General features: G+C 40.4%; 5 protein-coding genes across 11 annotated transcripts; 3 read left to right on the forward strand and 2 right to left on the reverse strand.

Annotated features, from left to right (window-relative positions):
• The first annotated feature begins 4,299 nt into the window (after positions 1-4,299).
• On the forward strand, positions 4,300-20,216 carry LOC124111841. 2 transcript variants are annotated; one of them, XM_048384214.1, is made up of 5 exons: positions 4,300-4,334; positions 13,574-13,763; positions 15,190-15,408; positions 16,197-16,484; positions 18,435-20,216. In XM_048384214.1, exons 2-5 carry the CDS (start codon positions 13,652-13,654, stop codon positions 18,728-18,730), a joined length of 915 nt encoding a protein of 304 aa, XP_048240171.1. In that variant the 5' UTR covers positions 4,300-4,334; positions 13,574-13,651; the 3' UTR covers positions 18,731-20,216. The 2 variants fall into 2 exon arrangements, with proteins under 2 accessions (XP_048240171.1, XP_046327655.2); XM_046471699.2 differs by lacking the exon at positions 4,300-4,334 and adding an exon at positions 8,060-8,385.
• Positions 20,217-31,122: 10,906 nt separating this feature from the next.
• On the reverse strand, positions 31,123-32,100 carry LOC125373236 (probable G-protein coupled receptor 21). The gene has a single exon (XM_048384234.1). The coding sequence runs from the start codon at positions 32,098-32,100 to the stop codon at positions 31,123-31,125; it is 978 nt and encodes a 325-aa protein (XP_048240191.1).
• Positions 32,101-43,403: 11,303 nt separating this feature from the next.
• On the forward strand, positions 43,404-83,411 carry LOC124112568 (phosphatidylinositol phosphatase PTPRQ-like). 2 transcript variants are annotated; one of them, XM_048383686.1, is made up of 22 exons: positions 43,404-43,611; positions 44,583-44,640; positions 60,910-61,091; positions 61,889-62,066; positions 64,926-65,099; positions 66,270-66,404; positions 67,319-67,455; positions 67,634-67,756; positions 68,772-68,835; positions 69,035-69,225; positions 72,776-72,959; positions 74,139-74,312; positions 78,485-78,619; positions 78,792-78,928; positions 79,231-79,332; positions 79,631-79,697; positions 80,582-80,743; positions 81,084-81,230; positions 81,689-81,794; positions 82,337-82,413; positions 82,661-82,748; positions 83,009-83,411. In XM_048383686.1, the coding sequence occupies exons 1-22, from the start codon at positions 43,549-43,551 to the stop codon at positions 83,127-83,129; spliced, it is 2,805 nt and encodes a 934-aa protein (XP_048239643.1). In that variant the 5' UTR covers positions 43,404-43,548; the 3' UTR covers positions 83,130-83,411. The 2 variants fall into 2 exon arrangements, with proteins under 2 accessions (XP_048239643.1, XP_048239644.1); XM_048383687.1 differs by lacking the exons at positions 43,404-43,611; positions 44,583-44,640 and adding exons at positions 59,307-59,458; positions 60,131-60,173.
• A 3,505-nt stretch (positions 83,412-86,916) lies between these two features.
• On the forward strand, positions 86,917-115,998 carry LOC124111823 (receptor-type tyrosine-protein phosphatase S-like). Of its 2 annotated transcripts, none has more exons than XM_048383688.1 (12): positions 86,917-87,276; positions 100,830-101,004; positions 102,572-102,747; positions 103,339-103,507; positions 103,937-104,110; positions 104,651-104,785; positions 106,174-106,310; positions 107,075-107,179; positions 114,062-114,125; positions 114,304-114,348; positions 114,724-114,811; positions 115,329-115,998. In XM_048383688.1, exons 1-12 carry the CDS (start codon positions 87,214-87,216, stop codon positions 115,426-115,428), a joined length of 1,431 nt encoding a protein of 476 aa, XP_048239645.1. In that variant the 5' UTR covers positions 86,917-87,213; the 3' UTR covers positions 115,429-115,998. The 2 variants fall into 2 exon arrangements, with proteins under 2 accessions (XP_048239645.1, XP_048239646.1); XM_048383689.1 differs by lacking the exons at positions 100,830-101,004; positions 102,572-102,747; positions 103,339-103,507; ... (6 more) ...; positions 114,724-114,811; positions 115,329-115,998 and adding exons at positions 88,268-88,442; positions 89,593-89,768; positions 90,359-90,527; ... (6 more) ...; positions 95,576-95,663; positions 96,215-96,546 and having other exon boundaries at positions 86,978-87,276.
• On the reverse strand, positions 109,029-113,740 carry LOC125372936. 4 transcript variants are annotated; one of them, XM_048383691.1, is made up of 2 exons: positions 113,275-113,740; positions 109,029-111,337 (listed from the first exon to the last, which is right to left on the reverse strand). In XM_048383691.1, exon 2 carries the CDS (start codon positions 110,883-110,885, stop codon positions 109,566-109,568), a length of 1,320 nt encoding a protein of 439 aa, XP_048239648.1. In that variant the 5' UTR covers positions 110,886-111,337; positions 113,275-113,740; the 3' UTR covers positions 109,029-109,565. The 4 variants fall into 4 exon arrangements, with proteins under 4 accessions (XP_048239648.1, XP_048239650.1, XP_048239647.1 ...); XM_048383693.1 differs by lacking the exon at positions 113,275-113,740 and adding an exon at positions 113,085-113,268; XM_048383690.1 differs by lacking the exon at positions 113,275-113,740 and adding an exon at positions 113,016-113,268 and having other exon boundaries at positions 109,029-111,642.
• Positions 115,999-116,241: the final 243 nt, after the last annotated feature.

Consider the following 116,241-nt stretch of genomic DNA (forward strand, 5'->3'; position numbering starts at 1 on the left):
CAGGTGGTCCTTCACTTTTTTGAGTAGTATAGAACACATGATAGGTATCCATTATACAAAGATACCTGTGATCAAGTTGCTATTAATTGATCATCAAAAATTGAAACTTTTATTTGTTAGTCTCAATTTCCTTTTTGTCAAAATGTTTCAAATATGATTTAAAAAAAGTTATGAATTTTTTTATTCATAACTTTTTTAAAAATCATATTTGAAACATTTTGACAAAATGGAAATTTATCATAACCAGGATCATAAAAATATTGTAGTCGCATGTTTTTGTCAATTGTGTATGGGCAAACAAACAATGTGTTCTTTGTACCAGCTAGTGATCAGTCAGTAATCTGTATACATGTTTGTTTACATAAAATGCTTAATGGTACAAATTGAACTGAGTAAAACTAATTCATAAACAATAACCCTTGAAGCATCAACAATAACCTGTGTATGATATTAATAGTACATGACTGGTGAATATGGGCTGGATGCATTGAATAGAATAAAACATTTCGACCTGAATTTGAGTACAGTGTTTAACAGTGTTCAGACAACCCACAGTTTCTGAGTCTGGGTTAAGCAGATTCTTGTGTTGCCAATGAGCATGGAGTAGATGGGCGGCTAATTCTTGCTTGTCTATATATTAATGAACAGAACTGACTCTGATGTTATCAATAATCGTTGTTATCCACATGTCGCTTAGAGTTAATCCCTTGTAACAACAACCACATCTTCAAAGGCATGACAAGGGGCATGGGTAGCCCAGTCGTCTTATTCGCTGTGCAGAATTGGGCATGCCGGAATCCTATGATTATAGGTTCGAATCCCGGTCCCCGATTATGTTTCTAGGTTTGTCAGCACGATACCAAACTGGTTTGGGTTTCACCATACTGGTTAACATCTGAGACCTGCATAACTTCTGCCTTTCCACATTAAATTGACAGGCTGTGATATAACTGGAATACTGTTAATAGCAGTGTTGATCTAACTCACTCCCGAGGCAAGGGAGTTACCTCACTATAAAAGTCCAGTTTCCTCCATTGTCCGTCTTGGCTGGAATTATGGAGTTGTTTGCTGGACTAACGAGTCTATACATAGTCCACTCAAAATCGCTTCACAAAATCTTCATCCAGCGACAACATGGCGACTACTGAGCAGATTTTGGTCAGTTGCTTGATTTGCAGAACATTTGTACCGTCAACTGAGCGTCAACAGATATTTACCCAAGCTTTTCATGATTTACATCAAGATATTGATTTGATGCACTTTGTGAGGTAAGACTCGTTTGATTACAATAAAGATCATGATTATTGATCAGATCTTCTAAACTGTGCCCCCATTTTGCACCAGGCACCCTTGCCTCGGAAAGATGGACGCACACCTACCACCTACGACATCCCACCTGTACCTTCAAATGTCGCTCTGTAGGAAGACACCATGTCCCAGTGGGGAATCAGGGTTAGAATAGGTCTCCAGCACCCTATGCTTGTGAGTCAACTGCAACATGGGGATTCGGGGTTAGAATAGGTCCCAAGCACCCAATGCTTGTAAGTCAACTGGAGAATAGGTCCCCAGCACCCAATGCTTGTAATTCAACTGCCACATGGGGATTCTGGGTTAGAAAAGGTCCCCAGCACCCTATGCTTGTAAGTCAACTGCCACATGGGGATTCTGGGTTAGAATAGGTCCCCAGCACCCAATGCTTGTAAGTCAACTGGAGAATAGGTCCCCAGCACCCAATGCTTGTAAGTCAACTAGAGAATAGGTCCCTAGCACCCAATGCTTGTGAGTCAACTGCCACATGGGGATTCTGGGTTAGAATAGGTACCCAGCACCCAATGCTTGTAAGTCAACTGGAGAATAGGTCCCCAGCGCCAAATGCTTGTAAGTCAACTACCACGTGGGGATTGTGGGTTAGAATAGGTCCCCAGCACCCAATGCTTGTAAGTCAACTAGAGAATAGGTCCCTAGCACCCAATGTTTGGTAGTCATCTGCCACATGGGGATTCTGGGTTAGAATAGGTCCCCAGCACCCAATGCTTGTAAGACAACCGGAGAATAGGTCCTTAGCACCAAATGCTTGTAAGTCAACTAGAGAATAGGTCCCCAGCACCCAATGCTTGTAAGTCAACTACCACGTGGGGATTCTGGGTTAGAATAGGTCCCCAGCACCCAATGCTTGTTAGTCAACTGCCACCTGGGGAATCCGGGTTAGAACAGGTCCCCAGCAGCCTATGCATGTAAAAGGTGACTGAATGGATTTGTTGGTTAGGCTCGGTGACCTGGTTGATTGCGTGTCACTGTACCCAACGGTTTGGGTTGTTGCTCACAATATCAGTCACTTGATTGTCTGGTCCAAACTCGAATATATACAGACCAGGTCATCTAGCTGGAATATTGTAGAATGTGGGTGTTAAACAAACAAAATAAAACTAAACAAAGTTTGGGGCTAAACAAGTGGACGTTGGTCATCATTTTAATCACTGGTCTGTCTGGTCCAGATTCTATAATCATAATGTCCAGGCAACGTTCAATTCGCTGAGCATAGCCTGAACAACAAAAACATATTCGACATGAACCTGAGTTCAAAAAGAAAGAAAGGTTACTGATCATATATATTTAAATAATTAATAATTGTGTTGATATTGACCGTGTTGTTTTACATGTTGATCCAACAACACTACAAACTGTTCCAGACACACCCATTTTTAAAAATCTCACCATGCATTACATTTCCCTTTTAAAACTATAGTACTGATCTCATGACCCCATGAACATCCGACCGCCTCCGTGGTCTAGTGGTAGAGCGTCCGCCCGCAGAGCGGAAGGTCCGTGGTTCGATACCCGGCCGCGTCATTCCAAAAGACGTTAAAAGATGGTACTTGTTGTTACCATGTCTGGCGCTAAAAGCGGCTAAAACAAGGACTGGTCGGGCTAGCACTATAAATAGGCATCAGTCCGGACTAGTACATGCAGCCACACACACACGTGCATGCACGTCGCTATATAAGTGCAATAATCTTAGATGCGACGCTAAACCCCATTCCACCTCATCATAGTAAGGTGGCTTAACTTGGGGTTGCTGGTGATCTATAGCCAATTTTTATGTTGTATTGTTGAGTCATAATTTATTATGTTTTCAACTAGTTTTAAAATCGAAACTGTGGTACTCTAATCATTCTACTGCTGGTGATGGTACGCAATTTAGCCATCAGTTAAAATAAACTGGCTTATCGTCCTCCTCTGTGATCAGTGAACCCTCGTTCTCTACAAAGGCAGCGGGAACACAGGTGGCCCAGTTGTGTACGGCCCGCAATTCGCTGTGATCCTGGGTTCAAACCAGACTGAGAGTAAGAATTATTCGCCCAAGTTCACTGGCCAGGAGGGCTTGTAAACGTGTATGTGTGTGTGTGTGTGGGGGGGGGGGGGGGGGGGGGGGGGGGACCAGAAATGGGCTTCACACATTGTACCCATGTCGGGAATCGGCATGACGAGCGAACGCTTTAACTACTAGGCTACCTGACCGCCCTTCCGGAAGGTGTGATGTGAATAAGGGATAAATACCGACTACGAGGTTTTGAGTGAGGAAGTAAGCCCAGTGCAAATGGCAAGAAACGCCAGATAGAATAAGAAGGTGTCGGTCTACCTAATAGTGAAACAATACAGTCTATCGCGGAATGAATTCGATGAAATCGTGCGGGAGAAAGACCACGTGCAGCATGGGCACAACTGAAGTCATGACATGTTAGATTGAACACCCTTCCATCACCTGCCCCGGTGGCTCAGTGGGAAAAGAGTGGGTTACAAAACCAAACACAATATGTAAGGTTGCAGGTTCGATTCACGTCATGTCATTTTCATGTGAAACAACTTGCGACGTTTAACCAATCAACATGTCAAAAGGCCAGTAAAACCTTGGTCTTACAATTCAATTAAAGCTGGTGCATTTCGTTTCGAACGCCCGTGGTTTCCTGGTCAATATATACATTTGCATTTTAAGAACCTATACTCACACAGTCGTGTTACGCACAAAAGGCTTATCTCTACTACTTCCATGATCACGTTACTGCTTTACAATATCTACTTGGACAGTTAGGGAAATGGTTGTACTGTTATAGTGTGAAATTTGAAAATTGTGGGTTTTATCGTTGTTACGTTACGTCGTTTTAAGACGAAGGTGTGCAGTTTCCAGAACGTCACTCGCAAATAAACTCGGCACAGCGATAGTACACAGGCTATTTTTAGGTGGCAGCCAGAGGGTTAAAGTGATGACTTTTAGATCACCCTGCTCCCTGTTCACAATAAAAATGTGTATCTTCCTGGTCCGACGCCATTTTGAGGTACGTGATCGATTTGATATGTGTTGTCTGTTGTTTAACGCCGCACTCAGCAATATTCCAGCTATGTGTCGGCGTTCTGTAAATAATAGAGTCTGGACCAGACAATCCAGTGATTGATATTGTGAACAACGATCCACAGAATTGAGATCATGAGCATCTCGATCTACGCAGTTTGGATGTAACGAGTCAGCCATACCACGTCGAAGGCTTTGCTGAAGTCCAGAAATGCTGCGGCTAGGAATTGTCTATTTATTTGAGCTCTTTTAAAAAAAAAAAAAAAAAAAAAAAAAAATCATTTCCAGTCTTAGTATATGATCTAAACATGAGTGTCCCTTCCTGAAGCCGATTTCATCAGGTCTGATGTAGTTACCAGTTTCAAGGTGATGCATTAGCCTTTATGTTCTTTTGGCTTCCATAGCTTTGCACATGTTTGAAGTTTGTGAGATCGGTCGATAAAAGTTTTTGGTAGGGCTTCGTCTTTCCCTTGCTTTGGTAACGAACCCGTGAAGAACAGGCCTTTGGCAACCCGTGCTTATCACAAGGGGCGACCAACGGGATCGGGTGGTCAGGCTCGCTGACTTGGTTGAGGCATGTCATCGTATCCCATTTGCGTGGATCGATGCTCATGTCAATCACTGGATTATCTGGTCCAGACTCGATAATTTAAAGACCGCGCTGATATAGCTGGAATATTGCTGAGTGCGGCGTTAAACAACAAACAAACAAAAACTACAATCTCTGCTCAGATCCGAGCACATTCCGACCACTACAGGATACATAGACTGACATTTTGTCACAGAAATAATGGTCTGTTATTTAAAAATGTTTATCTACAAAATAAAAAATATAATACAAATGGAGCCCAGATCAATGCCTAAGTTCAGGAGCAGAGCTGGGGAAATATAGATTTGCCAAATCATTCTAGACTCGAGTACCTTTTTTAATTTATTCCCCAGGTTCTGGTAGAAAGTGAGGGAGTAAGTTTGGTTTTACGCCGCGAGGCCCTAGCATTACGAGGGGGCAGTATTACATATATTTCATCTCTGCAGTAGCTGTTCCAAGCCGCAGCGCAGTTGTGGGAAACCCCAGTTCGCGGTTCGCTATCTTTCAATCATTTACCCGGGGGCGATCGTCATCTCATGTCTATGTTGTCACATTTCACTTTGCAACCTAGCAACGAATTACAGTTTTGAATAAAACCCCGTCATATTGACGTCATTGTCGAGACAAGTTTAGTGCCAACGTCAGCCATTGACGCAATAGGGGCTCATGTTTGATCATGGTCAGGCGTTAAATATGTCCCAATAAACGTTATCACATGTAAAAGAAGGTGCTTACTAGATAATATATCAATTTAATTCAGTGTTAAGTGTTTCAAGGCCAGTTACGCATAATGCACTTAAAGTATATAATACCAACATTTGAAACACATGCGTAGTTTAATACAATAATTCACCAATCTTTGAACTCTAATTTTTTTTCAAACATGATTAGCAAATCCGATTCTTTTTTACACATATATAGTGATTTAAAACAATGCATATTCTATGACGTATACTAATTTATTTATCACATTCGGAATTCAAGATTCTACATTTTATGAACAACAAAAATAATGTTTTAATAACAAAATAATCTTTACGTATATTACACAAATTCGCTTCCATATCTTCAACATTACAGAAGATCCGTGAAGATCTGGGTTAGAAAGCAACCCATGCTTGTCCTAAGAGGCGACTATGCTTGAAAGATATGACTAACGGGACCGGGTGGTCACGCTCGCTGACTTGAATGATGCATGTCATCGTATCCTAATTACGTGGATTATCTGGTCCAGATCCGCCGTCATATAGCTGGAATATTGCTGAGTGCGGCGTTAAACAAAAAACAACAACACCCAAACAAACAACATATTATAACCAAACAAAAACCAAAAAACACATGGCGAAAAAAACCCAACCGTAAATATACTTAGTATGGTTTTAAACAAGCATACCAGACTGATACATAGTTTTTTGCCAAGATAATTCTTCATCTGCGGAAACGAGTTCATGCTGATTTTTTGCGTGTCCCGTAAATGCTTCAATAAACGCCCGGTATTTATTTTATTCGGAAGGTTCCGAGCCCCGGTGTTTATTCAAGGTCGGCGTGTAATTTCTTTTCAGGAGGGATTTTTACACCCAAGCCTTGTGTTTTCGTACCTCAATCTGATATGATATGCGATGCTCCCTAGAGACATTAATTGTTAGGAAAAGAGAGCATGTTTGTAGACTAAAATACGACCCGATGTTTATTCAAAGATTTACGGTATGTTTGAGTTTCGATCCACTCCGCATTCATGAATATGCGAATACGGGTTTAACCGAACGTATCAAACAAACAGTTGCATGATAAGGAAGAATAAGATGTATGGATTTACAGCTTATTTATAACATTTTATCCATACATCTGATCCCTACTTTGCACCCCAACTTCAAAATGCCTCTCAAATATTTGGCAGGAAAGACGGATATTTATCATTTCCCTCAATGTTATCACCAGAAGTAAAATGGCGCAATACACTGTGTTTACGAGGGCGTGAAGACGTGATACACAAATATCACACTGGGGCATACGCCGTACACTTGCTCAGCAAGGCTGTGATGGTTCAAGGCCATTGAACTGACTGATAACATTTAGCGTTTGATTGGGGTCACGTTCCTCGTTTGCCCTTGACCCTTCGACATTACCGTGTAACTCTTTCAGCGCCAGGTCTAGCTGTCTTAGAAATGTGTTATTTAAACTAGTCAAGAGGACTAGTGTAAACCATATTTCACTAGTTCTCAGTTTGATGCTAGTCCAGCTCGAATGAAGCAAAACTGTTACCTTTTTCGTCAGTTTTATTCATTTCTAATTTGTAGCAAAATTGAGGCATTGAGAACTAGTTCAGAGATATAGCCACCAAATGTTAGTCGATGAGGACTACCATCTTGGATTTTTACTTGTCCTCAGCAATGTTGAGTAGTCTCGGGCTATCGGACCAGCGTGGATTTCGAATTGCTGTATGGTTTGGTTTAACGCGATTTGAGTGAGTGAGTTAGTTGGATTTAACGCCTCTATGAACAGTATTCCAGTTATATCGCGTCGGGACAGTTTAATGTGGGAGGAAAGCCCGAAGTGATGCAGGTCTCAGACGCTTACCACTTCGATGAAACCCACGAGCACGGGTATGGTGCTGATAAACCTAGAAACATAATCGGGCCGAACCGGGATTCGAACCACAATCATAGGTTTAACGTGATTCTTTTTGTGGGAGCCATTCGAGTGGGAGACGTATCCAAATACGCTGCCCCCCCCCCCCCCCCCCCTAGAGCAAGACCGATGGATGGTGCCGTATCCAGAATGGAGTATGCAGACCATTGCAGTGAATTGCTTCACTTGGAGTAATGGTTAATGGTTGTTTTTATTATCTTATTTTATTATTAAAAGAAGAAAGATATCTTATTTATGTGTCATATGGTGTTGATGTGAAATATGATATGGATTACTGTGTTGTTTTAAAACCCTTATTGTGTTTTCATTAGGATTACACATGGGAGCTTAAATGCATTGTGCACTAAATCGCGAGAGCGACATACAAGTTGAGTCAAATTGAGCTATTTTCACCCCCAATGTCGCTCTAGCGTGCATAAACCGAGAATACATATGGGATATAGGGGGTTAATTCATCTGCGCGTGGAGGGAATACGCCGAACAAAAACGAACTCAGTGACTCGTGAATGGCGACGTTATTACCGATGTATGTTGAATTAACGAGCTATCACATGACTTTAGTCATGCGTAGCGTATACAGGTTCAGCAGCTACTGAAACTTACACTGTCTGTGATCATTAAGGACCGCCCCAGTGTGTTGACTGGTCTGTGTTGACTAAACAGCTCGACATAGTGTGTATTAGATAGTGCTATTTACGTTTGACCTGGCCGGTCATACCCTCTTTGGAAACTCTGCATACACACCTGTTAGACAGGTCCGCTGAATTCACCGATGGACTCAGTTGTACTACATATACAGGTAAAGTGAACCAGTGTGTGTGTGTGTGTGTGTGTGTGTGTGTGTGTGTGTGTGTGTGTGTGTGTGACGTGGGTTATGGTAGTGTGGTGTCCTCCCATCAGTCAGACAAGCTTATAACAACAAACTATATAGCTGATCTGAATCATTGGAGTTAACTGGACTGTTGTTTGACTGGACTGGAATGACTGGACTGTTGTTTGAATGGACTGGAATGACTGGACTGTTGTTTGACTGGACTGTTGTTTGACGCCGCACTCAGCAATATTCCAGCTATGTGACGGTACATCACTTGCTTGATAACGGTGTTAGGATCTACAACGAAACGTTGCATTTATTGCAATAAAGATGAACTGTCTTCCTTGTATATGACGGTGGTCTGTGAACAATCTGGACCAGACAATCCAGTGATTTTTATTATGAGCATACGATGACAAACATACGATGACATTCAACCATCCATAACCGACCACCCTGTCCATTTTGTCGCCTTTAACGACGAGCATAGGCCCCTATAGGGTGTGTGTTTGGACTAGTCAGTTTATTGTTCCATTCCGCTGTTGTTTTAAGTGTTTAAGAAGTCGCCTTCATAAAAATTCTGTTTTTTTTGTATTGATGTGATTTCTATTTTTGTATTATTGATATATGATTTCATTTTTTATCTTTGTCTGCTCTGTTTATATACGTTCGCATAGCTTTCCATCTCTCAGAAACAGAGTTAGTTTGGTCCTCGCTATTGCATTTTTTGGCTTTAGGGGATCTACGACAGATAGCAGATCTAACTGCAATTCTTGTTTGAACCGAGCCCTGGCTGGGGCATGGTTCTATGCCCCGCGGGTTCCCGTTTTTATGAAGCGAGAGACGATGTGGAGAAGCCAAGATGTTGAGGCGTTGACATGGGCACGATGTGTGAAGCCCACTGTTTATGTCCCATGCGGTAGGTGGAATAATGCTGAAAGCGCAAAAATTATCTCTCCAGATGACAGGTGACTCAGTGACATCTATCCTCAGATATACGAAAATAGGTCCTTCAGTAGGAACAGATTTTCATTGAATGAGCAGAAACTAAACAAACATTAAACCATGATAAAAGTACTTCGTACCGCGTGTTATTATAGTGTATGGCTTCGATTATTTCACTGTATAAACGTAGTACATTCAGTCGAACCTCGTTGTGTCGAACTCGTGGGCAGGTGGGAAAAAGTTCGAGTTATCCGGGGTTCGAAACAAGGGTGGACTTTTATCCTCAATTTGAATACATGGAACTCCCAAATGAGTTCGAGACAACCGGGAATTCGACACATCCAAGTTCGACACTTCGACTGTATGTTCCCCGTGTCATCCTTTATGGTAAAGTAGTGGTGATAGTTTACCAGGACAATAGTGCACGTGGTAGTTGTGTTAGTGTATTGTGGTAGTGGTTGTGGCCAAGTCGTGGTAGTGTTGTAGTTGTGCCAGAGTGTCGTCACGGTAGCGTCCCTGCCTTCACTGTGACAATATCCACCCGATGTGTCGATAATCTGACAAGAGGACAGTCGCCCCGGGTGACAACACTGTTACATTGTCACTGACCTACTTTCTCTCCACAAGACACGTGTCTTCGCTGAAGATGAAGATATGGTACAGGTCACGATAAATATAGACACTCGGTTATTCCTTTATTTAGTTACGTTTTTGAGAGTGTGACACTTACAAACTGCTTGTTTAGCCTTCCCCTTTGTTTAATATAGAAGAAGAAGAAGAAGAAAATTGTTTTGTTAGAGTGTCTCATGCTGCAGTACAAAATATATGGACATATAAACATTTCATTAAAAAACAGCACCCGGCCAGTTGGCCTACGAGACACTAATTACATAATGGTACATTTAAAATATATAAAAAAAAGAAAAGAAAAATTAGTTTTAACTTTGTATATTACCACACCCACACCCACACCCACACCCACACCCACACCCACACCCACATCCACACCCACACCCACACCCGCACCCATACACCCACATACACATCCGCATTAAAATCCCGCTCAAAGCATACAAACAGGTAAGCATACAGACAGGTAAGCATACAGGACGCTCACAGCAATCTCATGCAGAACATTCACAGCAGTCTCATACAAAACACTCACAGCAATCTCATACAGAACACTCACAGCAATCTCATTCAGAACACTTACAGCAATCTCATACAGAACACTCACAACAATCTCATACAGAACCCTCGCAGCAATCTCATACAAAACACTCACGGCAATCTCATACATGTCATACATCTATACACATAATTTGCGTCCATATACACACAACTTAATTCATCAATCGTGTATACTAGCCTACATGTGTAACCAGCATACATACTAACATACCAACCTACATACATACCTATATCCATCAAACATAAATCAATCCGTATTATACATACACAGGTCCATACATACCTATGTCCGTTCAAACACACCTCAATCCAAATATACTAACACACATGCAACCATACATCCATACATATCTATATCCATTCAAACACACCTCAGTCCAAATATACTAACACACATACAACCATACATCCATACCTATATCCATTCAAACACACCTCAATCCAAATATACTAACACACATACAACCATACATCCATACCTATATCCATCCATACACATATCGATCCATATATACATACACACATACAACCATACCTATATCCATCCATTCACACCTCAGTCCATATATACAAACACACATACAACCATACAAGAGTCGTACTGAATACAATATGAACATACATTAAATACAACAGATAATATAGATGAGAGGCACTGTGTACTAACGTACATAAACACACCCGCCTACACACCTACGTGCATATATTAGACAATGCATAACATTATGGATGGGATAAAAAGTAATTAGAATTAAAGCTAACAGTTTATATAAAGTTTACGGCGCCTGTACATTCTGAAGTGCGTCTTCTTATTTGGATTCGTGTCAGCTAGCTTTGTTCTATTATATTGCCGTTCTTATAATCCCCATGGTTACGCAACCCTTCTTTAAGAAAACTAAATTCAACAGGTGGGTTCCCCATTGTTGTATCTGCTTAATACCTCTACAGGTATCCTCCCAAAACGTAGACCTGCCAAAACGCAGACCCGTTAAAACAACACTCGTTATGGCTGGTTGCATCAGTATTTAGTACCCTGTACCCTTAAGTAAAATGGTATCACCCATGTAACAAGAAAGAAATTAATTAGTGAGCTAATTTTAACTGCTTTTTGGGAGGTCTGCATTTTGGAGGTCTACGTTATGGGAGGGAACCCCTCTACAGTATCTTCCTAATCTGCACCCGTTAAATGAGAATTTTAGTATGTTTGTGTACGTGTTTACTTTGTGTAACTGTATAAAGTGTCCAACTTCACGCAGTTTTGTATTCGGACTGCTTGTGTATGGACGACGTCGAGAAACTCCCTCATTGTTGTGCGGGTGGTGTTGAACAGGTATTCACTTACTGTGTATTTGTTAAACTATTGTCTGTATGATGTGTATAAAACCTCCCGGAACAGGATGCCGATTTTGACCTTCACCCCCCTCAAGAGATAATTCTTTGAAAATGAACTCCGTGACTCATGAATGCGACATTATTATCGATGAATATAAAACATTTATAGAACTTGCGAGCTATGACATGACTTTAGTCATGCGTAAACCCAGACGCCTTCAGCAGCTACTGAAACTTACATTGTCTGTGATCATAACAAGTGCGTCCCAGTGTGTTGACTGGTCCGACTTGACAAGAATGATTTCATATTGGTGCAAGCTAACATCATCACAAACTAGCCTTTCTAGTATAGTATATAAACTTATGTTTCAAATGTCCATTGCAAATCCAGATTACCATTTCCCACTATTAAAAGAAGTAAAATGCATTCTTCAAAATATAGGCTTAATTAAATTTGGTTGTCTCAAACCTTTATTAGTGCCGCATGGTTGAAACGAAATGTGAAACGTTATGAAATGTCATAATTTTCTGCAAAGATGGCGAGAATCAAAGAAAAATTCATCTTAAGGTTACTATTATAACATGTTTAAAGAGTTACCATCCCTAGAACCTTATTTACTAGAACTACCAATCACCTTACGCATCTCTCTTGCTCGTTTTAGAACAGCAAATCATAGATTACCCATTGAAACAGGAAGATGGTATAATATTGTGAGAGAGGAAAGAAAATGTACATTGTGTAAAAATTTGATACGTGATGAAATGCACTTTTTATTAGAATGTCCAAAACTCTCAGAAATTAGAAACAAGTTTTTGCCTCAATACTACTGTATGTATCCTTCTGCCATAAAATTCTCTCATTTGATGTCCATTATTTATAAGCCAATTCTATTAAAACTGGCAAGTTATATAAGATCATGTATCTAATTCCTGTATCCAGTTACATCTCTGTATCACTGCCGTGATTTACGAGAATAATCATCATTCATTCACAAAGCAGCCATGTCGCATTGGTGTATATACTGAGAAGGGTCAGCGTACGTGAGATATATGTGTTGTTAACGTGAGATCTGGGCGGTAATACCCCCCCCCCCCCCGATGTCACATCAATCAGACAAGCTTATAACAACAACCTATATAGATGATCTAAATCAGGGTAGCGAGTGGTCCGCGACAAGTAGTACGATGTGCTAACAACGAGTTCAATCGCCCCCCTGGATTTTTTACAGCAAACATTTTTCCTTGTGAAATTTAACTGGAACAAAAAATGAATAATCTTATTTGCCCCCCCCCCCCCCCCCCCCCCTGTCAAAAAAAGTCCTTAGCGATGTACTTGGTGATGTACTTGAGATATTGTTCAAAGCGGCGTTATATCAAACAAACTCACTCACCCATTTATTCATGTACATATTACTTGTGGGGTCGCCCAGTCGTCGAAGGCGCCGCGATTCGCTGTGCAGAGTGCAGACACGCCAGAAACCTACGATTGTGGGTTCGTATCCAGGTTCGCCCCCAAGGTTTGTCTAGGTTTGTCAGCACCATACCCGCACTCGTGGGTCTCACCGAAGTGGTAAACGTCTGAGACCTGCATCACTCAGGGCTTTCCTCCCACATTGAGCTGACACGCCGTGATACTGTTGAAAGCGGCGTCAAACCCAATTCACTCACACATTACATGTTTTGCTAACTATGTGATATCTTTCAGACTGTGGAAACATAAGGCAATCCATGAATGGTCCACAACGCTGTCTCCTCCAGCAACTACATCATGTGGTGAACGTTGATGATGACGATGGAGTTGCCCTCGGCTGACTGGGAGCTGAATATCCTCATGTTGAGGATAGGCCGTGAGCTGGACGACGATGACTTCCAGTCCATGAAATTCCTTTGTTCAGGTAGATATCAGTTGGATTTATGGTTAGTCTGGTTTTACGCCGCTTTTAGCAATATTCCAGCAATATCACGGCGGGGGACACCAGAAATGGGCTTCACACATTGTACCCATGTCGGGAATCGAACCCGGGTCTTCGGCGTGACGAGCGAAGGCTTTAACCACTTGGCTACCCGACCGCCCCGATTAATGGTTAGGATCACACACATCTGGCCAACCTGGCCATGAGCCGGGGTCCGATAGTCTGGACCCTGCTTCACGGCTCTCGCAATCCTTACATGGCCAATAAGTAAAGGACCCGTGAAGATCCGGGGTAGAATAGGTCTTCAGCAACCCATGCTTGCCGTAAAAGGCGACTATGCTTGTCATAAGAGGCGACTAACGGGATCGGATGGTCAGGCTCGCTGACTTGGTTGATGCATGTCATCGAATCCCAACGGCGTGGATAGATGCTCATGATATCAATCACTGGATTGTCTGGTCCAGACTCGATTATTTACAGACAGCCGTCATATAGCTGGAATATTGCTAAGAGCGGCGTTAAACAACAAACAAACATCATAAGTATTAGCACACAAGCAGTTATGTGTATTAATAATCGCGATATTTCGTGATTCTATTTCAAGTGTCGAGGACTATAGAAAGATTCACGCATTCATAACGTTTTACTGAAGTGCATCTAAACATTCCAATTGAAAACTCTCAAAAAGATGACAGCCTCGTGGTCAAGAGAGAGAGAGAGCTGTTTTATATATGTTTGTACTCGTCCGTAACACACACACACACACACACACACACACACACACACACACACACACACACACACACACACGCACACACACACACAGAGCTGTTTTATCGTTAAATATTCCTCAACTATTTTCGCTCAAGAAGTGAGGTGAGGTGAAGTTGTTTAACGTCGCGTCCAAGATAATTGCACTTACACAGCGACGTGCGTGTGTGTGTGTGGCTGCTAGTACGACTGATGCCGATGTATAGTGCTAGCTCACTGAGATACCATGCCGCAGTTTAACATGAATAGTTAAACTGCGGCATGGTATACTGACTCCGAGCCGACCAGTCCCTGTTTTAGCCCCTTAATGCCGAGTGGCAGACAGGGTAACAACAAGTCCCATCTTTTAACGTCTTTTGGTATGACGCGGCCGGGGATCGAGCCCCGGACCTTCCGCTCTCCAGGCGGACGCTCTACCATTAGGCCACGGAGGCGGTCTCGCTCTAGATGTATTCAGGTCGCTGTATATGTATTATAGTGCCTTGTCACCAAGTTTGAGAGACGTACATGCATGTCGTTCCAAAAAAGTGTGAAACAAACTTGAACGTGACGTTAATCCCAACTTCAACTCACCTCTAAATGGCGCGTTCACTACCATGGATCCGATACCAGGAAATTCCCTTTTTTGTAATGACAGGTCAGAGAGGAGTCCCGCAGGGCGTACTGGAAAGATTGTCCACTCCCCAGAAGTTCTTCACATATCTGCGGGAACGCCGAATGTTGTCACGTGACAACCTGTTGCTATTGCAAGCGTTCCTGTGGCACGTGGGTCGCCTTGACCTTCACCAGATGGCCAGTGACTATGCACGGAAGGTGGGGAGCGTCCTGCACTTCTTCTCACCCGATGGTCAACCAGGTAAGAGTGAGTGAGTGAGTTTGGTTAACATCGCTTTCAGTATTTCAGTTATATCCCACTGTGTCAGCTTGGTGTGGGAGGGAAGCCCGACGTAATGCAGGTGTTAGGCGGTTACCACTTTGGTGAAACCCACGAGCATGGGTATGGTGCTGACAAACCTAGAAACACAATCCGGGCGAACTGGGATTCGAACTTACTATGATAGGTTCCTGGTACATTGCGGTCCCTAAGAAGACTGGGCCACCCGTGCTACCTTGTGTTATGCAGGTAGGGTGTGCTTGCTCAACCCCCAACCTCATTTTGAACTTCAAATATCAGAGTGAGTGAGTTGGGTTTAACGCCGCTTTTAACAGTATTCCAGTCATATCGCGACGTGTAAGCTTAATGTGGGAGGAAAGCCCGAAGTGATGCAGGTTTCAGACGTTTACCACTTCGGTGAAACCAACGAGCACGGGTATGGTGCTGACAAACCTAGAAACATAATTGGGGCGAACCGGGATTCGAACCCGCAATCACAGGTTTCTGGCGTGCCCAAGGGACGCAACTCTGCACAGCGAATCGCGGCGCCTTAGACGACTTGGCCACCCGTGCCCCCCTCAAATATCAGAATACGTTATGGTGATTATGGCTCGCCAATGAAGAATTGCTACCCTTTCGGAAAATAACCTTCCAAAAATTAAGCGAAGTTACTAGAAAGACACATCGAGGCCTGTTAAATGAAAAGTGTGTTTTATGTTCTTACTATCCGTTTGCATAACTCGCCCTTCACGCTCCACATGGCATTGCAGAGTCGGGATACGAAAACGTCAAGTTCCACGTGGAGGGTGACCTTGACAACTTCCAGAGACGTGAGCTGGAGGACCTCCGAGCCAATGTAGCACGACTGTTGTTCATCCCACCAGAGTTCGTGTTTGTGAGTGGCCTTGAACCTTCCAACAGCCTGTTGATCACACTCATGATCAGCTCGTTCTGCGCAAAAACGCTCAGGGATATAGCGACCTCCGTTGAAGGAAGACAACTCCGAAAGCTTGGCGTCGATACTCTATATTTTGGCGAAGAGGAGGTTAGGGTTCAAGGTCAGTATTATCTTCAACTTGACAAAGTGACGGATATGTAGTAACATTATAGATTGGCTTCTTTGTGAATTTTCATTTATTGAAATTAAGTTTGAGATGAAGAAAATCTTTCCTTTTAGAGTAGATTTCATGATGGAAAATGATGTTTTCTGAAAATCTGTAAGAAATAAATAAACATGCCATCTCAAAGAAGAGAACACATATACACACATGTACAATTTTATATACTACTCAAAAGAATCCGACCGGTGAAGATCTTGTGTAGAATAATTCTTCAGCAACCCATGCTTGCTGTAAAAGGTGATTGTGCTTATCGTAAGAGGCGACTAACGGGATCGGGTGGTCAGGCTCGCTGACTTGGTTGATGCATGTCATCGTATCCCAAATGCGTGGATCGATGTTCATGATGTCAATCACTGCATTGTCTGGTCCAGACTCGATTTACAGACCGCCGTCATATAGCTTGAATATCGCTGAGTGCAAACAACAAATAAACAAACAAACTAACAAATTTACAAAAGAATCCAAGGAACACAAAAAGTATTACTTGTATTTACATTGACAGACTTTTTTTCATTTACTGTTCATTATCACGTGGTTTTAATCCATAGATGACACTTCTGCCTCGTAAAAATGATGACCTGAAGTGTCTTCCGTAGGGCACAGACGGCCAATTGGATCAGGGAAGCATGTTGCACGTGCTGACATTCATGAAATCCTTCCCTGTTAAGTTGAATGTGCTCACTGAGGGCTATCCCATTTTGAAACCTCAGAGACGACGTTGTGAGTAATGTTTACAGAAGGAGGGGTGTGGCATGGGTTCAGGAAGGCATCAGTTTGCGTGAAGTGGCACCTCCTAATGTGTCCCCTTCTGTCATTCACAGACTATGGGAACGCTTTCAGAAAACAGAACAAGTGCAGGAACCACATGGCCCTGGTTGTCCACGAATCACAACAAGGGTAGTGGATCGACTTATCGCCCAATGGCATTAGGCAAACGCACCATTACTGCTAATGCTCTCACAATACAGCGTAGGAACGCTGCCAACGCTAACGTTAGTGATCAGACCATTAGGAATCGGCTTTGAGAGGCAAAGTTGAGCTCAAGGCGTTAAGCTGTCCGTATACCACTTCAGGAGCACCGTAGAGCCGCACGCTTGACGTGGTGTCAGCAGCATCTTCGGTGGACTAGGCTCCAGTGGAACCTTGTACACTGATGAATCCTGGTTCTGTTTCAAGTTCAATAATGGTCGTATTCGAGTGTAGCGACGTCCTGGCGAGCATTTTCCTGACGCTAACGTCGGAGAAAGGCCGTGTTTGAAGGTGGATCAGAGATTTTACAGACTCTGGCGCTTCCAGCCCCTCGAGCTGTTGGCCCACAGGCAAGACCCCAGGACCACTACATCGCGCTACGGTTGTCATGAACTTTCTGCAGCAGAGTCTGATCAGATGGACTGACCAGCCTATTCTCCCGATTTGGCACCGATTGAACATTCGTTGGACGCGTTGTGACGAACTTTCGGGATAACCACCATGAACCTGCAACAGTGCTCAGTTGGTGCTATTGTTGCATTAAGAATAGTTAGCCATTCCACAGATTACTAGAAACTTGGTTAGGTCGATGCGTCGACGTTGTCTCGAATGCATCAAAAACAGAGGTGGCCACATCCGATATTAACCAGTGAACCAGTCTTTCTGCCCTTTTTGACTTTCACAAAAGACCCCAGTCGTCTTCAGTGCAGCTTTTTGACTTTACCCTACCGTCTTTTCTTTGTTCTGACATGTTTTTGTCTTGTTATGGCATGTCTAAAAAATGCCATTATAATACACATGCCAACTGTTGTTAAAATCTTCTAAACAATTCCAGTGTTCCTTGGATTATTTTGAGTAATATATTTTGCACGGATTTGATTTAGTACGACTAACCATATGCCTATCCTTCATCTCCAGACACGCCCCCTTTGACCCGGAAGTGCTCAATACAGGAAGAAGAAATGATAGAGATGTACAAACGGACTCATGAACTGGAGGTCAGGGTCACACAGATGGAAATATCAAGTGTTGAAGTCAAGGAAGAACAGGAGGATAGAGAGAATGAACTTATCAACATGCGAGCTAAAGAAACGTATTTTCGAGGACTGCTGTGTGCTGCACTTGATAGCAAGACCAGGGGACAAGCGTCGTCAGCACAGCCCGTACAGTCTAACTTACCTCTTTGTCTTGAAAATGGTCGGTTTGTGATTTAGTATTCTTTATAGCCAATCGTGTGACGCGATTGTTTACAAGGTGCTGTTGTAAAGCTGTTACATGCGGCATAAGAGATCAATCACTCTCCAGCGTGTGTGTTGTTTGGTTAGAACTAGGTCGGCTTATATAGTCGTATCGTGTGTAAAGAGATAGGGCGATCCGTTTTCGTTAAATTGGTCACTGCTGCCGAAGAACTGCATGTTTAAAAAAGTGATTTCTAAGAAATACAGCACTAGGAGAAGAGCTGTCCAGGGTTGGGAAAAGGCATTGCAATACGGCGTCGTGAATATTATGGCGCACAAAAGGGCTGTATAGTATGTGCTACGATGTCGTAAGTCATTAGATGTATTGCGATGTCTTAAAGATTACGGCGCACGTAAAATGTCGTATATGGTGTTAGCTATAACGTAATTCAAACGATGAGAAACGATGTCGTTAAGAATACAGTGCTCTACGTAGACGTCACGAATCCCGTCTACAATACTGCGTCGTCGTAAAGATAACGGTTACCTCCACGTCGTAAAGACAAGTTGTACGGCGGCTCGTAAAGGAGACGATGCCGCACGATGTCCAAATGTACGAAGAATGAGTGTTTCTGTTGAAGAAACGGCTATGTGATGTCGCAAAGCTAAGTGAATTAAATTGTTTCTGTTTAAAACAAAACACAAATACACTGTACCACACGTCCTCGCTTAGTGTTCAGGTGAACAATTAACATGCCTTTGCATGTATTTGTGACGGATGATGCCACCGTTTGGGAAGGATACGCTCGCCTTTTCGCGAACACCTGGTGTCATCACTGTTTGATAGTGATTCATAAACACATGCTCATGATGTGGTCGGAATCGTATACAATGGACTTAGTAGAGATTCCTTATGATGATGGAAATGTTTTTTTCTACTTTTATTTATGTGGGTCGATAGGAATCTAAAAATGGTAAAATATAATATCAGTATTTTTGATTAACATGGTTATACAATAATTAATCACTCATTAATCAGTCTCGTCAATCCCATACAGTGATCGGCGTTCTCCGTGGTCATCTGCCCGCGAGTACACAGCCCGTGTTTTGATGCGAGACGAATCGGCTGGTAGCTGCATATTATAACGGCTGCAGAGATAAACTTGCTTAACAATAAACAATTAATGCTTTAAATAAGAAAAGAGGATTAACCACATGCTTAGATTATCTCAATCTCATTAAAATCAGATACAAGTTCTTGCTATCAACGAGGACATCCCATTACAGAACAATTGCAACCTTTCGCGAACTATGACCTACCAATGAAATGACTAACAGGAAGTCAACGTTAGCCACTTAGAAGGCAGCTTTCTTAGCTTGGTGGTACTAGTTTCAAAGTTGCGACTTCCATTCCAGAATTCTTTTAAAAGTATGTTGAATAAGTCATACAGTCCGTAACAGTTGTTTTGTGTTGAGCTTTAGAGCTTGCATGATTAGAAAACATATTCCGGTGACAATGTAACATAACAATATGCATATTTATTATATATTTTTTTATTAAGTGTTTGAATCGTTATCTATCGTGTAGTTGTCCAATTTTCGATCACGAACTTTGATACTACTTAATTTCGTTTATCCGACATACTCGTCAATCCGACATAATCGTATGCAACCATCGATGTCGGATTAACGGGACTTGACTGTTCATGATCTACTGAATGCTCCAGGGAAGTAATGAAGGCTACATTTCTTTTTCGACCTCCTCCGTGGTCTAATGGTAGAGCGTCCGGCCGCGTCATACCAAAAGAAGTTAAAAGATAGTACTTGCTAGTACACCCCCCCCCCCCCCCCCCGCCCCCACCACACACACCCACACACCCACACACCCACACACCCAAACACACAAACGTGAAAGCACCATTTTCAACACCATTTCACGCCATTTATTTTAACATGGATATCTGAGTTAGATATTTAGTCTTTGAGGGAGTAGGTATCCCAGACAGAATAACCCAAAAGTCATAGCAGCATCTTAACTCTTAGCTACCTGAAATAAAAATGTTTTGTACAATATTTCCCTGCATCCATGGAAAGTATGCTTTATTTTCTATACACCAAAGAAACCACTCCTTTACTTGTGTTTGTCCAGAATCGATTATTTACAGACCGCCGTCATATAGCTGGAATATTTCTGAGTGCGGCGTTAAACAACAAACCAACCAACCAACCAACATGTATTTGTAAGATATATTGACTAGTATTTTATGTGAAAACGACCATTAACGTTCTTAAATACACACATTTCGAGTTGTATGTACACCAAAGGTAAACTCTTGTCTTATAAAATCAATAAACTATGAAGTATGTAAAATTATTAAACTTATATTATGAAGTTGTGTATGTTGTATGTGGTATGATGTATGATGTCTATTTAGAGAATGACTGCCTTCATTTGCATGGGCAATTGGAAATAAATAAGTTTTCAATAATTAACTGTGTATTGCGTTGATGTGTTGATGTATTGCTGTGAAAGAAAGAACCAATTATGCATCTACTGATTTTACCTTACCATAGTTATTTTAAAAGTATGAAGCTTTTCAGCATTTGAATTGCTTAACCCAGTATACGTATTATGAGGGGACCTTTGGCGTGACGTCGCCATGACAACATACAATACGTACTTTTACGCATTTAGTATGTACTTTTACTACTTAATTAACACCACTACTTTTGAGTGTGAGTATGAATTTAATCTAAAACGTTTTGCCATATTTTCACGAATTTCAAAAAGATCTTCTATGTTCCTCTTATTGACCAATCAGATTCCATCTCTCATATATCTCAAACAAAATGGCGGCGCCAAGTCAAGACGATCTGCTAGATGATCAATATCTATTTTGTAATAAACGGGTCTTACCCCGCGAAGGGCATCAAATCACGTGACCAAATATGTTCTGAATAGTTCATGTTGCTGTCGGTTTTACTACCGTGTTCTTCTTTCTTATTTGGGGCGGTCGGGTAGCTTAGTGGTTAAAACGTTCGCTCGTCACGCTGAAGACCCGGGTTCGATTCCCGACATGGGTACAATGTGTGAAGCCCATTTCTGGTGTCCCCGGCCGTGACATTGCTGGAATATTGCTAAAAGCGGCGTAAAACCAAACTCACTCACTCTTTCTTATTTCGTTCACAGAACATTCCGTGCCCGTTTCGCTTTTAAATCTGTTGTCAGTTTTGTCCCAAATAGCATCTAGCTCCATAATTCTATTTGCATGTAAATTCAATACATTTTGTTACCTTGTTTGGTAGACACGGGAAAGCTAGCCGAGCTGACGACGCACTAAGGGACGTAACTCCATTTTCTTACCACGCGGGCTGATATCGATAGTTCAAATGCACTGGAAAGCCACATCAGGCCGGCAGCGGGTGTTATACGGGACTGGTTACTACAACCTCTGGGAAATGGCCGTCTCCATGTTAGCTCTATCGCACTTGCAAAATTAATTATCAAGTCTTTGAATGACATTTAGAAGTAAGTATGGACAAGTGAAGATCAAGGTAGAATGGGTCTTCAGCAACACATGCTTGTCGTAAGAGGCGCCTAACGGGATCGGATGCCCAGGCTCACTGACTTGGTTAATGCATGTAATCGATCCCAATTGCGTGGATCGATGCTCATGATATCAATCACTGGATTGTCTGGTCCAGACTCGATTATTGACAGACCGCCGTCATACAGCTGGAATATTGCTGAGTGCGGCGTTGAACAAAAAACCCAACAACAACAACAACAACAACAACAACAACAACAAACAAACAGAAGTAAGTATGTCCATTGGAGATATATCCCTAAACTAACAAAATAGGTGAGGATGTGTCCTTTATTTCATGGGGTGATTAACTTGCAAAGCAAATCAAACCAATATCTGGTCATGTATTCGGTTACTAAACAGCGGGACCGCCTCCGTGGTCTAGTGGTAGAGCGTTCGCCCGGAGAGCGGAAGGTCCGGGTTTCGATCCCCGGCCGTGTCATACCAAAAGACGTTAAAAAATGGTACTTGTTGTTACCCTGTCTGGCGCTCGGCATTAAGGGGCTAAAACAAGGACTGGTCGGCTCGGAGTCAGTATACTGTGTCTGAATGGGGTATTCATGGTAAACTGCGGCATGGTATCTCAGTCGGCTAGCACTATAAATCGGCATCAGCCCGGACTAGTACAAACAGCCACACAAACACATACACGTACATGCACGTCGCTATATAAGTGCAATAATCTTGGACGCGACGTTAAAGGGGAAGTGTACACGCAAAAGTTACTTTCTTTCTTTTTCTAAACAAAACGCAATTTTAGAATTAGTTAGTATCTGTGTTTGAAAATATGCACTCATTGTTTCACAGTGAAAGTAGGAAGCTCACAATAGTGTGAAAATGATATGCCGTTATGAGTCCTTCGTTTTTCGAGCTAAACAGGCCTGAGTTATCCCCCTTAGATTATGACGTAATTGGTGCCAATTCAACTGGGTCCCTGTCTATTCTCAACGCAAAAGATATCAAGTACCAGTTTGCGGTAAAACAACATGGCCTACGACACACTCCGGCGCAGTGGTGACTCAGCATAACACAATGCTAGCTGGCATCTGAGACGCAAGAATCACACACCAACACCACGTGAAGCGGCTCTAACAAAGCATGATGACGTCATAATGTTTATCAATTGGCACCAATGACGTCATATTGCAAGGGGCATAAGCCATGGTGTTTTTGTTATGGAAATAGAACACTTGGTAAATGTGAAAAATATAAATAGCTTTAATGCGAAAAATCTGTTGATTAATTAAGATATTTTTATATTTTTGTCTATGACGCTTCTCGGTTAACACTTTTAATGTGGAAAAAGTACAAGAAAAATAGGTTCATTTCCGTGTGAACTTGCCCTTAGACGTCATTTCACCTCACCTCACCTCACCTTCACTTAACAGCGGGGCAAAAGGATGTACAAGCCAATGTTTGATGGTGGCTAAAAACGTAACAAACAATAAATGCTTTTTCGCTGGTTCTGTTTTGGACATTTGGGCGTTTTTTTCAGCCTAGAAATTATTTGGTCAAATTCAATTATGCGGTGTATACTGTCTAGTATAGAGGCCATAGATATATTGATTCCAACGAACGACAAAATATATATATTTCATACAACTGTATAATTTTATGAAATTTGATGTTCAGTTTCACTGTTGACACCATGTAGATTTCAACATATGTTGAAATATTGAAAGGCCAATGTTCAAATACGCTTTAAAAAACTAATGTATGTATTTTGAATTAGTCAAGAATAAAAGTAAATAATCTTGAACTTGAGTATTATTTGTTACTTTCAACACAACATTTTCAGGAACGTTCTAAGCTCTCGATTCCAAATTCTAAAGCGCTCGGTCCCAAATTAAAATAAGAGGTATTCAATCTACAGCGGGACTGCATCAAATTTCAAAACACAGTAGTTTATCTCCTAAAACACCTAAATATTACTTACCAATGTCGATAGGTCTATTATGGGCCAACATATCCCTGATCAAGATAAGAGTCTTTTCTTTTCTATCCGTTCGTTACTTTGAATGAAAACCTACTAAATCACACGTACGTACAATGCATAGAATAACATAATACTTACTGCATAAAACACATTATTCCGCGTTCATAAACGGATAAACTACCAGTAAGTAAACATTTAGTTGTTAATTTCATAAAGTTGTAGGAGAAGACTACATTCGTTAGCCATCGGAGCGGACTTCGTGGGTTGGAATCTAGCTGGCAACACACGTTTTTCGTGAAAGTGTTCTTTCATCAAGGATACGAACGGGGAGAAAGGACGTTCTGCCATTGCCAAGTGGTGCCTAACTGACATTTCAATCAGGTAATGGAACAAAAAAGACAAAGGAGCAATGGTTTAAGTTCTGCTTCGTCGCAATGGGTGGTGGGGTGGTTAAAGCGTTAGCTCGTTACGCCGAAGACCCGAATTCGATTCCCCACAGTTGTACGATGTGTGAAGTCCTTGTCTGGTGTCCCTGTTGCGATATTGCTGGAATATTGCTGAAAGCGGTATAAAAAACACACTGACTCACTTTTTTCGTTACATGTTTTAAAGTAGACATGTTTTTTAAACGAGAAAAATCAATTGTGGAGTTAGGCCCTTAGTTTATATCACTGACATACTACTCCAAATGGTGCTTTATGCGATGTAAACCCAACTCACACGCTCACTCACCCACCCATCCAAACACCCACTCACCCGCAATAAGTTACGTAGATGCTCTTACCTATGCTTTTGACTCTTGACGTATACACGGTACATACAGCGCGCGTTTTATGTAACCAGAATTGATATTAATTGACATACAGTAAACTACGGTTATAACGAACACGCTTGTAACGAACTGACCGATAAAACGAACTTATTTTTTGGTCCCGGACATTTTTTGTATATATGCTGTATGTATGCTTATAACGAACTACGGTTATAACGAACTAAAATAAGTGGTCCCTTTGAGTTCGTTATAACCGTAGTTTGCTGTAACAATATTTGCTACTGCGTGTCCACTCTGTCACCTGCACTGTCCTTGTAACCCGACCACTGCTCTTATATTTATGGAACCCGAGACATCCTTTTTTTGCCACACAAAAGCTAATGGTGTAGTTATTAAGGAAAATCAATTCTATATCCGATAAGTCTGAAGACACATGAAAACGTGATCGGAAATGCTTTGGGCGTCGTTCGTCTTGCTTGGCACAAAACCATAAATGACAGCCATGGTGAACATGAGTGAGTGAGGTCCCACGTAATTGGTATAGATGGCAAATATATACATACGTATTGTTATTCTGATAATGTACCTTAAACATATACGAAAAAGGACAATATGGACATATTTAATAGAAATCTGTAATGTTTAAACACATATTCAATACTGAAATACCATACACGGGTGTTTTGGCGTATTCTGCTTAAAAACGACGAGCATGTTATAACTCAGTTATATATCAGGATATGTACATCATATTTTACCCAACAAACATGTACTATTCAAGGTAAGTTAAAGACCTCCCGAATCTTTTATATAACTATAGTTAATCTTTCATGGCATTAACTATAGTAATATGAAGGTATCGGGTGGTCATGTCATGACGGATTAACTATAGTAATACGAAGGTATCGGGTGGTCATGTCATGACGGATTAACTATAGTAATATCCCCTCTTTGAATGGCTTTCAGAAGTGATACACATAAAAGAAAGAATTTATAGATGTCAACATCTTTATTATGGGGAACACACCCTATGAAGCAACCAATACATTGGAGAAACCCCTCAACACCAGACTCAATAAGCATCAGACTTCTGTCAACAAACTGACCAAAAACCCACAATTTCCGAAAACACAAACAAGAACCAAGACAATGCCATCATGTTGGAAGCTACCAAAGTCCTGTCCACCACTTACAACAATGGACGTCAAAGGAGACTACAAGAAGCCATTGACATCAACGTCAAAGAAAACTACAAAGGGCCATTGATATCAGCGTCAAAGAAAACTACAAGAGGCCATTGACATCAGCGTCAAAGAAAACTACAAGAGGCCATTGACATCAACGTCAAAGGAGACTACAAGGGGCCATCGACATCAGCGTCAAAGAAAACTACAAGAGGCCATTGACATCATCGTCAAAGAAAACTACAAGAAGCCATTGACATCCGCGTCAAAGAAAACTACAAGAGGCCATTGACATCAGCGTCAAAGAAAACTACAAGAGGCCATTGGACATCAGCGTCAAAGACAACTCCAAGATCCATTGACATCAACGTCAAAGAAAACGACAAGAAGCCATTGACATCAACGTCAAAGAAAACTACAAGAGGCCATTGACATCAACGTCAAAGAAAACGACAAGAGGCCATTGACATCAGCGTCAAAGAAAACTACAAGAGGCCATTGACATCCGTGTCAAAGGAGACCACAAGAAGCCATTGACATCAACGCCAAAGGAAACTACAAGAGGCCATTTGCATCTGCGTCAAAGGAGACTACAAGAAGCCATTGACATCAACGTCAAAGAAAACGACAAGAGCCCATTGACATCAGCGTCAAAGAAAACTACAAGAGGCCATTGACATCCGTGTCAAAGGAGACCACAAGAAGCCAATGACATCAACGCCAAAGAAAACTACAAGAGGCCATTGACATCTGCGTCAAAGGAGACTACAAGAAGCCATTGACATCAACGTCAAAGAAAACTACAAGAGGCCATCAACATCAGCGTCAAAGAAAACTACAAGAGGCCATCGACATCAGCGTCAAAGAAAACTACAAGAGGCCATTGACATCCGCGTCAAAATAAACTACAAGAGACCATTGACATCAGCGTCAAAGGAGACTACAAGAAGCCATTGACATCAACGTCAAAGAAAACTACAAGAAGACATTGACATCAACGTCAAAGGAGACTACAAGAGGCCATCGACATCAGCATCAAATGAGACTACAAGAGGCAATTGACATCGGTAGATACCAGCCAGTCATGAACCGTGACCAGCCTCGTGCTTGGGACTTACTGATTTATTTAATCTATTCATCTGTGCCACCACCCACCTATCTGTTGACCATTGACATCAGCGTCAAAGGAGACTACAAGAAGCCATTGACATCAACGTCAAAGAAAACTACAAGAGCCCATTGACATCAGCGTCAAAGAAAACTACAAGAAGCCATTGACATCAACGTCAAAGAAAACTACAAGAAGACATTGACATCAACGTCAAAGAAGACTACAAGAGGCCATCGACATCAGCATCAAAGGAGACTACAACGCCAAAGGAAACTACAAGAGGCCATTGACATCTGCGTCAAAGGAGACTACAAGAGGCCATCGACATCAGCATCAAATGAGACTACAAGAGGCAATTGACATCGGTAGATACCAGCCAGTCATGAACCGTGACCAGCCTCGTGCTTGGGACTTACTGATTTATTTAATCTATTCATCTGTGCCACCACCCACCTATCTGTTGACCATTGACATCAGCGTCAAAGGAGACTACAAGAAGCCATTGACATCAACGTCAAAGAAAACTACAAGAGCCCATTGACATCAGCGTCAAAGAAAACTACAAGAAGCCATTGACATCAACGTCAAAGAAAACTACAAGAAGACATTGACATCAACGTCAAAGAAGACTACAAGAGGCCATCGACATCAGCATCAAAGGACACTACAACGCCAAAGGAAACTACAAGAGGCCATTGACATCTGCGTCAAAGGAGACTACAAGAGGCCATCGACATCAGCATCAAATGAGACTACAAGAGGCAATTGACATCGGTAGATACCAGCCAGTCATGAACCGTGACCAGCCTCGTGCTTGGGACTTACTGATTTATTTAATCTATTCATCTGTGCCACCACCCACCTATCTGTTGCCTGTTGCCCTTTCCTAGGCTAGTTAATCCAGCTGGCTTCCATGTGTCCATTGCCAACTACCAATCAATAATCCCCGTGTCTCCCTTTGTCCATTGAAAATTGAACTCCTGGCTTCTATCTACCCATTTCTAATCGTTAATCAACGGTAATTAACTGTTGGCTTTCCTTGTTAATGTTTCCACCTCTGTTATCTGATTATTTTTGTTATTCTCAAATGTACATATATTTGCCCTCCGAATCCTTGTGGTCATTCATCTGATGAGTTGAGTGAGTGAGTTGGGTTTTTCACGCCGCTTTTAACAGTATTCCAGTTATATCGCGGCGTGTCAGCTTAATGTGGGAGGAAAGCCCGAAGTGATGCAGGTCTAAGACGTTTACCACTTCAATGAAACCCACGAGCACGGGTATGGTGCTGACAAACCTAGAAACATAATTGGGGCGAACAGGGATTCGAACCCACAATCAAAGATTTCTTGCGTGCCCAAGGGACGCAACTCTGCACTGCGAATCGCAGCACCCGTGCCCCCTCATCTGATGAAGGAGTAAGCATATACCCAGAAACGTTCCTCATAATAAAGAAGTTCCCATCCTTAAATTATAGAGAAATAGAGAAGGACCAATCCTTAAATTATAGAGAAATAGAGAAGGACAAATTGTTAAATTATAGAGAAATAGAGAAGGACCAATCCTTAAATTATAGAGAAATAGAGAAGGACCAATCCTTAAATGATAGAGAAATAGAGAAGGACCAATCCTTAAATTATAGAGAAATAGAGAAGGACCAATCCTTTAATTATAAAGAAATAGAGAAGGACCAATCCTTAAATTATAGAGAAATAAAGAAGGACCAATCCTTAAATTGTAGAGAAATAGAGAAGGAACATCGGGCTACGAAGAATCGCGGAATGTCTGTAAGTCCTTAGTTTTAGCCAGGGACGTTATTTATTCAACAGGTATATTTAATCCATAAATCCGGCATTACTTATTCAACTTTATTTTCAAATATTTGTAATACAATTCCCCATAGAATATGTTCATCATTCAACAATTTGTCTTATATTGAATATTCATCAAATAAGAATTGTTGAAACCAGAAAATATACACACATACACGCCCCTCTCTCTCTTATAGTAGAGTATTATAGTTTACCAGGAACACATTCTACAATCTACATTCTACAACCCAGGTTAGAAACAGCTTGTCAGCCAGTGTCTACATGCACCTTGGACTGTTTTCGAAATGTTTCACATTTTGCAATCTCTTCCACAAACCTTTTTCAGTCTTGAATCTCGTTTATTTGAAAGTTCCAATTCATACAATCACCTCGCTTGTAGTATTTACCGTATAAAGGTAAAGATAAGGTTCTAGCTCGACACAGAGTTGGCTTGAAAAGCAAAAACAACTTTACATGCTATGGATATCTTGAATGAAATGTTGCAGGTCCCAGGGAAACGTTCTTGAGTTAGTGAGTGAGTTTTAAAGTCCAGTTTTAGCAATGTTCCAGCAATATCACTGCATGATATCTTGAAGCATCGGCAGAAACCTTTGGTTTGATACAATACATGTCCCCCAAAATTAACTGATCGGTCCGTTATAACATGTGTGTATAGGCGTGGAACGTATCATCATGCACTGTCTACATTACACCTAAATGTTCTTAGATGGCAAAGAGACCGCCTCCGTGGTCTAGTGGTAGAGCGTCCGCCCGGAGAGCGGAAGGTCCGGGGTTCGATTCCCGGCCGCGTCATACCAAAAGACGTTAAAAGATGGTACTTGTTGTTACCCTGGCACTCGGCATTAAGGGGCTAAAACAAGGACTGGTCGGCTCGGAGCCAGTACACTGTGTCTGAGTGGGGTATTCATGTTAAACTGCGACATGGTATCTCAGTGTGCTAGCACTATAAATCAGCATCAGTCCGAACTAGTACAAGCAGCCACACACACCCACGTGTATGCACGTCGCTATATGTGCAAGTGCAATAATCTTGGACGCGACGTTAAACCCCATTTCACCTCACCTAGATGGCAAAGTGTGTGTAAGTCATGGTAATCACTCACTGGTTTTGCATCTGTTGGTGCTACGTCCTACACAACAGTTCAACGTGTCCACTAGGATTCCATTTTTATCAATGTAATTCGTTGTGATACCAGGGCTTTCGGGGCATACTAGATCCCCTGTATTCGTGTTTCGAAATACACAGTTGAGAGTGACCAGCAGCCAGTTTACTATTAGCTCTGTCATGGCTGACTTGACTTGATAATCGAATCCCAACCGTACTTCATTGTTTAATCTTTCCTCCACTGGTTTGTCTGTATTCATAGAGATTAATACACGAGTGTCTGTCAGATACCGTTCATCTTACAACAAGCGAAAGCGAGTTAGATACGCTTTGAAACAACTCATTTTGAGATAAATGATATATGACATGCAGTCATCTGTTTCTTGTACACCCTAATATTGCGCCATTTTAGCATCGAATCGATGTACATTTTGTCTTTTGTCATGATCACAGTGGCGCATTAATACGTAACACAACGGTCATTAGAAACGTCATCCGACGTACTGCTTACTACTCATAACTAAGGTGACCCTACACAAAAAAATATTCCGACATATCCGTGGATTATCAATGCAATGCACACTAGACACGACTAGATAACATTTATTCACACGCTAAAACCATAAAGTTTAACATACATAGAGAAATTCGACTGAAGCATGAGTACTTTATCAATGACTTACGATCAGGAAAGTAGTCCGTCATCAGTCCTTAAGTCATCACCATGGAGTAGCCAATCACGGGCCTGGAATTCCATCTCGCACATGTTTGATACCAGTTATATCAAATGGGTTTCTCAACGACAGTTGTGTAAAAAAATATCTTTCTTGTTGCCTTGATGTACCTGTAATTATATTATTATATATTTTGACCACATTACTCCCTGATACTTGTCTTCACACTTTTAATAAATTTCATTCCTGTTTCGAAAACGCGCCTCTCTGTGAATCTCAGCACGTCTCTGCCGCCGCACATATACTTTGCAGAACAAGCGCATGAGATGATCTCTGAAGGGCCTGTAGGTGACAGTATATATGATGACATTCCACAGACTGCTTGACAAAAGAGACACGGATGACACCTTACTAAGAACCCTTGGGACCTGTCCCCTTGACGACACCAGGCTCCACGTCACGCTGACGATGAAGGGAACGTACGAGAGACAGAAGACGCCAGCAGCTAACGTCACCATCAACGGGAATTTTGCGGTGTTCTCTTGAACGTCGGTCCCTACAGAATGAACACGTCGCTTTCCGCACTTCAGTTCTGCAGAGATCATGCAAGAACAGATGACGATGATGGCGAGGGTTAGGAGCGGGATGCCTACAGAGGCCACCACGGTCGATGTAGTGTCAAAGTCGACCAAACACATATGTAGATTGGAGTTGTAGTAAAAGTCCATATCAGGGAACACTATCATAAGAAACCTACCCACACTCAGAAGCACAGTGGTACCAATGGCAAGAAAGAACACTTTTGTCGTGACAAGTCTGGTGTAGGCTAGAGGTCTTGATATTGCTATGTACCGATCTATGACTGCAAGAGCTATGTTGAATATTGTCTGGCCTGTCAACAAAGTTGCAATACTGGACGCAACGCCTATCAAATGTTCAGAGTAGGCAAAGTGGTTGAGAAAGGCTGATGGCACGACAAAAGTCAAACAATAGACTCCAAGACAAAAGTCACATACTGCTCTGTAGGTTATGAGCCACAGTGTTGGCATATGTAGCTGTTTGGACAATCCTATTACCAGAACAATGGCACCATTGGTGGTCATCACGGCCACTGACACCAGGAGGTAGATGACACCAAGAATGACGTTATCTCCTTTCGCGACATCAGTTATATTATCAGTCTGATTTATTCCCTCCTGTTCATGCATCTGTGTTTGCGTCTTCGAACTTTATTAAATGTTTTACTCCTCATCAGTTAGTTCCGTATCATCGTATTCGGTCGGCATAACACTGAGTTCAAGTATAAAAAAACGTCAACAACAGACAATAACAAGTCTCGATTATCCACCGAAACAGATTCAAAATAGCAAAATAGCGATAAAAAGGAAATAGTCACGTATGTCACATGTAAAGATGGACTTGCCTCCGTGAACTGAGCTGGTGCAGGCTTAATTCCATCAGATGTTTTGTACGCTCATAGTCATTATCTGGTGCAAAGTGACAGTAAATTGGTATCCTTACTGTGAGAAGACAATAGCCCAGTTTCCCTCCAGAACATCAGCATGGGATCAGACTCAGATCGCGGACACGCCTCAAACACTTTTTGCGTCTCTTTCCCACTCACTCCGTTCTGCAGCTCAAACGCTGTAGTCCGCTCATATTCCTGACTTAGATTCCCCTTTCTCAGCAATACAGTTTTTTTTAAATACGCTGCATATAGGCAACGTACATATAACACTACAATCACATGTTCACAGCTTTAGTCATAGTTTCTGAAGAGCAAATCATCCAGGCGTTTCTTGTTAACGTCACATCCATTGACAGATGAAGAAAGCATATCTGCAACCCGTCGCACAATGACAGATCAGTGATACAAAAGGCCTTCGAGGAGTCGTCGTTTAATTACTGAAGGCAGTACCAATATAGATGGAGAGGCGGATAGAACGGATGTGTACTCATGGACCGGGGATGATTCAGAGGAAGTGGATTCTGGTGGCATGTGCCTCCAGCATCTTATGATGTGATGGATACGTTGACAAGTTATTATACTCATTAGACATGTATTAATGAATATGTTTTGTTCCTTCGGTGGGATATTATTCATTTCAGATTTGCAGAAAAAGACATCCAAATACAATGGTAAACTATTAAAACAAGGTTTTTGTGTTACAAAGCAACTTTAGCGCTCGCGTGATCAGTATACAGTAAAGTACGGTTATAACGAACTCAAAGGGACTACTCATTTTAGTTCGTTATAACCGTAGTTCGTTATTAGCATATATACAGCATAACTACAGCAAATAGTCGGGACCAAAAAGGTCAGTCCGTTATATCCGTCAGTTCGTTATAAGCGTGTTCGTTATAACCGCAGTTTATTGTACTTCAGTCAGATAATGGTATGTTGGTTTAATGTGTGAGAAAGCCTTATGATGTGACAAGTCGTAGGCGTTATATCAGTCTTATGTTCTAAGTGCATGGAGATGGAGCTGACAAACCAAGGATAATATGATGAGAGCGAAACTGCGATTGAAACCAGCGATCACCGGAGTCTGGCGCGACAAAGGGAGACAATTCGGCAGGGCGGTTAAGACGACCGTGTCAGTAGCAGTATAGCGAGTGAGTGAGTTGATTTGACCGCTTTTAATAGCTTTCCAGTAGTAGAAGTAGAAAAAGAACTATAATAGGTAGTAGTAGAAGAAGTAGTAGTAGTAGTAGAAGCAGCAAAATTTTCTTGCGTGCCCAAGGGACGCAACTCTGTTCAGCGAATTGCGGCCACAACTGGGCAACTCGTGCCCCCAGTAGTAGTAGTAGTAGTAGTAGTAGTAGTAGTAGTAGTAGGAGAAGAAGACTTTAGACGTTGGGTCTACAATTAACGTCAGCCTCTAATTGACGCCGGTCATATAAATATTCATAGCTACTTACTACTTCAAGTTTCCTACCATTCAATTACCATATTTCATACCTAAAAATGGGCCCGCCATTTTTAAAAACAATAAATTTGGTTTGGTCAATATTAACTTCCATACCCTATTGATCACAATAACCTTGTAAAACATTTTATATGTTCTGTAGACCAAGAATTGTATCTGAAACAACAATGAGATTATCAGAAAAAGAGAGAGCAATACTATGTCGACAGAAACGGATGATTAGCCGCTCACATTGCAGGCATGGGACGAGTTGCTGCAGGTTGATAGGTTGATTTGCACGCAAACTTCGTCCCAGTACTTCACATAGGAGTTCGATCGATGCCAGATCAGGAGAATAGGCAGGCCACTGCATTCTGGTGAACCCCTTTCGGTTGATGAAGTCAGTAACCACACGTACTTTTGAGGCCGAGCATTATTATCCTACAGTGTGGCACCAGGTCCAATGGCAGTCAAAGTGGCCGAAGAATCTCGTCGCTGCCGCGAATAACTGTCAGATTTACATTGACATGATAAAGTGGAGTTCTATGATTAAAACTCAAACCTCCCCATACCATCAGTGAGCCACCAGCAAACAGGTCACGTTCCCTGACTGGGACATCTTGAAACCGTTGTCCTCTGTGGCGAAACACTCCCACACGACCATCATTGACCTGAATGCATCAATTTGCGACCACTGCTGCCTATACCAGCGTAAATGAATTCGACACCATGCAAGACGGGCAGTTCTGTGTCGTACCGGTAGAGCAGGTCTTACGACTGGACGCCTGGAGTTGATACCGGCAGTTCATGATTGTTTGTGCTGTTGAAGTCGCAGTGCTCCTGCTGTTGCGAACCTTTGGCATAAAGCTGTCTGAATGAGATAACGGCCCTCAGCTCTTGTGGTTGATGTTGGTCTGCCTGAACGAGGTCGATCCTTGACTTCTCCATAGGTCTGGAACCTTTGCCACAAACGATGGATATCGGATGGTGTCCGTTGGAGCCGTCTGGCAACTTCTCTGATGGCTATTCCATCTCCATATAATTCCTTCTTCTGTCCACTTGGTTTAATGGTCGTCTTGGTGCCCTGGTGGTTAAACTAATTCAATGACAGGATTCAATAATGCCAACTTTTACACCCCTGTGTGCAGAACATCCACAGACATCATGGAAAGCATGTTCATTCTTGCAGTGATGCCTTTCTCCTTTTCCTGACTGACCTGACTTATATTTGCCAAATTTTAACCAAAAACTGATCTAGGGAGCAGTCTCCCAAACACAACCAAAAGTTCTGGCCAGTCAAAAATCATATTGGATTTGAATGCATAGGTTGTTCAGTGTTCGATCATCTTCCCGAGGCAAGTGAGTTAACTGACTATAAAAGTCCAGTTTCCACCCTTGTCGAACTAGGCTGGTATTATGGAGTTACATTTTGGCTGGACTAACGAGTCTTTGCATAGTCCAATCAAAATCTCGCAACGAAATCGAAATCCGGTTCGTAAACTGTCATGCAGTTTTCGGTCGATTGCAATATTTGCAAAGCATGTGCACCGCCAACTCGTTATCAACAGTTATTTTCCAAAACTTTTCATGTTTTTAATCAAGGTGTTCACGTGATTTGATGCACTTCGCGATGTAAGACCCGTTTTATCACAATATAGATCTTGATTATCGATCAGATCGTCTTGACTGGGCGCCGCCATTTTGTTTAAAGCAAATGCAAGTGATACGAGAGGTGGAATCTGATTGGTCCATAGGAGAGGCATAGAAGGGACATAACTCATAATAGCCACTGGTGGCGCTACGGTCGAGCCTAGAAATTCCAGCCTAGTTCGGCAAGGGTGGAAACTGGACTTTTAAAGTCAGTTAACTCTCTTGCCTAGGGAAGATGGTGTTCGATTTGTTACATACAACATTAAATTGCGAATTTATTTAAGGAAAGTTAGCTACGTGAATGTGGTATGGTTCAATATGTGGGTGTTCCACATGGTGTAGTTGCCTGAATTAGGGATGTTTCAGGTCACCGGACCTACGGTAAGTTTAAACGATTCATGAAAAAGTAATGAAGACCTTTTTGAGAAATCTTTGAAATTTTCTTCTGATAAACTAGAAGGTTTAATAGTCTTAAACGTTGATATGATATGTTGGAACAAAATGTGATTCATATTTTGTCCATAGCAGTAAATTCATTAAAAAAAAGATAAATCTTCAAACTTTGAACTCTTCTCCCCGGATACCATGAGGCCACACAAATCTGAGAGTAACTGTGTAGGACCATGATGTCATGTTCTTCTTTCTTCATGGAATGGAACTGACAATTACTGTAATTGAGGTATCCTTCAGTATTTGGAAATGTTAAATTTCATCTTATAGAAAGCAAAAACCAAAGAGAGCAGATAATTTATTCTTTGAAAGAATACCTAAAAGCAAACGTTTCTGTGGATAACACAACCAGGGAGCATCTATAGATAGCCTCTATAGATCTCCTTGCATAGCCACCCTGATACACCAAACAAGTTTACATTACGTACAGTTTTACGAACTTTCTGAAGCGATCTCAATGATTTTTTTCGGAATTCCAGCGATCACCTAAAACAAGCAATCTCATTTAAGTAAGATCTTAGTTATCACTAGCGCTAAGTAAAGATTTGAGGACATCCCATTCTGGGTCACGTCAGAACGATTTTTCGAGAACTTTGACCGATCAGTGAAATGTCTAACAAGGAGCCGACATTTTACAATCAGAAAGCAGCTTTCTTCTCGAGCTATACCACACTAGTTTCAAACTGGTGACTTCCATTCCAAGACTACACTTTGAAACATATTTTGACATAGTTATCGATTAAAATTTGATAGCTGAAAAAGAAAGAACATTCTTGAATGTCAAACAGATGACCTAGATCGTTTGGCTGTACTTCCCATGGGCTATGCAAAGTTTCCATCGTTCACCCATTAATTTTGACGGAATAAGTCGTGCAGCCGGTAATTGTCGTCCGGAATACATCGTGTTAACTTTTTCGAAGTTGCGTGATTATAAAACACATTCCGGCTGTGACTGTCCCGATCAAGTTAGCGACGCTCTTATTGGTCGGATAAAAGATCGTTCTGTCATGACCCGTAATGGGATGTGATCAGATCTTTGTTAAGCGGGAGTGAGAACTAAGATGTGATTTTACTGAGATTGCTGAAACAAATCAAATCCTGTTACCTCGAATCCGAATGTCTCGAAAACATTTTTGTTTCGAAACTAATTTCTCAAGCGCAGTCTCTCTGTCATCTCACGATGGTTCTTCATCTTTAGCCTAGTTAGCACATTCGCTTTCTAAACGAAAGCTTATTTTAAACAAGCACAACAAAACGGTTACTAACTTTGACATTTCACATGCGATAGGAATATAGCATTACGTAGTACAAACGCTTCAATAGAAACTGCTATTTTCATGCAATGCAGCCTCCGTGATCCTGTGCATGAAGCGGCTGCCCTGAGAGCACACATGTAGTCAATAGTTCGATCATACGCGTCATACCTAAAGACGTTAAAATATTGTATTTGTTGCTTTCCTGATTGGCGCTCGGCAATAAGTCAAGAAAACAAAGACTGGTCGCGTCGGAGTCAGTATACGATGGGTATCTGTTAGTCTGTCTTACAGACCCCGATACAAATATATATAAAATACAGCCCATGCAAGTCTATAGTGTTTGGCAAGTCTAGATCACTGCAGTATCAGGAAAATGAAGAGAGTCACTGGGCTCCTTTTTATTAATTTTTTATTATGACAACTGAACAACTGTTTATTTTCTGTACGATATGTTCATTTCAGAGACTAGATGTTAATCTAGGTATCCGTATTAACCCGCGAAATGGTATCTCAGTGGGCTTAGCACTATTAAACCGGCATTGGTCCGAACAAGCATACAAACGGCCGTGTTTTCCCCGTTCTTGCTGTAATTGGGGTCAAACTGCTTCCTCATATTTTGTTTGTTGTCGATGTCTCACTGTATTCGTTCAGATATCATTACACCACCTTCAACACTCAAGAGACCGCCTCCGTGGTCTAGTGGTAGAGCGTCCGCCCGGAGAGCGGAAGGTCCAGGGTTCGATCCCCGGCCGCGTCATACCAAAAGACGTTAAAAGATGGTACTTGTTGTTACCCTGTCTGGCGTTCGGCATTAAGGGGCTAAAACATGGACTGGTCGGCTCGGAGTCAGTACACTGTGTCTGAGTGGGGTATTTATGTTAAACTGCGGCATGGTATCTCAGTGAGCTAGCACTATAAATCGACATCAGTCCGGACTAGTACACGCAGCCACACAAACACATACACGTACATGCACGTCGCTATATAAGTGCAATAATCTTGGACGCGACGTTAAACCCAATTTCACCTCACCTCAACACTCAAGCGTTTGTATTCAAGGGAGACAAGTCTACTCTGCCTGTGATATCCGTACGCTACTATATCCAGTGCAAGGGGACAAGCTTACATGAAAATTGGGCCCTATAATGACACAAAGACCTAACTATTATCGATAGATCCTATGTAGACTACATGGGCACTATATGGACGACATAAGCACTGGGGTGGTGGGGTAGCCAAGTGGTTAAAGCGTTCGCTTCTCAAGCCGAAAATCCGGGTTCGATTCCCCTCATGGGCAAAATGTGTGAAGCCCATTTCTGGTGTCTCCCGCTGTGATATTGCTGGAATATTGCTAAATGCGGCGTAAAACCATACTCACTCTCCCACATGGATACTATGCACACTACCTTGGCACTATTTACTCGGAAGAAGATACACTACCTGCGCACTGTATACACAACATGGACGCGTTATACACTACATGATCACTACATGTATATTAGCTACATGGACATATGGAATTATATACATCACATGTACATGGACAATATTTCCATCTTTCCCAGATGGACACCATGTGCACGACATGGACATTACATACACACATATGGAATTATATACAAGACATGTACATGGACAATATTTCCATCTTTCCCAGATGGACACCATGTGCACGACATGGACATTACATACACACATATGGAATTATATACATCACATGTACATGGACAATATTTCCATCTTTCCCAGATGGACACCACGTGCACGACATGGACATTACATACACACATATGGAATTTTATACATCACATGTACATGGACAATATTTCCATCTTTCCCAGATGGACACCATGTACACGTCTTGGACATTACATACACACTGGATACTCACATAGACACTATGTAAACTACATGGACACTTTATACACTACATGGACAGTAGATACACAGACGGACACTGAAGACTCAGATTGACACTATGTACACTGCAAGGACACTTTATACACTACATGGACAGTAGATACACAGATGGACACCGGAAACTCAAATGGACACTGAATACACAGATAGACACTATGTACACGACAAGGACACTTTATACACTACATGGACAGTAGATACACAGACGGACACTGAATGCTCAGATAGACACTATTTACACTGCAAGGACACTTTATACACTTCATGGACAGTAGATACACAGACGGACACTGAATACACAATTGGACACTGAATACTCAGATAGACACTATGTACAGCACAAGGACACCTTATACACTACACGGGCGCCATGAGAACTACATAGACACAATATACTATATTTTAACCTGCGATATGGTATCTAAGTGGCTTTGCACTATTAAACCGGCATTGGTTCAAACAAGCATACAAAAACCGTGTATGGATTTCGCTATTTCACAATAACCTTCACCTCACCTACAAGGCTTCAGTTATGTCAAGATGACATGCGGCCCACCCGTCTACGTGCTGTGGAAGCACGCAGGATATCAATCAAATCGACCGAAAGACCCACCGTCAAGATTTCTGGTATTCTACCCGTGATTGCCTGACAAGTATAACTTAATTATTTATGGCCCGCTCTTATCAGCGTGACCCACCTGAATGTACAATGATTCAGGATATGTGTGACCAAAGAACGCGCCTGCCCCAGAATCTTCCCTGTGTACACATTCCACACAATATTGATTTTCAAGATGGCCGCCCCTATGCGTTACGGCCTGTGATATGCGTACATATTTAAAGGGCAAGTAAAGTCAACATAGCAACTTTGCAGATTTTAATACTTTAGGGCTTACTTAATCACAAATGCTTGATCAAAATTAAATTTAAAAAACGGAAGTAGCGTAAAACAGTCCGTAAGAAACGACAGGTGAAATCAGCCCCCAAACAAAACATTCCGCCAGTTGGGGGAATCCCCTAAGTGGGGTGAACACGGGTTCTCGGTGTTTGACGGCCTGCGCAATGTCGACCATCATGATGATCGGGCCGACGCCCAGTCTGCCTGCTTCTTACTCAGATTTTCTAAAACATTGCATCTATTTGTTTTCGTCTGCTCATCCATTTGATTATGTCACCTTAGTACATACGGTACCACACTGAAGATGCCTACTGTTGTTTACTCAGGGGATTATTGTGTGGAGTAGGCATGAATAGGAGTGGATATAAACACCATATAGACTACATGGGCACTACATAGACTACATGGGCACTATATACACTACTTTGGCACTATCAACACAACAGGGGCACTATATAGATAAAACCTCTGTCCAAAACACAGTCGATTGCACGATTCCGACTATGTCAAAAGCACGTGATGTGGAATCGCTTTCAAATAGTGATGATACCAGGTGTTCGCGAAAAGATGTGCGAATCCCGACCCGACGGTGGCACCCGTCACAAACACATTCAAAAGCAAGTCAATTGTTCACCTAAAAAGACACGGGAACATATGGTACAAGTCAAAATAGGGAATTGCATCACTGTTGCGTCACACTTGAAAATGTCCTCACATTTAACATTTTGAAAGTTTTACTGAGGCCGGGAATGTTGAAACCTTGATCAAACACATTCCGAACAAGAGTCGTTTGACGCTCTTTGAAGTCTTGGTAGAATAGCATGCTCGATTGTACCTCAAAGGTTGTGAAACGTAGACACCAAGGGCTGGAATATTGCTCGACATAAAGGGAAAATTGACTATGGGAACGTTGAAGTCATCCCTCTTGTCATACAGTCTTGTTGAGTGTTTTGTCACTTGGAATCTTTATGCATAGATATGAAACAGATAAAGCGGTCTCACTGGTCTCCTAGTTCTAGTTCGGGTGGGTAAATCAGAGGAAGGGATTCGGCTATTTAATGGTTATTGAACGATTTATGATCATCGCTATACCTGAAGCTTAAGTTAAAGTTCTTGGCCAAATTACCTTCTTTGACATTGTCAATCCGAGCAGAAAGTTTGAATCAAATGCATAAAGACACAGATCAGCAAGAAGGGGAGTGTAACTGGTGCTCATGGGGATTCCGACTTCCCGTCAGAATGTCTTTCCCCAAAGTCCAGCATTTCACATATCGCTTTCTCAGTAAACTTCCGATGACATTTCCTTTCATGTTTGACAAATTGATGTGAACCTCTGAAGATAGATATGTTTTACATATGGACATTGTGTGTAGCCAATTTATTGTGCCCCCATCGTAATGTTGCTGTGATACTAACATGGGCATAAAATCCCACTCACTTAAAAGCCTACCCGAAACTCAGTCACTCAATGTCCCTCGTAGGGATTCCGGGTTAGAATGGTCGAGAGAACTGACGGAACAGGACCAGAAAGAGGGGTCATTTCACGACGTTTCATTCATTAACAATAGCTTTTATCATGTGTACGCTTGCACTCATCTTTGAACAGTTCTTTTAGTTACCCATGTCTTCCAGCATTGGGTCTCTGAATGTTGAAGTGAGTTCCTTAAAGTTCTTCAGGCCTTGGGTATGTGTGGAGCTGCGTGAATCACGATAGATAAGATAAATTGCTTTTCGTTTATTTCCTCAGTACTTTAACAAGCTAACTGTCTTAAATATCCGTTTGTTTTTTATGTGATACAAATTGCGAATAATCAAATATCATTCGTACATTTGACGAAACGTCTGCAGGGTCTAGAATGACCACACACAGGAAATCTATCTCTTATAACATATGAAATATGCACAATAAAATGTTATTATTTAGCATGGTAACGAACGGTTGACAGTCAACAATCTCTCTCGTATGCATGTCATTCATGTTTTTCCTTGTATGCATAGGATGGTTTGGTTTGGTTTATTGTTTAACGCGCACTCAGCAATATTCCAGCTATATGACGGCGGTGTATGCATAGGATGGAAATGACACATTTCAGCGAAATATTGTCGTCATGCAATACATGATTTTGATAGGATCAGAGAAAGAACTGCGAATACTTTAAACACAGGTCATTTGTTTCACATGTTTATTATTTTTCAAAGCTCTGGTAAGTGAGTGAACGTCATTATCAGTAATGTTTCACGTGCATACATATACTCTTCTGTGCAACTGGGTAAGGTTTAGTAAACATGACATGCCTCGATTGCTTTTAATATGTACATTATTCCAGAATCAGCCCAGTCTATTCCATAATTAATAGAAGTCTATGCTAAAAGCAGAGCCCATTGTTCGATTCCGACTATATCATAAACGTACGTATATGAATCACTTTCAAAATAGTGATACTACCAAGTGTTCGCGAAAGGGTGTGCAGTACTTTGATACTTTGATCAGATTGTAGGGCTTGATACCTGATACAGGATACCCGACAGATATTATTGTGAAATTGTATCGCGTTTATCAAGTAGCGACAACAATGCAAGGACGTGATAATATGTCGGTGTATTTTGCTCTTCAGTTTGATTGATAAGCAACACTCCCACGTTAAGCCACAGTCACTGACTGTTACTAGGCCGAACGTTAAATATTTATATGTGAGACATTCAAAGTGTAAATAGTATCTTGTATCAATACGTTAACTGTAAGTGTTAATTTGATGTCCAGCCAGGCATCGTTCAGGGACAGATTATTTGATTTCTTAAAGTGAATTTCCCTGAACATTCTTGTCAATTTCAGGAATAATGGATGGATAAATAGGTTTAATAGGAACTTATTCTGTATTAACAAAAAGGTAATAATAAAAGGTAGTTATTCAGGAAACAGCAAACAATTTGTTGCTGGTCCCCATTTAAATACGTTGTACTGCAAGACATCCTACCGCATGTAAACCTCTCCAAACCAATGGTTAGATGTGGTTTGTACACACATAACACACATAACACTTGTGAGTGAGTGAGTGAGTAAGGCTTTACGGCGCTTTTAGCAATATTCCAGCAATATCACCAGAAATGGGCTTCACACAATGTACCCATGTCGGGAATCGAACCCGGGTCTTAGGCGTGACGAGCGAACGCTTTAACCACTAGACTACCCGACCGCCCCTGTCTTCTTGTGAAATACACCAGGCTGCACATGGCGCCTCGCAAAACAATGTCATTTTCCATAGTGGTCAAAATATTGCAGACAAGGCTTAGCAATATAAGAAATTTCTTTATGCTAGAATTTTACAATCACATTTCCACTTTGCATATAACGACATCTAATGCTATATTTATAACCTCTTGGTCATCCGATCACCCACACTTCTCTATCGATGGACGGCAGCCTCAAACACAATCACCAGCTTATCAGCAGTTGACATGGCCTACATTGCCCGGCGTCGGCCTGGTCAAGCAGTGTAAATCTCCGCTCTGTAAAAGTCCTTGTCAGACCTCACATATACACCTGGCCCCAGTCTCGGGAAGCATTTATTCACAATGGACATATTTGTAGGATGGTGTTTCATGTTGGCTGCATTCAGTATCGGGTCTGTACTTCCGGTGAGTGTTTAGATCACGCGTTAACTTTCTTTTCATGCGAGACCGTGAAGGTACCCCACATGATCGCATTATCTCTTTTCATGTACACTTGTCTGCTTGGGGAATGGGTCTCAGTCGTCTAAGACCCCATAACTCGTGTGAAGTTGCGACTGTTATGTGTGTCTCTGATCGTGGGTTTAATCCCGTTCGACGTGGTTTTATTTTAGGTTTAGTGGAATATTGCTGAATGCTGCGTTCAACCACAAACACACCATCATGGATATCATGTCAAACAGACCCTACCCTTATGTGCTCGGCTTAGGTCTTTCTAATAGTCATGTGTCGTCTCAGTGTTTCTGTTTATCAACATCCTCGGTGGTGTAGTGGATAGAACGTCTGCCTTAGAGAGTGGATGCTCGGTTGCTCGATGCCCTAGCCGCACCATACCAAAATACTTGTTGTTGCCCGGCATTCGGGTGACAATAGGAGGACGTAGGTGCGGAGAAGCATCTTAACTACCTCATTGTAGCACAGTGGGCTAGCATTATAAACAGGCATGAGTCGGGACTTGTACAATCAGCCCCCCCACCCCCCCACCCCCCACCCCCCCACACACACACACAAACACACACGTCACAATGTGAAATAATATTGAACGCGACGCCTCACCTCACCCATACACCTACATTGTATACCATTATTGTGTATTTCAGATTTCGACTACAGAATATTTAGACAACATGTGAACACTACGTGGTCACTGTTTTCACAGATGGACAACACATACACATAGTAGTAGTGGACAGAGCGTCTGCCTTAGAGAGTGGAAGCTCGGTTGTTCGGTGCCCTAGCCGTACCATACCAAAATACTTGTTGTTACCCTGCCTGGTGCTCCCGTCGCAATGTGAAATAATATTGAACGCGACGCCTCACCTCACCTCACCTCACCTCACCCATACACCTACATTGTATACCATTAATGTGTATTTCAGATTTCGACCACAGAGTTGTCTACAACAGAAGCAGCAACTACCTCGACGCCAGAGTTTGGTATGTCTTGGCCTAAGAAAAGCTTTCAAAAGGTTTATGGGAGACATGTGGAGTACAACTGTTCATGTGGAGTGTAACTTGTCAGATTAATTAAAGTTGTTGAGAGCAAAATATACATATATCTTGCGTCCTTGCAATGTTGTCGCTGCTTAAGTTAGGCAGCACAATTACACAAATAATTTCTATAAGGCATCCTGTTTCGGGTCTTCAATCCCTGGAAGTGGGTGACAGTTAACATTATCATCTGATCAATGTATCTAAGTATTGCACATCCTTTCGCGAACACTTGGTCTCATTACTGCTTTGATACAAAATAAAATGCTCTTAGCATATATTTCTTATGGTTGTGGAAGGGGTTTGTTGCATATAAGTTTTATTAATGTCATTTATTGACGGGTTGTGGAAACTGTTCATCCATAAGTGTACAAAGACACTCTTTGTGAATATTTACCAGTACTCGTATGCTAGATGTTTTCGCCGTTCTTGTATAGTTGTCAAATTAGTTTTCAGGAACGCATTACACACAGTAATATATATCTAAAATAGAGCCCGGTGATTGAGCTTGATAAACTGATCTTCCAATCCTGAGCAGTATGCATCCTGGCCCTTTTATTGTCCTATAGATTACCATACAGATTATATACACGCCCCCTGGCTATCTAATGTGATATAAACGCAAAATATATATGCATCAAATCCCTTTTAATAATCAGTAATATCTCCATTGTACGATTCCGACTTATCAGAAGGAAGTGCTTATGAATTTTAAATAGTGATGACACCAGGTGTTCGCGAAAAGATGAGCAAAAAATGATGATTTGTTCCGTCGAGATGATCATTCATATTCGAGATGAATACACGAAAATTATGCATTAGACATATTCAAATATAATGCTATTATTTACAAACAAACCCCGATTCAATATTTGCTAACAGGTAATTCATGCTGACTTATTTTTTAGTCCCGGGTAAAGTCAACAATTTGAAGACCACAGTGACGACATCCTCGTCTCTTGGTCTTTCGTGGACGGCATCAACAAGTGATGTCCCATTCAACCAGTACATCGTCTTCACAAGCAAGGGAGGCGAATGTTTAAAAGCAGTCTACATCCCCTGCCTTCCAAATGATAGTATATATGCAGCTGTAAGTGAATTCAGAGATTGGCTATATCACACATGTAGTCACATTACCCTTTTGGGAACCGAGTTTTCATTTTTTCATTTACTGATCCAACATTCCACAAAATAGCAGAAGCATTAACAAAACAATTTCTGAACTACCGCAGGACAATTTTTGTGATAACCTTTAAAGCTGTCTATAAGTGGATCAGCTAGTACATATTATTCCCTCTAAAAAAAGTAATCCTAATATTATTATCTCACTTTCTGGTCGCAAATTGCTACTGAAATACTGCTGCGAGATAATGATATATTTGTCACCTCACTGACCTATTAAAACATTTTATATTGTTCCTTCTTGAATACACACAGTGACAGCAGGTTAAATGCGGTCCCCTTGTGTCCGGAAACCTCGTTCTCTACACGACTAATTTTTTAAAATGTATTTATACATATATGACGTTACTTCGTCAAAATGATTAATTTATCTGAATATGTCATAACTCGGACGATTAGGGTACCGTCCTTATTAAAGGGTGTTCTCTTTTTCATATTCATTGAGAGACAAACCAATTGATATTCCGTGGGTCTAGGATTTAAGAACAACAACATTTGTTCCAGAAAATTAAAGTGCTCTCTGGACAAATTGTATGTCATGACACAGATAAAATGGGATGAAAAGAATAAATTGATGTTCTCGTTCTACCGGACAACATTACATGACTTCAAGCCCTCCCTCTTCCCGGTGAATGTTTAATTGCCCGTTCCTAAAATGTAAAGCTTGTGTTTTGTGTTTTCCCTTATCGTGCTGTCTCCAGGCCACCTGCAATACCCTTAGCGCGGGCACGCCTGCAACATATGATGAATGCCATGGTGACATGACTTACAACGTGACTGACCTGGACTCGAACACAGACTACGTTGTTAGTGTCGCTGCTGCAGCAAATTTCACAGTAGGGGAAAACTCAACGCTCAAAGAGAAGACTCATATTGGAAGTACGTATTGCAATTTATTATATACAGTGGTTATTCCATACAAATATCACTACAATGTCTCTTGGTACAATGAGGTAACAATCATGACCATGGCCGTCCGAAAAACTTGAGGGGATTTTTAAATTACTAAATTACAATCAAACTCACTGACTGAATAACATTTGAACAGTTGCTAAAACTAGCTTCAATCTTCGCCCCAATGATATATTAATTTGATACTGGTGAGATAAATTCACGGCAGTTGTATATGGCCGACATTAAGATCTTTGTTCGTCTTTTCAGTAGAGTTCTGTTAATATCACCCATATATCATGGATATAAGTGAAATTATTTTCACTAATTCTCACTGTGCATTACATTTTTTGGTGCATGATGATTGTCAAGATCGTTTCAATTGTTACATTTTTTTCATTGTTTGAGAAGAGGAACGTGGTATCGTATGAGCACATTGTCGCAAATAACTGAAGATTCACCAAGGCTCGGAACTTACAAAATGAATTCACTCGGGACATAAACTCCGTAATATATTGTAGTTCTAAGGTAGTCTCTAAGTAACTGAAATACATGTATTGCTAAACTCGTTAAACGCCAACGCAATACAAAATACAAGTTCTAGTATGTGATTAGCTATATAAAACAGAATATATGATCAAATGTTGAACTCCTTAAATCCTATGCAGTTAGATATTGCTAGCATCAATGGTTGCTATGGATTTCTACCGTCTCACAGTAACACTACGTATTACCATCCAGTTCCAGCAGCGCCGACCAACATCCGGGGAACTGCTCAGAACCAGTCCGCCATCTTGGTTGAATGGGACGTTCCCTCCCACAATGCCGGGCCTATGTGGTACAACCTTACGGTTCTAATCGAATTCGACAGGACGTCTGGCGGATTCATCGCAAATCGTTACTACAACGTTGAAGGTTCGATCTGGTATCTTTCATTTGACCAGTTTACATTGTTTGGGGAACATGTGACTTTAACAACCGGGTCGCCCAGTCGAATGTGCAAAATTGCGTTACTTTAGGCGTGTTGAAAACATATGACCGTGGTTCGAATCCGTTGTTATATTTCTAGGCTTGTCAGAAACATGCCTGTTACGACGTAAATTGTAATTAAAAAGGTAAATTGTAATACTTGCAGCAAATTGTAATAAATTTGACGTAAATTGTAATAACAACGTAAATTGTAATAATATTTGACGTAAATTGTAATACGCAAATTGTAATAAAATTTGACGTAAATTGTAATAATCTCTACTTGCGGTAAAATGTAATAAATTCTTACGTAAATTGTAATAACCTTACTACCGTAGTGTCCAAGACGCCAATTGACTAGAAATGATCTTTGTCAGTTGAGCTTGCGTTTCACATGTACAATTCGAGAAATACTGTGTATGATGACAAACGTACAAAACTGTTTAGTTAGGGATGGTTGGTATAGGCTTTATCGTACAATCGTCATTAAAGGGTGGTATCAACATCGATAAATTTAAATGACTGAAAGATCCATCCTCGGGTTCAAAATGATGGGTTACACAACCGTATATTCGACAAATAACTTAATTGTGACATATTGTTCAATACTCTTATAAGGCTATTCAAGATGTTTTTTTGCATGACTTGCTTCAACAGTACATTGCCCAGTTCGACACGACTGAACGAGTGATGACGAAGGGTACAAACACAGGCTGGTCAACCAGTGTGTCGATTTGCAGTGGAAACGCAATACGAGTTGATAAGGAGTACATGATCCTTTTCTTGAAACAAACGAGGGAATTTAATCATATTTATACAATTCATTTTATTTTGACGAAGAATTCAAATACAACAAATGAGTTGACAGATCCCGTGCATACACAAATAACATCCGGTATCTTCGGAGAACTCTTGTACAGTTTCAAAGAGTATACGAATTATCATAAATTTCTTGCAATCAATTGCTGAAATATATCTGCTTGTATCCAAATAGAAAGGAATTGGAAATTTATAATGAAAATATGTTTGTCACTAAAGTAAATTTTCTCTTTGACCTTGAAACGTACTTGAAGATCATTAAACTCGACAATCGTTGGTGGATTGCGCCAAGAAACCTTGATACGAAATATATACATACAATAATCCCCTGAAAACATAACCTCCTCTGAAAGATTAAGAGGATTAAAGTAATTTGGGCTAACATCAAGCACTGTAATAACATACTCTCTTAAAATTTCAATGAAATGACTGGTGACTTACCAAAAAGTCAAATTATATTTTGCTCAAATTGTTTTTACCTAGTTCTAATTGCCTACCCTTATCACTTTTTTTTCTGAAATTGAGTTAAAACTTCTAAATTTGAGACTGCAATATAAATTTATGTCTTCAGAGGGTATTTCATAAACTATGTAACAACTGTTTTACCCCTTTTCAAATTTGATTTCATGCTGAATCGCTCTTTTCATCTACTGCTAACACACTTTAAATGCAAGGAAAGCATCCCAAACATATGTTTTTATATATAAATACATTGTGTTGATAACCACGTACTTAACCTACAGAAATAACACTCCAGTGAGTTTATATATATACAACAATGTTCGATATATCAAGTTTCAAAAAGTTCTCACACCCCAAACTAAGTCATATTTAATGACGATTGTACGATAAACCCTGTACCAACCCTGACAAGGATAGGTTCTAGTCATTTAACGCCTTTGACACTAAACTTATAAGGTTATTACAATTTACGTCAAAAGTTATTACATTTTACCGCAAGTTGAGATTATTACAATTTACGTCAATTTTTATTACAATTTGCGTATTACAATTTACGTCAAATTGTATTACAATTTACATTGATATTACAATTTACGTCAAAATTATTACAATTTGCTGTAAGTATTACAATTTACCTTTTTATTACAATTTACGTCGTAACAATGCCTCTACTCGTGTGTTTCACTAAACTGGCAACAACGTCTAAGAACTACTTTCTTCCCAGATCAAGTTGACACGATTGGGTTATAACCGAAATAATGTTCAAAGCGGCGTTAAATCAAAGGGAACTAGCTATACAATTTGGTTCCTATTTTGATGCTTAGATCAAGATGTCATAATTAGAACTATGTGAGAAACTGCGACGTCTCGGTTTAATTAAGTAAATATTCAATTCTTTATTGATAGTATTAACACACTTTCAACTAGCTTTAGCCTGGTGACTTAAATGAAGTTGACTGGGACTGCCAATTATCTGACTCTACTCTTCCTTTAAGTCTCTCATCTGAACAACTGAGGCACCGCAACCTGAATGGTTCAAGCCGCTGGTTGGCCTGTTATTTATCTCGGTGGCCCGAGTGATGAAGTATCTGTTATCAGTCAAGATGGCTTTACCTCCCTTCAAAACGTTCACAACTGTGCCAATGCAACACTCATCGTCTTTATGTTGTGAGCAATGAATGCCACAGTGACAGTTAAAAGTCTGTTTTCCATTGTGATACGGAGTGTCCGTTTGTGCTGCAGGCCAGAATAGCAGTTCCTGCGAGGTGACGGACTTGTTGAGCTCCTGGAGGTACATGTTCGCCATCACAGCCAGCACCAGTGCTGGAACCTCAAACATGGCAACATCCAAAGCTGCTGTCAGAACGCTGCCTTCTAGTAAGTGAGATTGCCTCAATACTCAAAATAACATTATATTAATATGAAGCTGGAACCACATTTATAATCTGGAGCAAAATTGTCCTTATTGGTCAACAAGCAAAAATGTAAACATATGGAAAATAGTGTTGTGACTATAACCGGAAATGTTCATATGTCTAACAACTCGATTCTTTTTTCTCTCACTTGCAAGTATTTTACTTCTGACATTTTAATGCATAGACGTATGGCTAAATGCAGAAAAAGGACAAGCTATGGCTTTGTCCGTGTTCTAAGACGACCTTGCATTCAGCAGCACAGTCGTCCAATTCATTTTCAGTAGCAACCAATGCAATATAACTATTCAGTGTAGGAAGTCGGCATTCAAATCACATATCTACCTCTTCTGTAGATTCGCTCGTAGATATCGTTACGTTACAATACTCATTTTTACGTGATTGACATTCATTGTGTATTGGGTCTGTCGGCTGGCTTAGTGGACACTATAATCGTTCGCTTGTCACGCCGATTCGAACCGACTTTCATCTGATCCCGGCATGCTGGGCAACTGATGCTTACTTGTTATATTACCTTTCAGCGAACTGTAGTACAATTGACAGCCCTTGTTCCTGTGTAATGTACAAATCTGATGAAAACACATAATAATGAACAGAGATTTGCAGTTCTCAGTCGACTAGGACATCCGTGTCTTGAGAGAAAACAGAAGTGTAATCATATATTGAATCGTGGAACCCCAAATCGGTTATAATTAGTTAATACTGAATTAAGACATTTTAGTATTCATTAAACATATAATAATAAACTGCAATGTTTCATGGTAGAACTACGTTGTACTCGATGGTACTAAAAATTACCTGTTATGCTTTCTTTACCGTAGCTCCCGGTGCAGTGCAGAATATCCGTGTATACTTTGTCCCTAAAATTACCTGTTATGCTTTCTCTACCGTGACTCCTTTAGTTTGTCCCTAAAATTACCTGTTATGCTTTCTCTACCGTGACTCCTTTAGTTTGTCCCTAAAATTACCTGTTATGCTTTCTCTACCTAAGCTCCCTCAGTTTGTACCTAAAATTACCTGTTATGCTTTCTCTACCGTGACTCCTTTAGTTTGTCCCTAAAATTACCTGTTATGCTTTCTCTACCTAAGCTCCCTCAGTTTGTACCTAAAATTACCTGTTATGCTTTCTCTACCGTAACTCCCTTAGTTTGCCCCTAAAATTACCTGTTATGCTTTCTCTACCGTAGCTCCCGGTGCAGTGCAGAATATCCGTGTAAACTTTGTCCCTAAAATTACCTGTTATGCTTTCTCTACCGTAGCTCCCGGTGCAGTGCAGAATATCCGTGTAAACTTTGTCCCTAAAATTACCTGTTATGCTTTCTCTACCGTAACTCCCTTAGTTTGTCCCTAAAATTACCTGTTATGCTTTCTCTACCGTAACTCCCTTAGTTTGTCCCTAAAATTACCTGTTATGCTTTCTGTACCGTAGCTCCCGGTGCAGTGCAGAATATCCGCGTAAAGTTTGTCCCTACTGAGTACCTGGCCGTCAGACTCACCTGGGAATGTCCCCCTGAGAGGATGAGGAATGGACGCATCACAAGCTACTCAATCTCCTACACAGGCAATGTAGGAAACTTTAGCATGGGGCACTTGGTTTCCTTTTCCAGCAATAAGTGCTCGATCGTGCACACTAATTGAATTAATTTGTGTTTTGCATCAAACCTCAAATTGATTACATATTAGACACACTTCATCTGCATAATGCTGCACAATCATTGATATTTTACATGAATTAATGATTGCATAGATTACTTTCTTATTGGCTATGGCTTATTTCACGGGACATATGTATTAGAAGTAAAAGTGGATGCATCCTGAAAACCAGAAACAAGGAAACACAACCTTAGAATAAATGACGAAATGATTCCTGTTTTTACTGACACGACTATTAACAGCCTGCCGTGATATAGCTGTAATAAAGCTGAAAACAACATACAAACACAACATAAGATATGACACATATTGCACTCCTCTGAGTGAAACGTGATTTAACGAGTTTTAACGATTATGCCAAAGTCCAAATATATTTCGTCTTTGCAATAGCTTCATCCAAAGAACAATCATTTCTTGTGAACGGCCAAATGATTGATGTATCAGAAACTGTTTGCACATACATGTTCGCTGGAGATGTTTGCATTTCTCTTTCGTGTACAAGAATTAGAGAACATCACTAAATCATCTTTTGAAGTGTGTCTGAACATATTGAGCTAGGTATATCGCTGAGAGGGTTGTTCAAACGATTATATGTCGACGTATGTCTTCACACTGCAGATATCCATGACGTTGACGGCTGGGAGTTACTACCCTGAGGATCCGTGCACCGACCCCCACATGGTGTATCTGCCTGTAATCCCAGATGGGCAGTACACTGTCCAGGTACGAATGATGCAAACGCCAAGGCGGGAGAAGTGCCTTTGTTAGTGTTAAATTGTTAGTGTGTAGGCTAAAGATGTATATCTCACTGTTGTGATAATTCACATGAGAATAAATCATTAACCTTATGGCGTCAGCCAATGGGGTCTGTGAAACGAGAATAACCAAATATAGCAAAAGAGAGAGGTTAAAGTGCAACTCAAGTATCGAATATTTCAAAAGAGGATTAAAGCAAGCATTGGGAAGATATGCAAGGAATCTTAAGTGAAAATCAATGAAACGAAATGCTGTTTTCTTTATTTCAAACATTAATTTGAGAAATTTTAGATCGAAGATTTTATTTGGACACATAAGATATGAACTGTGCAAATAAGTTATTGATCATAATATGCTGTCAAAGCATGTACCACGAAAGAGTTATAATAAGATCATTTGAAATAGTTTTTATTTGTTTCTATAAGTTCTATTTGAAAATACGTCTGAGGGATATTAATGACGTGCAATATCTATTTAACCAAAAGACTATCTTACGGAACGTATTGCTTACGATAAACAAAAATAAGTATACTTGACTAAAATTATTTTATCACTTAATACAAACAAGTAACATAAGTCCTTTTTCCTGGTGTATGCTGTTCTTGACGTAAAATCTTATTTGTATAGGTATGGGCAAATGCTGAATTTCAAGGAAACAAATCAGCAATGATTTTTGTAGCAGACCGTGATAGTAAGTGTACCTCGTTACAACATAACATTGTGATAACACTGAATAGATTGTGTCGTTTTCTTGTTGCATTTAATTATAAAATGATGCTAAAATTTGAATGTTTATATTCCAAATCATGTGTAAACATCACACGTGAAGGTTTCTTAATATTCAAAAATGACAATGTTTATACTATTGAAGTAGCATAAATTTGATAGTGTGGTGACTTCAACATTTTGTTCCAGAAATGTCCTACGATGTACCATCGTTTTCCAACACAACCGTGTCGACACCAGGCAAGTCGAAGTGGCGTATTAATGTGTTTATACTAATACTGTTACCACATTGTGAAACTCATCCGCATGTTTTGTTTGTTATTTAGACATCGCATTCCGCAATATTCAAACTATATGACAGAGACCTGTAAGTAATCAAGTCTTGATGACACATACCAGTGATTGAGTTTATGAAGCAATGTCCCACGTTGTCAGGGTAAGCTCAACCGAGTCACCGAGCCTGACCACCCGATTCAGGGTTTGAAAACCAGACATGGATCGTAAAGCTATCTTGAACTCAAAGTTGAAACAGAAACATGTATATGGTCTTTTCAAGTTCCTGATTTAAACAAGGCATCATGATGAAGTTAGATATTTTCATACGTACGCTATAGCTCTCATCTTAACCTCATTTTCTTCATTTCAGATCCCCACAGCTTTATAGTTGTATCCGCCACATGTGGTTCCATAATAGCCATCCTATTTGTCGCTGTCATTGCTCTTGTTATCAGTGAGTAGTTTTGCGATGGCTCAAATGAAAACTGGAATAACTGACTTTGTATTTTGTATGTTCTTTGTATGCATATCATTTACCCTTCGTTTATGATTCCTCTATTTGAGTAAAGACCTGGTCGTACGTGACCATCCGACCTTGTTCTATGTGAAATAAATAATTTGGGTGAGTAATTGATTATTTCCTATTGTAACCTTCCTGAGCTTATTGTTCTGCAAATATAAAAAAGTCGATAACCAGTCTCGATTATCCTCCCAAAACAGACTCGATTAGGCGTATAGGTGTATAAGGTGTATAAGGCGTATAAGCGTATAAGGCGTATATGCGTATAAGGCGTTAATGCGTATAAGGCGTATACGCGTATAAGGCGTATACGCGTATAAGGCGTATAAGGTGTAGAAGCGTATAAGGCTTATGTGCGTATAAGGCGTATATGCGTATAAAGCGTAAAAGGTGTATAAGCGTATAAGGCATATATGCGTATAAGGTGTATATGCGTATAAGGTGCATAAGCGTATAAGGCGTATACGCGTATCAGACGTATAAGGCGTATATGCGTATTATGCGTATAAGGTGTATATGCGTAAAAGCGTATAAGGCGTAAAGTCGTAAAAGACGTATATGCGTATAAGGTGTATAAACGTATATGCGTATAAGGTGTATAAACGTATATGCGTATAAGGCGTATATGCGTATAAGGTGTAAATGCGTAAAAGGTGTATAAGCGTATAAGCGTATAAGGCGTATAAGGTGTATATGCATATAAGGCGTATAAGCGTATAAGGCGTATTAGCATATTAGCTTACAGGCATATGAGGCTAAAAGCGGCGTAAAACCATACTCACCCTCTTACAGAATAGAAATAACACTCATCAGGAAACCAATTTTAAATATATTCCAAAATGTTGATATTTTTTAGACAGTAAAATGAAATATTCATTTACATATTTCAGCAAGATCAAGAGGTGTTTCACCGAAAGAACAACTGCATTTCGCTCATTAGCCTGACTGATCTTCAGGGCGAAACTGTCTGGAACAAATGAAGAATGAATAGCCTGTTCATTTGTAGAACAAATAGTGTCACAATGAAGTTATCCTGGAACAATACTGCATTTGTCCTTATTGAATATTGAGTTGATTGACAGGGCAGATCCATGATTTCCCCCCACCTTTTGAAAATAACATTATATAATTGTGGAAAACATCGACCCTAACACCTTCTTTCAATTGAAAGACTCCTGCAGATCATCACGTGACACTCCCAACCACACTTGAAATAAGGGACCTGGATCTGCCTCTGATTGAACTGTATTTATGAAGATCATTATGCACGCCGGTTGACCTTGGATAGGCTTGGTTGTAACCGAAGTATGATATTATGCAGGATGTGTTAATAAATACACGAAATGGGACTAGAGTGACATACTGGATTTCCTACTTATTGTCAACATCTTTGTGAAATGTGGGACCACGATCCTCTTATAAGAAACGGGAAATCCCATGGGTACAAATCCCTTCATCCTCAATTATCCACATAAACAACGAAATCCTCTGTTCCCTGATGTAGTATTATATCTCAATTCTATAAAGACATACGAAGGGCGTTCAATAAGTTTTGCAACTTGGGAATTTGTGTTTACACAAATAATGTCAACTTGTGGCAGGTGTGACACTAGTCATAACATCAGGTTGACACGTGTCATTACAAGTTCCAGACACAACAATTACTTAGATGTGATGGCTTCATTCACCTAAGGGTGGTCACAATCATGGATTCTCTCAAACATGAACAACATGATCGTGAAAATTCTAAAGATGACGTGAGTGAATAGCCATACCCCCTTCGTTTTAGTGATCTTTCGATGCTGCTCTGAAATCCCGTGAGACTGTTTGGTTCATAATTTTCCCCATTTGTTTTTCGAACACTAATGAAAAACTTGCAGAAAAGTGTGTCTAGTTCGTTTGGGTGGATTTCATGCATTTGGCGAATTTCATTTTGGACTTTTAGAAAGTTTTCTTGGGTGTTTTTTTTTATGATTGTCTAGGATCACACCATCGATCATGCCATCCTCAACAGCCAAAAATCTACCTTGGGCATCTTTCGGCTTTGTGCCGCGCTCGACGATGGCGTTTCGATGATGAAACGTTGGCCACCGTGAAGTTTTGATAATCTGCCTTCATCACAGTCAAATTTAAATTCGGTACCATCAACATGTAACCTGTAATATCCATTTGTCAACACGGATATCACTGTAGCACTTCCCCTTTGATCTATAACATCATTTTCTCCAACATAAAAGGTATCCATGCTGTTTGTTAACACCTACTCACGTGCACCGGCGAAAAAAGTCCCACTTCCGGTTATCTAATTTGCATATCTACTTATGTAATTGGGGTATGACATACATGTTTTTTATGTCATAAGCTTATATCATGGATAAATGCTTTAGTTAGATGATAATACAAATTACGTCATAGGGTATTGTCACGTGTTTGAAAAGTTTGTAGTACTGTATTCTAAAGCTGGCGGGAAAGTGAAACATCTTTGATAAGCTTAGATTGTACGACATTGCCATAGAATCGAAACAGGATGAGAGATTATAAATAGCTAAAGTTTGTTTGTTTGTCGTTTAACGCCGCACTCAGCAATATTCCAGCTATATGACAGCGGTCTGTAAAATAATCGAGTCTGGACCAGACAATCCAGTGATTGATATCATGAGCATCGATCCACGCAATTGGGATCGATGACATGTATCGACCAAGTCAGCGAGCCTGACCACCCGATCCGGTTAGTCGCCTTTTACGACAAGCATAGTCGCCTTTTACGGCAAGCATGGGTTGCTGAAGACCTGTTCTACCCTGGATCTTCACGGGTCTTGTAAGAAGTGACAAAATGGATCGGGTGGTCAGATTCTTTGAGTCTTTGTTGACAGCATGTCATCGTTCCCAACGGCATGGACCGCTGCTCATAATTAATATCTACCACTGGATTGACTACCCCAGACTCGATAATTGATTGGCAGCAAAAATACAGCAGGAACATTGCTGAGTGCGGCGTTAAACAACAAATAAACGTTCTTGTATGTACGTTACTAGTAGGCTAACATTTGTGAGAACATAATCGAGAAACAGTGCATACGAGTATGTCAAAAATGATGATCTGTCAATCGATTATGACACCGAACTACACGGAGCAATGACAATATCCATCAAACGTACATGACGCACACATACATGCAAGTACAAATTGACAATATAAATGTATCGATAATGGTCGAAAGAAGTGACAGAAGTGACAGTGTCAAACAGGAAAAGCGAGAGGACATTTCACGACTTTTCATTCATTAACAATAGCTGTTATCATGTGTACGCTTACACTTACCTTTGAACTGTTCCTTTAGTTACCCATGTCTGCCATCATCGGGTCTCTGTATTCTCCAGAACCACGCCATTGAATGTTGAAGTGTTCTTAGAGTTCTGCAGGCCTCGGGTATGTGTGGAACTGCGTGAATCACGATAGATAAGATAATTTGCTTTTCGTTTATTTCCCCAGTACTTAAACAAGCTACCTGTCTCAAATATCCGTTTGTGTTTAATGTGATACAAATTACGAATAATCAAATATCACTCTGCACATTTGACGAAACGTCTGCAGGGTGTAGAATGACCACACACGGGAAATGTATCTCTTATAACATATGAAATATGAACAATAAAATGTTAATATTTAGCATGGTAACGAACGACTGATCGTCAACAATCTCTCTCGTATGCATGTCATTCATGTTTTCCCTTGTATGCATAGGATGGTTTGGTTTGGTTTGTTGTTTAACGCCACACTCAGCAATATTCCAGCTATATGACGGCGGCGTATGCATAGGATAACAGATGGAAATGACACATTTCAACGCAATATTGTCGTCATGCAATACATGATATTGATAGGACAGAAATGTCATCAGAGAAAGAACTGCGAATACTTTAAACACAGGTCATTTGTTTCACATGTTTATTATTTGCAAAACTCTTGTGAGTGAGTGAACGTCATTATCAGTAATGTTTCACGTGCATAGATTATACACTTCTGTGCAACTGGGTAAGGTTTAGTAAACATGACATGCTTCCATCGCTTTTAATATGTACATTATTCCAGAATCAGCTCAGTCTATTCCATAATTAATAGAAGTCTATGCTAAAAGCAGAGCCCATTGTTCGATTCCGACTTTATCATAAAAGTACGTATATGAATCACTATCAAAATAGTGACGCTACCAAGTGTTCGCGAAAGGGTGTGCAGTTCTTTGATTCTTTGATCAGATTGTAGGGCATGATTCGTGACACAGGATATCCGACAGATATTATTGGTGAAATTGTATCACGTTTATCAAGTAGCGATAACAATGCAAGGACGTGATAGGCATCAAGGCATCGTTCAGGGACAGATTATTTGATTTCTTCTAGTGATTTTCCCTGAAAATTCTTGTCAATTTTAGGAATAATGGATTGTTCAGAAGGTTTAATAGGAACGTATTCTGTATTAACAAAAATGTAACAATAAAAGGTAGTTATTCAGAAAACAGCAAACACTTTGTTGCTGGTCCCCATTTAAAAACGTTGGACTACAAGACATCCTACTGCATGTAAACCTCTCCAAACCAATGGTTAGATGTGGTTTGTACACACATAACATATGTCTTCTTGTAAAATACACCAGGCTGCACATGGTGCCGCGAAACAATGTCATTTTCTATAGCGGTCTAAATGTTGCAGACAATGCGTATAAGAAATTACTCAATGCTAGAATTTTACAATCACATTTCTACTTTGCATCTAACGACATCTAATGCTATATTTATAACCTCTTGGTCATCCGATCACCCACACTTCTAACTGTGGGTTGCTTCTGATATCGATGGACGACAGCCTCAAACACAATCACCTGCTTATCAGCCGTTGACATGGCCTACATTGCCCTGTGTCGGCTGGTTAAGCAGTTTAAATGTCATCCCTGTAGAAGTCCTTGTCAGACCTCACATAGACACCTGGCCCCAGCCTCGGGAACCATTCATTCACAATGGACATATTTGTAGGATGGTGTTTCATGTTGGCTGCATTCAGTATCGGGTCTGTACTTCCGGTGAGTGTTTAGATCACGCGTTAACTTTCTTTTCATGCGAGACCGTGAAGGTACCCCATATGATAGCATTATCTACCTTTATGTACACTTGTCTGCTTGGGGAATGGGTCTCCCAGTCGTCTAAGACCCCATAACTCCTGTGGAGTTGCGACTATTATGTGTGTCTATGATCGTGGGTTTAATCCCGTTCGACCTGGTTTTGTTTCTAGGTTTAGTGGAATATTGCTAAATGCTGCGTTTAACAACAAACAAACCATCATGCATATCATGTCAAACAGACCCTACCCTTATGTGCTCGGCTTATTTCTTTCTAAAAGTCATGTGCCATCTCAGTATTTCTGTTTATCAACATCCTCGGTGGTGTAGTGGATAGAACGTTTGCCTTAGAGAGTGGATGCTCGGTTGTTCGATGCTCTAGCCGCACCATACCAAAATACTTGTTGTGACCTGGCATTCGGGTGACAAAAGAAGGACGTAGGTGCGGAGAAGTAAGCTTAACGACCGCATTGTAGCACTATAAACAGGCATCAGTCGGGAGTTATACAATCAGCCCCCGCCCCGCCCCCTCCTCCCCCCCACACACATACGTCGTAATGTGAAATAATATTGAACGCGACGCCTCACCTCACCTCACCTCACCCATACATTGTATACCGTTAATGTGTATTTCAGATTTCGACTACAGAGTTGTCAACTACCTCGACGCCAGAGCATGGTATGTCTTGGCCTCAGTAAAAGATTTCAAAAGGTTTATGGGAGACATGCGGAATACAACTGTTCATGTGGAGTGTAACTTGTCAGATTGATTAAAGTTGTTGAGAGCAAAATACACATAGTGTCACGTCCTTGCAATGATGTCGCTGCTTAAGTTACGCAGCACAATTACACAAATAATTTCTATAATATAAGGCATCCTGTTTCGGGTCTTCAATCCCTGGAGGTGGGAGGCAGTTAACATTATCATCTGATCAATGTATCTAAGTATTGCACATCCTTTCGCGAACACTTGGTCTCATTACTGCTTTGACACAAAATAAAATGCTCTTAGCATATATTTCTTATGGTTGTGGAAGGGGTTTGTTGCATATAAGTTTTATTAATGTCATTTATTGACGGGTTGTGGAAACTGTTCATCTATGAGTGTACACAGACACTCTTCCTGAATATATACCAGCAAATATATATGCATCAAATCCCTTTTAATAATCAGAAAACATCTCCATTGTACGATTCAGACTCATCAGAAGCAAGTGCTTATGAATTTCAAATAGTGATGACACCAGGTGTTCGCGAATAGATGAGCCAAAATGATGATTTGTTCCGTCGAGATGATAATTCATATTCGAGATGAATACACGAAAATTAGACATATTCAAATATAATGCTATTATTTACAAACAAACCCCGATTCAATATTTGCTAAGAGGTAATTCAGGCTGACTTATTTTAAGTCCCAGGTAAAGTCAACAATTTGAAGACCACAGTGACGACATCATCGTCTCTTGGTCTGTCGTGGACGGCATCAACAAGTGATGTCCCATTCACCCAGTACATCGTCTTCACAAGCAAGGGAGGCGAATGTTTAAAAGCAGTCTACATCCTCTGCCCTCCAAATGATAGTATATATGCATCTGTAAGTGAATTGAGAGATTGGCTATATCACACATGTGGTCATATTACCCTTTTGGGAACCGAGTTTTCATTTTTTCATTTACTGATCCAACATTCCACAAAATAGGAGAAGCATTAACAAAACAATTTCTTAACTATTGCAGGACAATTTTGTGATAACCTTTAAAGTTGTCTATAACTCTATCAGCTAGTACATATTATTCCTTCTAAACAAAAGTAATCCTAATATTATTATCTCACTTTCTGGTCGCAAATTGCTACTGAAATACTGATGCGAGATAATGATATATTTGTCACCTCACTGACCTATTAAACATTATATTTTGTTCCTTCTTGAATACATACAGTGACAGCAGGTTAATGCGGTCCCCTTGTGTCCGGAAACCTCGATCTCTAGACGACTAATTTTTAAAATGTATTTATACATATATGACGTTACTTCGTCAAAATGATTAATTTATCTGAATATGTCATAACTCGGACGATTAGGGTACCGTCCTTATTAAAGGACGTTCTCTTTTTCATATTCATTGAGAGAGAAACCAATTGATATTCCGAGGGTCTAGGATTTAAGAACAACAACATTCGTTCCAGAAAATTCATTTGCTCTCTGGACATATTGTATGTCATGATACAGATAAAATGGGATGAAAAGAATAAATTGATGTTCTCGTTCTACCGGAGGACAACATTACATGACTTCAAGCCCCCCCTCTTCCCGGTGAATGTTTAATGGCCCGTTCCTAGCATATAATGTTTTTTTTTTTTTTCTGTTTTCCCTGATCGTTCTGTCTCCAGGCCGACTGCAATTCTGTTATGGCGGGCGCGACTGCGACATATGATGAATGCCATGGTGACATGTCTTACAACGTGACTGACCTGGACTCGAACACAGACTACGTTGTTAGTGTCGCTGCTGCAGCAAATTTCACAATAGGGGAAAACTCAACACTCAAAGAGAAGACTCATATTGGAAGTACGTTTTGCAATTTTTTATATACAGTGGTTATTCCATACAAATATCACTACAATGTCTCTTGGTACAATGGGGTAACAATCATGATCATGGCCGTCCGAAAAACTTGAGGGGATTGTTAAAATACTAAATTACAATCAAACTCACTGACTAAATAACATTTGAACAGTTGCTAAAACTAGCTTCAATCTTCGCCCCAATGATATATTAATTTGATACTGGTGAGATAAATTCACGGCAGTTGTATATGGCCGACATTAAGACCTTTGTTCCTCTGTTCTGTAGAGTTCTCTTTATATCACCCATATATCATGGATATAAGTGAAATTATTTTCACTAATTCTCACTGTGCATTACATTTTTTGGTGCATGATGATTGTCCAGATCGTTTCAATTGCTACATTGTTTTCATTGTTTGAGAAGAGGAACGTGGTATCGTATGAGTACATTGTCGCAAATAACTGAAGATTCACCAAGGCTCGGAACTTACAAAATGAATTCTTTCGGGACATAAACTCCGTAATATATTGTAGCTCTGAGGTAGTCTCTAAGTAACTGAAATACATATATTGCTAAACTCGACGCGAAACGTTAAACGCCAACGCAATACAAAATACAAGTTCTAGTATGTGATTAACTATATAAAACAGATAATATATGATCAAATGTTGAAGTCCTTACATCCTATGCAGTTAAATATTGCTAGCATCACTGGTTCCTATGGATTTCTACCGTCTCACAGTAACACTACGTATTACCATCCAGTTCCAGCAGCGACTTTAACTTTAACTGTAACAACCGAGTCGCCCAGTCGAATGATGCATCGGAATACGCTGTGCAAAGCTGCATAACTTTAGGCGTGTTGATAACATATGGCCGTGGTTCGAATCCGTTGTTATATTTCTAGGCTTGTCAGAACCATGCCTATACTCGTGTGTTTCACCAAACTGGCAACAACGTCTAAGAACTACTTTCTTCCCAGATCAAGTTGACACGATTGGGTTATAACCGAAATAATGTTCAAAGCGGCGTTAAATCAAAGGGAAGTAGCTTTACAATTTGGTACCTATTTTGATGCTTAGATCTAGATGTCAAAATAAAAACTATGCGAGAAAACGCGACATATCGGTTTAATTAAGTAAATATTCAATTCTTTATTGATAGTATTAACACACTTTAAACTAACTTTAGCCTGGTGACTTGAATGAAGTTGACTGGGACTGCCAATTATCCGAGTCTACTCTTAAGTCTCTTATCTGAACAACTGAGGCACCGCAGCCGGAATGGTTCTAGTCGCTGGTTGGCCTGTTATATATCTCGGTCGAAACTCGAGAATGCCCGATCGCGAGAACGCGAGATTTTGGCCTTTTTACTGTAAGGGACATTCTCGCTATCTCGCATTCTCGTGTTTTGGGCATATTTAGCTCGTTTCCAAATGTCCCTTACAGTATACCATACACTCTCAAACTATGTATTGACTTGGTGTATGCTAGCCCTTATATGTTCGCTACCTTATTCTTGTATTGAAAATGTCAGGGGAATTTATATGTTCACTCAGATATTTCTGATGTATTTATGATCATTTTTGCCGCATCAATATTTGTACATAGCTTGTTGTATATCCTTAATGATACCGTTGCAAAGGTTATTTTTTGCACTTCATTTTGATACTTAAATCTACAGTATGGGTATACTCGTTAGTTCGAAACTCAGGTTTCGTCAATAAGTGGCATCGGGACACTGTTCGATTTAGATTCTGGTTGTACTGAACTACTTAGTTACAAGGGTTTGTAATGCTTAGTTTTTCTAGTAACCCGTGGATAACCAACCCTCCCGTGATTGTTTAGCTACAGTAACCAGTGTTCACAAAACTCAGTTTTTCTAGTAATCCATGGATAACTAACCTAACCGTGATTGTCGAGCAATTTGGAAACTTTAGTGTTTCCTTGCGAACTCAGCGTTGAGCACGGTCCAAGGCGTACTTGAGATCGTACGTATTTCATGCTCAAGTTGAGTCTGATTTTTGAGTTGAGCACGATACTAGGTTTGAACATTTGTACTCAGGAAAGTTTTATAACCTCGGGGCATGGTCTATCATTTATGAAATAAAGTACCATGGGTGGGCTGACCTACACAACTCAACATTTGAATCTCACACTTTCAATTTGTGCTTGTCCGCTGATATATCGAGTGATCAAGACTAAAACCGTCGATAAGCATCTATGTTCACTATCTTTTCCTCAGTTTTCTTATATTTTACTTATTTTTTTATATTTTTTTTAGTAACGCTGCAATCTTATAATCCTAATATATATTTTATAGTGTAGTCATGCTGTTTTAAGATGTACATATGATGAGTATATGATTATCAGAAAAAGATGAAAAATGGCTTTGTCCCATATATTTCATGTTTTACATGGTCCAAAAACATCAGATTTGAGGGTATTACAGAGTATCTGATGGATTTAAATCAGCTGACATATATATTTCCGGGCATCAAATACTCAATAAAAGTCTAACCATGTAATGTCAAAATGATAATTGCTAATTTCAAACTCTGATTTTGCTCATTACAGAAACATATTAAATGCAAAGGGGGAAATACTACGTCCACAACGATTTCTTGTGTTACACAGAATTAAAAACAAACTTGTACAGCTACAACATCTCAAACTTACAGTCCTATACTAACTATTGTATAGCAGTTGTTGTAATCAACAAAGCAGGACCAGGACAGGAGTGGACAATCACGGCTCAGACAAACATGACTGGTATGTATCGTGATTTGTAAGACACCAAGAACAACCATTTAAATGAGGGTGTACATTTTGTGTTCTCTGTAATATTTCCACGTTTCAGACCCATCTGCACCAAAGGACTTCAATGCCTCAGTAAACAACGAATCCAGTGTGACGCTGTCCTGGACACCCGCTGTTCACAGGGGCGGACCCACCACCTACATCATTACAGTGGAGGAGGAGACGAGGTTAAATTCAAATATCTTCGAAGAGGCAAGAAACATCAGTGTCAGGGGTTAGTCTTGTTAGAGCATATTGAACACTCTTTCAAACTGAATATTATACGGGGACACCGGAACCCCAGTTGTCCAATGTACTGCAGTTCGTTGCGTAGAGTTTCGTCCCTTAAGCATGCCAGAAACCTGTCATCTTTGGTTTGAATCCCAGAATCACCCAAATTACAGATTGGGTTTAAATTATGAAATAATATTTTTGATGCAACCTATGACAGTTGGGATTACCTCAGCCAATCTAGGTATTACTAGCCCCAACGAAATTTCAGTTATTCTTTATATACATGGCATACAGAGAATTGTTATCACGAATTACTTGCATGTGGAATCTCGGTTTACAATGTAATCGTTCTCATTATTTCCTCAAGGGTGTAACTCAAATTGGTTGATGATACCGATCTGTGTTTGACATGTGGCTTTACCGATATAATGAACCCTTTCCCCCTCCAGGTTTTGCTGGATGTAAGATTCCAAGAGATATTCAGACAGAAAATTACAAGGAATCCTGAACATACAGTATCAAAATTACATTAAAATGTTTACAAAATAATAATGTATGGAGACAGTGTTATTTCTGTACATGAGTTTCAAGGATTAAGTTTAAATATTTCTATTTCATATATTATATTCTTGGGATCTGTTCCGCCGTTTCTATTTTAGATGCTGTGTAGATATGCTAAATCAGCCTTTTTACTATTCTTTCCTACTTTTTGCTAGCCTCGGACTAACGAGATATCGTACATGTAGGTATTGTACCCTGCATAGTAACATCACAATGTACAAGGTATGGGTTGCAATCATTAATGATGTTATTGTTGAACAGTTAGAGAAATTGATGTTTGAATCGAAAATTGTACTTTTCTAATATGTGCACTCCTGCCGCCATAGCTTTGTTTACAAATACATTCGGAGGTGTTGAAGGTGGTAGGTGGTAGGCGTTGGCGTGTATTCATAATAAATAAATAGGGAGCAGCACACTAAGCGACCCAGTAAGAAGGATCGCAAAGTTACGACATACATGTACTTCTATTGTATTTGTATTCTGTATTAATCATTATTCAACGGCCCCGTTAGATCAGGTTTAAGGATGCATTAGCTATAGTCTCCTGGTCACTCGTACATTACACCGATTTTTCTTTTTTCATTCAGTTAATATTTGATTGTCATTGTAGGCTTCAACGCGTCAAGTCTTGTTATTGGCGACCTTCGAAGCTATTGGAAGTATACATTTAACATCATAGCTGAAACTCCTGCTGGGAGGTCGGAAGATGTTTTCCTCTCATCAGCTATCTTAACCAAAGAATCGGGTGTGTACAAATGTGTCTTTTTGCCGATTTATTATTTTGATGTTACTATGGCGTGAAATCTGGCATTAACTGCCCAGTTTATTTTCAGCTAATGTTACCCTGAAAAGGCTTCACCATTGTTAAAGCTAAGTCATGATGCCGTGCATGATGGCTGAAATGTTCTTAGCATTACATATATAAAAACAACCAAGTCGAAACAAACAACAAAGAAACAACGGCGCAACAGAGGTCAGTGTGACACTAGATTAGAAATACGCCATCAACGATGGATTAAGGCTCGACGTCATTCGGCCTTGGTTTTCGATTGCGTTAATATCTGAGGACAGTCACTTTGTGAGCTTAAACGCGCCTTCTTGATTTTGACGATATAATTCATTATGAAATGATTGACGCTGATGGTTGATACTTTCATTTGTGAGGTTATGATACTCCATCAATGCGGCAAGGGTTAGAACTGTTGCACTTTGCCATTGCGCTCTATTTTTTATCCATCTGACATGTACCTTGCATTTCGAAATCTAAACCGCTCGTGGTTTCTACAACCATCATGATCAGCTGAGTCGAAAGATGCCCGTTCATTCACCTGAGTCAACTGGGTCGTACCTAGATGCCATATTTAATAACGCACAAAGTAGCCATGATACATGAAACGTAAGTGATAATGTCTCGTCGTTAGGCTTAATAATGGCATAATCACAGATATCTTTTTAGTGACCTCTGCAAAACACGCTATTTCATTTCACAAAACCTTTTATTCTGCATAAATCCTGCATGTCAAGCAAAAACGTTGTATTTGGTAAAGTGAGCGCTTATATTTTTTCCCATTTCAGTTTTCGAATATATCATCAAATGTCCTCTCCCTTAGCCAAACATTTTCACCAAGCAATTAATGCAATATGGATATAATATTGCAGCTCCGGGTAAAGTAGAAGACTTGTGGATAGATGCGATACCTGACAACCTTACAGCTGTCAATGTCACCTTCACCTGCCCAATTGAAGCAGAGAGACACGGCGTCATACTGTACTACACTCTATCTTACGTTGCTCAGGTAAACAGATGACGTTGTATGCACATATGATTTTGTTCATTGATAATATTAAAGTTACAGTATGTAACAAGAAACAAACAGCGATTTAGTTACTCTCAAGAGCTAACACATTTCCAGTGATGTTTTCGGCATGGCAACATTTGTGTGTTGAAGATCATATCTAAGAGTTTCTCTACAGGAAACCCACGAGGAGGCATTTGTGATAGAAAATCGACAAGGTTATAATATCTCGTCAGGTCTTGGAGATTGCAGCTTCACCTCCTTCGTATCCATCACACCTAACGTAAACTATGTATTTTCGGTGAGTACACAGAGTACATTTCTCATGTCATTAATCATTAATGCCACATTATAGCATTGTCACTTCTGAACCACAGGTTTTTACAATGTTTGACTGCTCGCATCCGAGTTACGCGTCCTAACTACAAACGCTGGATAGCGGGAGGTCGGTGGTTCGATCCCCGGTCACGTCACACCAAAAGACGTTAAATTATAGTACCTGGTGTAACTGTGCCTGGGGTATCCGTGTTAAACTGCGGTATGGTGGGTTGGCATTTGAAGGTATGCATTAGTGACTCACTGACACACTCACATACATGCATGCATGTGGTACATATAGCCACAGAGGTGAAATAACCTTGAACGCGACGTTAAACCCCAATTCACCTCTATTTATAAATCTAGCATTTGATAACAATGACTCATGTGGAGCTGTAATGTATGATAGACATCTCAACTATTGTGCCAATCAATATCAGGGTCAAATCAGTGCAAGATTCCACTCTTCAGGTGTCATTCAATATAATTGTGTTAAAAGATTATCATGATATAATTATGTTCTACGTGAAAAAAACCGAGTACATTTTTAATCAACGCGAGAACATATGCAAACAAAATTGTCATGTATATAGAAGGGGTATGACATAATTTTTTTTATTTATATACAACTATTCAGTAATATACGCCTTTTTCCCAAATAATAGTGCTACAGGTGCAAGTATTTTGATGTAGTTTATTTGCGGATTTCTAATCAAATCAATATATATCAGTCACAATCTAAATAGCAGAGCCATGAATGGTAAGGCCAACATAGCTCTATATTTGTTTCATGAATGCAAACCTGTCATTGTTCTTCTCTTACAGATCAAAACAATGGCTTGTGCGACAGTGACTATATTTCGGAATTTGTCACATGACAACAGTTATCTTCCAAGGACGTTCGTGAAGTTCACTTTCTAAACATTATCATTATCTATATGTTTTGCACAGAAATATTACTATATGGTACTTTCATTAAAGACTATGTATGTATTTAGGTTGTAGCGCATGATTCATTTACGGGGGCTGAACAGAAGGAAGTCTTTTTTGGAAACCCAGGAGGTATGCGGATATCTTTCAGTTCTAATTATTATTTCAAAATCAAGTCAGATAATTCAAAAGGAGTAACTTGTTAAAGTATATACTTTTATTTGTAACGCCATTTGGACATGTTCATATATTACAACTGTGATAAATATGACACACGTTCCTTATATCACATCTAATTGACCTGTACTTGTCTTTATGCATTGTCGCACAGAGCCTGGGGAAGTGACGACTTTCACTATGACGTCAACCACCAGCACCTCCATCACCCTGTCCTGGCAGCCTCCCAGATTGCATAACGGCTTCATCCTGGGATATGTCCTGTACGTCCACACAGAAGACGGGGCGTGTCAACAGGCTGTGAACATTGTCTGTACTGACTGCCAGTCTGATGGAACCTTCAGAGTGAGTTTGAACAGAATATCCTGCTACACTACAGGACCGACGTAACTAAACTATGGACGAGGTAGTCAGTTGTGGTAACAAGATGCAAAGCCGTAAGAATGATTTTGATTCGTAATATAATAACATCATATGACAGCGTAGTATACATCACTTTGCATTGACTCATTTAATGGCCCAATTTACTGATATTTAATGTTATCATAACCTTTTAATTGGGACCTTACTGCAAAAAAATAATAATTATAGATTGAACAGATATGTGTCGAGCTAAAAATCTACTCTTTGTTTACACCGACCCCGTCCGCCTTTTCATGGTCGTGTAAGGTACAACCTAGTTCTTTGTAAACTTCTGTGATCATCTGAGATTTTAAAAACCATACTATATTCACCATACACATTGCGTTATATACATTAACTGTATTCATATAAATACGTGGTTAAACTTGTGTTTTCATTTAAAATTAGCGATTGTAATATTGTCATCTTATTTGAGAGAGAAAGACTTTTTCAACCACATTTGAACATACCGGTGTTTTACCAACAAGCGACCCTCAAATACTTAATTTCAAGGGTTCCCACAGAATGTTTTTGAGGATCTTGAAAGTTACTGAAATGGTGAAGTGTACTGTACTGTAAGATTTAATAATTACTTTAAATTACAGAAACTTTAAATTTCATGTCAAGAATTTAGCATGATGAATATTATTGTTGAACAATATATATATATATTGCGTCCATTCTATACATTTGTGAGTACTGGATGCACATTTCTGCGTTGAATGCGTAAAATCGTGACACAAGAGATAAAATGTTGTTGTAGATGTGTTATTAGTAGTGAGGCTCAACATACTGAACAGCAAAACAAAGGCAAGTTGCACTTTTTAAAGTGTAACCATTCCATGTGCCTGAAATGATTGGAAAATATTGAAATAATGACAAATGAACTGATCTCATGCAATATGGCATCCATTCCATACTTGCACACATCATCAATAAACCCAAACAATGAATTGTGCACGTTTAGTCATTATCCGGTGAAAAGGGGAGTGCATTTATACTCTATGGTATCCTTTGTAAAGGTGGATGTCACACACCGGTTCAATATTCATTCAAGAAGGTCTACAGCTGCCTACGATGCCTAGACTGTCGCCTGGGCAAAAGAGTAAGACCTTTAGAACATTGCTGGCAGGTATTTCTGCAACTGCAGTAGCCAGACAGTGGGGATGTCATCTCACCACCATCACAAAACTTGAATCATCAGCAAACAGGGTCTTTGCGGATCGACCACTTTTTGACCGAACCAGTGTTACGACACCTGGACAAGATTGCTTTCGTAAGGTCACTCACTTCAGTAACAAGAACAAAAAGTGTAATTCAGGGTCCAAGAGGATTCGGTGATTCAGCAGATTCGGTGACGTCTACAATCCGCTTATAAGTAACTTCACTGTCGACGTCCATATGTGGGACGAATTTTATATATATCAACACCGTCAGTGACGTTTACAGTGGTCACGGCAACATCAACGTTAACGCTGCTAAAGTGCTCAGTGGCGTCAAGTTGTCTTTTAGGACGATTCACGCTACCACCTTTCTCATGCTGACGGTCATTACGTGTTTGGCGTCACCGTAATGAACGTTTCACTGATTGGTGGGTCTTTCAGATGGGTTGGTAGAAGAGTAATGTTGGGGAACCTTTTAGCTACAAGCATAGGTCCCAACTTTATGTATATGTCTTCCGACAACGTTCAACTGCTTTTCTTTGAAGGGAGGTGTCATCATGTTCTTGCCATGTGTGTAGAACATCCTCAACTTCATTTGTTCAAATAGGACAACGCACGTCCTCACACAGCAAGGGTGACCGTGACGTATCTGTCTAAGAACAACATCTCCATTCTTCCATGACCATCTCTCTCCCCGAATATGGCTCCTAGTAAACATCTTTGGGACGAAATTGGACGGTGGAATGCAGCGGGTAGAAAAACAAGCACACCCGCAGAATTGTAGTTGAGGGGAACCACTTGTCTCAGGCTTTCTTTCAGACACGTGTTGTCTCTATGAGGCGACGTTGTACCGCCTGTGCGCTAGCCCAAGCCGGCTATACTGGACTGTCATTGCTCACTACGAAGTTTATCTCTCTTTGACGTTTCGTGTTCATTTGTTCATTCGTGTTCAAATGTCTGAAATATCTTAAATGAAAGCTCTCTATGTATATGCGATTTAACACAATTGCGTTTATTTTTCGTTCCAAAAATTGAAACGGATCTTGCGTTTCTTTTGCTGTTAAGGATTATATGTTCTGTAGTTTGTAATGCAGCTCAAAACATATGTTCCATTATTTACCTACATTTAACCTTTATGCTGTCACCATGTTCCAAAATTGTCCCAAAATGCATTTTCTTTCACTGTAAATATGATATTGTAATGCGTATTGAATTATTTTCCCCACTAATGATGACAATATGAATGCATTCATGATCAAGATGTTTTAAATAGATTCAAATAGGTCCTCTCGAGAGCCACTTTATGAAAGAACACTATTTATGGCCAGTCCTCGTCCACTTGTGTTCACAATTTAATTAGATTTGTTACATGTGCAGTCAAATAGTAGTGTGGTTCAACAGATACTTGTTTGACCATTGCACTTTAGATAATGCTCTTAAATTCTCCTAACTTTTCCTTTCACTGTAAATATCAATTCCTGAGATATAACTGAAAAAAGGAAGCTGAAACTTCTACACGCTTGTTCACACCACTGATGTCATTTTCTGAAATTGAGTCCAAAGCGACAGTAATATAGAACAAAAACCCACTGTCCAGCAATTTGTTTAATAAAAATGTACTGCAATGGTCGTACATTGTCTCAAAATGCAGAAAATGATTTTATAAATTTCTTTTTTGAAATCGCCAGACTTCTGTTTCCTTAGGACGACATCTAATTTTTGAAAAAAAACAGGCTTATATCAGATGGTTTATATTAATACTGTTACCATAGTGAGTGAGTTGGGTTTAACGCCGCTTTTAACAGTATTACAGTTATATCTCGGCGTGTCAGCTTAATGTTGGAGGAAAGCCCGAAGTGATGCAGGTCTCAGACGTTTACCGTTTCTGTGAAACCCACGAGCACGGGTATGGTGCTGACAAACCTAGAAACATAATCGGGGCGAACCGGGATTCGAAACCACAATCATAGGTTTCTGGCGTGCCCAAGGGACGCGAATCTGCACAGCGAATCGCAGCGCCTTAGACGACTGGGTCCCAACTCATTAGCTCCCCACTGTTAGTGTACATATGTTTTTGTACAGTAACGTGACTGTACCGAACCACCGAAGAATGGTTGGTCAGCATCTTCCACAAACTTTCAATGACAATATCAACATACGATCAGTGGTATTCGGTTTAATCTGGAAAGTCGCTTAAAAAGTTATCGATGTTTGTAAAAATTAAGAAACATAACTAAAGTCGGAGAGAATTAATTCGGAAATTGGTAAGGAACACATTTTTTCACCTATAGAAAATATATGCTCAGGACTTGAGAATCTTCCTCATGCAGGCAGAAGACAAAAAGTGTCATTCGTACCGCAATGCCAGTATTCAGAGGCCGGGGTACGAATCTCAAACCAGCTATGCTGTGACGTCATTGATGTCGTACACTAACTACACGGTGACTGTCGCTGCCGTCAACAACGCCACGGTCGGGGATACAACAACCCTTACTTACCAGACAGAGATGGGTGGTATTTACATAACATTATTTTTTATAAAAATATGCTTAAAGTTAGTACTGTTTCCGGAGATATTCATACATATACCAGGGTAAACTATAACACTATAAGCAAACAATGAACACACAGCAAAAAAAGTGTAGGTTTCCGTTTTCCGGAAATCTTCCGGATACCTTCCCATTTTGAATCCGGCCCGGATACCACCCGGAAACCTTCAAGATACCTTCAGCAATCTTCAGTTTTCTTGCTAATTCAAAATGGGAAGGTATCTGGAAAACGGAAACCTACCCTTTTTTGCTTTGACAATATATTGATGTCGATGAAAAATGAATTCATCTTGACAGCGTCAACACATGTCCTCTGTAAACGTCATCTAAGGATCAAATTGGCGCGCGGTCAGTTGTAAAAATCGGTCGATAAACACTTTGATGGCTATCACTGCTGTTACTCATCTTGAAGAGGACTCACCTCAGGTATTGTAGCCTGCACTTAAGATGTTGTCTTAACCATGCCAGGCGTGCAGTTCGATGACATGGCAGAAAAATTGGACGTCGTGGTCGGATGATATACTCCTTATTCGATTTACGTTCCTTGCACTAATCGAACGTGAAACAGGGATGCTGCGGACTGTCAAAGTTGCATTCTGAAACGGATTTCGCAGGTGAACCAAATGGATAGATTCGTGGACGCACGGACGACAAGAACGTGGTCGGTCACTGGTGTTTGCCAGTCGTTTGGTACCGATCCCTGAGTGACTGAACGGTGTTATGATGTGCACCAACAACGTTTTGTGTAGGTCCGCTTGCAAGCATGCAAATGCTCCTTTTCAGACAGGCTTAGCATAACATTTTCGACATGTGTCTGTCAACAAAGGTGCTTTTCACAGATAAAACACATCAACGATATACTTTATTCTTGAATTGACTCCCACGTGTACTGTGAATGTGAGACGAATTTCTTACTCGTGTGGATTGTATGAATTCAGTAAAAATGATGCATGTGCAATTTCAGGGTCATCAAAGGAAATCATGATCATGTCAAAGTGTTCATAGCATTTATATTTTACTGTGATTTTATATGGTACACCTACTTGGTTTCCGCTCGTATATTATACTGAATAAATATATAAATATAAATGGAACAGTAAGGAAGACAATTATCTATCTCTTCTCTTTTTTTATGACCAACTAGTTCCAGCAACACCCACAATTTTTTCTGCTGCTGTAATAAACGAATCAGCCGTATATGTCACCTGGATGCCGCCTGGTCACAAGTCAGGACCAACGATTTACACCATCTCTGTACTGGAGGCTGCAGGAAGAAAGGGAAAGGAGTTCGATCTCATCAGGAATGTATTAGTGAAAGGTAGAACGGGACAATCGCCTAAAACCACTTCTTACCTGTGTGTTAACTGAATGTCAATAGATACCAAAGGAATCTTGCTTTGTCCCTTTTAGTTTCAATATAAATTCTAAACATTATGAAATGCATAGATAAATAACAAAAGCGGGTTTGGATGTCATGCAGCACTATCCCTGTTAAATTTACTCAAAGGCAAAACTTATTGTAACATGGAGTTTTTTCACTTACAGACCGTCATATGGATTTTGGGATTTGATCCAGGAAACTTGTTTGTGAAGAAGCTCGAAGAATTGTCGCTGGCTTTCTATGGCTTTGCAAAACGATATTCAGGAGTAATATCTTCAAATATTTTCATTATCTAATTGGCCATTCTAAGCAATCTTAAGACTTTTGATTATTTTGATATGATTTCACAGTGACACGCTTACGTCCAAATGGATTTCTCGAATCCGGTACCTAGCATTGTGACATCAATGCAATGTCCACTGGAACACGATGTGTGTCGTGTGGCGATGTTACCAACAGCAGGACCACGTCAGATGCCGTGCCCGAAGTGGCCGCCCACCTGTGAGTATGTATTCGAGCTATGTATCTTTGACACAGGTTCAAGTCAGAAAACGCTTACCATAATTGGCAACAAAGGCGTATCTGCGACTGTCCGACGACGTCTGGGCAGTCTATGCCATCCGTGCGTGGTGCAAAGTCAAGTTTCCCAGATGTCGAAGTGACGATACGTCCCCGCTCAAATGGGTTTAGAACACTCTTTTTAACTCTGTCACACTCCAACTTCGTCGCAGGGATGTCCTACAAACGGTGACTATCTTTTGACGGAGTTGGTGCAAGGATTCGAACAGGCGGATTCGAGGTCGGCGATGGGTTTAGAACAGCCTTTGACACCCGACACATGCATATGTCATAGTGGCGATGTCCGCAACCGGTGCCCTCATTTGACGGCGTTGGTACAAGCAAACCATTTGAGAAGTCAAACATGGGTTAAGAACTCACTTTGACACATGTGGTGATGTCATTGAGGATTCGTACACGGTCGGAAATTGGTTAAAACACAATGGGACACCCAGGCACATGTCAATTTCTTAGTGGCGATGTCTCACAAGCGGTTCCTTCAATTTGACGGCCTTGGTACAAGCAAACCCTTTGAGGATTCGAACATGGTCGAAGACAGGAATGGGTTTAAAAGATCCTGGTACACATCGGAACCATCAATTTTGTAGCGGCGATGTCCCGCAAGCACTGCATACATAAGACGTCGTTGGCACAAGCAAACCATTGTCGAGGTCGGAAATGAGTTAAGTAGTTCTCTGACACGCCGGCACATGCCAATTTCGTAGCGACAATGTTCTGCTAGCAGTGACAATCTTTTGACGGCCCTGGTACAAGCAAACCATTTGAGCATTTGGACATGGTCAGAAATGTACTTAGAACACCATGGGATACTCCGAAACATGCAAATGTCGTAGCAGTGATATGCCACAAACCGTGCTAAATCTTTGACAGCGTTGGTACAATCAAACCATTTGAGGAATCGAACATAGTCGAGGTATGAAATTGGTTCAGAACGCCCCGAGACACTCCTGCACACGCTATTTCAGTGGAGGTGATATGCCGCAAGCGATGCCTTAATTTTTATGGTATTGGTACAAGCAAACCATTTGAGGATTTGAATAAGAACGAACATTGAAATGAGTTACGAACAGGATGCTCCAGCACCCACCAATTTCGTCAAAACGGAGCAGTGAAATACCAAATTATTAATTACATTATATAATACTCATGTGCACTGTATTTATAAAGTGGATTCAAGTAGGCTGGAACTGAATGTCTCAGTGCTTTTAGAAACAATTGAGCCCGACATAGCTGCTCGCATCTATATTTATTATTATTATTATTTACAGATTAAAATAAAAAATGCAGCAAAGAGGGTTTGGGTGATCCTGGCACAGCCAGGCTGGTTAGGCTCAGCATCAGCTCAGAGCCCTTGCCCCTCTACACGCAGCCCAGACAGCGAATGGGACTTCTCCCAGGAAGCGCTGCCCAGTCAAACCCACCCAGAACTTTTCGGAGAATGTGAAGACTCCCCAACACTGCAGCCTTCTGCATTACCCAGATTGTCAGAAGGGCTGTATTCCTGGTAGCAAACCCGGGTACTCTCCCGATGTGAGTCAACAGATTGGGAGGTACCAAACCTGAGGCACCGAGAACAAAGGGGAGTCGGGCAACTTGGTACTTGGGATGCAAGCGTGACATTTCGAAAGCGAGGTCCGCATATTTGACATGTTTTTCCTCAATCTTGTCAATCACATTAGTGTCAAAGGGGACAGAACATTCACTGATATAAATTATTTCATTGGATTTATCAAAAAGGACAAGATTAGGTTTGTTGGCCTGGATACGTCTGAGGCTGTAAATGGGCCTATTCCATAGAATCTTGTATCTATCATTTTCCATGGCGCCCTCGACATATTCCGGGTAGTACCATGGGTGGACCTCTGTGTCAAAACCACAAGCACGGCGAAGACGGTAATAAAATGATCGAGCTACACCATCATGTCATTTAAGAAACTGTGTTTGTGCCAAAGCTGGGCATCCACTGAAAATGTGTTGGACATTCTCATTAAATTCATAACATAATCTACATTTCATGTTTACATTTTGATGCAAAATCACACATTTACGGTTTCGAGTGGGAAGTGACTGGCCCTCAGCAGCAAACAGAAAGCCTTCTGTTTCACTTTTCAGGCCAGACGACTTCATCCAAGCGAAGGACTCTGCAGGATTGCTGATCTTCTCAACACACTGCATATAAACTCGATGCAGTGGTCGTTCAGATAGCCTCTCCAAGTCTGAGCCGACTTGATATGGCACTTCGCTTGGTTGACACTCATTTCTGTACCGTCCAGCAGCACAGAACCATCAACAAAATCAACACCGACATTGAGATTATGTTCCACACCCTTGGCCCCTTTTAGAAAACTATGGAATGCCTTGTTTTCATCATGAGTCTTGACATGCTTCACAAGAGGATCATCAGACAAATAAATGTGTACAAAAGTGCACAAAACAATTCTGTCATGAAGAGCCGCAACACTAATCAAACCACGTCCTCCCATAATGATTGGTAAATATAAGCGATTGAGGGAAGAGCGAGGGTGGTGGGATCTATTGTCTGACATGATTCTTCGTGTGACGGTGTCAATACCCTGAATTTGTTTCTTCTTCTTCTTCTTATTATTATTATTATTACGTCACACCATGTAATCTTAAAGGCAAACACTTTGGAGATGGTAGCGTTATGATCCAGGATTGGAATAACGGCTTTAGGAAGGATTCAGTTGATTGTGAATGATGGGAATTTGAATGCTGCGAGATACAGGGACAAGGTTTCGCAAACGGTCGGTTTATCGTTTTTGCAACAGGACGGTCCTTAAGTAACACTAAAGCAAGGCAACACCAGTTCAGATGTTGCGAGAGTCTTATGCAGCCGTATCTGATCACTTGCACTTTAACCAATCGAACATGTGATGAAATAGAACGACCTTTGTGACGACCTCCAAATCATCCAACGTCGTTGCCGTGACTCGGCCTTATCCTTCCCCAGGTGTGGAATGTCATTCCTCAGGCCTTTCTTCAGTTAAGTGACATGACTCATTTGCATATGACAGGAGTGTTTCTTTCACACTGACTGTTGTTCGTTACCGTACTATTGTTCTTTTTCATGTGATATGATTTTCTTTGTTTTTTGTGTGTCACAATAACTTCTGCCTCTGAGTATCTATAATATAGGCTTACATATCGGCAATTAGGTGGAACAGCTCGTCAACCCTGGTCGAGGATTTTAAATATTTACGGCACCGCTTTTTACAGGTTTCTTTCTAAATACCTGTCCAATACAACACATGCCTATTATTGCATTAGACATTTTAGAAGAGTAAGAAAGTTTGCTCTATTAAAGTAACTATAATAGTGCAGGGCAAAATATAGACGGTGTGTGTGTGTGTGTGTGTGTGTGTGTGTGTGTGTGTGTGTGTGTGTCCTAGCTATGCTATGCTTGTGTCCTGTAGATCCGAATTAATATATGCAGAATATAGTACTTGACTTTACCATTAAGTAACGCTTTACTCAAGAATCATTACCTTTAAACACGTTCTTCTGATCAGGTTACACCTCTGACCACGTGGCCATTGGGGATCTGTTGAGCTCATGGCGCTACAAGTTCAGCATTACAGCCAGCACATCCGAAGGAAGTTCCCCTGTCTTAGACACGGCATCTACATCGGTGACGAAGGGATCTGGTAAATGCTCATCGACTGTTGAAACACGCACAAAACATAACATATATTGTCAAAATAAAACACTCCAGTGCAATTATTGAGTTTTCTAAGATTTTCTATCATAGACCACTGCAAATGTAGATCGCATGTACATGTGTTTCTGTTCCGGATTAATATTTGATCACATTCCCAGTGCCTGGCCAAGTACGGAATCTTACAGTTTCATCACTTCCTGGCAACTTTACAGCAGTCAACCTAACCTGGGAGTGTCCAAATGAACGAGAAAGGAACGGGTTTATAAAGAATTACACAATAAAGTGCTCTGATCCGGTTTGTACACAGAGGAAACTTAAGTGTTTTGTGGTACCTAGGTTATGTTTCACACTTTAGATCATGTTTTTTTTTCTTAAATGCTAACAACCGCATACAAAACAATGGTTTTATGTAAATAGTTAACATACCCAGTTGAAAGTACGCTCTCGTATTAAAATTGAATAATTAGGTCTCTGTATACAAGCGCCAGCACGCACAAATATGTTCGAATGTCAATATTTACTATTATATATATGTGTGTATACGTGTACTGTGAATACACTTTTATCTTAATTATGTATTCGAATCTTGGCTTCCAGGGAACACCTACCGTAGTATATGGTCACTATGAACCAGAGGATCCATGTACAACCCACACTGCCATATTACCAGTACGACCTGAAAATAACTATACATTTACAGTAAGAACAAAATATCATATTATATTATATGTCCATTCTTTTCAGTTTTATTTCATAACTGTTTCACGTGACTAATGTGCACCAACACATCTAAATCTCACACGCCGTTAAGTTTTGATTTGTTTGGTTTGTGTGATGGAGCTGAAGCAGTTGTTACATTCTCAAATAAATTTCTAATCATGAACAGCGCAATCTATACGCGTCATTTTATCTGTACCTTTATGTGTCATGGGTTACCACAATGGATTCTCAGGAAAGGTTTATTGTCGCCTGATAAAATTGTTTCCTATCGTTCAAGGTTTTCGCCAATGCAATGTACGCGGGAAGGCCGGGTGTGTCATATGTGTTTTATGCTGTTGCTGGCAGTAAGTACCGGTTTTCTTTGTCTGATCATTGTAGTGAGTGAGTAAAAGTTTAGTAACGGTGACAGTATGTCAGCCATAATATGAATAGAGCGATTTACTACCTTTCTATCAAATAAAATCATGTCAACAAATGCATGGAGGAGAAACGATGAAGGGCGCAGCCCCGATTGGTATTTTCTCCTGGCAGTGTCCTATTGTAGGATAAAAAACGACCACGAGACCTTAAATTCTAATATGAAATATGAACAGTATGTACAACCTCTTTAAGGGTATTTTATAAAAAAAATATTTCATTGTACTTTGCGATTTATCACGCGGCTATGTTATATTTACATATATAATAGGTTGGAGAATACTAAAATAATTTTACTATCAACAACCTCAGAATCTAAAATTTGGGCTGTAGATCGCCAGCAACCAAAGTAAGGTCACCATACCATAACGCCTCTGCTAACTGCACTGTTCCCTAGTAGGATTTACATTATCTGACGAGGGTATGCAAGTCTAGTCGGCTAGTGGGAAAGAATATGTTGGTCTGTTTACTGTTGATTATTAATGCTGTTGTGATTGCGTGAATGTTACCCACCAGAGTAAAACACATTTTACAAGCAAGAGAAGAGAGCTTTCGTGTTACTGTGGATACAGTAATGGCTCAGAGCGATTTGACGAACTTTCAATTCAGTGTCAAAATAAGAATAACCTCCTACCAACGTGCATGGGGGAATTGCATAATCCATGTGCAGTGTTTCGGGTGTGTTGGGGCGTTAGGTTTTGGTTCCGAAACCGTTCTATTTCTGGTAGGCATTTTACATGATCCTCCACGTTTTTGAGAGTATGATTGGGAGTAAATAATTAAAATTAATAAATAATTTCCTCTCCAACAGAACCTCCACCAAAGACTACGACAGATATATTCATAAATACAGCAGCTCAAGACAAACACAGCACAGACACGTTCTTTACAGTTTCCTTTAATAAATCGACACTTCTGGACTCAACAAATGGGAACATTATTGAAGCGGGATTTATTGTCATGCAAAAAAGCGGTATGTTACAGGCACTTGTTGTCCATGTGCCGACAATGTAATCTTATAAACACGTATTGTGTCATATGTTAACGCGTCCAAAGCGATTAATATGTAATATACTTACATGTTTTGGTTTGTGTATTTAATACTTGTCACATTACTTGGTCATCAGTAGATGGTGTCAATGACTTCTTATCTATTTAAGTTCCACAGGCGAAGTTTGTGCATATTTCGAACAAAATATCTGTTTTGCTTCACCCTAAGTCGTATGTTTCATCTTTAGCAATACCCTTTTCACTGTTTGACACCATTGAATACTAATATTAATGCCTTTCAAATACATCACAATTCAAAACAGAAACTTCTAGCGGCCCAGGAAATGTGACATCGTGGAACACATGGATGAACTGGTACAGGTGGAAGAAGGCTGGGTATAAGGGTTCTTACCGCCCCACTCCAGAACATTACCTGATACAAGGCAGGAGAAGAAGGGGGGCTTCTACTGGTACAATATCATTATGTCATCGCTATCACGGCTCGCTAAAGTTACAAAACATTTTCAAACTAGTTTTAACTTATGTTCATAATCTTATTTTCTTTGCTTTTTATCCCAATATGCAATATTAAACATACTTTTAAAAATAGAGAGACTTGTTTACATGTTTTCAGGGGGCACGGGTGGCCTTGTCGTCTAAGGCGTCTCGATTCGCTGTGCAGAGTTGCGTCCCTTGGGTACGCCAGAAACCTATAATTGGGGATTCGAATCCCGGTTCGCCTCGATTATGTTTCTAGGTTTGTCAGCACCATACCCGTGCTCGTTGGTTTCACCGAAGTGGTAATTGTCTGAGACCTGCATCACTTCGGGGTTTTCCTCCCACATGAAGCTGACACGCCGTGATATAACTGGAATACTGTTAAAAGCGGCGATAAACCAACTCACTCACTTATATGCTTTCATGATAGAAAACGACGATGCTCTTACATCTTTCCTGGTTGGAAGTGATGGGAGTTGTGACAATAAACAGGACCAATTTTGTAATGGACCTCTGGAACCAGAGACCGTGTATAAGTAAGTTCCATCACATCACATGATCTTTTGCAACTAAACCTCTAATCACGGGGTCACTTCACAAGTGATGGTATTCATTTCATACATGTATACAATCTCAGTTTATATGCATGTACATCTTTGCAATGACAAGCAGGGTTGTTAGCACAAAAGAGTATAGTGTGTGTTGAGGGATGTAACTATTCCGCAAACCACAGACCTTCCTTAACTGGTTGGCTAAATTACGAGAATGGTCTCGCAGTACAAAGAACTATTTATGTGTCACATAAGGCAAAATATACTATATGTTCCCGTGCGTTTTAAGGTGAACAATTGTCTTGCCTTTGTTACGGATGCCAGCGGTGGGGCTCGCCTTAACACAGAGGATTGATTGGCGTTTATTGCTTGTCCAAGATCTTTGTGGCCATGGCGTAATCCATATTCCGTTTCTAATGCAAAATTGAACTCATCATTTGAATTTTGAATTAAAACTCAGAATTAAGTTTGTTTCGAGAAATCGCGACTTGATCTCTAAGGACTACATATACTGTAATTTTTTCCAGGGTTATGGCAGTGGCATGCACCAACGCTGGCTGTACATCTACTAAACCTTTTGGTCACTTCAGAACAAGCTCAAGAGGTACCTACCTTCAAACACGCGCGTAAAGGGCACGTAAAGAATGTCGCCTAGAAATGAAATGTATATTTGCATGTATTTTTGGTAATATAAATATTAAAACAATGCAACAAGTATGCTTTTTCAAATATATTCCATACATTTGTATCATTCGGTTAAATGGACTTTTAATTTAGTAGATGCTTATGGCAAGGGGTTTTGTTTGTTTTCATTTTATTACAGATTACATTTTTTCATTCAATAACATTAGGGACTGGAAAGGATATGACGCCATGGATTGCCTTTGGTGTTACCGCCACAGTTCTTCTGTGTACCATCATATCCTTTGTTGTATATATGTGAGTATGCAAATCTTAAAGAACCATTGCGTGCATGATTAGTGATTCCATTTTTTCCTACTGATCCGTTATTGAAATATAAACATATTGGTGATAAACTTATATATATAAGTCTTCATTGCAGGTGAACATTATCCAATATATATTCTGAAAATTAAGACAACTAGCACATTTTCTACTAGGTTTGACGGTGTGCGTACGTTCCTGTATTAAAGAAACACGTATGCTTTTCGTAAACCTGCTTTATTGTCATGTTTCAGGAAGGTTATTCAACCAGCAAGAAAACTGAAATCTTACAGTGAAGGGCATCATTTGGCGTTATCTGATAGAAATGAACATGTTGTGAATCCAAAAAGGGTGCATCCGTATAAAAAAGTATAAGAAAATGCCTCCAATGCAGAAATGCCGTTTTCAAGCAGCAATGTACAGAATACTTCCAGCAATGAAGATTATGAAAATGTAGAGATCAATACAAAATACCAGACATATGAAATATTAAATCTGGATGTGAATGACGATGATGGCAGTTTGTACAGCGATCTGCAGGAACGGCTGTGATGATTTGCAAACATCAAATGACAACTTCAGTAACATTTGATAAATATTTTCTTAATAGGGCATTGTTACACCCAACGATACAATGTATTTGTGTTGTTAATCTGTCTAATCCTCAATAAAGTTAAAACTTTACGATAAAATGTATTGATTTTGTGAGCAATGCCGTTTGCCGTTGGTTTGCGTTTGTAAATAACGTAGATTAGTTGCATGTAGATCCACTACCGTTCAAATGTTTACTAAATATAATGTTTCATAGAAATGTCAAAAATGTATTTCTGAATCTGTAACTGAAAACACCTTTATAACTTACTGGATCTGAAAATTGCAGCCATACGCAATTCCTGGGAGGGTCCAATGAGCCACACGTACACATCCCATTTGTTTTACATCCTTTTGTCCACTGGGGATTCCAACATCTGTCCCCAGAATAATTGGTGAGATGGCGTGATCTCAGCATCGATCACTTGATTGTCTGGTCCAGATTCGATTATGCACAGGCCGCCGTCATACAACTGGAATATTGCTGAGTGTGGCGTCAACCAACCAACCAATCAACGGAAGGCCCACATCACCTCACAATCTATCTGTATACGACTTTTGACCCGTGAACATCCTGGGTAGAATAGGTCTTCAGCGTCCCATGATTGCCGTAAGTGGCGACTAGGCTTGCTGTAAGAGGCGACTAACGTGATCGGGTGGTCAAGCTCGCTGACCTGGTTGATGCATGTCATCGTATCTCAATTGCGTGGATCGATGTTCATGATGTCAATCACTGGATTGCGTGGTCCATACTCGATTATTTACAGACCGCCGTCATATAGCTGTAATATTGCTGACTGCGACGTTAAACAACAAACAATCCATACGACTTTTAGCCTTTACGTATGAATAATAGATAAAAGCGACAAAACCCTTTCCATATTCACAAGAATTAGAATTGTGTAGTTGGTAAAGTTGAAAACACCAACGACCTGTTCCGCTGTGAAAGGTTTAATAACAGCAATACATGCTGTTTTCTTAGTGAAACCTGCAAACTGTTGGTTTACTGTCAATAAAACTTAGTATTTATTGCAATAGACACGAATTTAGCTCCGCCGATTCAGCAGTCTTCAGTTAATTTACGAAACTGTTTACCACAGGTATGCACGGGTTTTGAATGTTTAGAATTTACATGACTGTAACGGTTTCAACATGCCAGTTATTCCATTCATACTTGACAGTACATGGTGTATTTTCTAATCGTACAGTATCCTTTACATCATCTATGAGATATAGGATTACAGCCATACGATTAGTCTCAACGCTGTTGACCACTGATATTTTGTTTTAATAACAGAAAAGTTCAACTGGAAATGAAATAGTCGATCACACTACATCCTTGAAACTGATAAAAGTAAAAGGACCACCACTGCTTCCGACGTCACGCCCACTGAGTGTTTACAATCAAATATTGAGGAAGAATTCAAAAGTTAATTTCCGAAAGTATGAACCCAACAACACTTGAATATCGGTATATTGATAAAGGCATAGGCTCATCTGAAAAAAAAGTATCTTTGTACACTTCATTATGTACAGAAACAGGAGGCTGATTTCCACAGACGACTCGGACGTTAAATTCTCCCTATAACTGAATATGCCAGTCTGCAACATAGCTGGGTTATCATACATCCACTGCTAATGGTTAAAGCGTAGAGGTTATTGAGGATCGTGTAAATGGAGAATGAATGCACATGCCTTCAAGTGTTACTCTTGTATTGTGGGTATCCCACGTCGGTGGACGCCATTCACACGTTGAACCTACGTCGTACTTCCAGCCAGGAATGATATAATCACATCATTTTTCATTATGAATCTATACGATGTATGGTCAGCAGCTACCCAGTTTTCGTGGCGAAATGGCAAACGGTGCCACAATTTACCATGTAAATGTCAGATACTTTCCTTTGCTGCTGGGTTTCAGCAAATAATTAAAACACTAGGCTTCATGCGTTTCATTTACAGTGTTGAACCCAACTTACCAACTATATCTGTGAAAAAAATAGACACAAAACATTTCAACCAATACATTGTTACATAGTATTTGAGCCACGGGAACTTTAATCAATATATTGTTACAGACTATTTTATTCAAATGGAGTTTATCCGATTTTGTGAAAGTATATTTGATACAAACAAATCGAACGTACACACCGTCCGGGATTCCAGACGTACCCACAGTTTCTAGGTAAGATTCAGGATCACCATGATGGAAAAGGTCAACAATGTCTGTGATCTTTGCTGCCAGGTCGCTGTGCTCAGTGGGATCTTCTGTATTTAGGAGACATCCTCCAGGAGAGTGGAAGGTTCGGGTTTCGATGTAACAGTCGTGAAAGATATAATTACGGGAAGAATTATGTTTCCTCGAGATGATGTAATCAATCATGCGTGACAAAAGCTCACGTGCCATGCATGGTATCACGTGCAGCATGCTACCCGCGAGTATTTCTAAAAGCAGTATATCCAAACGTTAAAATTGCTTTCTTCAGCTCGGTTTTAAGCATTTATTCCATGACATTGTGTGATCATGGCACGAAGGCGATTATCAAACGCCACAAGATGGCAAATAATCGGCATGCATAACGCAGGAATGTCTTGTGATGCCATTGGTCGGAATTTGGGGTTTCATCACACTGTCGTAAGCCCTGCAGTCGAGAAACATGCTCAGACCGGTCATGGACAGGGCCGTCACAGATCCGGTAGACCTCCTGTGACGACACATCTCGACGACAGGGACCTTCTTCGTCTCATACCCCGAGAACCCTTTTTAACAAGTACTCGTCTGAAACAGCTGTGGTTGCCCATTCGTCGTTTCAGCACCAAAACCGCCAGGAATGTATATATTTTTTGTGAGACAATTTCTAAATCTGTATGGCATTAGAACACGTATTCTCATCAGAAGGTATATAAGCTCAGAGATTTGTGAAGTAGACTTAACTGTGGTGTTTTGCAACACTGTTCTACTATAGTACATTCATTCTTGCTGATATGGCAACATTTTTGTTCATACCTTTGTCCTCATAATTAATACATAAATATTAAGACAGCAATGCTGATGACAGCAAGTTTTTTTAAGTGGCTATTACGTTTAACCCATTGACTTCATGTCTAGTTTAGCTTTCTCTGAGAAACTGCTATATAAAATATGGTGACAGCTTAGATGAATTTTTGTTATTAACACCATTGTTTACGTATTTATACATAGAGAACATACAGTCTCCTGACATAAAACATTCTGCCTACTTAATACTAAATAAGATTACATTCCACATAAGCACTTTCTAAAGCGACCTTATTGAATGACTGATTATCTGATGACTTCGTTTGATTTTTTAACTCGGTTTGACAAAAAAGATTGTTCACGAAATACTCTCTCTGTCCCCTCACCATATGTCTACATCTATAGCCTGATTAATTAGACGTTCGCTTTTTTCGAGAAACATTATCACAAAAAAATACTACACAATGATTACTATTAAGGACAACTGATATGCGATAGGATTACGCAATTGCGTGACTGAATTTCGCAATTCAAACGCTTATTAGAAAATGGGCTACCTGCGTTTGTGTCAATAATCCCTGAACCCCACACAGTCTATATATCGGAAGTTCACTGCAGTAAAAATACGTGGGATTTTATCAAATAGACCGAAGAGCAGGTCGTTCATGTTATTGTGAAATTTGTGCTGGCCTGCATATCAACGGTAACTCGTGCATAATAATTGTCCGCTCTTATCATCGTGGCCCACTTGTTCGTGTGACTGGAGTGGTTGCGTGGTTATCATGTTCAGTTTCAAGAGAGAGTGTTACATAAGTACGTTCCAGCTCCTATTTCTCAGTCCCACACAATCGACACACAGTGACTTTTAAAATGGCCACCGCTGTGAAGAACGGGCTTGTTCTCGTGGAAGTCCTCGTTCTTACGGTGCTACGGGTAAGGCTGTTACTTCGCAATTCTGTTTGTTGTCTGCTTCTCATTGTAGTCGATCTGATATTGCTACAGCATTATCAACACCCGCGTTCGTATTTCAAGGGAGTCAAATATACTCGGGCAACTAATTAAGCTACTATATTTGGGGTAGAGTTTAGTACGGAAATGATGAAGAAGTACTTGCATATGCATGGAAGCCAGTCTACATAACAATAGGGCTGCGTCTGTTCCATAGCAACGTCTTCACACCATGCTCGCGAGTTCATTTCAGTCAAGACACAAAGCACAACTGTTATGCATGTAAGGTAACATTCTCCACACGGAAGCTATGTGCTCAATGTGGACAACGCGTTCACCTAATTTGTAGCACGACACTACCTGGAAACATATAGACTACAAGGTCTCTACATTCCACATGCTCACTATATATACACTACTTGAGCAATATATACCGCTGTTTGTTGTAGTGTATATATTGCTCAGGAAGTAGTGTATATAGTGTGCTTGTGTATATAAAGTCCATGTGTCGAAAATAGTGTCCATGTAGTGTACACTGCGTCCATGTAGTGAATATATTCCTGGGCAGTGTATGTAGTAATCATGTCGTATATGTAGTGACGATGCAGTGTATATATGTGCATGTGGTGCATATAGTGTCATTGTGTAGATAGTGTCCATGTAGTGTACATTGCGTCCATGTAGTGAATATATTCCTTGGGCAGTGTATGTAGTAATCATGTCGTATATGTAGTGACGATGCAGTGTATATATGTGCATGTGGTGCATATACTGTCAGTACAGTGTATATAGAGTCCTATTGTGTAGATAGTGTCCATCTCGTCTATAGTGTGCTGAAGTGTTGTTAGATCATTGCCAATGGCTTGGGGCTTACACTTTTCATTATGTGGAGATCGATATTCCGTACTTCATCGTAGATCGTTCGTTATTACTATGTATTCCGTGGTGTGCTTAACCAAGATCATAATTCGTGCAGAACTCCTCATCTACGACAACAGAGATCACGCCAGCCACGGTGACAGCTACAGCTATCCCCGGCCTCGGTGAGGCGTGCACGACGGAGTGCAGTCCCCCCGACATGGTGGAGTGTGTGAACCATGTGTGTCAGTGTATACCTCCTCTCAATAGTACTGGCAAATACTGTGTCACCGGTAGGACAAACCTCAGCTTTATTCCTGTCACTACTACCTCTGCTACTACTGTCACAATTCTACTAACTACTACTACCGCAACTACTACTACTGCTATCACTGCTATTACTACTACTATTACTATAACTATTAGTACTGCTGTTGCTGCTTCTACTACTACTACTACTACTACTACTACTACTTCTACTACTACTACTACTACTACTACTCCTACAAAGCGATACTTGCGAAAAGTAAAGAAAATAAACAAAATTCAAAATTCATATTTTCCTGTTGAACATACGTTAGGATGTCATATACGAGTATGTTTTGCCCATAAGTGATATAGCAGTACTATTACTATTATTAGTACATCTGTTGCTGCTGTTACTACTACCACTGCTCCACTACAAGTGCTGCTGCTACTACTACTACTGATATTATTATTTCTACTACAACTACTACTACTACTACCACTACTTCTACTGTCACTACTACTACTATTAATACTTCTGTTGCTACTACTACCACTACTCCAACTACCAGTCCTGCTGCTACTACTACTGATATTATTATTATTACTACTACTATCACTACTATTACCTCTACTACCACTGTGGCGGATAAGGCGGTTAAGGCGTTAAGTGGTTAAGGCGTTAGCTCGTCACGCCGTGATATTACTGAAATATTGCTAAAAGCGGCGTAAAACCGAACTCAAGCAATCAAAAATCTACTACCACTACTTCTATTACTATCACTATTAATACCGTTGTTGCTGCTGCTGCTGCTACTACTACTACTACTACTACTACTACTACTACTACTACTACTACTACTACTACTACTACTACTACACCAAAGCGATACTTACCAAAAGTAAATAATTAAAACAACATTCAAAGTTGTACATAGGTTAGGGTGTTATGTATATATTTTGCCCATCGGAGATAGAACAGTTTGAAAGGAAAAAAAACACATTTAAGGTGTGTCTACGCTTTTGACAACTGACATCGAATTATCCCTGTGTTCGGCATACTTGGCTGTGTTGGGTATACAGACTGTATCAGTCCGGACATCCAAATAGTTCCTACTATGATAATTAGTATTCGTGTGCACTTATCAATAAACATATATGATCACAGTTGCCTTTATGTATATTGTGGTTTTGCAGAACCGGGTGCTGTTGGGGATCTCGGCTTCACCAATGTGACGGACTCCACCGTCAGCCTGATTTGGGAAGAACCAACGACACCGGGTGTTATACAGTATTATGATATAGTTTTCAATGTGAATGGACTATGTTTTTACGAGATTTTGTACCAATGCACAAGTAATTCACGAAGAACGGTACGTGTTACTTATTCACACTGTAAGTGCTCCATTTTACCATATAGGAGGAGTTCTCACGTTAGCGTAAAATATTATCATAATACATTTATAAAGACATATCACCCTACTTTATGTAAACGTAAAATGTTTATGAGTATTATTTTTTAGGTATCTTTTTGTGTGTAATAATGTTAACATTTACATTTCAGGAGTTATTTTTAGGAAACTAAACAAAAAACACCTTCTTGTCTTTTTATTGATAAAATTCCACAAAAATGTCTTCTGCTTCAACATGATAAGAAAGACCATGGCATATTCCTATGAAGATTATACATGTACATTTCTCATTGATGAATGAATGGTTGTGGTGTATCGTCGCTTTAGTTATTTTCCAGCGTTCAGCAATTTCACGTATACTATATATAGCTAGCTTCAAGTATTGTACACACATTCACGGAGGCCAACACTCACAGAGATTTGGAAGAGTAACAAAATAGCAAATTCTTCTTATATCGATGCGTTATTTCTTTTGCATCTCATCAGTCATGATTAATTTTAGATTACTGATTTTAAGTCCAAACTGTTTACGATAGATTCATTGTTTTAAGGGACCATGCGGACTGATGACCTTTACTACGATGATGAATTGCCATGGCAATATATCTTATGACGTATCACTCCTGAAGCCTTACACAAACTACTCCATGAGCATCAGTGCCAGAAACGATAAATATGATGGACCAAATTCAACGTTATCAATACAAACGGATATATCAGGTTCGTAGCGGTCTGTGGGTTGCTATGCAAATTAGCACTACATTTATAACTTGATTTCAAATATATGAAATAGATCGGATATATTCAGAAATTTTGCAAATACCTTTTGCACGGAAAATATAATCCTTTGTTTGCACAGAATAATTCCCGTCTAGGTTCAAGCTTGTCGTACGAGGCGACACAACTGACCGAGTGTTCAGATTCGGAGATTTAGTGGCATTGTACCCGACGAGGGTGGATCGTTGCTCATTGTAACAATCAATCGCTCCCGATTATTTACAGCATAGAATCAGATCATGTATCAGATGAGTCATTAACATATTAACACTGAACGGGATAGGCTGGTTACAACTGAGGATAGAAGTGAATAATTCGCGATTTTAGTAACGATGAAATATTGTCATGAATCATCCTCTAATCGTCAGTTTTATTGATGCTTTGATCATTAAGAATATCACTACCCGTGAAAACACACACAATGATGAGTCGACATGTTTCACGTAATCATAAAAAACGTTGTATGGTTTAACATAACTTTAACCTACGTATTGCCTTTTCTTTTAAATCCTTATTGAAAATTTGTTGTTATTTTCTAGCCCCTTTACAACCAATGAGGGTCGCAGCAACTGTTCTGAACGCTTCCGTAATCCGAGTGTCCTGGACGCGCCCGTCACACGATAACGGCCCCACCTGGTACAACATCACTGTGTGGGAGGCCACGGGGAGACGCTCTTCAAACTTCACTCTCAAGACAACAGTACGAGTTGATGGTAGGGAAAGCAATCGGTCTTAACAAATAAGGGATACAATAATGTGTACAATCTTATGCATTATTGGGATATACACAGGTATATACATTGATAGGTTTCAAATTAAAACTGTTTAACACCCAGAGATATGGATGCAATTGAATACATGTCAATACCATTATATACTACAGTTATAGTGTTACTCACCATGTCATATGTCAGTATCTTCCATACTTGCGTATTCCTTGCGTCGTTTCCTTAGTAATACTGAAAAGGGTGACGGTCCTCCAGTTTGGTTTAACGCTGCTTTGAGCAGTTTTAAAGTTAATTAAGATGTGGGAGGAAGTCATTAAGTGATATAGGCATTAGTGACGACCAGCCTCACTTTAAATAATTACATTATTTATCTCGACAGGAGGAGCCAAAAAGTGTTGTGAGATTACACCTATTAGGATTCTACCTTATCACCCAAAACTGGCTTCCACGGGAGATATCGCTCGGGTGAGATCAAGCGATATCTACACTGTAGAAATCGCTGCAATGAAATTGCATCACAATGCTTTGCAGACCAGTGTGACGTCATTGTTACCATGACGTCACAATCAAATGACATCTCTAATGGCTCTGCCACTGAAGCTATTAGCAGTACTTTTTACACTTTAGACTTTAGAAAGTTGGAAGAATGATGCTGGATGATAAATGAAATCTCACCCTCGTGTCTTTTGATATCAAATATATCAACACTTTATGAACTTGTGTTGATATATTTATTTGATATCAAAAGGTGAGATTTTGTATGTGACCCTAAATGTGCATCGTCGTCAGCGTTACACATCTAGGTATTGGTGTTCGAGTTGACGACGATTCACAGTCTGTCATCAATGTCTATTTCTGTAAAGTGACTGTTTAATTTCCAGGGTTCAATACAACGTCATGTGAGGTACCAGGTCTCCTAAGTTCGTGGGAGTACAAGTTCATGGTGACGGCATACACTCCCGAAGGCTCTGCGCAGGCTCCAAACACGTCAGGTGTCGTAATGACTTTGCCAGCAGGTATGATTATCCATTCTCGGAACAATTCTACACATTTAAAATATACTGATAAATTCTGTGGAAGTCGAGAGTTCCGTCACCATGCCACCGGCTCAACATTGTATCCATTCCTAGTGTTCCAAGATGTGATGTTACCAAAAACCGCGTGAAACCATACACACAAACGACTGAAAATAGATTTGGTATTCTCTTTTGCTATTCGGGAACTATTTCTCGAAAAAACTTCATGTCACTTTCAGTTATATGTGGGAAATATACAGCTATCGATTCTAGATTCCTATGTATTTGGTATTGCTCAATTTAGAATGGTCAATCAGAGGTTTCAAATCACAATGACCGCTAATTTGAGGTCGCACCACTACGGAAGCAAACATTTATTATGATACGCTTTTTTTGGAATCATTTATGACATTCATTTTGAAATAATTGAAATCTTTCATTTTATGTCACACAAGTTGTTGTTACTACCTTATTCGATGTATGTGTGTCAATTCATTGTGGGGCAAAACACGATACAAATTAACAAAGACAATGTATTTCAAGTTTTAGGGCCACAGAAAGCTCTCAATCCGACGCTTTTCCATATCAGACTGTGGCGTCTTATCTTTAGCGTCACACAAATTACGATGTGTTCCAAATTAAAGTTAAAGCAGTTAAAACTACAGGTATCTAAGCATCGAAACTGAGCACAGAGTATTTATCTCGTACCAATACCAGAATTGACCACTAATTATATACCTTCTTGTCTCCATTATAACCTCAAATACTCTCTGAAACCATAGAGCCTGGGCCCGTCGAGAACCTGACAGCCTCTGCCCTACCCGAGCCCTACTTCGGAATGTTACTGACGTGGAACTGTCCCGAGGAGAAACAGAGGAATGGACGCATAATGGACTGCACCTTACACTACAAGGGCGATGTATGTATAAAGTCACATTATTTTCAACATATGGAAATTTTCATAACACAACAATGAATGTTTTGATGTTCAACTCGGCGAAAAACATACGTGTCGAGGTTAATACAGTGTCGAACATGCACCGATACACAATTCTACTTCGACTGGAGATCACGAAAATCATCTTATAAAATTATAACTTTTAAAATGTCACCTCTATAATTTTAATCACTTGGTCTTTAACTCCTGACATCTGGAAGGTAGTTTGACCACCTTAGTCTACCGTATATGATACATGGTGAAAATCCATGTGGCTATGGAAAGGTTTTTGTTGCTTTTATTAATGAAGTACATATGGTACTACATCGTTTTAAATGACATGATAAATATTTAATTCAAAAGCATCACTGAAACACATGTACCCCCAAAAAACCGAACAGACTGTAGTTATCAATCACATCTTGAACACTTCCTTAAAACAACCTGAAGCTACTTCTGTGTCTAGAATTTAGCTTAATCTGGAATGGTGCATGCTGCTATGTATTTGTTATGATCATTACAAGGCAAATATCACCAATAGAGCATCTCCTTTTTACCTGACTAAACTGTTCAACGACATCATAGTAACCAAACAAAATCGGAATACCTCCAATAATTTCTGAAAGGAATAGCATTTTACCATTCTCTGTTTCAACTTGGATAAAATGTATATAATACTCGAGCTCTCATTACCATATAAACATGTATGCTGTGCAGGTTTCCCAAGTGGAACATTACGGGAGATACACACCAGAGGATCCATGCACGGATACGAAGTCAGTGTTGGTGCCGATGGCGCCCGCCATAAACTACACGTTTACCGTAAGTATTGCAGGACGTGGCATATATGATATTGTAATAGAGAATTACCAACGAGCTGCGATGAATCATGAAATGTCTGTAAGTCCTTAGTCTTAGCGAGGGACGTAATTCATTTAACAGGGATATTTAATCAATCATTTCGGCATTATGTATTCGTCTAATTATGAATATTCATCAAATGATAATTGTTGAAACAAGAATATAGAGACACATACGCGTGCACGTATATGTGTTTGTGTGTGTTTGTGTGTGTTTGTGTGTGTGTGTGTGTGTGTGTGTGTGTGTGCGTGCGTGCGTGCGTGCGTGCGTGTACTGAACGGAACCATTAAGTGTGCCACGAAGACAAGGTTAAATATATATTAATGCTTCGTAATTTGATTATGTCAAATATATTCATGTTAATATTTTAATTATATATTTTATAATGTAATACTATCACTTTGTAATGATATTTTGTAAAGTAAGAAGAATTGAAGAAACATATGTCAGTACACCATGCAAACTCTGTATTGACTTATATTCAATAATGTGTTACAGGTTTTTGCAAATGCAGAATTTACAGGCAAAAGGATGTCTATTATTTCAAGAATGGATCCTAAGGGTAAGGATATTATTTATTATCTTATCTTGCAACTGAAAATAAATAATTTCCATATTGAGGTTTAACACAACCTTTTTGCATAAATGTTCATTCATTGTAGCAGCTCATTTCACAATCATTTACATACTGTGGTAACAGTTGTTTATACAATGCCAAGAGATGCATCCATGTATTCTTCTACCTTACACAGGTATGGTATTTGTGCTGCCGGCAAGGGCCAGTAACGAAAATCAGTGTATGTATATTTTCAACATATTTCCCCATTCTTCATTGGGCGGTGTGAGAGCTCAGTAGTTAAAGTGCTGGTTCGACACGTTGAAGACCCGTATCCGATTACCCACATGGGTACAATGTGTAAAGCCCGTTCTTGGTGTCCTCAACATTGTATGGGTTGGATATACAATATACTATTCTATATATTAACACTATAAGGTTACTAATAATGTGTGGCCTCATTTGTATTTTGAGGATGGGAGTTTAGTGGTGATATAGCCTTGGCTTCTCTCTGCCTCACGCCGAACGATGATCATAAACTTGTAAGTAATCATTTGACAATATAAATGAAACTTCTTTGAGTGGCATTTAGAAGTTGGAATAGTAACTAAGACAAAATTGTTATGGATGAGCAACTTCTTTATTACAATTGGGCGACGTTTCGGTGTAGATTCTAACACCGTTATCAAGCAAATAATGACAATTGGGCGACGTTTCGGTGTAGATTCTAACACCGTTATCAAGCAAATGATCATTTGCTTGATAACGGTGTTAGAATCTACAGCGAAACGTCGCCCAATTGTAATAAAGAAGTTGCTCATCCATAACAATTTTGTCTTAGTTAATATAAATGTATCAATAATTTTATTATCGATAGCCTCTATTTACTCCAGACTCCAAAAGTGTGATCATCGTCTCAGCCGTGTGTGGTATCGTGATAGTCGTCCTCCTTGCTGTCGTGGTATTTTTGGTTATATACACGTACGTATCACTTGTTTATAGAAGATATTAGTATACTGCAAATAAAGTGCAACAACTTCGCCCCTGAAAACATACAGCTGCTATATCGTGTGATTTTGAAGAGTGTACATTTGTCATCAGATAATGAAAATAGGCCGTGTAAAACTCACTGAGATCAAAAGAGAACTTAGTCGATGCATGAACTTTGTGTGAAACATACCGTTGGTTGGTATGAATATACTGAGTCGTCAAAGCCAGGACGTGTTGCTCCAGAAATATTCAAGTAATCTGAGCTGCGCACTCCCTAGTTTCCATCTCGCTGTAAGCAGAACGTGGCTCGATTCTTGGGTTTAAAGGAACATGGATAAGAACATGATCACAGTTACTTTGGTCACAAACATTGACTTCAATATGTACACACATCTTTATCGACTCCGCTGTCTTTTTCAAACAATTGTGAAAGAAGAGCATTCAATAGATGCCAAATGAAATGTTATTACATTCTTGCATGGGTATAACTGCACCAACTATTAATTAAATGCACTTGTTCAGCTGTCTGATTATTTCTTCAGCCGTATCCTTCGGTCTAAAAAAGAAAAAGAGTGAGTCTATCGGAATAGAAAATCCTTCAAAATATAATGACCAGCTGCCGTACAAGAGATGAAGAGCACAGTGTCAAACAGGACCAGAGAGAGGACATTTCACGGCGTTCATTTATTATCAGTAGCTTATATCATGTGTACTCTTACACGCATCTTTGAATTGTTCCTTTAGTTACCCATGACTGCCAACATCGGGTGTTGTAGTGATTCCCTTAGCGTTCATGAGGCCTCGAAGTCATGAAAGACAGGATAAATAGATTTTCGTTGGTTTCTCAGTAATTAAACAGGCTGAGTATCTGAAATATCCGTTTGTGTTTTATGTGATACAAATTACGAGTAATCAAGTATCAACTGTACATTTGACGAAACGTCTGCAGGTTCAAGAAGGTTCCAGCACAAAGGAAATCAATCTCTTATAACATATGAAATATGCACAATAAACTGTTGGATTCATATTTATGTTATTGTTATGCATGGTTTCGAAATGACTGTTAACAATTACCCTGAACATCTATCTTGTATGCATGTCCTTCATGTGTTTCCTTGTATGCATTATAGAACAGATGGAAATGACATATTTCAGTGCAATATTGTCGTCATACAATACATGGTTTGGAAAGGACAGAAATGTCATCAGAGAAATAAATAAGAAAACATATTAAACACAGGTCATTCGTTTCACATGTTTATAAATGCAAAACTCTGGTGAGTGAGTAAACATCATTATCAATAATGTTTCACGTGCAAAAATTATAATCGTCTGTGCAACTGGGTAAGGTTTAGGAAAAGTCAATATCTCCAAGTCATAACAATGAGCGATCTGGGCTGGTGTAGACAAACATATCTGCACCATTGGGATTCGATCTCTCAGTAATATAGACAGATGACCGATGGTATCACCGATGGTGAACCCTCAACCTTGTATCAATCTGTGGATCCATACTATAATTGTTCAGTGGTTAAATATTGATACATGAGACATTCAAATTGTAATTAGTATCTTGTATCTATACCGAATGAAGTCTTTGATAGGCATTTAGAAGTTAGGAGAACATAAACACATGACACTGTATATGGATGACAACTTCTTTTATCCTTTGTCACTACGTTCAGGAGCTACTTATTGCTCCTCATATAAATATATTCAGTATAAAAAGATAACATAATAAAAGGAAGCTATGCCGAAAACAGCAAACAGTTGTTGTCTAAAGCCCCGTAATTCGTTCGGAGTTGCGACTATGATCCTGCGACTATCCTGGGTTCTAATCCCGTTCGACCTGTTTTTGTTTCTAGATTTGCTAGCACCACATAAGTAGGTTTCCTAGCACCACATAAGTGCAAAGCCAGTTGATGTTGTGTTAGAGGATCCTTGCAGGACAGAAATAAAGACAATCTTATAACAATAAAAGGAGATAAAGACCACTTCGAAAGTGTTTAAAATGGTATTCATCTTCGACAACAATTACACAGAATGGACATAAACTTAGGGATTTCTCAACAGATGTAATGGAAATCTTCCTTTGTTAATGTTTAGATAATTCAGGTCAAGTCTAAAACGAATAATGTTGATTCTGGTTCCAGCAATGACTTGAACTGACGATAAGTATCACATCTTGAACTTTCGTAAATATCTTAATGCCATTTCTGATAAAAACATATCAATGGCACGCATGCGAAAGTGCTTCATGAAAACATTTTGCATTACCAATTGTATGGAACATTCAAATAAAACCAAAACCATATGTAAAAAGCAATGCACGTATACAAGAAGATTATCGATTATGTACAAGCATGTTGTAGGCTTTCTTAGGTAAACGGTGTTCAGGCATTATTATTATTTTACACCAATATTTCAAGCAAAGAGTGTAAGATACAATGTGCAATGGGAATCTCCCACATTCTCCATTAACCATATTACAATATACATTTTTACAAACGAGGAGATGAAACTTTTCAATTGTATAGAACTCTTTACAACCCCAGATCTCAGATCCATATAGTAAAATAGGTTGTATTTGAGAATCAAATAATTTAAAATACAATTTTCGGTGAAAATAACTCCATGCTTAGAGATAACAGCGTGAACTTGTAAAAGAACTTTCTTTGCTCTGCTAGTGAGATTAATTTCAGACTTATCCAGATTCAGAGTACTAGACATCAAAATCACACCATCTGCAACAAGTAGCATGAAAAGTTCTATTATGTAAGGGAAGAACTGGATGCCATGTCTACAAGCTTGCATGATATCAACAGATAACTCATTTATAAAAAATGATGGCGCGGTCGGGTAGCCTAGTGGTTAAAGCGTTCGCTCGTCACGCCGAAGACCCGGGTTCAATGGGTACAATGTGTGAAGCCCATTTCTGGTGTCCCCCGCCGTGATATTGCTGGAATATTGCTAAAAGCGACGTAAAACAATACTCACTCCTTGGCGTAAGCCTATCGGATAATAAAAAAGTCACTTTTAGAAACACCACAGCGAACACACGATTTTATATTTGCACACATTGATTTAACAATGACCAACATTTTGCCTCCTAAACCCTTATTTTGCAACAACTCCACAATTTGGCTCTATTTACAGAATCAAATGCCTTTTTAAAATCAACAAATACCACATACAACTTGCGTTTGCTGAAGGATAAATGTTTCTCAATGACTGCATACAAAGTGAATATGTGGTCAAAAGCCGAATAGTCCTTTCTAAATCCCGCTTGTGTTTCAGGAATCAAATCTCTCATATTTGACCACTGTGCTTATCTATTATTGATGATAGAAGTAATTGCTTTACCAAGAATACTTGTGAGAGATAAACCCTGGTAATTGTCAGGATTGTCTACGTGTCCATTCTTGAATAACGTAATAATAATAATAATAGATTTTGATGAAATAATAAATATAATAAACATTAAGACAGCAATGCTAATAGCAAGTTTTGTTAAGTGGCTGTTACGTTTAACCTGTTGACGTCATGTCTAGTTTAGCTTCCTCTGAAAAACTGCTATGAATAATGTGGTGATAGCGTGGATAAATGTTGTTATTAACACCATTCTTTACGTAATTATACATTGAGAACATACTGTCCTCTGACAAAAATAAAACATTCGACCTACTTAATACTAAATAAGATTGCAATCCTTATAAGAACTTTCTAATGAATGACTAATTATCTAATGACTTACTTTGATTTCTTTGACTCGGCCTCACCATATGTCTACATCTAGAGCCTGATAAATTAGATGTTCGATTTCTTAAAAAAAAAATTATTACAAATAAATACTACACAATGACTACTATTTGTAACAAATAATATGCGATAGGATTACAAAATTCAAATGCTTAATTAGAAAATGGGCTACAAAGGCCGCGTTTTTTTGTCAATATTCCTTGCACCCCACACATACAATATGATGGAAGTTCACTGCAGTGGAAATACGTAGGATCTAACCAGATAGACCGAAGAGTTCGTCGTCCGAATTATTGTGAAATCTGTTTGTGTTTGCCTGGCACATCAACCGTATCTCGTGATTATCAATTGTCCACTCTTATCATCGTGACCCACTTGTCCGTATGACCTGAGTGATAGCGTGGATGTGTCCATTTACAAGAGAGAGTGTACACTCCAGGTCCTTTTGCTGAGAATTCCTACGCAATCGCCAAATACAGACTTTTAAAATGACCACCCCTGTGAAGTACGGCCTACTTTTTGTGGAAGTCCTCCTTCTTGCTGTGCTTGGGGTGAGACTTTAACTTCGCAATTTTTGATGTTGTCTGGGTCTCCCCGCAGTCATTCAGATATCGTTACAGCATTATCAACACTCGCGCGTTCGTATTTCAAAGGAGACACGTCTACTCTGCCCACTAATTAAGCTTCTATATTGGGGTAGAGTTCAGTTGGGAAATAATATAGAAGAACTTGCAATAGAGCTGCGTCTGTTCCATAGCAACGTCTTCTCACCATGTTCGCATGTTCATTCAAGACACAAAGGCACAACTGTTATTCATGTAAGGGTAACATACTTTACACGGAAGCTATGTGCTCGATATGGACAACGCTTTTACATTATTTGCACCACAACACTTCCCGAGTAACATATACACTTCATGTGCTCTATATACACTACATTATCACTATATGTACACTACTTGAGCAATATATACCGCTGTTTGTTGTAGTGTATATATTGCTCAGGTAGTCGTGTATATAATGTGCTTGACTGTGTATTTGAAGTCCATTTGTCGAATATAGTGTCCATGTAGTGTGTACTGCGTCCATATAGTGTATATATTCCTGTTTTTTTTATGTAGTGTCGATGCAGTGTAAAAAGTGTCCATGCAGTGTTTAAAGTGTAAATGTGGTGCACACAGTGTCTGTACAGAGTATATAGAGTCCTATTGTGTACATGGTGTCCATAGGGTCTTAACAGTGTGCTGGTAGTGTACATAGTGTTGTTAGACCATTGCCAATCGCCTGGGGCTTTCACTATTCATTATCTGGGGATCGATATTCCTCACTTTCCCAGAGATCGTAAATTATTATCTATGTACTTCGTGGTGTGCTTGACCAAGATCATAATTCGTGCAGAGCCCCTCATCTACGACAACAGAGGTCACGCCAGCCACGGTGACAGCTACAGCTATCCCCGGCCTCGGCGAGGGGTGCACGACGGAGTGCAGTCCCCCCGACATGGTGGAGTGTGTTAACCATGTGTGTCAGTGTATACCTCCTCTCCAGAGTACTGGCAAATACTGTGTCACCGGTAGGACAAAAATAGATTTAATCCTACTACTACTACTACTACTACTATTACTACTATTACTACTACTACTACTACTACTACTACTACTACTACTACTACTACTACTACTACTACTACTACTACTACTACTACTACTTCTTCTCCACTACTACTACTACTATTTCTCTACTACTACTACCACCACCACCACTACTACTACTACTACTATTACTACTACTACTACTACTACTACTACTACTACTACTACTACAACTTCTTCTCCACTACTACTACTATTTCTCTACAACTACTACCACCACCACCACCACCATTACTACTACTACTACTACTACTACTACTACTACTACTACCACCACTTATACTACTACTACTCTACTACTACTACTACTACTACCACTACTACTACTACTACTACTACTACAACAACTACTACCACCATTACTACTATGACTATTAATATTAGTACTGCTGTTGCTGCTACTACTACTACCACTACTACAACTTCTTCTCCACTACTACTACTACTACTACTACTACTACTACTACTCTACTACTACAACTACTACTACTACTACTCTACTACTACAACTACTACTACTACTACTACTACTACTACTACCACTACTACTACTACTCTACTACTACAACTACTACCATCAATACTACTATTACCTTTTCTATTAGTACTGCTGTTGCTGCTGCTACTACTACTACTACCACTACTACTACTACTGCTACCAATACTACTGCTACTTCTCCACTTCTACTACTATTTCGCTACTACTACTACTACTACTACTACTCCTCCTACTACTACTACTACTACTACTACCACTGCTACTACTACTACTTCTACTACTACTACTCCTCCTCCTACTACTACTACTACTACTACCACTGCTACTACTACTACTACAACTACTACTACTACTACCAACACTACTACTATTACTATTACTTTTTCTATCAGTACTGATGTTGCTGCTGCTACTACTCCTACTCCACTGCTACCAATACTATCACTACCACTATTTCTACTACTTCCACAACAACTTCTACTGCTACTACTACTACTTCACCACTACTACTACTCTACTACTACTACTACTACTACTACTACTCCACTACTACCACTACTGTCACTACTACTACTACTACTACTACTACTACACTACTACTACAACAACAACTACTCCACTACTACTGCTACTACCACTACTATTAGTACTGCTGTTGCTGCTGTACTACTACTACTACAAAGCGATATTTAACGAAAGTAAAGAATTAGAATTCAAAATTCATTTGAACACAGGTTGGAATATCATGTATACTTTTTGCCGATCGGTTTGAAAGGTCAAAAACATTTAAGATGTATCTACGCTTTTGACACCAGGAATCGAATAATCCCTGTGTTCGGCATTTGTACAATATCTGGTTGTGTTGGGTATACAGACGGCATGAGTCTGCACATCCAAATAGTTCTCACCATCCTAATTAGTATTTGTGTCCACTTATCAATAAATATATCTGATCACAGTTGCCTTTTGTGTATATTGTGGTTTTGCAGAACCCGGTCCGGTTGGGGATTTTAGCTTCGCCAATGTGACGGACTCCACCGTCAGCCTGACGTGGGAACAACCAACGACACCGGGTGTTATACAGTATTATGATATAGTTTTCAATGTGAATGGAATGTGTTTTGACGAGATTGTGTACCAGTGCACACAGAACTCACGATCAACGGTAAGTGCTCTAATTTATCATATAGGATGAGTGCTCAAGTTGACGTAAAACATTATAATAATGGATTTATAGGGACATATCACCCGACTTTTTGTAAACGTAAAATGTTTATAAGTATTATTTTGAAGTATCTTTTTGTGCGTAATTGTGATAACACTTACATTTCAGGAGTTATTTTTAGGAAAGAAAGAGAAATCTTTTATAAAACAACTTTTTATGGATAAAATTCCATAAAAAGACATACAATTCTTCTGCTCCATCTTGATAAGAAAGACCATATCATATTCCCATGAAGATTATACATGTACATATCTCATTAATGGATGAGTCGTTGTGGTGTAGCCTCGCTTTTACAATATACCATCGCCCAGCAATTTCACGACAATTAGCTTAAAGTATTGTGCACACATTCACAAAGTCACAAAACAGCAAATTCTTCTTATATCGATACGTTTGTACATGTGGATCTCCAGTTACCACGCTCTGACAAACATGTATGAAGTGCAAACTTCCTTTGCCTCTCAAAGGCTTGATTATTTTTAGAGCACCGATTTTAGTTCAAACTGTTTGCGATATATTTATTGTTTTAAGGGAACATGCGGATTTATGACCTTTACGGCGGTAACCAGTTGCAATGGCACCATATCTTATGACGTATCATCGCTGCTGCCTTACAAAAACTACTCCATGAGCATCAGTGCCAGAAACGATATATATGATGGACCAAATTCAACGTTATCAATACAAACGGATATATCAGGTTCGTAGCGCTTTGTTGGTTGCCCTGCCAGTTAGCACAACATCTATATCTTGATTTCAAATGTATTGAACAAATCGCGTATATTCTTTATTGCATTCAAATCCTTTGTTTGCCTAGAATAATTCCCAAATGGGTTCCAGCCATCTATGCTTGTCGTACGAGGCGACACGATTGAAAGGGTGGTCAGACTCGGTGACTTTAGTAACTGCGTGGTACCTGACGAGAGTGGATCGTTGCTCATTGTAACAGTAAATCTAGTCCCGAATCGATGTTTAAAACGATGAAACTTTGTTATGAATCATTATCTAATCGTCAGTTTTATTGACGTTTTGATCATTAAGAACCCCCCCCCCCCCAATCCCCCCCCCCCCCCCGCCATCTTTTAAGGATCTTTTAAATCCTTATTGATAAACTGTGGCTATTTTCTAGCCCCTTTACGACCAAGGGACGTCGAAGCAACCGTTCTGAACGCCTCCGTAATCCGAGTGTCCTGGTCGCGCCCGTTTCGCGACAACGGCCCCACCTGGTACAACGTCACCGTGTGGGAGGCCACGGGGAGACGCTCGTCAAACTTCACCCTCAAGACAACAGTACGAGTTGATGGTAGGATAAGCAATCGGTCTTAACCGATAAGGGATACAATCATGTGGTCAATCCTATGCATTATTGGGACATTACATAGTTATATACATTGCTAGGTTTCAATTGAAACAGCCAGAGATAGGATAGGGATGCAAATGAATACATGTCAATACTATTATATACTACAGTTATAGTGTTACTCAACATCGACATAGATATATTCCAAAATTATAATTTGAGTAGTTTCCTTAGTAATACTGAAAAGGGCTACAGACCTAGAGTTTGGTTTAACGCCGCTTTGAACATTGTTACAGTTTTGAGGCTTAAAGTGATGTAGGGATTAGTGAAGACCAGCCTCACTTTAAATCATGACTTTATTTTTCCGAAAGGAGGAGCCAAACCGTGTTGTGAGACCCGCACAGTGAGTGCACATTGGGATTCTGTCGTGACCCTAAACGTGCATCGTCGTTAACGTGACACATCTAGATGGTGTTAAAAGTGACGACGTTTCACAATCTGTCATCAATATCCATATTTGTAAAGTGACTTTTTACTTTCCAGGTTTCAATACAACGTCATGTGTGGTACAAGGTCTCCTAAGTTCCTGGAAGTACTATTTCAAAGTGACGGCATACACTCCCGCAGGCTCTGCGCATGCTCCAAACGCATCAGGTGTCGTAATGACTTTGCCAGCAGGTATGATTATCCAATGTCGGAACTTGATACTTCACGTCTTGAATATACTGATATGTTCTTTGGAAGCCGAGAGATTCACCACGCCACCGGCTAAACATTGTGTCCATTCCTAGTGTTCCTAAAAACGCGTTAAACCATACTCACACAAACGACTGGACATATATTTGGTATTCTCTTCTGCATTTCGTGAACTATTTCTGGGTAGTATTTTATGTCACATTAAGTTATATGTAAGATATATATCGCTATTTTGACATCTATTCTAGATTCCCCTGTATTTGGGAATTCTCGATTCAGATTGGTCGATCAGAGGTTTCAAATCACAATAACCACCTCAGATTGAAACAGCTAATTTGATGGTAGCAAATCTACGGAAGCAAATATTTAATATAATGCGCTTCTTTCCCAATCATGATGTATGGCAGGCATTTTGAGTGAGTGAGTGAGAATGGTTTTATGTCGCTTGTAGCAATATTCAAGCAATATCACGGCTGGGGACACCAGAAATGGGCTTCACACATTGTACCCATGTCGGGAATCGAACCCGGTCTTCGGCGTGACGAGCGAACGCTTTAACCACTAGGCTACCCGACCGCCTCCGCAGGCATTTTGAAATAATTGAAATGTTTCATTATATGTTACACAAGTTTTGTTACTACGTTATTCGATGTATGTGTTTCAATTCATTTTGGGACAAAATACGATAAAAAATAACAAAGACTATGTATTTCAAGTTTTAGGGCCACAGAAAGCTCGCAATCTGGCGCCTTTCCATATCTAACTGTGGCGTCATATCTTTTGCGTCACACACGTTAAGCTGTGGTCCAAGTTCAATTAAAGTGGTTAAATCTACAGGTATCTCACCTCTGCATTGAAAGCACAGAGTGTTTATCTCACACTAATACCAGAGATGACTACATAGTATATACTGGGCGGTCGGATAGCCTAGTGGTTAAAGCGTTCGCTCATCACGCCCGGGTTCGATTCCCGCCTTGGGTACAATGTGTGAAGTCCATTTCTGGTGTTCCCGCCGTGATAGTGCTGCAATATTGCTAAAAGCGGCGTAAAACAATACTCACTCACTATAAAAATGAGAAAAGTATTGGACTTAAAACACCTCCTTGGCGTAAGCCTATCGGACAATAAAAAAGTCACTTTTAGAATCACCACAGCGAACACACGATTTTATATTTGCATACATTGATTTAACAATGGCCAGCATTTTGCCTCCTAAACCCTTATTTTGCAACAACTCGACAAATTTAGCTCTATTTACAGAATCAAATTCCTTTTTAAAATCAACAAATACCACATACATCACTCCCTCACTGACATAGTATATACCTTCTTATCTCCATTATAACCTCAAATACTCACTGAAACCATAGAGCCTGGGCCCGTCGAGAACCTGACTGCCTCTGCTCTACCCGAGCCCTACTTCGGAATGTTACTGACGTGGAATTGTCCCGAGGAGAAACAGAGGAATGGACGCATAATGAACTACACCTTACACTACAAGGGCGATGTATGTATAACGTAAATTCTCAACAGATGGACATTTTCATAAGACAACAATGAATGCTTAGATTTTCAACTCGGCGAAATACATACGTGTCGAGGTTGATACAACGTTCAATATTCACCGACACGTAATTCTACTTCGACTGGATATCTCGAAAATCATCTTATTAATTAATGTCACCTCTATAATTGTTATCACTCAGTCTTAAACTCCTGACATCGTGAAGATACTTTGACAACCTTATTTTACCGTATATAATACATGGTGAATTTCGTGTGGCTATGGAAAGGTTTTTGTCGCTTTTATTAATGAGTGAGTGAGTGAGTGAGTGAGTATGATTTTACGCCGCTTTTAGCAATATTCCAGCAATATCACGGCGGGGGACACCAGAAATGGGCTTCACACATTGTACCCATGTCGGGAATCGAACCCGGGTCTTCGGCGTGACGAGCGAACGCTTTAACCACTAGGCTACCCGACCGCCCCTTTTATTAATGAGGTACATGTGTAACTACATCTTTTTAAATAGCGCACATGGAGCCCATATGGACCCCAATGACATGTTAAACATTTGATAATAAAGCATTATTGAAACACATGTACCTCTCCCAAATGAAAACTGCCCCAACAGGCAGTAGACTGCAGTCAAAATTGCCCCAACAGCTTATAAATTACCATTCTCTCTTACCGTTTATATTCGTGGATAAAATGTACACAACACTCGAGCTCTCATTCACCATATGAACATGTACATGTATGTTGTGCAGGTATCCCAAGTGGAGCATTACGGGAGATACACACCAGAGGATCCATGCACGGACACGAAGTCAGTGTTGGTGCCGATGGCGCCCGCCATAAACTACACGTTTACCGTAAGTATAGCAGGACGTGGCATACATGTTATTGAAATAGAGAATGACCAACGAACTGCGATGGATCACGAAATGTCTGTAAATCTTTAGTTTTAGCGAGGGATATTAAAGCCATAATTCCGGCTATATTTATTTAACTATATTATCAATTATCCCGCGATATGCCAAGGAGAGGCACGGGCCACCGAGCCGTGGATGCCCGTGCCTAAAATAAAAACAGAAGATGAGATTGGGTTAAATGGCCGAGGGTGTGCAGGTACTAGTGGGCTACTTAGCTGCTAATTGTGTATACCAAAATGCTACCGTTGCCATGGCCACGCGCGTGGCCAACGGCGATTGCAGCTAGCGCTGCTGGCCTGAGACTGCTTCCGCTGTCCGGCCCCCACGGTAGCATATTTAACCGCTACCATTGCTTGGCAACTCCCACGCTGCCAAAAGCAGCTCCACGCTGCTGGCCTAAGTCAGACTACCGCTGCCCGGCCCCAGGTAGCCGGCCAAAGCAGATCCCACTGCCCGGCCCCATTAGCAAAACCATTGTGCGGCTCCCACGCCGCGGACCCAACTGTCAGCTACCGCTTGACAAGACGACTTCCGCCGCCGGGCCCATATACGTGGCAATTGTTTGCCCCAACGTATGTTATTTTACGATTCCCCGGCTGAAAAGTCGGGAAAGACAAGGTTCCCACTGAGAAGCAGGTAACCCCGGAAAGGTTCCCGCTGAAAAGCAGGTAGCCTTAAGCACGAGTATTAATTTGGAAGCAAGTTAATTTGTTACTAGCAGTGTAGCCCACAAGAACCCCGCACACCTCGACATAGTTTATTGTTGAGACAGGTATTGCATATATACATATATACAGCTATAAGGAAGTCATGTTTATTTACATATATCAGAATCGTTTAAGAGTATGTCCATATATAAAAGCGCCCTGAAAACCTATTTTACATATGTACAGGTTTATTTACATATATACAATCCGCTCTGCTGGTACCTGTAATAGAATAAACGCTGAAGAAAAGAAGTGATTAGCATTCCAGGTGAAGAGGACACGTCAGGCTGAAAAGGAAAGAAAAGGAATGGCAAGCTGGGTGGGTGGGTGGGAAAGCGATTAGATACAGTGACACACGTGTGTACTTGGGGAAGGGCTGTTCGCGAATGACCGACTAACAAAGGCGGGATGATGCTTGCGCGGGATTATTCCCCGGGCACGGTGCCGAGTGGTGGCCCGGGGTGATTGAGTTACGGGGGGTGATTGGGTTACAGACGTAATTAGCCCATGGTTTGGATACGCGCGATAAAGTCATTTAGTAGTTAGTACTAAATGTAATTATCCCGCGATATGCCAAGGAGAGGCACGGGCCACCGAGCCGTGGATGCCCGTGCCTAAAATAAAAACAGAAGATGAGATTGGGTTAAATGGCCGAGGGTGTGCAGGTACTAGTGGGCTACTTAGCTGCTAATTGTGTATACCAAAATGCTACCGTTGCCATGGCCACGCGCGTGGCCAACGGCGATTGCAGCTAGCGCTGCTGGCCTGAGACTGCTTCCGCTGTCCGGCCCCCACGGTAGCATATTTAACCGCTACCATTGCTTGGCAACTCCCACGCTGCCAAAAGCAGCTCCACGCTGCTGGCCTAAGTCAGACTACCGCTGCCCGGCCCCAGGTAGCCGGCCAAAGCAGATCCCACTGCCCGGCCCCATTAGCAAAACCATTGTGCGGCTCCCACGCCGCGGACCCAACTGTCAGCTACCGCTTGACAAGACGACTTCCGCCGCCGGGCCCATATACGTGGCAATTGTTTGCCCCAACGTATGTTATTTTACGATTCCCCGGCTGAAAAGTCGGGAAAGACAAGGTTCCCACTGAGAAGCAGGTAACCCCGGAAAGGTTCCCGCTGAAAAGCAGGTAGCCTTAAGCACGAGTATTAATTTGGAAGCAAGTTAATTTGTTACTAGCAGTGTAGCCCACAAGAACCCCGCCACAAAGCACCAGAGTGCTACCCCACACCCACGGCCACGCGATACGCGGAGATAGCGTTGTTGCCCGGCTTGCCTATGTACTGAAAGGAAACACAAACCTGTGGAGATAACAAGCGCCAGGGCATGCAATAAATTGTCCGTAAACACACACAGTCCTTTGTCACTGAGGTGGACGCCCTCCCAGGCGTACCATGTCTTGTCTGATGCCAGGATCTGGGGATGTGGCACCATTGTACCGCCGAGCTCTTTGACTCGGTTGGCCAGTCGACGGTTGATATTCTTCCGCATCCCCTCGATCTTTAGTGGGTCCCTGGCATCGTGCCAGTAGCGCCTGTGCAGCATTGAGGATACGATGATCTTGGTGTCAGGAAGCTGGGGTTGTATTTCCGAAGGATTGATGCCACCATGTCAAGGTAGCGTCAAGTCCCGTGTAGTTCCATCCGTCACCCACTGGGGTGGCCATGCGCCGTTAAACCATTTGCCCTGCATGTAGGCCCCGAAGCTGGCGCCACCCGCTGCTTCTGAAAACAGCTGGAGGAAATCGCTGTCCACCCATAGTTGGTCCTGAAACACTGAAATGCCTTTATAACTCGTACGAAATGTTAACCACATTTGTAGGTCTTCCTTGACCCAGCTGGTAATCCTAATGTGGTGAGATGGTTGCTTACCTTTGCTAAGCAGATCGGTTAGCCTGCGGCTGAATGCCCTTGCCATTGGTATAGCCCTGCACATAAAGTTAAGCTTGCCTATGAGGGACTGAAGGGCCCTTTTTGTGACCTTGATGTTACCTGTTGACAGGATGTCTTGGATTTCCCTTGTTGCCTCCTTGATCTTGGACTCTGGGATTCTGATCTGCATTGCAATGGTGTCGATTTCCAGCCCTAGGAATGTCAGTTTGGTTGTGGGGCCCACCGTCTTGTCGTGCGCAGTAGGAACCCCAAGCTGTTCTAGTGTATTCGCGCATCCGTTGAGGTTGTCTGAGCAGTGGCTGGTGCCTGCTGTGCCCCCCGTTAGGAAGTCATCCAGGTAATGCATAATCGGACACGTTGGAAGATGCGATTGCATGCACCATTGCATGAAGGTACTAAACGTTTCAAATATGGCGCAAGATATGGAGCAGCCAAATGGTAGGCATTTGTCGAAATAGAACTCACCTTCGAATCTGATGCCTAGCAGCTCGAAATCGGATGGGTGGACTGGTATAATTCTAAAGGCCGACTGAATGTCGAATTTTGCTAGTAGTTCTCCCTTTCCCAGTCGTTGAACCATATGGGTAGCTTCATCAAATCTGGCGTACGCAACGGAGCAGGCCTCTGTGTCTATGAAGTCATTTATAGATTTACCCCTTGGATAGGATAGATGGTGAATTAGACGGAATTCCTCCGCATGATTACCCAGGTGCTGACCATATCCTGGCTGCTTCTTGGGCACCAGGCCTATTGGGGATACTTGGAGGTTGTCTAGGGGGGGGGGGGGGTGTCCTTGAAGGGCCCGCCATCCTGCCAAGGTCGACTTCGTTTTGTAGTTTTGTTTCACGTAGCCTGCCGTGTCTTGGTGCGTGGCTGATCGCAAGTTTCGTGCCAGGCGACCCGTGCGGCTTCCCTGGAACTCGAGCTTAAAGCCAGAGCTAAAACCTACCCATAAATAGTTTGCATCTCTGTAATTGACCCTAGCATATTGGCGTAACCAGGGTGCCATTTCATTGAGATCCACGGGGGAAGGGGCCATTGAATTTACCTGCCTTGACGGCTGGTTTTCTGTTAGGCAGAAGGCTGATTGGGCTTGTATGGGGTCGGTTGGACCCCATTCCCTCGAAAGCAGGTCCTAGAGCTATGGGAATGTTTGCCACACTTACCGCATTTGTGAGTGTACTTACAGTTGACCCTGCTACAGCCAAACTTATTGAAATCCCAGCATACCTGACTGGCGATGTCCCCCTGTACGCGTGTCATTGCGCCCCGTCCGCCTGATTCTGGTTGTAGTACCGGCTGTGTTACCATGGACTTCAGCCACAACTCCCCGTCGATGTTGTCCCAGCGTCGTGAGGGGTCCCTTGACATTCTGTGTCGGAATTGTTGGTCGTAGGTTGACCAGGCATCCCCCCGAATCGAAGTGCCGCCGTTCTTATGGTTTCCATGTAGGACAGCAACCCCTGGGTTGTGCGGACCTCGGAGTGCCTACTAACATATATACACATGAAAATGTGGAAAGCTGAAGTCCAGCTTGCCAGGGACAGGCGCTTTGGTTGCTGCTTTATTGGTTTAAAAATTACCTAACCTGAGGAGTCGTACGCCATGGTAATCGTACCGTCCTCGTGACTTCCCTCGGTGTCTGGTAGGATTGTGCCGAGGTCGACATACTCGCCACGCCAGATTTTTTCCCTCACCGTTTGTTTGACGTGCGCGTCTTTTCCGTCCGCATGGAAGGAAAGGGAATCCCCGTATCCTGCGATGTGATTGGCTGGCCAAGCCGCGTCACCGTCGGCCTCGCTAACCGGCATGCTGTTTAAAGCGGCGTTAATCGGCTCTCACTCTGTCGTGTCATTCAGTCTATATTTTCTACGAATGTTATCCGAACTATCATCATAACCTAGGCCATCTGCGTTACAGAAAAGAATGTGGTACCAGAGATACCACGCGAATCTAAAGTTGGTGTTTTCATATGGGATTAAGAGCTACACGTGCCTACAGTCCCATTCCGTTGTGCCCACAATAAATCATGCACTGACACGGTCTGTTGCTCAGAAAGGGATTCGCTACAGGACTGATTACATAACATTTATAGACATAGTGAATTATACCCTTATTATAAATCTCGTAAAAGGCATGCACATGTCTCGTGGTGGCAACGCCATTGTCTCTTCGGCTGTCCTTTGCTGCCATCATTATATGAATGTTTACATCTATAGCGTCAGCAGTAATTATCACCCATTCAACAAACACTCTTAAAATCACCCACACTAACTAAATCACAAACCCTAAAACCTGTCATTTCATGTCGGACAAGTATATAGCGACAGGACCCCCGGACTGCCATTCAAGTAACTAACTAACGACTGCCATTCTATACTGCCATGCACCCCGACGCACAACTCTCAGGTAAGGACATACTGATGTAGATGTACGATCGCTAACATATTGATGGATGCAATTTGGTGAATGCCTCCGTTATCTATTTCTTGTATTTATGTCCATGTACCACTGTGAGTGGTTATTTATGGAAATAAACAATGTCAAAGTTGCACGGCTCGTTCAGGATGGCAGACAGTCCATGTACAATACTTCTGGATTAACAATGGCAATTAGCATGTCAATTTATTCAGATTCGCATCAGGCTTGGCTGCAGCGATCTTAATGCAGATCAGTATGATAGACATGTTGCATACTAAAACCTGTTCCTGTGGATATCATACCGAGCATGCTTTACACTTTTGTGTGTACAAACTACTAAGTTCTTCGAAATGAAATGTATTTTTACCAACAAGGTTATTTTTTACACACAGTGCTGTGCAGAAATTCGCATTTGAGTAAAGAAGAGCAAATCCAAACATTAGCTTCTATTCAAAACTTCGTATTAAAAACTGGCAGATGTTCAATTAAATGAATTGTTTAACATAAACTGCAAATATATTTCTCCTATACACACATCTAGCTTGGCATGTGCAATTCATTTGTTAATCTAACGTTCGCTGATGTATTTATTGCATCGTGTCTTATGGGTAATGAAGTGGTATTAACATAAGCGCTTCGATTGTTTACTAATCCATTTCTAGATTCTAGACATATACACATCATGGCTGCAGGGTAATTAGTCTTTGTCCCAATTCGGTCGCTATGACACTACGATGAAAATGAATACCTCGTTGTAAGCATCGGGGATTCTCCCTATGTTCGGCGAAATGGCGGGAGAACTAAAACCAAGCCTTACCTGTTGGTTTGCGCTAACCGGGCCGGGCGCTGAATGTTCCTGCAACTGGAGTATTTTTCCAGTTGCTCGTTTACCTGGGTAGCCGAGTTGGCAGCCTGCGCGGCATTTACAAACTGCGCCGATTGTACGTTAATTCTGTTGCCCCCTTCGATATTTCCGTTCCGCATCCCCTCGTAATTGGCAGACTCACCATCAGCTGTTGCCTCCTGCATAATGTGCACTCCCGGGGTTTGTCTTCTGGTTGTCCTGGCCTGCTTGGCTCCCCTCACAAGCTTGTGGTTGACGGGTGCTCTTCTCTTGGGAGGCATCACGAAGGTCGAGGTGGTGAGTCGAGGTATTCCACCAGCGTAAAATTGTCCCGAGGGTGAAGTTCGGGAGTAGAACGGAATAAATGCGATACGGCGAGTGCTGAAATAGGTGGTATTCAAAGCAAAAGCGATTAGATACAGTGACACACGTGTGTACTTGGGGAAGGGCTGTTCGCGAATGACCGACTAACAAAGGCGGGATGATGCTTGCGCGGGATTATTCCCCGGGCACGGTGCCGAGTGGTGGCCCGGGGTGATTGAGTTACGGGGGGTGATTGGGTTACAGACGTAATTAGCCCATGGTTTGGATACGCGCGATAAAGTCATTTAGTAGTTAGTACTAAATGTAAATAGTTTATATACTATCCTCATAGAATGTATGTATGTATGTGTTTGTGTCTGTATGTGTGTGTGTGTGTGTGTGTGCATGTACATGTATTATGCTTCGTAATTTGATTATGTCAAATATATTCATGTTAATATTTTAATTATATATTTAATAATGTAGTAATATCACTTTATAATGGAGGCATATAATACATAATTGACTTGTGACTGACTTTTGAATTATTAAATTGAAAATTTGTAAAGTGTAAGTAGAATTGAAGACACATATTTCAGTACACCGTGCAAACACTGGATTGACTTATATTCAATAATGTGTTACAGGTTTTTGCAAATGCAGAATTTACAGGCAAAAGGACGTCTATTATTTCAAGAATGGGTCCTAAGGGTAAGGATATCATTTATTATCTTATCTTGCTACTGAACATAAATACTTTAACACAACCTCTTTGCATAAATGTTCATTCGTTGTAGCAGCTCATTTCACAATTATTTACATACTGTGGTAACAGTTGTTCATACAATATGCCAAGAGATGCATCCATGTATTCTTCTACCTTACACAGGTATGGTATTTGTGCTGCCGGCAAGGGCCAGTGAAGAAAATCAGTGTATGTATATTTTCAACATGTTTCCCCACTCTTCATTGGGCGATGTGAGAGCTCAGTAGTTACAGTGTTGGTTCGACACGTCGAAGATCTGGACTCGTTTCCGATTACCCGTAATGGGTACAATGTGTAAAGCCCCTTCTTGGTGTCCTCAACGTTATATGGGTTGGATGTACTATAAGCTATTCTATATATTAACACTATAAGGTTACAAATAATGTGTGGCCTCATTTGTATTTTGATGATGGGAGCTTAGTGGTGATATAGCCTTGGCTTCTCACACCGAAAGCGTATTTGAGGATCATAAACATGTAAGTAATCATCTGACAATATAAATGTATCAATAATTTGATTATAGATATCCTCTATTTCCTCCAGACTCCAAAAGTGTGATCGTCGTCTCAGCCGTGTGTGGTACCGTGATAGTCGTCCTCCTTGCTGTCGTGGTATTGTTGGTTATATACACGTACGTACGTATCACTTGTTATAGAAGATATAAGTATACTGCAGATAAAACACTACATACGGCTGCTTTTTCGTGTGGTGGTGAAGAATGTACATTTGTCTTCAGATAATGAAATTAGGCCGTGTGTAACTGAGGTCAAATGAGAACTTAGTCGATGCATGAACTTTGTGTGAAACATACCGTTGGTTGGTATGAATATACTGAGTCGTCAAAGCGAGCACATGTTGCTCCAAACATATTGCAGTAAACTGAGCTGCGCACTCCCTGGTTTCCATCTCGCTGTACGCAGAACGTGGCTCGATTCTTTGGTTAAAAGGAACATGAATAAGAACGTGATCACAGTTACTTTGGTCACAAACATTGACTTCAATATGCACACACATATTAATCGACTCCGCCATCTCTTTCAAACAATTGTGAAAGAAGAGTATTAAACAGATGCAATGAAATGTTATAACATACTAGCATGGGTTAATTAGTTAAATGCACTTGTCTAGCTGTCTGATTATTTTTTCAGCCGCATCCTTCCGTCTAAAAAGGACAAGTATGAGTCTACTGGAATTGAAAATTCTTCCTACCGCAGTTTAAATAATGACCAGCTTCCGTACAAGAGATGAAGAGGACAGTGTCAAACAGGACCAGAGAGAGGACATTTCACGACATTCATTTATCATCAGTAGCTTGTATCATGTGTACTCTTACACGCATCTTTGAGTTACCCATGACTGCCAACATCGGGTGTTGTAGTGATTCCCTTAGAGTTCATGCGGCCTCGAAGTCATGAAAGACAAGATAAATAGATTTTCGTTGGTTTCTCAGTAATTAAACAGGCTAAGTATCTGAAATTTCCGTTTGTGTTTCACGTGATACAAATTACAAATAATCAAATATCAATTGTACATTTGACGAAACGTCTGCAGGTTCTAGAAGGATCACACAAAGGAAATGCATCTCATATAACATATGTAGTATTCATATTTATGTTACTTTTATGCATGATTACGAACGGTGGACTGTGGACATTTGTCCTGAACATCTCTCTTGTATGCATGTCCTTCATGGTTGTCCTTGTATGCATTGTAGAACAGATAGAAATGACATATTTCAGTGCAATATTGCCGTCCTACAATACATGGTTTTGATAGGACAGAAATGTCATCAGAGAAAGAAATGAGAATACACTTTAATTAAACACAGGTCTTTTGCTTCACATATTTATTTATGCAAAACTCTGGTGAGTGAGTGAAAGGCATGACCAGTAATGTTTCACGTGCATAGATTATACTCTTCTGTGCAACTGGGTAAGGTTTAGGAACAGTCAATATTTCCAAGTCATAGCAATAAGCGACCTGGGCTGGTGTAGACAAACATATCTACACCATTGGGATTCGATCCCTCAGTAATATAGACAGATGACAAATGGTATCGCC

Source organism: Haliotis rufescens, unplaced genomic scaffold, assembly GCF_023055435.1.
Source record: "Haliotis rufescens isolate VD_foot unplaced genomic scaffold, xgHalRufe1.0.p SCAF_5, whole genome shotgun sequence".
In the NCBI taxonomy this organism is placed as follows: domain Eukaryota; kingdom Metazoa; phylum Mollusca; class Gastropoda; order Lepetellida; family Haliotidae; genus Haliotis; species Haliotis rufescens.

What these genes read in the sequence shown, in the direction of transcription:
- LOC125373236 (XM_048384234.1), bottom strand. Translation starts at nt 32,100, where the DNA reads ATGCATGAACAGGAGGGAATAAATCAGACTGATAATATAACTGATGTC.
- LOC125372936 (XM_048383691.1), bottom strand. Translation starts at nt 110,885, where the DNA reads ATGGCCCCTTCCCCCGTGGATCTCAATGAAATGGCACCCTGGTTACGC.
- LOC124111841 (XM_048384214.1), top strand. Translation starts at nt 13,652, where the DNA reads ATGATGACGATGGAGTTGCCCTCGGCTGACTGGGAGCTGAATATCCTC. An exon ending in CATGAAATTCCTTTGTTCAG is followed by an intron (nt 13,764 to 15,189) that starts GTAGATATCAGT and finishes TTGTAATGACAG; the next exon opens with GTCAGAGAGGAGTCCCGCAG. An exon ending in CTCACCCGATGGTCAACCAG is followed by an intron (nt 15,409 to 16,196) that starts GTAAGAGTGAGT and finishes ATGGCATTGCAG; the next exon opens with AGTCGGGATACGAAAACGTC.
- LOC124111823 (XM_048383688.1), top strand. Translation starts at nt 87,214, where the DNA reads ATGGCCACCGCTGTGAAGAACGGGCTTGTTCTCGTGGAAGTCCTCGTT. An exon ending in GACAACAGTACGAGTTGATG is followed by an intron (nt 104,111 to 104,650) that starts GTAGGATAAGCA and finishes TTTACTTTCCAG; the next exon opens with GTTTCAATACAACGTCATGT. An exon ending in CCTTACACTACAAGGGCGAT is followed by an intron (nt 106,311 to 107,074) that starts GTATGTATAACG and finishes TATGTTGTGCAG; the next exon opens with GTATCCCAAGTGGAGCATTA.
- LOC124112568 (XM_048383686.1), top strand. Translation starts at nt 43,549, where the DNA reads ATGGACATATTTGTAGGATGGTGTTTCATGTTGGCTGCATTCAGTATC. An exon ending in ACGTAAACTATGTATTTTCG is followed by an intron (nt 67,757 to 68,771) that starts GTGAGTACACAG and finishes GTATGTATTTAG; the next exon opens with GTTGTAGCGCATGATTCATT. An exon ending in TTACCAGACAGAGATGGGTG is followed by an intron (nt 72,960 to 74,138) that starts GTATTTACATAA and finishes ATGACCAACTAG; the next exon opens with TTCCAGCAACACCCACAATT.